At 34.0% G+C, this 120,346-nt stretch overlaps 4 protein-coding genes and 1 pseudogene across 4 annotated transcripts; 1 reads left to right on the top strand and 4 right to left on the bottom strand.

Annotated features, from left to right (window-relative positions):
- Positions 1–4,973: 4,973 nt before the first annotated feature.
- Positions 4,974–6,756, top strand: LOC128171339 (histidine-rich glycoprotein-like). The gene is made up of 2 exons (XM_052837108.1): positions 4,974–5,048; positions 6,029–6,756. Exons 1-2 carry the CDS (start codon positions 4,988–4,990, stop codon positions 6,202–6,204), a joined length of 237 nt encoding a protein of 78 aa, XP_052693068.1. The 5' UTR covers positions 4,974–4,987; the 3' UTR covers positions 6,205–6,756.
- A 4,179-nt stretch (positions 6,757–10,935) lies between these two features.
- On the bottom strand, positions 10,936–16,950 carry LOC128171332 (uncharacterized). Its single transcript, XM_052837103.1, has 5 exons — positions 16,798–16,950; positions 15,053–15,415; positions 13,497–13,667; positions 12,925–13,308; positions 10,936–12,596 (listed from the first exon to the last, which is right to left on the bottom strand). The coding sequence occupies exons 1-5, from the start codon at positions 16,832–16,834 to the stop codon at positions 12,493–12,495; spliced, it is 1,059 nt and encodes a 352-aa protein (XP_052693063.1). The 5' UTR covers positions 16,835–16,950; the 3' UTR covers positions 10,936–12,492.
- Positions 16,951–23,514: 6,564 nt separating this feature from the next.
- LOC128171334 (uncharacterized) lies at positions 23,515–28,892 on the bottom strand. Its single transcript, XM_052837104.1, has 6 exons — positions 28,692–28,892; positions 27,306–27,653; positions 25,519–25,677; positions 24,683–25,012; positions 23,828–23,954; positions 23,515–23,733 (listed from the first exon to the last, which is right to left on the bottom strand). Exons 1-6 carry the CDS (start codon positions 28,726–28,728, stop codon positions 23,715–23,717), a joined length of 1,020 nt encoding a protein of 339 aa, XP_052693064.1. The 5' UTR covers positions 28,729–28,892; the 3' UTR covers positions 23,515–23,714.
- A 1,214-nt stretch (positions 28,893–30,106) lies between these two features.
- Positions 30,107–57,714, bottom strand: LOC128171330 (mucin-5AC-like). Its single transcript, XM_052837101.1, has 11 exons — positions 57,331–57,714; positions 55,466–55,804; positions 54,104–54,265; positions 46,757–47,422; positions 46,229–46,585; positions 45,692–45,853; positions 44,396–44,929; positions 43,705–44,064; positions 34,255–34,416; positions 31,499–33,952; positions 30,107–31,145 (listed from the first exon to the last, which is right to left on the bottom strand). The coding sequence occupies exons 1-11, from the start codon at positions 57,371–57,373 to the stop codon at positions 31,066–31,068; spliced, it is 5,319 nt and encodes a 1,772-aa protein (XP_052693061.1). The 5' UTR covers positions 57,374–57,714; the 3' UTR covers positions 30,107–31,065.
- Positions 57,715–64,164: 6,450 nt separating this feature from the next.
- Positions 64,165–94,186, bottom strand: LOC128171341 (uncharacterized; annotated as a pseudogene).
- Positions 94,187–120,346: the final 26,160 nt, after the last annotated feature.

Below are 120,346 nucleotides of genomic sequence, written 5' to 3' on the forward strand. Positions count from 1 at the left end.
ATTTACATATAAAGATCAAACTAAAATTATCATAGTTATATATTTTTTCTATTAAACTTTATTATTCTTTTTTGTATATCGTATCTTATCTACTTATACGTGTCTGAAAAAATAATCATTAGGATGTTTAGTGTTTACCGTCTCGAACCCCTCCCATGATTAAATCAGAACATAATGATCAGATAGTTTGATACATATAGACGATTTTGTGTATTTGCAATAATGAGTACGTAAACAACATTTTATTTTGTATAAAATAACATATTATTGACACATCAATTATCATATATATTTCCTGAATACCAGAAACATTATTAAACTTTATGTATAAATGTATTTACGTATGAATGTCAATTTTCTTAAACGAAACGTATAATTTTTTTCTATCAAACTACATTATTCTTGTTGTATATCGCATTAAATCTAATTATACTTTATTATAAAATCCAATCAAATGATGACGTTATATTTTGCATATAATATAACGTTATACACAAATTATATTAAAAACAAGAAATATAATTTGGTAAACGAATCTATAAAATTATATTAAACGCGACTTTTCGTGCAGTGTTAGCCACGAATTTACGTTTCCTTGAAACTGTGATTTTCACTTTATCCACGAAAATTGATCCCCTTGAATATTAATGAAACCACAGTATATATTATATGATGTATAAGTCTTCCAAAATGTATAATATATTATAGATTATACTTACCATGCATTGTTTAAAATTTAAATTCAGTTTAAACAACTAAAGAGCCAACGAACGAGAAGGCAAATTCAGACTTGTTTTTATTTTCTTCGTACAAAATTCCTTTAGAGACGAACAGCAGTCACACCGCAAGTATACTGGAAGCCAATGAAACGTCTATTTAATTTGTTAAACATCTGTGTATAACCCGTCCCGATTTTAACTTCGGCTTGCGCATGAATCGAAATTTGGTAGTATTCAGGTAAAAAGATTATCAAAATAAAATTCACAATTTTTTAAAAATGGCACATTGCGTTTGGGAACTTTTATTTCGATTCCACCATCAACCTCTTCTATTGATTAATGAGCTCGTACACCAACTGAATCGTCACCGACGCTGTGCATTCAGTTACGTAACTCATTCCACATTTGAACCCGAGCAAGAATATTTTGATCAATAGAATTATTTGTTTATTTTCTAAATAAAACTTTGTTTATACACAGAGGACTTAAACAGATTTAATGCGTGTTTTTATGATACATATTTACTAAAATGCATGAACAATTTTTTGGCACTATTTTCTTACGCCTAGACTCAATTCATGTGTTCTACGCGTGCCTTCCGGTTTGAGAAATCGGCTGACAGTAAACCAATAGACGGGGTCACGTGACCCCGTCTAAAAACGAACATCTCTTTAACTAAGGAAAATTTTAGCTTTAGACAACCGTCGCTGTTTTGTTAAAAAAATCTTTGTAGGCAAAAACTAGTTAAACTTTGTTTAATTTTATTGTCAATTGTGTCAGCAATTTAAAATTACAAACACGTTTCACATTTAACTGTTGTTTCATTTTAATATGTTTTTTTTATTTATTTTGTGTTTTATTTTGCTTTTGTTTATTTGGTTTGTTTTTGCTTTCGTTGCTGTTTTTTGTTTTTGTTTGTTTTTTTTTTAATGGGGGGGGGGGGTGTTTTTGTTTTGGTTATTTGCGCGCGATTTGTATAAATCATTGTGTCACCAACGTTTCAAAACAATAAAGTATCTCGAATCGAATTAACCCAACACATTTATTATATTTTGCAATTAGAAGGTTGAATGAATATGATATTTTGAATTTACAGTATTGGTATTCGAATATCTTTGTTTACTAAAAATTAATTGTTTGCTATACACACGATGGTGCCTTTGTTGTGCATGTATTTAAATGAGTATCTATAAATGTACAGCAAACTTTTCCACTGTGTATACGCTGTCTACGTTCCCCTGTAGTGTTTTCCGTGATGATCCTTTCCTGTATAATATATTCCATCATCGCCGTTCTCTTTATCACCCCAAAAGTTCTCGACATCAACATTTTCTCCATTTGTCTTTGCCATGACCTCTATTACTTTCTTTCTTCACTATAAAATAGAAATAAATACTATAGATTTAAACAAATATCTTCCTTTGCAAATAAAAATAATTAATCAAGCTTTTTATACTTTAGAACAAGAATCATTTTGATGCTAATTGATTTTTTTTCACATGATTATTCATTATATTCATGGATGCTTCAGAAAGGCAACAGACATTTGAGTGTCATCTGTTGAGCTACAAACGAGTTACAGAGATTGAATTTCTTTGCTATGTAAACAAAGCGTTTGTTTACAATTTGCACGTGGACGGAAAAAAATCAGTTTAAACCTAAAACGAATGTGCTAAACATTTTTTACTGTTTATCTATGCTTAGAATAAATTAAAAGATAGACAAATCAGCTTGAAAAAGCTTTTAAGTGGTATATTGAACCTATGTAAACAAAAACAGGACACGAGCCTTGTTAACATTACAATGAATTGTTAGCCCTGTTTCTTGCTTATAACTCTACGAGTAACTCTCAAATTTAATCTGATCAATAGAAATTCATTTCTAAAGCATTGTAAATAATAAAAACATAATAATGAAATTTGACCAAAATCGTGATCATGCCCCTTTAACAAAAACAAACAATCCAGAAGAAAATAAAAAGCAAAATAATGAAGAAAAAATTGAGTCACGTTAATGAACATATCTAAACTAATGAAGACTTGACTGTGTCCAAATGTAAAGATGTTTGAAAGAAATTTGTATCTCAAATGTCGACTTACTCACCAGTACAGCTATAGTGTTTAAACTCCTCTTTCATTGTATCTATTGAAAAAACGTTGCGTTTTATAAGCGAGCAGCCGAAGACCCACTTAATAGAACCTTGATATTGCATAACAAACCACATGTCAAGAATGAGAAGAACGATAATACCAAAAATGGTAGAGTCTTGACAATAGACGAACCATGGAGAATCCACATGTGGATGTGGGTTATTACGAATGAGAATAAAAACGTCATATATCATCAAGGAGAATAGTGGTATGCAAATGTAAACATGCTGAAATCCTTTATTTTTCATTATTTACATTTTCCGATTTTATTCACATTCTGACTTTATCCATATCAGAAGGTCTACCCTGGGATAATCCTGTTTATATCTGTGCAACGTTTATAACATTTTTTTAACATAATGATTTCTTTTTCATTTTGATGTCATTTCATATCAAGCACTACTTTGCAGCATAAATTTTCATGAAAAAATAATTAAAAGATATGATAAATTGTATTAACTTCATTCCTAAATTGAAATAACTATTAAGGGTTCGACACTAGCGGTAGCCCACTTGCACGTGGAAACTTAAACTTTAGGTCCAGCTACTAAAAGGGGCTACTGAAATTCAATAATATGTAAATGTACAATATTATCACTCAAAGCAATGTGTAAATATCTTTGTAATGTATATAGAAATTCTAAATATTGGCTACCGAGATTTCGAATCGTCGGTGTGAGATAACGTGGTCTCTCTTCATTGTTATTGCTCTGCGCTGTGTTTGGTCCGAAAAAAAATATTGATTATCAAAGTGTTAAAACCCCGATGAAAAATCAGAATACAAACGGTGCACTGGGGTAGACAATTGAGTGCCGGTCAAGGATATCACTGACGGTTCTATCGCTTTTAACATAACCTAATGTCAATAGAGACTTCATTATCGGTTCTTCTCTATACAATAGAAATCAGATTCAGAAATAATAGATAGATTCGTATTATTGAAATTTTTGAAAATTCTACTTTCCCATATGAGCGGTAAGTGAACGGTGAACGTACGCTGAGCGACCGATAAACGCACTCTGAACAACGGTAAACGGTGAGCGATCGTACGGTTAACGATATGTGAACGTTATGTTAACCCAAGATAAACGACTTTTTTTGAAGCGCCTAAATATGTTTTTATTTAACTGAACGATAAGTTAACACTGAACGTACGGTGAGCGTTATGTTAACGGAAGAAAAGCGATTTATGCGGAGTGCCTAAATTTAATGTTATCTAACTTAACGATGAGTGAACGTTGAACAAACGGTGAGCGCAAGCTGCAGTTTTTGTGAACGCACGGTGAGTGCACAATGAGCGCTTTGTGAACGATGAGCGCAAATGAAGCGAAGCGGAAAGCACGAGTGAATGCACGATGAACGCACTTTGAGCGCAGCGTGAACGCAGGAAAAAAGTAACGAAAGTTTAATCAATAGTACATGTACTTTTTTATAGTACAAATTACCTTCCCATATAAAATCTATATCTTTCATAAAGGAAACAAATATTAATTTTACTTTTTAATAATCGGCTATTTTGCTAAAAAAAATATAGCCAGAATGCAGGAATTGGCGTCTATATTTTCAAAATGCTCCTTGTGGGGGGGGGGGGGTACATGTACCACCCCCTTCACCATGAAGCACTCGTAAAAACCACATCCAGATGTGTATTTTCTCGGGTTTGTTATTGTCCATTGTTCAGGAATGATTCCAGCGTTTTAATATCATCGTAATCTCATTCCAACTTGTGGTTTGTTATGCAATTTGAAGTCAATATTAAGTGGGTCTTCTAATGCTTGCTTATAAAACGCAACTTTTCTTAAAGGATACAGGGATAGAGAAAGAGGATTTCAAAAACTGTAGTTGTACTGGTAAGTCGATAAAAGATTAAAAAGCTAAAATAAAACCTTATATTTTTTTTTTTAAGTTTGATATCATCATGTTTGAGTTCGTTTGATTATGTTCCTTAACATGACTTGATTATCTATAAAAAAATGTTGTGTTGGGATTTTTAAAGCTTCGTTTACTTGTTTTTTTGCAAGGTATGCTTTGGTTCAAATACAATGAAGACTTGGTTGCTTTACTTCTTGTTTCTTCTTCTCTAGTACTTTTCAATTTGATCTACGACGAAACTTCACCATGAAGCTGATCATCGTATTTATTGTCGCCTGCCTTATCCTAGAGGCCACAGCTCGGAATGGTATGAAAACCAAACTCTTATTTTCAAATGTTACCATGTGTAAACGTGTTGAACTTTTATTTTTTTAATTGATGTTCATGATTTTATTAATAAATTTCATTACCACACTTGATTAATATAATATAATAATATAATTTTCATTTGAAAAAGAGATGAATAAAATTAAAACGATATATTTTCAAAATTATTAAAAAAAACATGACTACAATACCTGCGACGTATTTTTTCACAAAATAAACGATAGCATAGGATTCAAGCACGATGTGATAGGATTAACGCACGATAGAGCAATATACAAGCACGAAACGATATTATTTATACGCGATATGAAAGGATAATAGATGTTCATGATAAACCTATCATCGCTTTAACGATCTTCACATTGGATCTAACAATGACCAAATTTGATAGAGAAAACTTAAAAATCAAGATATACGCAAAATATTTTGTTATTAACAAATGTTGAACATTGCTGTATCATTTAAGAATATGTAAAAAATTGCCAGAGAGAGTTTTTTAAAATACATTTTGAGCCTAAATGATCAATAAATTATATTTATTTATAATAATGCTTTCATTACCTAACACCCAAACCGATCGCCGCAAACATTTTAGCCCGAGATCAGTCACAACAAAAAAGCTGGCTAAATTAAAATGCAGCTCTTGTCCAAAATGAATAGAAAATTGATAACGAATCCTTTAGTTTCTGTAAACGAAGTAAGTAAATTCCACGAAACGATTAACACAAAAATGATAAACAGAAAAACTGTTAGAATTTAACAAAAAATTTGATAGGATTAATGCACACTGGGACATGATAAAAGCACGATAGAACAGTATACAGGCATTATACGATAGGATTGCAAAACAATAGGATAGGACATTATTGTAAAAAAAAGATAGCATTGCACGCACTGTTAATATTCAAATTTGCATAGGAATAGATATTTTTGATACAAGTATCTTTTTTTAAACTGTAGGGAAAGAAAGCTATGGCGATAACAAACATGGCGATAACAAGCACGGCAGTAACAAACATGGAGACAACAAACATGGCGACAACAAACATGGAGGGTATTATGGCGATAACAAGCATGGCAGTAACAGACATGGCGATAACAAACATGGAGGGTATTATGGCGACAACAAACACTAGGATAGAAGTATCACCGTGTGGAAATGTTCCCCTCAGACTTCTCTACCCCTGTCGCTAGCATTTAGTTACTTTGATCCGGACACTACCACCATGTGCAATGTTCGCTTAAGACACGACACCATTTTCCCTGTCAGTAACTTTTAGTGACTTTAATCCGAACACTCTTAATTGACTCTCAGTTTAACTAAGTAAACCGTTCATGGAAGTTGATCTTTATATTTACAATTATATTCTTTATTGCTGAAACTTTGTTTTACTATCAATATGTAATTGTTGGTCATATTGAATTAATCGGCATTTTGAGACCGACGGTCAAAGCGCTCGTACCACTTATTCCCGACCTCGCAGAATATTGTGATAAGTTTGCAGAGTTTTAATAAATCTTGGGACGGCTACATATGGGTCACAATTCACATCATGTACAAATTGAACGATACGGAAACGGTGCAACATTTAGGGATAAATTAAATCAACAACAATTTTTATATTTGATGCAATTAAATGCATTTGAATTATCTCTTCCTGTAATTTCGAGACAAATATGGAAATAAAATTTTGAGGATTGTGTTTTTTTTATTCACGGACTAAAAAAAAAAAACTATAAAGTACAATAAAGTGCATGCAAGCTAAGAAACCTGGAAAGATGATAAAAGTACATAGAGCTGCCAGTCAGCGAACTGTCATATACATTTCAGTCATTTTTAAGTTAACTGAATATCTGTGGGTCGCATACCTTAGATAAATGCATAATGGTTCAAACGTCATTAACAAAATCGACCGAAATTAATTAATATGATGAGATTAACTGCACAGATGTACCTTTTTAAGCAGTAGTAATTATTTTACTTCATACATAATTCGGTTAGAGAAAAATATTTACTGAAAGAAGTATAAGAAGTAGTTTTTCGTGCGGATCCTGAGTGATCCGGAATGATCTTGAGATCCTGAGCCATTTTTAGCCATTAATATGTCTTAGCTAGTTTCAACACATTTTCAAAGTCAATATTAATTAATACATGGCTATTTCTTACTCATACAATTGCTCCCTATAATAGTTGGTAACTGACTTTCACGCATTACCGATCCCGACAAACAAACTCTCATGTTAGGACCTTGAACAAGTCGCAGTCTAGATCCTAATCAGCATGTTTCAAATTCAACTGTTCATTTAGGATCTCTTTTGCTTCAGGATCCTGACTCATTTCAGAGTAATATAATCATCTTCACACGCTATTCTTGAAATCAGCTGTATTATCAGAATTTTTAAATGACTGAGGGTCATTCAGGATTAGCACAAAATGATACTCTATATATTACTACTAATCAATTATGTTTGAGTAAAATATTTAATTTGGCATGTCATAGGACGCACATTTTTACCATACGACATATGAACTATTAAAATGTTTCCTACAATTTTGTTGTTCTTCATTCATACATTCATAGATATCCATAAGAATACATCAACAATATAGGCACCATCGGGTGTACTGGCACTGTACCAGTTATCGGCTAAAATTTAACGTTTTCTTTTCGTATTTCCTTATTTTTTGATATTTTTGGATAAAACTTGACATATTTTAAATAGTGTACTCCTTATTTATCAATCTGTTAGTTTATATCATTATTTAAAACCCAAAAACATCTTGTTTTGTGCTTTTTAGCACGCTCCGAATTTGCCGAGTTTTATGATTTACTGTACCAGTTATCGGCCTCGTGATAACAATAGTAAAATCACTACACATGTTGATTTTATACTCTGCTAGATGTTATTTAAATTATGCCCCTTGAGGGATCGGACTAAAGTCGTTGGGGTTATGATACATTATAAACAAAACTCATAAAATTGTTCGTTTATTATCATACGGAAATACACCAAACCGTAGACTTTTCAATACATAATTCTCTCGGAAATTAGTAAATTTCTTTTGTTTATACATGTTATATGTATTGATATTATATGTCAAGTCAAAGAAGGGATATAATAACGTAACACAAAGAGGTAATATTCTATTTTTAACTTATTACGTCACTTCCCCCACTGCTGAAAGTGCAAAGATGTACAATCAGCGGTAAACAATGATCGTTTAAGGTCATGTATGATACATATTCAAGAAAATTATCAGGCAAAATTACTTTTCTCAATTCGAAAAAGACGACTGAATTAAAAAATCTTGGATTGTGGCGTGCTAAAAACCCGAACTCTCAGTTTAGCCGATAACTGGTCTTAGCCGATAACTGGTACAGTACCAGTATGGCAAACAATTAATTTTAACTTTAACAAAGAAACTGAAAAAGAAATACTGTAAATTTAAGAAAGCATATTTAATCAACCCTATTATTGCAAAATATAACAAATGCGTTGCTTTGATAAAACGAAATACTGCATTGTATCAAAATCTGGCTGACACAATGAAGTATATTAAAAGAAAAATGTAAATATATTAATATAAACAGTTAAATTGTTTTAATGATTCATGCAGACTGTGAAGATAGCAATCATTGCAGAAAAAAAAACATAACGCAGGAAATGTATTTTTCTGCAATGTTGCCACCTTTAAATCCCACATGAACCACCAACGAAAGCATGGTATTGTTAAAATCAATCATCAATAAATTTTTGTCATTAAAATAAATAAATTTTAACTCTTGACCAAATTTTAATGCATTGAATTGAAATCACTGTTCATGTAGGATGGAAGAACATTTCAGGGACTGTGTATTTAAATCTAAGCTGTATTAATGATTCGATATATTCCTCCTGAACTTGCCGCTTTAACTGTTAATCTGTCCACATTACGCTAAACGATTTTCAAACTCGACACACTAGTTTCATATGTTTTGGGTTTTTTTACTATCATTTTTTGTTTTTTTACTAAAAGATATCTACACACAACACCGAAAAATATCCTAACGGCATTCAGACGTTCTTTCATTTTACACTATAAACCCAAATTCCGTTATGAGTGTGTTATATAAATAAATGCAGCTGTCAGTCGTGTGACTTTCACAGATGATAGACGTGCATAAACGCCAAGATTAAACATAGTTGATATTAAATTTTATGAACTTCATTTATTTTGAAGTACTTATTCACAAGAAATTCAGTATTAATTTCGTAAAGATGAAGACGGAAGTGCTCAAGGAATTATTTAAAACAATAAAGTCTAAATCATTCCAGAACTAGGGATTAGTGTAGCTTCATTAAGATCAAGAATCTGTAAAAAAAAAAAAAAAAGAGAAAAAAAAAAAAAAGGTAGCACGCTGCATCCACCTTTTCGCTTTTTAATTTTAAGAGGTTCGTGTGTATTTCGTATGTAGAATTACTGACCCGAGAATTACACAACACAATACACATACACATGTTGTATGTCGACGCAAAAAACCCTTGGTTTTATTAATGATAAAATCTAGTACGTTTTGGAAAAAATGACAACGGAATTGTCTGGATATCAACAAGCAAGTATATCTTAAAAGTGTATATACACGTTATGTCGCTATAACTGAACAGTATGATATTGCAACGAAAAGTTCATAAATATTTGTTTTAATGTCTGAATGTTTTAATACATTTTTTTTAAATTTCCAATGAAATCACAGCCAGTCATTAGTCTTATTTCAACTATCGTGCAGCTGTCTGAAAAAAAAACAAACAAAGTCAAAACATGAAATGTCATAACTTATATTGATAAAAAAGCCAACTTATAATTAACCCTACTGGATATGTCCCAAAAATATTTACATGCACAATTCTCTCTCTCTCTCTCTCTCTCTCTCTCTCTCTCTCTCTCTCTCTTCTCTCTCTCTCTCTAAAAATTACATCATAATGGTAGTACGCTATCTAGCGGCAATGGAATGTATGTGTAACCGCAATAAGTGTGACCTGGTTTCCTTTGTTACGAATTATATAACCACCGACAGTTATGATTGATGTTAATTAGACTAAACACTAATCCATGTTTAATAACGCCAATTTTTCAACAATGACATATATAAATAAATTTGCAAGAGGAATGGTTGTCGAAATTGTTGTTTTGTTAATACTCTTCCATAATTTATCCCCCTAAGTTGTCACAATTTTCACTTTCGTTAAGTTTAAAAGTTGCACAGATACAAACAATATCATTCTTAGATTGGCATTTTAATTCAGATAGAAACGGAAAAAATGTCAATGACAAAAAGGAAATTATTTCAGCATGTTTTCATTCTGAACAAAAAAAGATTTGCATAAGCATTCTCCCGTTGGTGATACATGACATTTTTTTTTTGTCGTAAAAAATCACATCCACACATGGTTTTCTCAGGTTTGTTATCGTCTTCACACTGATGACATTCCATCACTTAGTTTCACCGTTAATCTCATTTCTAGCTGTGTTATGCATTTATTTCTTCATAAATAGATATGCAAATGAAGCCAATCCCTAAATACCACCTTATCTTTTGTCTAATAGTTTTTACTTTGATCATCTGACGAACATCATCATTGAGCTGATCATCGTAATTCTTGTTGTCTGCCTCGTCCAATAGACTTTAGCCCTGAATGGCACAGCGTCAGGTTACAACGCCAAACACTGATTTTGAAATGTTGGGTTGTATTACTTGTCGTCGAACTTTTATCATTTTCATAATATTATATGCCGTTGATGTTCTTCATAAATCACATCAATTTGTTTTTTAAAGTGTAACAAATTTTCTTGGAAAAAAACCTCCCACAACAAAATAAACACCTGGTTGTCATCAAAATGTTTTATTGTTCAAATGTATAGACAGCATGACTAATTATTCTAATTTGCAAAGAAATGTATTTTTAATGATGAGTATTTCATTTTTATTTTAATAAAGAAGGAAATCAATAAAGTTGGTGGTATTTACAAAACAAGTTCGTGGACAAAATGTGATGGCGTCAACAGCGATCACATGAAGGGTGATTAAGATAACGGTGAAAAATGTGATAACGTAAACGGTCATAAAGGAAGAAAATACAACCCAGGAAAAAAGACGCAACATATACAACGTGAAAGAAATAAATAAAAAGTAATTCAAAATAACATTAGATATTATAATTTTTATACAAAACTGCGTATTAAAGCTTATCACTATTTAGTTTACTGATTTACTCTGAGTTTCTTACTATAAAACAATGAGTTATGAATTAAAATTCGACAAAAAGTCTACTGAAAGAACTACTCATATATATATATATATATATATATATATATATATATATATATATATATATATATATATATATATAGTTTGAGTTACATTTGTTCAGCGTCTGCTTTAGGTTCACTCGGGGTTACTTCTTGTTGTCCGTTTGACGCAATGCGTTTTTCTTCTTACCGCCTGTAAAGATTGCTCCTTGTATACCCAATATAAACACTTAATCATAGCAAATCGTTGTGTTACTTATCATTTTATGAACCGAGTTTCCTAAAAGATCTATCCGGTTATTGAAATTGTGAAAATGGCGACGGACAGGCGGACAATTAGCTAAGGGGACCTTATTGAACGTATAACCCCTCCTACATTTTTCAAGATAGGAAGTTGTTCTTTTACAGATCAATTGCACATAGATTAAATATAGGCATATTGCTATTAATTTAATTTCTAATGATTTATAAGAGTAACAATAGCGTTTAAGATTAGTCATTTTTGACGAAATATTGCATATAGAGTAGGCGTATATTGTACTCTATTGTGGAATAACTCCTTCTACAGTCTTAAAGAGAGGATTTGGCTCTTCTGCTTATATTCAAGGTGTGATCGTCTGATTATTTATTTTAGAAAATACTAGCTTTTGAACATTTATTTTTAGCAAAAGTATTGCATATAGAAAACCACATTTTTTTGTATAGGTAATGTTTATCAATTCAGGTTTACAAAAGAAATAATGGATACTGCTTACACAAAACAAAACCCCGGTTCGCTGTGACATTGACAACATTTCTCTTATTAAACTTGTTTTAACATAGCATGCTGTCATCATGAAAAAACGTATAATTTTTTTAACATCATTAAATTACATCTTTAAAAAAATGGGCATATAGAAGATGAATATTAATGTAAAGATCTATAAATTAGTCATTTTTAATGACATAATTTTCTATGAACATTAAAAGGTTATTCGGCAAGAGTATACACTTGGAGTTATATACGAGTTATTCTACAGCATTATATATTTTGTTTTACTGAAATAACAACCACACGGAATGAAAGAAAATACCAATGTCTCGTTAGGTGAAAAAACGAACCAAAAGTATTTGTAGGGTTTTCTTTACACTGACTTCAAGAGAAAATGTAGTAGTATATATATATTTGTAGAAGGCAAAGTGCAGCAATAATAGAGACCGTCCTTGACTTCCGTAATGGTGTCTGTTTGCCACTGGTTTCTAAAATAATAAAATATCAGTCATATAAATAAAAATTAAAGATCTTAAAGAAAAAAGTGAAAGCTGAGACTGATAAATATATTATTTGCAAAAAGGAAGCTCCATTTTCAAATTCAAATTCAAATTTGATGCATGTTTAATTGTATAGTATTCATAAAATCATTATTTCTTTTTTCTGACATTGTGATCATTTTTTTCTCTGCTTCTGTGTTTCTCTTAATTAAATGATTTGCATTCAGCACCCAAACAAACCTTGTCAAACATTGAATTTTTTGTAAAAAGAACTTAAAGTGATGTCTAAATGTCACCACCTGAAAACTCATATTACCGTTATTTGGATTTTTTGGTGTTGCATCGATTTCTGATGATGATGACAATGATGTTGCACTCTCTATGTTTTCCTGTGACGGTGACATTTCATCTGGAGATACTTTTGGACTTTTTGATGTTGAACTAGACTGAGTCGTCCTTGTGATATCGTGATAGCTTGGAGTTGGTAAGGTTTCTTTAGATGCCGTGATACTCATTGGTGATAAGGAGCCTTTTACTGGCGTCGTCGCCGTAGTTTGCGGTACACTTGAGCTCTCTGAAGACGTCTGTGTAATTTCTGGTATTGTTGGTTTACTAATGTTATAAAATGCTCCATCCAATATACACTGATACATATTTCGATTTGTATATGGTAGAGTGCATTTCACTCCATTTGATATTGCTGTCAAATTAATCATTAATATTAGGTTTAAAGATAAAGCATACAAAATTTGATCAAGAATTATAATTTCCTTGCATAGAATGGCTATTATGTTCACATCTCAATTTAAAAAAAACCGCGCAATTCCGTATTTTTGCGTTATAAAATTACAAGTAGCTTCGAATGTATAAATCATGTAACTGACATACTATTGCATCCCTTATCGGGGCATGAATTTGGAAAACAATGTCCATATTCTTCTTCTTTGCCGATTAATTTTATCCTCATTGGAGAGACAGAAGAGTTAAATGAAGTATGTTGACAATATATAATGACAGCAACGTCGTTGTATAGCGTTGAATTTGCAGAAAATCCTGAAACTAAAAAAAGAGTTACATTGAATTAAACAAAGTAAAACAAAAACAAACAAACACAAACGAAATAAAACCAAAAAGGGATGGAATATGCTATCATTTGAAATGGTTATTTGTCAAATATGTAACTTTGGTCTGGTATACAAAAAGGATTCCCATATGCTAGACTCTTAACTACATAAGTTATTTGGTCGAAACCCAGGGGAAAAAACCCCAAAATTAACAGATTGTACATCTGTAATGTAAATCAATTATGCATATTTATTTCGAATTCTTGAAATGTTGGTATAAGTTGAAATGATTTGGAGTAGAAATCGGGCAGTGTTTTAGTCGAAATGTTTTATGGTCTTAATTTAAATGAATTATATTAAATACAACCAGGATGGTTTTTGATAGATTTGATCACGACTCAAATAAACTTAGTGCCAACCATAATGTTCACCCTATAATATTCTAAAAATGATTCTTGAAAACTTGTACTTATATTTATACAACTGTTAGCAAGTGTTCGGTTTATTATTGTGTTATAGAAGTTAAACTATATTTTTCATTTGGTATACCCATAAAGCAAGACTTTGATGTAAGATTGGCGTTTGCCGAACAATCGGCCAACAATGTACCAATTTGAAGTTGACACAATTTACTTAAGTATCAAAGTTAGTTGTACAATTTCCATCAACGTTGATACAATGATATTGGACCAGCATTGATCTAACGTCTGTTAAGTACCTTTTAAGCAATTTTAAATTTTATTAAAGGAAACGTGGATCTATACACTTACCAACATATTTCTATCAATTCAAACCCCCTTTAAAAAGCTAAAAAGAAAATGAAGCGTTTTTGAAAAAGCGTTTAAGCCAAATAATCATTCAAGAGTGTAGAATTAAAGAAGACAACCCTGAGATAAGATCACATTGACACTGAACAAGTAATCAAGGGAGAGTTTTCACTGCAAGAATCTTGTCGGTTTTCATAGAATAAAGATATCTGACCTCTTGAAACTGTCAAATCTTAATAACTATTTTAAATGATGATTTATTTTGTCCTTTCTATCACAGCACTTTATCTTTATGACCACAACACAATGAAAAGTTTATAATGAACCATACACTGCATATCTATAACAAGATCTTATTATAACAGTTTTAGGCCGTTTTTATAATTTCACATTAGGTTTGGGGTAACGATTTATTGACATTGTCTTAATTAAGCTAATGAGTTGATAATCATTTATATTTCCCACAATGTACTTATAACAGGATTTGTGATACGATCCACTACTTAGCTATGGTCATTTTTAAAGGTTGTAAATGATTACAAACAAACACTCATTCTGCAATTTAAATGAAAAAAAATCATCCTACATCGTAAATTTAATTAAATGAACATACGGCATGCTTTTAGAAGAAAATGTTCAATCTTCGACTTTCCATTGCACGACGTTTTGCTCCTCAACAGATGTCCACCATATATGGAATTGTTAAACGTGAATTTAATCTTCAATGTATCGTTGAATGAATCATATGTTGCTGACATTAATTCACTAGGAACACATATCCATGCTTGATTACTTGGCCTTCTGCAACTTGACAGTTCGGTCTCGTTGCTTTTGTTTTCTCTTGCCACTACGGAAAATCTAACCGAGACATTTAGATAGGACCTACATGCAACATCCCAATCTAGTTCTACATCTTGAAGATGACAGAAACCTCCATCAAGGACACCCTCATGGAATAGACCGTGGGTGGATGCAACTGAAATTCAAGAATTATGCTTGCAAAGTTAATTGCATAGATACAATTTCCGTGATTTTTATTGAATAACAAGCACGTTAGACGATTCGTGTCATGAAATCAAAACTCAAAATCAAACAAAATTGTGAAATCGCTACATATGATGGATCAAAAGGATAAAACGATATATATTTAAACTAATATAGGAATTGTTCCTTTAATGAATCATGCTTTAATCCCACCCTACACAATTGAAACAACAAATTTGATGATAACAATCAACTGGGAATTAGTTTAAAAAAATAATATCGAATAGAACTTTTACTATGGCACGTTGCATACGAAAATGACATCGTTTTATGGTTCTATGTGTATTAGAAATAAGTTCAATGAAAAATCGAAAGATAATTTTACCATGACACATAACATATTGCATGATAAAAATCCTAGTAATGATTTCTAAACTAAACAAATGAGCGAATAATCGTAGATACTAACTTTATCTTTCTACAGAAAAGCTTTCAATTGGACAGCAACTCAGGTTTTCTTTTGTGTGAACAGTATCTATATTATATATTTTGTTAACCCTGAATTATTGAACACTACCTATAACGAGAAATGGGGTACTCTTTACGCAATACTTTTCCAAAAAATAACTAAGTTTAACAGCTTATATTTTTTCAGATAAATCACCAGAAATCAAAACCATCACAATTTGCACATTTGATGTATTTCCAATTGATCTGCAAAAGAACAACTTCCTATTTTAAATTGTTTGAGGATTTATCCGTACAGTACGGGTACCCTATACTCACTGATTCAAAAGTTTTTAAAGCTAGTATTTTTTCATAAATAAGTATAATTTAAAAACCTTGCTATATGCACAACTCTGATACATGTATATGTCCAATAGCTCTGCAAAAAACAACTTCCTATCTTGAAAACTGTAGGAGGTGTTAATTGTACAATTTTTCATAAATTATCAGAAATCAAAATCAAAATCTCGCACTATGCACACCTCTAATAAATGCGCAATTGATCTGCAAATTAACTGTTTCCTATCTTGAAATCTGTAGGAGGAGTTATCCGTACAATAAGGGTACCGTTTTGGCAGCCGCACGCCCGCCCGCCATTTCAATAACCGGATTTTTCCTTTGAATTTTGAATTTTAAATATGTATCTTGCACTTTCAAATTACATTTCAGTAGTATAGTTTTTATCAAAAATCACGAAACTTAACAGATGTACGATTAGTTGTAGATACTAACTTTAACTTCCTACAAATCTAAAAAAAATCAATTAGACTTGTGCGTGTTCAAATTCAAACCGAAAGTACAAGTATCGGTTTATTGTTAGTAGAAACAATTCTTTTAAAATCATATGAGAAAAATGTAAACAGTTACCTTGCGTTAATAAAACGATTTTAATTATCCAGAACATTAGACACAATGCGTGAGGTAATCACCATTTTTGATAAATACATACTACCTATCCATTCAAAATAGTCGCTACTGAATAAACGAACACCGACTGATAAGAACATGGGTATTTGTCCCTTCGTGTTACCCGTGTGCAAATTTAAATCAGAACTCCTACTTGATTTTTTTTTATTGATTGAAGCGGTGTCTGTATATATTAAAGTATGTCACTGATAAGGAATGTACTGATTAGTTTTTATAAACAACTTAAATGCAATGGTTTGAAATGTGAAATAAATCAGACCATCATAATAATAAATATGTTGACTGCATTATGTTCATCAATATACAAAATACGTCAAATAACTAAAAACTATAATATCAATAGCATCAGACGATTTAAATATTACTTATGAAGATAAAAACAAGGAATGATTTTATTATTAAATAAACTATTTTTAACGTTTTGGAACAATCGTAACTGCACTTTAAAAGTTTAAAATTAAAACATATCGAAAAGTTGTTGTTTCTTTAAAAAGCCGTATAGTGTAAAAACGTATTTTTTTTCTTGTTGAAGATGAAGATTGTATATTTTGTTCAATTTCATTGTCAATTCTTTTCAGATATAGCATTGTTAATGATTATCATGTATTTGTTTCACCATATCAGGTATTAACGGGAGTGTCTTCTTTGCTTAGCGGGTCCTTTAAGTTAAATACCTATGTATTGCGTTATCTTATTATCTAAGTTAAGTGCAATTTGCATATTAAAAATTTCTCTCGCATTCTCCTGTTAACTCCACATCTCAGAAATGTCTAAGATTTTTTTTACAAACCTGGTACCGAAACATTATTTTGTTAAGTAATGTTTTTTTAAATGTGTATGGAACTTCAATATTGACAAAGCCAAATAAAAAATTATCACATAAGATTATTCAAAAGAGGATTTCAATATTTGGGGAATATAATATGCTGAACATAATGAATTAGAAATTAGAATACCTTTGGATTAAGCGACTCTAAAACAGTAGAAGGAAACAATTTATTTATATTTTGATAGTTTATTACAGTTAGGTTATAACCGATTTACTTGATTTTTTGGAAAATATAGGCATATTGTTTTAAATCATCGTAACGTTTTATGGAAAGAAGTGTTTCAATCGTCATATTTGTTTTGATTTGTCAATGATAAACATTTTATAATCTATTACAGTGTCTTTTTTGATTTTTGTAAAACCGGAAAGTGTCCCCTGTATAAACAAAAAAAAATGTTTAAACAATACTTAAATGGCATACCAAATTACCTCTTTTTTTTCATTTTGATGCTGATTGCTTTTTACAGTCACACTTCGTTAACCACAGGCTTTGTGTATCTTCTTCATAGTGAATATGTATTTTTATAGTTCTGTTACAAATTAACTCTTTAAATATCAGCACAATCTAAATTCGATTCATCAGTGTCCAATATTGTCACTTTGTTATACGGATAAGATTTCTGATAAATCGAAGCATGACTTGACGTTTTTCCCCAACTATATGTATCTTTATTATTGAGAATATTAACTGTTTTATGTAAGTTATGCAAGTGGTGATGTTTTCTCTTAATATTCTATTAACTTAAATTTATATTATATTTACGTGTTAAGATTATCTCAATGCAACTATATGCAACTGGAGGGTTGCAGCTAAAAATATATGTTCTGGACTCGGTTTTACAAAACATGATGTCACAAAATGTGATAAGGATTAAGAATAACCCTAAATGATAAAATTGTAAAATGAAATTGTAAACATTTATTGACTATCCTTAATGGATAATTTTTAAGTAATATTGATACATTAAAAGTTTAAAATTTATCAATTTAAACTTAACTATAACGGTTTAATGTAACATTATTTCATACCGACGTCGATGTTATACAGGCGGGTTATTAACTTAAATATTTTGGTATTTATTCATTTTTTTTTATTTTCTTCGTCAGATTAGATACAAAAATGCCTGCGTGTACTCCCAAGAAAAGACAATCACTTTTAATGGTAAATGGTAAAAAAAGTTTCATTAATTTCATAAATCTGTTTAAAACGCCTAGTTTATTGACGTTTGTTATATTGTTGTACAAATATGTTTAGTTGATATATCGGGCGTGTGATTGTAAGATGGAATCAAATTTACATTTTTATACGAATATGTGAGAGGTGGTCAAACTAATCTAAATAATCAGTTATATTTTGTTGTGTGTGTCTGTATCGTGAAATGACTGGGTCTTTGTTTAGTCAACTATTTTCTATTTTTAGCCGGGCTCTGCGGAAAGCGGAGTCCTGGCTATAGGCAGGAAAATCACCAATGTTACTATACATAGCACAAATAAACAAGAACCCAAACAGCGTCAAGGTTAAGCTTCCGCTATACCAAATAGTTACACAAAGAGCCACGTTTTGTCAAAAGTGTTGGCATTTTGTTTCTTTTTTTAAAATTTCGAATGAATTGTCTCTCTTTTATAGTTTTCTTATTAATAACGTGTTTTTAAAACATTACTATGCATTTTGGACACATAAAATGCGCATGCATTTCCATGAACTACTTTGCTGCGCGATGAAGAAACGGGGATTGGTTGTTGCAAAATTCAAGGCAGCAACTGTTAAACTTTTTAACTTCTACTAGACAGACATATTTTTTGTTTATAGCCGCTTACAAAATTTGCTCGCTCTCTGATGCTTTGCAGACATTAAAATACTGATAGATGTTTTTGAAAGTCCAGCGGTGCCATATAAAACTATCAAAAGAGACAGCATGTAAGCAGCACAATTTGATTTAAATAAAACCTGAGACAATAAAAATAAATTTAACACTTAAATATTTTTTAAATATCTCAGCACCAATACTATCATATATTTTCTAATATCACTTGCAATCTTAAGTACGCTTAGTGTGTTAAAACAACTGTAGATCTTAAGGGTCATCCGTATCTAGTGAGGAATACATTTTTATGATAACTACACACTGCAAGGTACCGGCTCTGGGGATCTGTTTAGATTTACACATGTGATCATTTAATTTCAACTCGATTCAAACAAAATGATAATACCGACCTGCAGATTCCGAGTTTGAGAACAAGACTTTTTAGCTCACCTGAGCCAAAGGCTCAAGTGAGCTTTTCTGATCACAATTTGTCCGTTGTCTGTCGTTGTCGTCGTCGTTGTCGTCGTCGTTGTCGTTGTTGTGTGCACTTGGCAGATTTCAACCAAATTTGGCACAAAGCACCACTAGGTAAAGGGGATTTAAGTTTATTCAAATGATGGGCCACGCCCTCTTTAAAGGGGAGATAATTGAGAATCATTGACAATTTGTCGGTATTTTTCACAAATCTTCTTCTCAAAAACTATTCGGCCTGAAAAGCTTAATCTTGTGTGGAGGCATCCTCAGGTAGTGTAGATTCAAGTTTGTTTGTTCAAATCATGGTCCCCGGGGGTAGGGAGGGGCCACAAGAGGGGGTACAAGATTTACATAGGAATATAGAGAGAAAATCTTTAAAAAAATTCTTCTCAAAAGCTATCGAACATGAAACGCTCAAATTAAAATGGAAGCATCCTCAGATAGTGTAGATTTAAATTTGTTCAAATCATGGTCTTCGGGGGTAGGGTGGGGCCACAATTTGGGGATCAAGTTTTACATGGGAATATATAGACAAAATATTTAAAAATCTTCTTCTCAAAAACTATTAGGTCAGAAAAGCTCAAATTAAAGTGGAAGCATCCTCAGGTAGTGTAGATTCCAGTTTGTTCAAATAATTGTCCCTGTGAGTAGGGTAGGGCCACATTAGTGGGATCAAGTTTTACAAAGGAATATATAGAGAATTTCTTTAAAAATCTTCTCAAAAACTATTAGGCCAGAAAAGCTCAAATTAAAATGGAAGCATCCTCAGGTAGTGTAGATTCAAGTTTGATCAAATCATGGTCCTAATTATTACTAGTAAGCTATTAAACGAACCATGAATTTTTATCAAAACTACCACATATGAAATATAGTTCTTAAAATAATTTCAAAAAATTAAACAAATTCATATACTGATACGTTCCTTCAATATGTTTATGAAACCATCTAAAAAAAATTCTTTATTTTTATCTTGGTCTATCATTTACAATGTAAAATAAAACGTGTTGGAAGTAAATTGGTATCAGCTTTCGGAAAGCTTTGGAATGTAGCGATTAGACATGAATAATAGTAAAATCAACAGATTTATAACTGTTTTATATTGCATAATCGACGAAATATTATCATTGCGCATTTCAAATTTAAGTAAATAAGGTGAATTTTTGGTGGTTTTTTTTACAGTACAGGTATCAAATCCGTAATTGTCAAATGAATCGGAATGAATAACATGTATGTATGTATGTATGGGAATAATACTTAGTATAATTAGACAAAATGTTCATGAATTAGTATCAGTACGTAAGAGCGGAATGCGTTCAGTTATAATTACTTTTCCTTGTTTTTGACAAGTTGTACTCCTCCGCTTTTAATCAATCAAAATCAATTAAAAAACAAATATCCGGTAAAACATTTTGCTATCATTTATTGATAAATCTAGCATTTACTTTTTGAATTTAAAAAATTGCTTGTCCCTATAGAACTTAATGCAATTTTTTATTGATCAATTACTGCTTATTTAATACCATTTTTTTTTTTAAATTCCTCTTTGTAAATCTTTTTCTATAAAAATGCTTTGGATTAATATTTTGAGTATTCAATACATTTTAGATATCCCAGGTAATTTTTTCTTTTTTTTAATCTTTGTGGCTTTTTTTCTCCTATCAATTTGCATATACAACTTTCACAAAAGAAAGAGCAGATACAAGTGATATAATACATATAACACTTACTGGTATAATAAATTTTGATATCCCAGGTAAAAGAAAGGTTCTATTATGGATCGGATAGATTTAGAGTAAATGTAGTTTTATCAATGTATTTTCATATAACATGTACAGTTATTTAAAAAAAAAGAATAGATCGCCTTTCTTTGAACTTTTTTACGAAATTATACAACATGTCCACGCATGTTAATTTCAAGGTTCCTCAACACATCTTGGAAATGTTCTGCATACAAGGCTATTGTTCTAAATTACTTTCAAATATGAATTATTATCAAGTTTTTTGACTTGAAAATGACAAAAAACAATTTTAATTTATTGATATTTTTCTAAACAGTACTGCTGATCATGAAAATAAAAGTCACTGCTTCATTCGAACTCAGGACCTGCCGGTTGGTAGACCGAAGCGACACATATTGCGCCATAGGGATAGACGACAGAGTTTGGCGATGCAAACTGTTTCACAATAAAATTGTTATGTTGTCATAAAAATTAGAAGTTACAGGGTGTCGAGGATCCTTAAGGTCATCGTGTCTCTTGCTCAACCGAGATTGCTACATGTGTTGTTAATATGATACAGTATTTTACTCTGAATGTTTTATCACCATGCAAATTTCACTGTTTATTGATGATACTATTTGGACTTTCCTCAAAAAATTCAACATCTGATTTTTAATATTTTTTCACAGTGTATTTCGTACAAAGCTACTTATTTAATTAATGATTGACACTTCTCTGACTTTATGTGTGATTTACAGGAGATTTCTTATCCGTAAAAACAACATTGTGCAATTTCCTGTTTTTCATGGACATCCAAGACTTGTTGAGTTTATTTAATTATTTTATATCTTACTGAATTATTTTACATCTGTCAATCTTTCACTCAGCTTACCTATTTCATCACTTGTCATTTTTTACTTGTTGTTCAGATTCCTATATATACATGTTGTTGTGTACAATTGTCAATCGGCGTTCTTGAAAACCGCGGCCAGCCTCGGCCACGTCAGACTCATCCAGAGTATTGAGGCCGGTGGCCACGACTAATCATATCTGACTTGGTTGTAACATCTCCGTATGTTAAATTGTTTTAATGTTGCCATCGTTGAATCTCGGAATCGCATCAATTGCCTTTTATTTCTCTGGAACTGTATACTGGTGGACCCTCACGAACACGGCAGACCTACCCTTTGTTTTTACCTTACGGTCCACGGCGCGCCCCAACCTTACACCTTGTTCCTATTAAGCCAACTTTCCCTCACCCCGTTCGTACTGCACACGACGGATGCACTTCCAGAAATCACATAGTACCGGACGAATCTACAGTTTCTAGAAGCATATATTGTTAATACAAGTATTATTAAGTATTTTATTCTGAATGTTTCTACAAATATACATTGTTAATACATGTATTGTACAGAACATATGTTGTTGATATCATACAACATTTTATGCTGGATGGTTTACAAAATAATAGCGTTTGTAATTTATGAGTTATTTATCTAGTTACTTTGTTATTTATCTGGTAAACTTTGTCATAAAACGCTTTATCTTCATTGTTTAATTATCTTTAAGTCGTCTACACAAAGTCAGTCGGTAAGATATAACAACCTGGCGAGGCAGGTCTGCAGTTTACTAACCAGGTAGTATTCCGTACTTGGTCACTACATGACTATGTAACTAATAATACTTAACATAAAACATTCAATGTAGTATCTCCATGCTCATTCATATAATTCGGAATGTCAACCGATACATCTTGAGCTGTTTTCTAAAACAAAAAATAAGTTTGTTATACCTGTAATTTAATTTTAAAAATCAATAAAAAATTACAAAACTTTAGAGATTTATTCATAAATTGAAAACAAAACGATGAATAAACGCTTGTAGATCCTTCACTATTGAAACACTTATGCCCTGGGATCCGTCATCTTCCTCTTTTATCCTATAGAATCCAATGCCTGTTGAAAAGACATCCTCTGACAACTAGCTAAAGTGTTTACAGTTTCCCTATAGTCCTTAGCCTCAGTTCATTTAATTTCTGACACCCCTTCTATATGATTAAAAAATGAGAATAAGTATATATAAAGAACCGTATAATCATAATATATTGATACTTCATATTGAACAGTATAAATCTGACTTACCGAATGATGAACAAAGTTATGAAAATGATGTTGAAAAGGAGGCTAAGGCCGAATAGGGAAATGAAAACATACAAAACGGATTTATCACATTGGTCGCAGGATTTGCTAGAAAGCTCTAATGGTTTCACTAAAAATCAAAAGAAAAACATCCAAAATTAGAATTTCGAAAATCTAAGAGAGCAAATATTTTATTTCATTATTAAAAACTTTATGCCGTATTGAATTAGCAACGTATACTACTAAAACAAAATGTAAATCATTTTGAATAAAAAAATGTTTATTTTTGGATATAGTTGGAAATTTTAAAATGTAATTATCAATTTGTGCAGCATTGGACAATTTTTTTGATTGATTATAATGCCATAAACAATAAAAAAGAAAATTGAAAAAAACCACAAATATATTTGTTACATGTTTGTTTGAAAACAAATTGCAATCGCCGTTTTCAATCTCATATTCTCTGAAACCTACACAACACTTGCAATAAATTGAGGTTTATTTCAATTAATTTTTATGCCTTTAAAAATCATGGTGTATTTGACTTATTTAACTTTGAATATCTTGACATAAAAAAATGTACCCCACACATCATATCTGCCATGCTTTATAACCACCCCCACCCACCCACCCCAAAAAAATCGGACGCAAATAATCAAAATGTATAATGCCAAGAGTAATCAATTGTTAATGTTAAGTAAAGGTAAGAAAATATATAAAAAGGACGTTTGAAGACAAAGAAACAATGATCAGAGAAGCTAGTTGGATTGTAGTATGAGATGCACACATAGATAATATAGATTTAAAAACATTGATATTTATTTATTTCACTATATAATTTTTTAAGTAAAATCACACCATTTGGTAGGTTTGCTGTCATATCAGTTGATCCTTCTGAAGTTTGAATATCATGCTCACTTTCTGTAATTTCTGATGACGTAATAGGCGTAGTTTTGCTATTTAATGACGTGGATTGTTCTGGTGACGTTGAAGTAATATTTTGTGAAGTCGATGAACCTCCTTGGGACTCGGTTGTTTTATTATTTTGTAGCGTTGAAGAATTTTCTGGTGAAGTTGTTGAGGCATTAGGTGATGTTGATGTAATATTGAATACGGCACCATCTAACTGACATTGCAGTATCTCATCAGGGTCATAGTGCAACACACATTGTATGCCGTCTGATAACTCTGCCAAAAATAATTACAGTTAGGAAAAACAATACAGAAGAAGTAGTTGATATATGACAAAATAAAGATAGCTTCATATTTATGTAAAAATGATTTAATGACTGTAAAGGTGGTTATCTAGGCTACATGGCAATTTACACTAGTAACAAAATTAGCTTTAAACCGCGTAACATACACCCGCGCGAATGTTTACAGCAAAATAAACATTTAAGTTGTCAATCACTCAAGTACGTATGAATACATACGCTATTGAAACGCGTATTTTATCTCCAGTGTACATAAACAGTCTACAGGAATACTTCGGTTTGAATATAGCTTTACCTTTGAAACATGAAATTTCGCGTGTTGGTATAAATAATTCTTAATGTAATTGTCCTTCATTTTGACACAAATATGTTTAATGTATTGATTAAAACATCTTTATCGTTAAAAGCTTTATCAACATAGTACAGGTTTTTTTTTTACAATATACTTGATTATGATGTTGATTTAGATATCATTCTTACTTTTGCAGTTGTCACCAAAGCATTTGCGTTGTAAACAAATTCCGTAAATCCCTTTGTTTGATTTTATCATAATTGGAGAGTTAGAATAGACGAAAGTGGGATTCCGACAAGTAACTGTGATTGCAGGGCTGTTAGAGAGGTCCACATTTCCAGTAAATCCTGAAAATGATAAAATTGTCATCATTAACTGCAAAATGAGTCTATGTTTTTTATACATTTCCATTTATAACTGCTTTTATCAATTGTTCAATATATTGTCATTTTGAATTACCTTATTGACTAAACTTCAAATCATCTCTCAAGCACTCATACCTAATATGATAAAATATAACAACATTTTACATAGGTTTTTATTTTGTTATACTTTAAAGGGGCATGGTCATGATTTTTGTCAAATTCTATTTTCCATTTTTATTATTCACAATGCTTTAGAAATGCATTTCTAATGAACAAATGAAATTTGAGAGTCAGTCTTTAAGTTTAAAGCAAGATACAGAGCTCACAAATCTGTGTCATGTCAGCAAGGCTCGTGTTCTGTTTTTGTTTACATAGGTTCAATGTACCAATTATAAACCTTTTTCAAGCTGATTTTTCTACTTTCTTATTCATTCTAAAGATAGAAAAACAGTTCCCAACGTTTAACACATTCATTTTAGGTCTAAATTTGAAATTTTCACTTCAACATTCAAAATATAAACAAAAGCTGTCCTTTCATGTCAAAGAATTGTAAGCTCTGTAACTCGCCAATAACTCAACAAATGGCACTCAAATTTTGTTTGCCTACTGAGAATGCCTCACTAGAGCATTGTAATTTTTAAAATAGGAAAAAAAGTTTTTGACCGAAATCGTAACCATGCCCCTTTATCATGAGATAACGTGTTATTTAATTAGAGTCTGCGTTTGATTAAACATCTTTATATAAAACCAGGAAACAATGATCAAAATGTTTATTTTGCCGGTGTTGCTGTCACGGAGTGATTTATTTATTATCTTTAAGATTGACTGTCAAAAACATTCACAAAACGAGGATAATTTTAATGTGCGTCATGGTCAGCCCAATAACAAAATTAATAGAAACCTTTACAATCTGAAGAGATAAGAGGCATTTCAATATGTCATTATTTTTTTTTTCGAAAAAGGTACATTTTACGGGTTTTTTTCTTTTGCACATTGATGGCAAAAGACTTAGTTCGAAATTTAGTTCTAGAGCTTATATAGGCTGTGATATGGAAAAGGGTATTAATTATTATATCTTTTACATACTTAGGGATAAAATTTTTAGAAAGCATCAATTTGAACAAATTGATTTTAAATATTATTTGAAAGCTTTTAACTACATTTAAAATTGTTGACTGTAAGAAATGTTTAATTTTTCGTATGTTAACATGCAAAAATGCAGAAACGGAAAAAGTCAGAGGAGTTCCGCACAGGGTGTGACACGTATCCGTATCAGCCCTAGGGCTAATAACCTGTATCAGCCCCGGAGGCCGATATGAGTTTTGTGATGTCATCTGTATCACATATGCAAAAAACATGTATTTGTTATTAAGTATTTAATAGATTTAACTACCTTCATACACACTGATAAATCAGGATGCTCCTTTATGTCTAGAGAAATTGATACATTTATAACAAAAATTGGTCCAAATCTGTACGTCTGAAACTTATGAATGTAAATATACCTTTTTAAGTGTAGTCAAAATAACTCAATTTATTTTCAATATAATTAAATATTCGTTTTCTTAACAAATCTAGAAAAAAAAGAGAAATAAAAAAAAAACACTTACGACAAGGTTTCATGGCAATGGAGCTGGAATTACAATCTGTCCAGATCCTTAAATAATGATTAATGTGTTTTGTGTAGTTGAATATGAATTCGACTTGCAGAATATCGTCACAATCACTGTAAGCCCCTGTTACATCATCTTGTCGTGGACAATTAATTTGTTTTCCAGGAATCCCGAAGCATTGCAAAATATAATTTCCAGAAGTGTCACTTTCATTTTCCGCTAAAGCTATAGTTACTGTAGAGGTTAAATTCAGTTTACAGTCAAGGAGCATTTGGATTTTCACATTTTGCAGATGGCAGAATCCCTGGTCGATAGCTTCCTTGTTTTTAAATGTAATTGCAGCGACTAAAATAAAAAAAATCACCTGAATCATTATTTTCGAAGCACAATTTAACACATTAAATTACCTTCTGAAAATACTATTCAGCATATTTACAGTAGACATGTATACTTTCATGATTATTGTTTTGGACATTGTTCACTTAAATCAGCATAAAAGGGGGAAAGTGTCAACTTAAATGATATAATGCTAAAGAGATGATTGAATCTTAATGTTAAACAATCATCAGTATTCAAGGAATATTGTAATCCTAATGTACAAATAGTGGTCATTTCTTGGATATCTGGTAACTTGACGTGTTTACGTATACAAGTATGCAATACATAAAGATACCTTATGGACTAAGAAATTTGATAAGGTTCAATATATGACCCCCCCCTTTTTTTTTTAACAAATGAAAATAAACAATATCACATCATACTGATATGTTATGAGTAAATATGACTAAATATGTTATATACAAATATTTTTCTTTTTTCCGATTTACAGCATCGTTTATCAGCAATTAAATGCATACATTAATATAATGATTTACGAAAAAATTCTTTGTTTAGAAGCGGAACAAAAACAAATTAAGTGACTCATTTTTAGCAAGACTAGTACAGTAATTATAAAAAAAAAATCATAACAAGAGCCAGCTGTTGTTGACTCTATTCTAAATATAAACATTTTGTGAATGTCAAATTTCCTAAAAGACAATCGGCTAAAGCGAAAGTATATGTACCTTAACATAATGTTTAACAACCATTTACTGAAATAACACGGAAAAACTTTAATATTACTTTTTTCAAATAAAACCAATGTCAAAAACTGTATCATCTTGCTATTTAAGTTATATCTTATTTAGAAATATTTCTTATATTTCAAACACGTATGCCATAAACAAAGTTTTATGACTGTTTACAAATACATGTCTATACACACGTAAAGAAAAGAAAATATATATTTAAATCGACACGTCACTGGACATTCCTTTAAAAGGAGTCCTTAATTAAACCATTATTATTTTAAACTAATGAAATGAGTTAAAGCATATTTCTTACCCTGGGTGAATATCAAAAATCCAAATATCCCGGACATTTTGGTCAATGTAACATCTTTTTCACGAATTCATCCTTTTTAAGGCATTGTGACATATCTCGACAATATAGATGTAGATGTCAGAACAAACAGTAACAGTGTACAGGTAAGAATATCCGTATTTAAAATCTATATACACTTATATAAGATTTTGATGATAAAAGTTGGCAGGCCACTGTGTCCATGGATAAAATCGTTCCTGCGATAAATATACAAGACAGTCTATTGTTCTGTTTTGACACATCAATTTGATTTGCAGTGGTTATGCAACTTTTAAAGTATGTGAATAAAAAAAAAAGTTCTTATCTAAAAAGGGCCCCATAAAGGTATAGGTATTTTGGTTGGATACTCTACAAAGGTAGAAGAGATAAAATGCTCCTTGAAAAGAAAACGGCTTTTGTAAAATCAATACATGATTGGCGATAACAGGTTTATATTTTAAAGGATGACCCATTTAAAATTCATATATTTATCGTGCCTATGTGTATCCTCAGCTAGTAATAAAAAATACTAGTCGTTATAAAGCTTGTGCCCTTTATCTTGTTCAACTTTTTGCCTGCAGTCACAAATTTAAGTATTCAAACTTTAGCCTAACTTTGAAATCTATACTTGAGAGAAAGAGTTTTAAAATGTAAATGTATTATTAGCCAACGGGTGTAATTGAAACATAAAATCTTATATATTATTAAGTATTTAATCGAATAAAAATAGCTAAGCGAGCTCTACCGGAAAGGCGTGTGTGAATAGAAAATTCGGACTAGTTGTACACTCATTCAACGGATTTTTTTTTTGGCGTCAGTAAATCGGACCAGTAATGCATCGTTTTAATCGTCTCAGTAATTCCCTCTTATCATGGTAATTTTCAATACCCCACACTCTCACGAGAATCAGCAAGACAATATAAAAACAATAACCATGTATACGACATACAGTCAATGTTACCTCTAAAGTTCACCTCAGTACATCCTCAATCAAATATAATCGAGCGACGTCAAAAAGGTTTACACAATGATCCGATAGATTTTTTCGGCGTCAGTAAATTTTGACCTACAATTCAAAGTACTTCAGATATATGAAACAGTTGTAACTTGCTCTCATTTGAATGAATGCTCACATTTATTTTATTCACTATAATTACGGTATATTCCCGGAACGTATTTATATCAAAATCTTTTTCATTTAACAACATTGTATCTGAGATTTAACTATTGTTCTACTGATAAATTAATAAATTACAATAAATCTCATAAACTATAAATAATGAAAATTTATTAAAAACTAGATATCTTTTATTTTATTTTGCAATCAAATTTATTTACGTTGTTAATCTTATTTTTTATTGATTTATCATAACTCATTGTTCGAGCACATGCTGCGCTCGCCCTAATGTACACATACTAGTAAAAAAAAATTGATCAGGTAAATATTAGTAAAAAACAATCAAAAAATACAAATTTATATTTAATGGAATATGTATAATATCAATAGCATATCAAGACATTCCACTTCGGTAACATAACAGTATAGTATGAATTCTTACTGAATACGTCGGATCTCGCTCTCTCTCTCTCTCTGTCTGTCTCTCTCTCTCTCTCTCTCTCTCTCTCTCTCTCTCTTAAATTGATTACTCCATTTTCCTACTGAGTAAAACAAATATATATCTTCATACAGGATATAAATTCTCTTTGATAAAACAATAAACCAGAAAAAAAAAAAAAACAAGAGAAAACAAAAACAAACAGTGAAACATAGCAAAAAAGGAAAATACTTTTAAGATGGTGTCAAATGTATGCAAGAGACATTTAACAATCCTCACTCGGGAGTTGTTGTGTGGTTTGTAACTAGACTAACAATGAAAACAATTGTTAATACACATACTGTGTTTATAGTATAACAATTAATAAACATTTGTTTCTCTAGATTGATATTCTTTTTATAAACGTCTTTCCCAACAAAAATTGATTGCGTTTTCACATATCTATAAAATGTGCTAATGGAAACCTTCCATCATACAATGCAATTCGTTTGTTAGACAAAAATCATATGTACCCCTTCTTATGTATAGCTTGTTAATATTGAAAATTCACGATCAAGCATGTATATATGATATATACTATTATAAAGTTACACGATTAACCGACTTTGAGGGATTTATAGATGATATAAAAGTTCAACAGTAGATTTATTATAAAATGAAATAATACTAAAAACATATACATTAAACTTACACATGAAGAAATGAACAGTATATCCATATTTACTTTTTCGCAAAATGCAACGACGATAATTGAATTTAACCATTGAAGCCATTTTCAAACAAATATTTTAGATAATATTTTACATGTACTTGAGCCAATGCGCGGCGACGATCAGGAGCACAGCTGCGTTGATTAAAGTTCTTTGAACAACATTCATCCCTGAAGAAAGGAAAAATGTATATTTTGCTTGTGTAATGATGAACATGTATCAATATATGATGTTGATGACAAAAACTTTGGTCGTAATTATTCCTTAAATTAGATAACAAATAAACTCGTAATAAAAATTAACTATTTTTTTTAATATGATTGCGTCTTCATTCTAATGCTAATTGTACCATGTCGTATAATTGAGAGTTGGTGTTTTACGAATAAGATATAAAGGAGATATATATTCATTGAACGTTTGGTCAGCTTTTCACAAAAGTTTATATATGCCTTCCATATAGGACTGGTGTAAAATGCTAACACGCTCAACATTTAATCGATTAGTACAAACAAAGAAAGCATACCGTTGCTGCTGTAGGTTTCCTCCGCTGGAGTTGTGCTTTTAATGTTTCCGTGTGGTGTTTCAAAGCTTTCTCTGGTCGACGTGGTCGACGTGGCAATACTATGTGTTGTTGGATTACTTTTTGTTGTTGAAATTTTGACAAGGGTTGTTTGGATGATTGTTGTCGTGCCTCTCTGGGATGTTACATGCATATTTGTCGTTGTTATGATTTCTTGGGAGGTCGTTGGGTTACTTTTCTTTGTTGTTATGATATCTTGTGACGTTGTCGGGAACTGTGTTGTTGTTATGATATCTTCTGACGTTGTCGGGGACTGTGTTGTTGTTGTTGTGATATCTTGTGACGTTGTTGGGGATTGTGTTGTTGTTGTTGTGATATCTTGTGACGGTGTTGGGGATTGTGTTGTTTTTATGATATTTTGTGACGCTGTCAGGGACTGTGTTGTTGCTGTTGTTGTTGTTATGATATCTTGTAAGGTTGTCGGGGACTGTGTTGTTGCTGTGATATCATGTGACGTTGTCAGGGACTGTGTTGTTGTTGTTTTGATATCTTGTGACATTGTCGGGGACTGTGTTGTTGCTGTGATATCTTGTGACGTTGTCGGTGACTGTGTTGTTGTTGTTGTTGTTATGATATCTTGTGATGTTGTCGGTGACTGTATTGTTGTTGTGATATCTTGTGACGTTGTCGGTGACTGTAGTGTTGTTGTGATAACTTTTGACGTCGTCGGTGACTTTGTTTTTGTTGTTGTGATATCTTGTGATGTTGTCGGAGACTGTGTTATTGTTGTTGTGATATCTTGTGACGTTGATGGTGACTGGGTTGTTGTTGTTTTGATATCTTGTGACGTTGTCGGGGACTGTGTTGTTGCTGTGATATCTTGTGACGTTGTCGGTAACTGTGTAATTGTTGTGATATCTTGTGACGTTGTCGGTGACTGTGTTGGTGTTGTGATATCTTGTGACGTTGTCGGTGACTGTGTTTTTGTTGTTACGATATAATGTGACGTTGTCAGGGACTGTGTTGGTGTTGTTATGATATCTTGTGACGTTGTCGGGGACTGTGTTGTTGTTGTTGTGATATCTTGTGACGTTTTCGGGGACTGTGTTGTTGTTGTTGTTGTTGTTGGTGGTGGTGCTATGATATCTTGTGACGTTGTCGGGGACTGTGCTGTTGTTGTTATGATATCTTGTGACGTTGTCGGTAACTGTGTTGTTGTGATATCTTGTGACGTCAGGGATTGTGTTGTTGCTGTGATATCTTTTGACGTTGTCGGGGACTGTGTTGTTGTTATGATATCTTGTGACGTTGTCGGTGACTGTGTTGTTGTGATATCTTGTGCCGTTTTCAGGGACTGTGTAGTTGTTGCGATACTTTGTGACGTTGTCGAGGAATGTGTTGTTGTTATGATACTTTGTGACGTTGTCGGGGACTGTGTTGGTGTTGTTATGATATCTTGTGACGTTGTCGGGAACTGTGTTGTTGTTGTTGTGATATCTTGTGACGTTGTCGGGGACTGTGTTGTTGCTGTGATATCTTGTGACGTTGTCTGTGACTGTGTTGTTGCTGTGATATCATGTGACGTTGTCAGGGACTGTGTTGTTTTTGTGATATCTTGTAATGTTGTCGGGGACTGTGTTGTTGTTATGATGTCTTGTGATGTTGTCGGGGACTGTGTTATTGTTGTTGTGATATCTTGTGACGTTGTCGGGGACTGTGTTGTTGCTGTGATATCTTGTGACGTTGTCGGGGACTGTGTTGTTGTTGTGATGATACCATGAGACGTTGTCGGTGATTTTGTTGCTGTTGTTATGTTATCTTGTGACGTTGTCGAGGATTGTAATGTTGTTATTATTTCTAATAATGTGGTCGGGACATTTGTCGTTGTTGCTTTGCTTTCTTGGGATTTTGTCGGTAAATTTGTCACTGTTGTTGATCCGTCTTGTTCAGTTGTTGAATTACCTGTTGTTTTCGTTGTTGTGCTAGTTTGAGAGGCTGACGTCGGGATACTTTTCATTGATGTTAGGTTATCAACTGACGTTAAAGGGGTATTTTGTGAGGTTTCTGAGCTTTCGGGGGAGGTTATTAGTGTACTGTTAGTCGTTGTTAAGCTTTCTTTTGAGTTACTTGTGGGCGTTGTTGAAGATATCCGTGGTGTGGTGTTGATATGATGTGTTGATGTGATATTTTGTGAAGTTTCGGAGCTTTCGGGGGAGGTTATTGGTGTACTTTTAGTCGGTGTCAAACTTGCTGTTGAATTACTAGCGAACGTTGTTGACCTTATCGGTGGTGTGGTTTTGATATGTTGTGTTGTTGTTAAAATTTGCAGCAGTGTTGTTGTGATTCCAGGTGGCGTCATATTTTGTACAGGGATATCATAAATCGCGCCATCTAATATGCACTGCAGTTCTTCACCAGGAGTGTACGGTATACTGCACTCAATTCCATTTGGTAACCCTGTAACAGTCAATGTGGTATACTATCAATGATCAGCGTTGTTGTATTCGTTGTTGTCAACATTTGATTGTTACAAAGTTACATATGGTTAAGCAATTTCGACATCAGTAGATTTGATGTAATGGTTATTTTGTTTTCAAAATAAACTGTAATTTCTATTTTTTTAAAGAGAATTTTGCGAAATCAAATGTACCTTAATTTCTCAAATAAAAGCTGTTTTCGTCTGATATTTTTTGAAAACAAGAAAGAGATTTTTTGAATAGTCTACCGTCTAGTTTTTTTTTCTGATAATTATTTCATACTTGTGCAGCCGTTACAGCTGTATCTTGAGCATGCGCCGTAGTCGTTTCCCCCTTTTACTTTTATTCGTATTGTTGAACTGGAGTAATTGAATGATAAATGCTGACATCTAGCGCTGATGAGAGATTCATTATGAAAGGTCGTGTTTACTGTGAATCCTGAAACTAAATAATTCCATTTTATGACTGAACAATTCAGTCTGTAAATCTATAGTACAACCATGATAATAACTATAATACACCATACATTATCTAACTCATATTAAATTCAAATGAATTATGTATGATTGTGACTATTGTCTTCATTTACGTATCAATTACATGCCTGTTATAACTAATTATTTTTTTATTAAATCTCATGATTTAATGATCCCAACTTATCAATAAAATAATATGAGGAAATGTTCTTTAGCTGAGAAATAAAACAGCAATTTAAAAAATGCTGTTTATTACTAATATTTACGTTTGAAAAAGACAAATCGTCCAGAACTGTTAAAATTACCGAGATTTTATCGGTATTTGCTATCCTTGTTTTTTTTTATAGTGCCAAAATAAAATGGGTCACAGTCGTAAACGGATAAAGTGCCATTTTTAGAATAAGCAGTTCCTCTTTTGTAGATTGTGAAGTAGCAAATGTATATCAACTATTCTTAGCATATTGTGCACTTTGCTTTATTTATTTTATTTAAATTATAAATCTCCAACAAGTTGTATTTCGATGTGTCGAAAAAAAAGAGGCCCGTTGGGTCACATTGCTCACCTGAGCAACAATGACTTTATATGGGCGTTCAAAGGATACTGTATCATATGGTCCCTCGGTAGAATAACACAAAATTGACATTGTAAAGTATTCGAATTTTACACTTGTTTTTGCATACACGTAATTTTTGACATTCTCCCTCTATGGATACCATTTTTACCGAAAATAACAAAATCTCATGCAAGATATAAAACTTTCCAATTCCCTATATGCTCGTTCTGCCCCCCTCTTTTCTCACTGTATCAGATCTAGGCAATCTCCGTTTTTGGAGGATAGCTCAATTTAAAGATAGCTGCCAATTTTTACCATGTATGGAAAGTCGCTTTGCATTGGGGGTGAATTAATCTTCCATTTTTGGAGGATAAAATGTGTATATTTCAAAGGATTCTTGCATATCTTTAATGGAAAAATGAAAGCACCAGACCTTATAGAAATTTAATTAAAGGAAATAAACTAATGATTTTATACGGCGAATTGAAATTCTAAGTATAAAATTTTCACAATATGCTTTGAAAGTGTGTACTTCCTGTGCTCAATTTTACAAATGACAGAGACTATTTACAACTGATTCATTTAATAAAAATCACAAAATGGTGATGTTTATTTCTCATTTAATCATAACTGAATTCATTCACGTAAAGGGACACATAGTTGATATCTGAATCTTCTGCTATATGGTATGTTTACAAAGTAAATATTTGCATACCTTAGGAAATTTGTAATCATTATTCTATTAATACACCGGTTATCTAGTATCATGTAAAATTTATCCATTCACACAATGTCAAATTATATTAATTAAAATGATACCATTTATAACTATCAGTTATACTGAATATTTTAAAAAATGTGAGTCTCCACTGAAAATATTTTTCTTTAAAATCAAAATAAATTTAATTAATAACAGCTAAATAGATTGATTTGTTTATTGTCTAACAATCATATTTTATGTCATAGTTAGCTTCTTTATAAAAACAGAATTAATTGCCCTATATCTCAAAAGACCAACCGGGGGGGGGGGGGGGGGGGGGGCAAGCATCTATCTTCTAACTTTGTAGAATAATATTTGCAGCGAATACAGATATACCGGTTCGTGAAATATCCTAAAAATTTCAATGACATTTGTTAATTATTACCGACATAAATTGAAAAATCTCGATCTGCCCCGGCTTTTTTTTCTTCTTTATTTTTGTTTTTTGCTCCGGCTCGGGTTTACCTACCCAATTTGCCTTGTTTAGAAGTATAAAAGTATAAAAGTTTTTACTTGACTAAAACATGCATTTCTTGTATTAATATTTTCGTAATAACTCAGATTTGAAACGGAATTAGCCCATAAATTTTGCAATTTATATTTTCCCTTCCATAAGGAGTATTTATGCTCATTTACGTTGATTGACCCAGTAGTTCTTGAGAAAAAGATTTTTTTAAAAATGCACCTCTTTTTCAAGGTTTTCTCCGTTTGAATAAAAATCGGTTTTTCATTTCTTCAATTTATATTTGCCATCCCATAAAAATACTTTGTGCCAAATTTGGTTGAAAATAGCCGAGCAGTTTTAGAGAAGTTCAAAATGTAAAAATTTTACAGTCGAACGGACGACTGACAAAATGTGGTCAGATTAGCTCACTTGAGCTTTCAGCTCAGGTGAGCTAAAACATAGTTTAAAGCATCACTAACACTGGATGAAATATCTGGTTTCAGTGCTGCGGAAACCCTTTGGAAACTCTGCGGAAACTTAAGGTTACTTTAAGTTTCAGACAGGTTTCAGCACGGAAACTTCAAGTTTCATTAAGTTTCCGCAGTGCTGAAACTTAGGCTGTCCATGAATCCAAATGGTTTCCGCAACGGAAACTTACTGAAACTTGAAGTTTCTGCATAGTTCCAATCTCCATATACGTTTGAGATACATATTGTTTACAAATGGTTTCCGCGACGGAAACTTACTGAAACTTGAAGTTTCTGCATAGTTTCAACCTCCATATACAATTGGGATACATATTGTTTACAAAGGGTTTCCGCAACTGAAACTTACTGAAACTTTTTATATTTTTGCTTTCACAAAAGCTGAGCAAGGTTTCTACTGTATGTACAAACAAAACAATTTCAAACAGTTCCAAATTTATTTTGTTCAAAAATCTGAAATTGTTTCCAATAATAAATAAAATACAGCCAAGATACAATAATGGAGAAACATCCATATGGCAATTCCCTTATTAGGGACTTTTATCTAAAAAATGATAAAATTGCACAAGAAAAAAAACTCCCATAAAAATATTTACATTTGTATTTTTTTTCATCTCGATTAAATGCCTATCAAATCTCCCTTTAAAAATGAAACAAAGATCTTACTTTTTTAAAAATATGAATGCAATTTACAAAATAACTACACGTACATGAATAAACAAAGAAAACTTCACTGTTACATGAACATAATACACTTGTCTCAATTTGTTTTGAACTACAATGAATATGTACACCATAAAATATTTTTGAAAAGTCTATACTGGCAGTAGTATCCATCTTTTAAAAAAAAAAATACACTACAAGATAGTAGTTGACTATAGAGGTATGACCCAGATTTGATTTGAATATGTCAATAAATTCCAAAATGAGGTCAAAGTGACCCACTTACAAGTTGGGATAAACCTTTTCTTTGTTAGTACATGTAATATAATCTAATATTTTACAATAGAACAGGATTTGATATCATTTTTTTGATAATCCATTAAGTCCAAAGTGAACTTTTCATTTCCACCCATGATGTACCAACTGATCAGATTTTAATATCATAAGCCTGTCAGTATTTAATAGATGACCCAGAGGGAGATATGAAAAGCTTGTTGGCCAATAAAAAGCTAACAATGGAGCAGTCTGTCAAATCATGTGCAAAAATATGATGTACACATTTAATTAATTATGCTGATTGCAACACACTTCATTCCTGATGAACATTCTTCTTTGCACACGGTTTACCTTCCTACATTTCACTACTTTACCTACATTAATATTTTTAAATCCAAGACATAAAGTAAAATATACATTGTTTATATATGACAAGTATTACTACATGTTCATGTACTTGCTTTTTGTAGCATGAATGTATAAAATACAAAGTATCACACAGATCATTCACCTTACAATTCTCATCAATACCAGCATTTTACTTATGATATAAAAGCTAATTCCAATATTAGTTACATAACACAGATTAAAATAAAACCCACATGGAAACAACTTTCCATCCAAGTAATTTTGTTATATAAAAATTGTAATACATGGGGTATTTGTTGTCTTTATATATTTTCATTTGTGAAACAACTTTCCATCCAAGTAATTTTGTTATATAAAAATTGTAATACATGGGGTATTTGTTGTCTTTATATATTTTCATATACGACATAATTGAATATTGTTTGGTGTATTTTATCATTTCTATGACCCATGCATTCATCTCCTAATGCAGTGTTTTTACATTTAAGATTAGTTTCTTAATTTTTCATATATTGCTGCAAATAAAAACTAAGTTACATGTATCAATAAATGTTTAAACAAAGAAAATGGAAAAAAAAAGTAGTTAACACTTATCAACTTGGAGGTGTGAGGATATATGTTACATGGAGTCTAATATTTTATGCAATATTTGCAAATATAACAAATTATTTAAGAAAACCATGTGATTTTCTAAGATTCTAGCTTACAGACAGACATTGTAATATACTGGTATTTGATCATATAAAAAAAGTACTTTTATAGTTTATAGGTTTTTTGAAATGAGAATACTTTACAGTTAAAAAGTCTTGTTCTGCAGAGGTTTAGTCGGGTCGTAGGGATGTGTCCATTCGAATCAATAAGGAGTGTCCTTGGCTGTTGTTGATGTAACCCGAGTCGTAGTTTATGGAAATACTTTTATAGTTTATAGGTTTTTTGAAACGAGAATACTTTACAGTTAAAAAGTCTTGTTCTGCAGAGGTTAAGTCGGGTCGTAGGGATGTGTCCATTCGAATCAATAAGGAGTGTCCTTGGCTGTTGTTGATGTAACCCGAGTCGTAGTTTATGGAAATAGGTCTTTTTGGGGGATTTTCGAGCATTGTCCAGACCGGTGAAGCACTCATATGATCACATCATGGTTACAGCAGACTTAGTAGTTCTGGACAGTGGTAGCATTAAAATTCTTCTTCTTGCGATGAACTTGTTCCTTTCGCTGGGCTGTACTTTTTGTCTGTTCTATTTATCTTAAACAAGAATAATAAAGTTTCATTTAGATTTTTAAACAATAAACATTCAGCCTAACATGTAATAAAAGCATTCTGAATAAAATTCTGAATACAGAAGCTACTATGCAGTTGCCAGTTGCTGTTTAAACTATGTCATATAATGGCTACAGTAGTATCTGGTCTAAAATGTTTCATTTTATGTTTGAAGCTATGTTATTTTCATTTTGATTCAATTATTGTTTGTTGAACAATGGAAAAACTTATCAACAATAAGTGTGTTTTACCACCAACTCCCCCCCCCCCAATCAACCTCCTTTTCAAGAACTTAGACCTGGATTTCCCAAAAATTACTACAGTAAATTATAAACATCCAACACATGTATAAGTTAATGGTGAAAATAATCAATTTCAAAGCAATACCTTGCGTTCACATCGTCCAGCTGGTCAAAACATTCACCCGAATCACCGAACAGAGGAGCAACTAATCACCGGAAACATTGACTTTGTATGCTGTCAATGCTGAAAGAGAAAAACGTGAAAGATTTCATTTTCCGGATTTAATTAATAAATTTTTTTTCGTTACATTTAGAGTTTGTAAATTGTATAATGTGCGAAAGATTCATTGTTCGTCTTGTTTACCAACCAAGCATTCATATATATTAGGGACGTTTATATAATTATATATGTGTTTACCCTGGATAATCTTGATTATCATGCATATAAAGTTGGTTAATGGTTAACTTGGTCAAAACGTATATTTAAAAGAGATACGGTAATAAAAATTAAAACGCCGAACCAAGTTTGAAAAAATGACGCCATCTTGATTTGATGGCGCGAGATCTCGTTTACAAATGAGAGATAAATTAGAGCCTTGAAAATGTAATTGGGAGTATCTATATTGTGAATTAAGTTACCTTGACATATGAGTTCTTCGTTCCTGCATTATCTCCTTGTTGTAGAGGCTATTAATGCTTCTCAATGCTCCATTTTACAACAGCACCTTCTTGTCCATTTTAACCTTCGCTCGGAATCATAAACTGCGCCAATACTGACCAATCAGAACCCCGTAAATCTTGGAAAAGTGCATCTTGGGATAGTTTAAAATGAATAATGTTTAATCAAAATTATCATTTTTTAACGAATAGTATACTTTTTACACGTATATTTATTTTAAATAAGAACTGTCGGTGTCAGTATTTCCTGGTTAAATACGACAAAGTATTGGCGTGTGTTTGTTACAATTGTATTTGTAACACGTGATTAACCAAAAAAAAATGGCCGACCGTTTGTTTACAAATGTCTAATGAAATTAAACAAGTTTGAATGAGACATATGTATCAGATTTTGTCTTGAACTATATTTTATTTACATGTCCTGATGATTTTGTCAAACTAAATATGATAGAGCCATATCCCGGATATAGTTTACTGACTAGTTAGTCTTGACTTGTCCAATTTTCACCGCGATTCTAAGCACGGTCATATTCTTATTCAAAATATAGAGGTGTGAAAATATAATGTTCATCACAGAGCAGGTTCTGCATGAACACACAGAAATCACAAATATAATTAGATGCCGATCAATTAACGGGGTCCGGTTAACAGCGTTCACCCGTACGGTGAATTTACAACTACGATGAATTGATGGCAATTATTTTACAGTTACACATGTGCACTGATTGGCCATACGATGAACAGTACGTTAAGAATACTTATGAAATTAAAATACAAACGCGTTAAACAAGCCGGGAAGTAAGATGTACACGTCGGACTGATATATAAACAAAATATAATTTTAATTATTTGGTATACTTTCTACATCAAATGTATACGAATGTATAATCAAATTTTAAAAATGGGATTAAAATCACGTGCAGCATATGGCTAGTGCTGGATTTTAAACTGATTTTGTAATATAACGTATAACTTCAGTAAAATTATAAATAATGCTTATTATATCTTATAACAGAAACATGTGCATGTTTCATAAACATGTATCAATATCTGTGTTTACAGTACAGAAAGTAAATACAAAGTATACAAATGCACGAATCACATAGGCGTCGGACCGGGGGGGGGGGGGGGCTAGGGGGGGGGGGGGGGGCTTAGTGCAAAGTTAGACTTAACCAATAGGCACATAGCCCCCCCCCCCCCCCACACTTTTTCTCGCCGGAAATGTAATTGTTCCTAAATCTACCTTGAAAGATTGAGAAGTTGGAGTAATAGGCATACTAGCACCCCCCCCCCCCCCCCCGACACGGATTAGGAATTTCATGATTTTGGGGGAGAAAATTTGGGTAGGGAAATTTATTTTCGGAAGTATATAGTATAGGTATACTCCCCCCCCCCCCCCCCGGATAAGGATTTTCATGATTTTGGGAATTAGGTTTTTTTAGGGTTTTTCCTCAATATTTCTGAGGATTAGTCTAGCCCCCCCCCCCCCCACTTTCAATTTGCTTCCGACTTCAGTGAATCATGATACAGTCATACATGTAGTAAAGTCTGAAATGCATGTAAATAATTAAACAATTATTATATTAGACTCAAACTCCAAGTGGGTTTTACTTGTTATTATCAACTGTAGAATTCGTAAAAAAAAAAAATTCCTGTGTACATCTGTTGGCGTGGTATTAAAAAAGAAATGAATTAGCTCTAAACTTCAGGTTGTACGAATATTTGGTACGATTTGTAGAAATTTACAACGACTTTACCTTAATTTGTTTGCTTAATTAGTTACTGTACCTCAAGGTTCATTCAAATGATAACTAAATGATTTAAGAAGGAGTCTTACAAAATAGGTATATTAATTTATTGAGTGTATTAAGTAAAATACTTCTTCATACACTGTTTGCGATATACAACTAGCTAGATTTTTTTTTACTAAATAATTATAATGTACTTATCAGTTTTACTAACTCAGGTACACACAAATTGAAAAAAACATTCCCGCCGGGCTCCAGTTATAAACTCACGCTTCGCACTGTGTATATGTTATGTAACAGTCTTTTGTTCACTCCTGACAGAAAAAACCTTGCAATCCACACAGAATATACAGGAAAATCACAGAGGAGGTCACCTGGACAAAGAATGTATACACATGTATACACGTGCCCGAGTACCTAAGATTAATGATTTTATCATATGCATTAAACAAGATCAGACATCAGTTTTTCTTTTCAAATTCAATTAATTACTTAGTAAGGTTCTTAATCGCCTTATTTGCCACATTTGAAGATAGTTACATGTATACATATAGTTTCAGTCACGCTGAAACCTTACTATACGGATTCATTATCATTAGGCTAGAATTAAACTTAAACCTGTTGAAAATAAATGATATCACTATTAAACTCAAATCAATTTTAGTAATAGTTTCAGCAATGCGTAAACCATTTGGAATCATAACTTAAAGTTTCAGCATACTGAAACCTAGCGGAAATGTTCTGAAACTGATTGATATTTCCATAATAATTTACACAACTTTTCACACGATTCAAATTTAGTTTCCGCATTGCGGAAACCATCAGGAATCTTAGACTAAAGTTTCTGCTGACTGAAACCTAACGGATACTTGCTGAATCGATATAATGGTTTCCGCATTGCGGAAACTATACATGAAACTTCAACTTCAAGTTTCAGCAAGGTTTCCATATAGTTTCAGTTTTGCTGAAACTTGATTTTTCATCCAGTGTAACTGTGAAAAAAATTGCAGAAGATAGCTTTTGAATTAACATCGATATATAGTATTTATTAAAATATATTATTCATGACAACCATATGCCATTTCCAATCATTTATTGAAATTTTCAGAACGTCATGTGTTAAAAAATAGTACTTGTACAAATGTCATGCCTTTTATCTTTTTACCTTAAATATGTACGTTTTTCTTTCTTTCTAAAGATCTTTATAAATGAATGACCTCTTTTTATTGTTCAGCAAAATCATAACATTATTATTGATTTATTTGTAAAGAATAAAAACATTGTAATTTATGGTCTGAAACTGATTTAACATCGTCATGCAGTTTTGAAGACATTAGATATGCATCTATATGTAGAGTTACTGATTAGAAAGACGACTTGGTCACCTGCAATATCATGCATTCATCTGTGAGCTTATTCAATGAATATATTTTGTTAGATTCGATGATGGAATAAATACCCAATATGTTTTATTAAGCTGAAAACATTACAAAAAAATCTTTTCGGGGCCAATGAAAGCAGTGTTATTTATTATATATTTATATACACATGCAATACGTTTAGTAAATTTTATCATTTGTACCTGTTTTACCTTTTTTTTTATTTCTCAAAAGTTGATGTCTATTAAAAATTAATATGGATTTGTTTGAATCAGAGAAAGAAATCTTTTTTATACTTTTTTGTAAACAATATAGAAGGCATTGACTTTAAAATGGCAATTTTAATATACCAGATACACGTTAATACCTTTATGAATAAAACCTCATACAAAAATACTTACAACATGCCTTGAGAAGTTGATGTATTATTTCTAGCTCGTCATCACAAAATAATTTTATCCGCAAAAAACGTCCAGCGTATTTGGTGTAGTTGAAATTAAACCTAATATCCAAAACATCACTAGATACGTTGTATGTTCCTGTCACAATACCATCATCGTAGCAATTCCACATAACGTCACTGAACCTCGAGCAAGTCAAAAGGTCATTCGCGTAAGTGTCATCTACACTTGCTACTATAGACAATTGAACCAATGCACAAGCATCTGATTTGCATCCAAGACATAACTGTATCTTTACGTCGTTTAGATGACAATATCCTTCATCGATTTCATCTTTGTTAATTATCGTGATTGTTGCGCCTTAGATAACGATAAATAAAATAAAATCAACGAACATGATAAGCAATAGTGTTGTAATCAGATACCTATTTTCCTTTTAAGCTGTATTTTTTTAAAATCTTAAAGACAGTCTTGATTCACATATATTGCATTTTACATTTTTAAATGAAATTTAAGAAAAAAATAACTTAGAAAAAACAATAACCCCTCCCCCTAATTTTAGTTGTTTTCATTTAGGTGTATAAACTTCAGTGCTTGCTTCATAAACATTATTAGTATTTAAACGGCAAAAATAAACTAGTGTGTATTATCCTTTCTTTTTACAGTTTTATAACAAAAATATTTCTCTTACCATCTCTTGGAGCTGTTGTTATAATTTCCGTTGATTGTATTGACGTTGATTCAAAATGTGGCGCACTGGCTGTACTATCAACGTTTTCTCGTGACGTTGATGAGCTTTCTATGTCGTTCTGTGACGTAGAAATCTCTCCAGGCCTTGATGTTGTGTTCTCTGTTGTTAAATGGTCTTTGGAAAACGCAGCTTGGCTATTATCTGTTAACGTCGAATCAAACGTTTCTACGGTTGTGCCTTCCGATGATGTTTTTGTAAATGAGTTGGGTGTTGTCGATCCCTCACTTGACGTACTAATTCTTTGTAACGTTGTTGATGAGCTATCTGTTGAAGTCAATACGCTTTTTTCTGACACTGTTGTGTTTTCTGATGCCGTTGTTACAGTTTGTGAAGCAGACACGTTTTGTGGCGTTGTTGTTTGAATTCCTGGCTGCGTTGTTGGTAGACTTATGTTATAGATTGCACCGTCCAACACACACTGATATATACTCTCAGGGGCATACAAAACATAACATTGTATACCATCTCGTAATCCTGTAATACGAATAGAAACATAAAATAATAGTTACAGTCAGTGTATGCATATTTTTTACAACATACACCATAGCATAGCATTTTGATATCATAGCATAGCACTGAAACTCCATACAATAACATTTGAGTCTCATACCTTAGCTTGTAATCTCATAGCATCTCATTCGTTATAGCATATTATACAACATGATTTTAAAAAAAAATGTTCACATTGCAGATAGTAAACTTTGGCTTCATATCATTTTACTTCGAAATATGTGGAATTCTTTTGTGTATGGAGGCGTTTTGTTCGAATCTCATAGCATACCATAGCATATCATAGCATACCATATTATTAGGTCCTTCATTTCAATTTATCATTGCATGGCATACAAATATTATAGCATTGCATTGAAATGCCATAGCATATCAATAACATCGCATGCCATAGCATAGCATGAAATTGTAAAATATATGCATGAAATGACTATATGTGTATTTACAAAGGCCGAATTAAGACTTTTTTAAAATAGAAAACACGACTTATCTATTAGAGTTTTCAGTCTGTTATAACAAGAATAGCGTTGACTTTTTCATTCTGTTTTTGGCTTTTGCATTTTCAGAATAACATCTAATTTGTCACTTAACTGTGTTATAAAACCATTAGTCTGTAGCCGTTTACCTTTGTATATCATAATATTTGTTGGAGTTATGTAAGAATATAAACTTGGAAAATTTTGTGTTTACATCTATATTTCTATATTTATTGCATATATTTCGTACTTTTGCAACTATTACAGCTGGTTTTGAAACATGCCCCAATGTCGTTCCCTCCATTTAATTTGATTCTGATCGGAGAGCTTGAGTCGTTGAATGACGTATGCTGACAATTGATGACGAGTGAAGTGGCATTGTAGAAGGTAGCATTAACTGTAAATCCTGAAACTGAAAACAGTTTACAGCAAATTAAAGTTAATATACCTTGTGTTGGTACATAACTTGAACACGTTTTTCAAATGTGATTTTTCTTCTTGAAAAATCTAGTCTTGCTTTTTATTTCAGTGCATTTATTATATCAGCTTTAAAAAAAAGTAAAAATGAATCATTATTCAGTTCAATGTTACCTAGTATATAAACTAAAGGAAAAAATATTGAATGAATTAGCGTTTAATTTGGTTCATATCTCGTCGTAAGCAATATTTGAATGGAAAAACACTGAATACCGTATAATTTATATGTAAACATGCAAATTACAGTTATTTTACTCTACCTTAAAATTAAAAGTTATAAATCTGAAAAGAACATTTTCATTGAACTTACAACATGGTATAAGATGAATATGCTTCGATTCTTGGTTTCCATCACAAAAAGATGCCATCCTGACATAGTACCCTGCATGAATGGTGAGATTAAACTGAAAATTTATATCTAATATACCACTAGATGAATTGAATTTTCCCGTCATGATATCAAATTTGGGACAATACCACGTGCTGTCATTAGACCTCCTGCAAGTCAAGAGGGTGTTTGGGTTGGTTTCATATTTGCTTGTCACTATAGCCACAGTAATGGTGGCAGAGAAAGATATGCTGCAGTTAATGTACAACTGAATGTTGACGTCCTGTTGATGGCAGAATCCTCGATCGATTATGTTCTGATTGAATATCGTAATTGCTCCTTCAAAAAAATAATAATGAAATAAATTAATTAACAAAAACTTATTAAAATGTTACTTTTTCGGGTTTATATATTAAAAAAAATGAAATATTTCAATTCGAATTTATTTTCTATAAATACTTCAGAATTTAGACTGACTGTTTTATTTTGTCTATGAAAATAAATGTATACCATTTAATGAAGCGTTTGTTGGCTTTACAGACGTTCCTAAACTCTCAGTTGTCGTTTCTTCTTTAACTGTTTTTCTGCTTCCAATGGTTTCCACAGAGGTTTTTGAACCTTCCGTAGACGTGATGATTCTTTGCTCTGATGGCAAACTTTTGGGAGGATCTGTTGTCATGTTTAAGAATCCTGTCAAGTTATCTGTTGATGTAATACTATGAGAGGTTAATGGACCTTCTGTGAACGTAGCGATATCTTGTTCTGTTGACAAACTATTCGGATACTCTGTTGTTATATTTAAGGATCCTGGCAAGTTATATGTTGATGTAATACTATTAGAGGTTGATGAACCTTTTGTCAACGGTGTTGTTACATTCTGTTCACGTGACAAGGTAGAACTTTCAACTGTTGTCGTGATTATTTTACTAGATGTCGCTGAGCTTTCTGGTATGGTTGTAACACTTTGCAACGGTGTTGACTTTTCGGTTGACGTAAATCTACCTACATCTGAATTTTCATTTGATGTTGTTGGTAATTCGATTTCTGTTGTTTCTGGGGTTAGAGTTGTTGTTGCAATAACTGGAGCACTTATATTGTAGACTGCCCCATCTAATAGACACTGGATTGCTTTTCCTGGAATATACGGCACCATGCATTGTATGCCATCTGGGAGCCCTATTAAATAACACAGATAAATTCTTTTCAAATAAATTACACAGTTGGTAATTTTATTGCTTATACCCATACCATGGATGAAGTGAATGTTAAAATATATGGTAATATGTGTCATTATTTAGGTATTCTAGATTTATTTTTACACATACTCTATGCAATCTAACATACATACATAAAAAAAGATTGAAAAAAAATATAAAAAAGCAAAAAGGCGTTTAATGATTTAATTGGTATAAGAACTAGGATCAGAAAGTACTACAAATGGCCTACCAATTTCCTGGAAAATAAACTATCGTGTTTTTTTAAGTTTTGTGTGTTTTCTGAATTAACATTACTTGATCAATACATGTGTGGGCCATTTTGGCCGAACAGGATGTGGACTGGGCAATGCTAACTTCTGAAACCTATACTGGTTTTGAGTTTTGTCCGGAGTTTCCTCTGCTTTTGAACATTTGGGTCCAGATTTGAAGTGGGGCGCATTCCACTCGAAAAAAATATCAAACATAAAATAAAATATTGGTACCAAATGTACATTTTTTGAACAAGTTTTATTTTCCGACTCGAATGCGCCCCATGTAAAAAATTGATATTAATGAAAATATTGATTGTCGTCTGGTCGCCTGACGCACGTAAAATCTGGAGAAGACGGCGGTGTTTACATTTTTCGCGATAATTTGACCTGCAATAAAACAGCATCCCGATCGCAAGAATTCGTTTTAAGGTGAGAAAATTTATTGTTATTTATGTTTTAAGAAATATTTGATTTTTCAGTATGACACGTTGTTCGCCATTAAAAAAAGGACCGGAACAGCAAAACGGTGAAATTCGTACAGGTATGTATTGTACATATTCTAAATACACTTATCAGAATTATTTATATACAAAACCAAAACAAAAACATTCTTCTTTTATTGAAACTAAATCTCCCAAACAACTACACACCGTTATAAAAGATGTAAGGATGAAAATTGACGTTATGCCTATACATGCATCGTTGTTATAGGCCAGGCTATTTTTCTCATCGAGATTTTATTATAGGCCTTTGCTTGTACATTTCACCGCATTTTTCAATAAGTACCTGAGTACATTTTAAAAATATTTTGATAACAAAGATATATATATATATATATATATATATATATATATACATATCTATACAATTCAAAACATGCAAACTATTTATGGAACATAATTAAAGCTGATGTTGACGTGGAAGGGAGACTACTCAATATTAATTAATCTCTTCAAATTAATCAATAAGTCCTCAATATAAGTTATCAGTACTATATAAATTTTACCTCAGTTATCATACCTTTGCTTTCTTGCATTTATTTCAAACAGATATGCCTGAAGTATAGGAATATCATGGTAAATTTTCGTCTATATTGAATTATTCGGCGGTTGAACGAAGCATAGAAAGGTGTAAAGTAAAGCGTAGCCAAAAAATTCAACAACATCCCGATATTCAACATGTATGTCACAAATACTAAGATATAAACATGTGGGTTCCATGTGGAACAGACGACATTATATGAGAACTAATCTTTGATCGAATGTCTCAAACAAAACATAATACTAGGCACACATGTACGTATTAAGTACATGTGTGAATTTAGGTATCGGTTTATGAGAAACAGGGTGTATATAATTCTGTGTACAGATAGCGAAACTGAAGGTATAAACCATTTTGACGACTTTTGTACCGGTGGCACAAATGATTTCTCTATTTGCGGGCGACAGAGCTATATACAGGTTTTACCCTACCTACCGCGGTTTCAACATTATTTTTCTGCCAATGAAGTCTGTTTAAGTGAAACCATTGAGAAAATATGCATTTTAAAATTCATTTTGTACATTGTACAGAATTAAATTATTACATGTAATAAAAATGCATAAAAACAGAAAAGGATATTTGATTTTTAATAAATTGTGTTCTTTATAGCATTTTAAAATTGCTGATAAAATCACACTTCTTGCAGGAACATGTATTTAAAACCCCTTTCCAGTTGGAGCAAAAATGCTGTTTCTGTCAACCAGCTAAAGTGGCAGGTGAAAGATGTTCATTTACATGTAAGCCACTGCTTCTTATTTTAGAAAGTAGTCTGTGAGGCGGTAGACTTCCCCGAGTCGAATAAGGATAGGCTTCAGGAACTGACTTGTGGACGTTACCAGCTGTTCCTCTAGACCTCCTCCAGCTTTGCCAAAGAGCATATAAAAGGTGACTGTGACATCCATATACATAATGAAGATGGTCTTTTGAGAATCCTTATGCAAATCCAGCATTTCTTATCCAAGGCATACCAACTCTGAATTATTGCAAGGTTCAAGCTCGTGCGCAGGTTGTTGGTATGTGCCCTCATACATCATCAAAAGTATTGCATCAGTTCTGCACCACACATGCATAATGTAAATAAATTGGAGTACTTTACTGGAAATCCAATGCCACAGCAATAGAGGTTATCATGGATCTGAAAGTGACAGTTAAAGTGACAAAAGTACATTGGAACCCCCTTCTTACTCCAGTGTTGTGTTAATCTTCCAATGAAAATTATATTGTGATACCAATCAAATGAATGATATTCAAACCATTCTCCATCGTCTGAATTTTAATGAAAGTGTAAAGCTTTTCAGAAAATGAATTTTTAAAGATCAAATTTTACATATTTACTAAAATTTCTTTGTAAAGTACATACATAAAAAACCTTAAATTGCATTTTAAATGCATTTTGAGTGACTGTTGGGTTATTTTGGCAATGATAAGCTATTTCTCAGCTTAAGCGCAGATTTGTGTACTTCATGTTGTGAATGTGAAAAAAAAACATGAACTACAATTGTGTAATTTGAACATTACATCAGTGCCTAGGCTATAGACAATAAAGTATTGTTTTACATATATATAGCATCAGCTTAATAAATGATTTGAATTAGTTAAAGAATTTAAGAATTAATTTTAAATCCACATGTAACAAATTATATTGATTTCCAAGTGCTACTGTACATTGTGCAAAATAAATTAAAAACGGGTTAAGTAGCTCATTAGGTTTCTTGATCACCACATTCATAAACTACAAGGTGTTCCAGAGTATCTGATACCATTTGAAATTCACAAAAAGTAAAAAAGTTAAATTTTTTTCCACAAAAACGTTTAGGAGAAAAACATGGCTTTCATTGAATTATGATGTCACAAAATTGCATCATATTTCTTTGGTTGAATTTAATTTAATTCAAAATTATCAGACGTGCTTGAAGCATCTTTCATTTTAAAACTGATTTTTTAAACAGAGATTTCAGATATAGTTGTATGATTTATGAAATAAGAAATCCTGCCAGGGATAAAACAACCTAACAAGCAACAGATTCTTTTTACAGTGAGAAGATTTGAGAAAATGTGATCCGTACAGTGGTTGTTGTGAGGAATTTTATACCCATCCAATCAACGTTGTCATTGATGAGAAGGACCTATTTTTGACGCATTCTTTTTTTGTTGTGTTTTTTTAAAATAATGCTCAAATTGTCAAAAACTTATGTTTGTTAAACTTTTTGTCAATGAAAATTTTTATCATGTAAAATTTCATAGGTATGAAAATGCTTTTGATTTGTTCTTGAATAAATAAAATTAGAAGTTATTAAAACAGTAAATGGTATCAGATATTTTGGGACACTCTGTATGTACAGTGTACATACATGTATCGAACTTTTATCAATTTCACTTTAGCTCAGTGTTTTAAATCAAAGGCCTATGAATTTCTATCAATAAGCCGTTAAATGTATGGGAAAAGATCTCTCTCTCTCTCTCTCTCTCTCTCTCTCTCTCTCTCTCCATACATTTAACGTTTTATTGAGAAAAAATCAGAGGCCTGTGTTTAACTTGATATACTCAGTTTGATTATAAAACCTAAGTTGTCATTAGTATTTTTTTCCTTTTATTAAAATCAAGTTCATTCACATAATCATTAAAACATTATCATTATCATCATCACACATCACACATTTAGTGTCTACAAACAATCACCTATATCGTGGTAAATATTTCATTATTATTATTATTAACATGTGCCATTACCATTTCTTACTATCTAATGACCAAAACAAAAATGCTCGTTTAAGTAGACTATGCTTTTTCCGTGGCGTTTTATGCCTGATCTTTTATAAAAAAATGCATTGAACGCATGGGAAGCAATACATTACACATTTTAATAGGCATAGCTCTGAAAAGTTAAACTAAACAATCTACAAACTGTGTCGTATGAGGTATGTTTACACTTACCATGCTTACTTCTTTCATCGACGAATTCCAAGTGTTGAACGGTGTCGCATTTAATCGTATCGATAGTCACTCGAACCGGATGTTTTACTCGGTACATATTTACATGTAGATTCTTATCCATTCAATAACAACAAAATGTTTTATTTGACTGGAATCTTTTTGTGTAGACGAAAATATTTTCAAATAGGTCTATTAATATATAAAGCAAATACATGACGTTATATTTGGACCTGCAATGACGTTGTGTTTCATATGAAAGTGTTCTGTGAACATGCCTACTTTGAACGCCATTTACGGGAGATTATTATTGGCAGTGAAAAATAATTTTTTTGAGTATAGGCCAATTTTAGTACTTTCTGACCCTAGTTCTTTGGTGTATGCATTAGAATGAGCAACTGATGATCATATTCCCCATTTGATGGCAGCTAGTGCAGTCAAAATTTATTTCTTATTTGCGAGTTAACATAAGCAAAAAGATACTCAAAACTGTTTGCAGTTTTTAATTTATACCATATTCTCAAGACATAAAGAGCTTAAGTGTTAACTTTTTCTAGTTCCTTAGTCCTATCTATATTGTTTTTAACGTGATTTCGTAAAACGTTTAATGATTTTTGTTCGTAACTGACGAATTTTTTTTGTGTATTTGCAGGTCAGTACATTTTGCAATGCTCTTACAAATTAGTTCATATTTATACTCGGTTACTAGTCACTGGTACTGGAATATTTTTTATTTTTAAAGAATTATGAAAAATTTGACTTGGGATTAAACTAAAAATGTCAAAACCGTTTAAAACATTTATCTTTAGTAGAAAAAGACCACACAAATAATAAATTGCCAATAAAAAGAAAATACATGTCCGTTTTCATATTACATGTATGAAAAAAAAATCAAATACTATTTTCCAAACGTCATTTAGTAAGAATCGACATTTAAATACATTAAAATATGCATCAGATAAGAAGAGTGCAGACAATTTGTTGACAGGTAAGTTAAATATGATTTTAGAGAAACGCTGCCAGTCAAGCGCATACATTCTATTTTTTTCAAATTTTATGGAGCAGTTAGGGTGTAATGACAGAATTTGTCAGAAAGGTAATAAATCACTTCACCGAAAATGAGCCCCAGAATTCGAGACAAAAACAAATCATTAAATCACCTAAATGTGGAATGCCATTGATGTTTGTACCCCTAGATAATAACTGAACCGATAATAACGAATATAAACAAATATGACGCTTTAGTGATAAGGAAGTCGATGAAAAGAAAAATGCATTAGCAGTTAATCTCAAAATGTGTACAATTAAATGGATTCAATTTGGATGGATGCTCGAGGGCGTCTAATCTGTTTCCTACGAGATGATTAAAACCAGAACCATTGATGCAAACCAGAGAGATAATAAAAAGTATTTGTAATTTAGGGGTTGAAAATGATTTAGATGTTTGTAATTAATTAGGGAGGGTTCTGTTCTTTTCTAATGAAATAAATATTTTACTGAACATGCATTGTTTGTTTTTTATTGTTAGTGTAGTTATAGTTATACCTATTAAATCGGTACATGTGTGATTGATGAATATACGGTTTTTTACTGTTACATGCCATGAGACAAATAAAGTGTCGTGCTTAAAGGGACCTGGACACGATTTTAGATAAAAAAAATTATTTTCGATTACTATGTATAAAATAATTCACTTATGTATTTTGAATGATTCACCAAAGTGTGGATTTTAGAAGTCATGATACAGAGGAAAGAAGTAGATGTTAAGTAAACAAAGCTCGAGACTTATATTTGTTTACAAATACTGTAATGTAAAGAAATTGCAATTTTTTTTTTATCAAAATAACTTGTGGAAACAAGATAGACTGATTCAATGGATTCATAAATAATTTCATCACAACAAACAGCAACATTAGATTGAAACTTATACCAATACAACAAATATTTAAACATTAATAGGACTCAAGCTTTGTTTACAAAACAAAGAATTCTAACCTCTGTAATTCGCTTGTAACTTGATATTTGAGTTTCAAATTTTGTCAAAGCATTGAAAACATCTATATTAACAATTCTAGACATAAAAATAAAAAAATTGAAAATGTTGAGCTCAAATCGTGTACAAGTCCCTTTAAGGCCAACATATTAATATGGAGTTACACGTTTTTTTAATGATGATTCATAACATTGCTCATTAATTTAACCAAATTGATCTTTATTGTTGATTAAAGCGTCTCATATATATAATTTTTTTATGATTTAAATGGTATATATTGGAATGAAGAGGCAGTTTACATTATCAACATTATTAAAAAAAATGGGACATTAAGTAATTTGTGATTGTCTTTACACCTTTATACATGTATACACCAAAACACTTCCCTTAAATAATAGTGATTAAAATTAAACCGTGTTCTTACTTTTGCATCCGAAGCAGCCATATTTTGAGCAAGCGCCAAATTCTGTTTCGTCTTCTATCTTTATTCTTATTGAGGAATTGGAATAATTGAAAGACGAATGCTGACAATTAACAGTAATCAAAGACGCATTATGGAAGCTTGCGTTTGTTGTAAATCCTGAAACTAAAAAAAATCAACACCACAAAGCATGAAAGAACAACTGTACGATTGCGGTTGATTATGATTGTTTAGTGCGCAATTGGTTGAGGATTTTTTTTCTATATTTGTTCTTTACTTAAGTCTTTTAGTCATTTGGTCAAATATTGTATCCAAAGGTGCAAAAACAAGAACAGTTGCAATTAATTAATAATTTTTTTGATCATATGTTCTACTTTCTACTCGTTAGCAACTATAAAAAACATTGATATATACTATTTTACACAGCCAATTGTGTTGAACAAATGATGGTTGTGAAACACTTATGCCCCCTCCCTTGGAAACATCAGCAAACAAACCGCAAATATTTGGAATCCAAGGGGCATAACACTGTCGATAATTGCTCTATCATACCGAAAAATAAACTTGACTTAGATACTATTTAGATAAACCTGTATATTAAATCTTATTTCAATATGTATATTAAATTTCATATCACTATGTGCACCCTCTGCGACGAAAATAAGCGGGAACCGCAAATAAGTGAACATTTTAACGTCCAAGAGTCATAACTCTGTTAAAATCGCTCGATCGTACCCAATATCGAATCTGACTTAGATATTATCATGATAAACCTGTATACAAAACTTAATATCAAAATATGCACCCTCTGCGAATAAAATGCGCGAAAACTGCAAATAACTGGAATTTTTCTACGTCCAAGAACCATAACTCTGTCGAACATAGTTCGATCATACACAATATCAAACTTGACAAAGGGTTTATCATGATAAACCAGTATACTAAATTTCATATAAATATGTTCATTCTCTGCGAAGAAAATGAGCGGAAACTGCAAATAAGTGGAATTTATCTACGTCCAAGGGCCATATCTCTGTCGAAAATTGCTCGATTGTACCCAATTTCAATCTTGACCTAGTTATTATCATGATAAACCTGTATACATTTTTTTTTCAATATGTTCATTTACTGCGAAAAAAATTAACGAAAACTGTTGGTGGACCGACCGACCGACAGACAGCAGCAAAGCAATATGCCTATCCTTCTTTGAAGGGGCACAATTACAAATAAATTGATTAATTATCAACGTATAGTTCATTTAAAAAAAATCTATCAACATACAGCTTAAAAGAACTTAATTTGTTTTTTTTAAAAACATATTGAAATATTGTAAATGTCAACAGAATGCAGTGAAATACTACTTACAGCAAGGTTTAAGTAGGATTTGTTGATTTTCTTGACTGCCGTTTCTTACACGTGTCATCCTAAGGTACCGACCTGCATGGATTGTGTGGTTGAATATAAATCCTATCTCTAGTGTATCACTTGTTGCATTGTAGGTTTTTGTCATAGAGCCAGAACACATCCATTGAGGTGTCAAACAAAATAACTGCTGGTCCCCGTTTGGCTCGTTTTCACCTGCCACTATTGAAACGGTAATGGATAAAGGGAAACCGGATCCACAGTCAACACAGAATGTTGCTTTTATTTGTTGTTGATGACAAAATCCATGTTCATCGATAATTCCTCTTATTTTTGATATTACTGCAAAAAAAAGATCATATTTACTTTGACTCACATTTTTTAGAGCATCTTGCAAAGGTTAATTTATAAAAGAGATATTCTGAATGTTTTAATTTGTAAAAACTTTATTTGAATGAATGAGACAATTTGTATGTGTTTAATTTGGACTTTAAAACTAATCTAATAAAAAAATATATCTGCTAAAACACGTTTTATAGAAAGTAGAGAGGTAAATTAAAAAAATGTATTTTGTTTTTATACTTAATAAAGTAGGCGTTAACATTTTAATACCTGGTACATACATGTATTTTATAATTGTTGCAATCACATTACATTATTAAATGGTCCGCCAGTTTACCACTTTAAAAACTGTAGGAGGGGTTATCTGTCCGATAGGGATATACCCTATATGAACTACCATGCGAAAATAATTTTAAGAAATATACACATCTCTGATATATGTACACTTGATTTGATATGCTAAACAGTCCTATCTTGAAAAAAGGAGGAGGAGTTATTAAAGACAAAATCAGATTTCCTTCACTTCCGAATCTCTGTATACGCAAAGTAAAAATTTAACGGTACATAATTGGGTATATTCCCGATTATTAGCAAATTATATATATATATAATTTTTTACCATTATATATAAACGATTTTTTTTTATTTTCAAAAGGTATACACAAATTAACTTACATTTTTTTCTCAACTGTTTACGGCTTTGAATATATTTTTTTAATGTGATTTATTTTTTTTTTCTCATTGTAACATAAGGCCAAGATCTAGAAAGGTGCCTACACTGTATGAAACAAAGATATAAATTCTTTAAATGATGCGTCCGAACTATATATTTGTGTCATACGGTGTACCGGGGCTTAAATTTTTGGTAATCTAAATGAAAAATCATGTTTTAATCAACCAATTCCAATGAATATTAAGGATAAAAGTAACAAATCTCGAAATTTTGTCCATTGTTAAATAATGAAATATACCTTTGCCTTAAGATAATTATTAATTGAAAAGTCACTCCCGTTTTAACAAAAACAAAAGTAATAAAGTCGACATCAACCAAATGAATGCTTCGTAAGTTTTGCTTTACGTAATTTAACAATATTGTTAGTGTTTCTATGGCTCCAAAGTTTTCGTTGATGGTGAAAATACCTATATGTCAAAACACGAACTGTAAAACAATTATTTTTAAAACTGAACATATCATGGACAGGCCAAAAAAAACGATACAGCATATGGAAACCTTTTTTCATTAAACGAGAACTATATAAGGAATCATTCTTTGAGTATTATGAGGTGATAATATCGGCCAGGGCGTGATCAAATCCAATAAAGTCCAATGAATGCTTCCTTATGACTTATATTTATATAATTTCAAGCCATCGTACGATTATATATTTAAATATAAATAAGCAAACCCCACTGGCGCCTCGATTTGGCTTCATTTGTACTATGGGTTATATAGTACAAAATCGATACGTAGTTTTATCACAGGCAAAGACAGTGGAAAACTTGAATATCTAAGAATAAAACTATACCTTGTAAAAATAGTAATAGCCCCAAAAATACAGAAGCATGCATTTGCTATTACGGAAACATTCGGTTTAGTTTTCTATGGCATTAAGATTCCTCCTTACATCGGTTTCCATTGGTCTACCCGGAAGTAGAGTTCTCAATGAGTGCACACAGGTATGGAGCAAATAAACATATACGACGAGTCACACAAATGATTATTTCCAGAAAGTGCTGGCCCGATTCGTCCTAATATTCCCTGTCAAAACATTCTTCAATTTTGCATATACAAAATGCAAACACTCAAATAGAACAAACCTGTAATATTAATTGTTAACTGTTATCAAAAAACAACAAGTCCCGTAGCATGTCTCTACCCTCCTTTAGATTTGCTATCATGATTGCATAGTCTGTGCATGGATCGGTGAATATGAAAATAATGTCGTAGCCCTTTAAAGATATTTAAATATACGTCGTATGTATGCTATCCTTTGTATGCAGAGAACCTGATAAGATGTCAAATATTTTTGATGGAACATATAATCCGTCAGACCCCTTTCAATTTAAAACACGACCGGTGCACCTAGGGGCGTCCTATTTTAACAATAGCTTAACATTTAATTATGCTGTCGATACCATTTTCTAAGTTGAAGGTGAATTTTGGAATTTTCTTTTACATGTATTGTTCGTTCGCTAGGTAAAGTAATACAGATTAGATGACATTTTGTTGCTGTAAAGATCAATACGTAGACTTTCGATAACGTTTGATATAAAAAGACGTCGTCAACAGTTATAATCTGACATGTCGTTTAATTGAATTATTCTATCTTTATGATGGCCAGTAGTATTTTAATATACTGTATTTCATAATATTTCAACGACAGCTATTAATGGTGATACAAACATCAATTGTAGAACATTTCTTAAGACATGAATGCACTTTTCAAGTATTATTTTGTCCAAAGTTCACTCCCAAAGAACCCTCGTCGTTATGCATATTTTATTTGGAACATGTTATTTTTATCTTAAACAATAGCAGACAATGTTTAAAGCATCTAATACAATACAATCAGTAGGCAACTCATATATGTTTTCTCTCCATTTTATTAGAACACAAATGGTTAACTATTACTCAATCGTACTCATTTCGGACTATACATACCTTTAAATAATTGTCAACAAATTAAATTGTCAACCCGCTTTATTTGTTTGTGACTAAAACAAACGTTTGAAATAAGATGTAATAACTGTAATACAAAACACAAAATAGCTAGGAAACATTAGAATTCCCATGACAATTAGATTTTTACACTAATGAATATAACAATTTTATTAAAAACAATTATCATGACTAATAATCATAAAAGGTTAAACATCTTTATCAACACGATCAGCATACTAGATGTACAAAAAGTAAAAAAAAGCGGCATATCAAATTCCGAAACAATTGTTTAACTCCATACGGGTTTAGTGATTTTTTTTTTTGAAATTCGCATCAAAGATACTGTATAAGTCTGAGTCTTAGATCATTTTTGACAAATAGGAAAAAAATTACAAAGCAGAGTTAATTCGGCAAAAGGTGGGGGAAAGTAACAAACTGTTTTTTACTAGACAAGTGTTAATACCATAACTCTGTTTAAGGTATACGTAACTTAAAAGACATTAAATGTCAAATTGCATTTGTATTGCAATAGTATGTGGAATGATATTTCCCATCTACCAAACAACATCACATACAAAGTCTATACAAGAATGTTTAGCAAAAATTTAATTTGACAATTCTACTATATTTTAAAGATTAACAGAATGTAGTGAAATCAAAACCGACAGAAAACCAAACTATAGAAACACATCTTTTCACTTTGCGCGAATTTCAGAATGTATAAATACACATGGACATAGATCGGTTCACTCAAATGGAACATTAAGATTTTATAGCAGTTAAAAAGATTTTACACATCGTTTTTAAAATAAAAAAATGATTAATTAGAGCATGAGGTGCTACAACACCGACCACTGAAGTCCTGATCGAATTCCATGGGGACCTCCAACTATTTGCTTGTGTCGTCGTCATACTTTATACGACAATGTAATAATAAAAGCATGTCATTAAATCTGTTAGCACATCAAAAGTATATGCAGAAAAAATATCAGTGTTTTTTTTAACAGAAATATAGTATGCAGTACTAAAGTTTCCTTTAAAAAATTTACTAAAATGTTTGGTAGAAATAAATTACATGTGTTCGTTTTAAATCATATATTTTCAATACATTCAACAGTGAGTGGATTGCATTATTTATTCTCGAGCTCAATATACATACACGGAAAAAATGTATGTATACTTTTTTATACAATCAAGTGTTTCTAAATTTATATGGCAAACATGTTATTGTAAAAACGAAAACTACCTTTACATGTACTATAAAAAATATAATGATATATACCAAAAACAACATATTATATATTTATATGCATCCCGCATTACATGTACCAGTTTCCTACACGTGCATGCTAATACATGATGTACGACCAACTTATATGTATAAAGAAATCACTTACTTGATATCGCTCCATTTCTCTTTGTTTTTCCAGTCCTGGGGGTCACTTTTATAACGAGACATTAGCTCCTTCACCGATTCAACATTCTCTCCTGTCAGACCATTCACAAACTCAATCCTCAAGTCTGACTGAAGGTTTTCTAAATTGTACCCCTCCATTTTGTTAAGCCAACCAGTTGTCGTTTTTTTTAATTGGTTTTATTTCTACAATAGGGTACCTAGCCTTTTAATGGTCAAACCATTGACACAAGTTTATACAGTGATATTCAGGTGAAACTAGCAAATATTTGTGAGTATATTTTAAGAAAAAAAAGTTCACACCCAAGTTTCTGTCCTGGCCTGGGATTGATCCAAGAAATTGAGTTAGCTGGGATCTAATTATATATCGGAATCAAAAATATAAATGTAGATCTGTTTCCTCTATTCTTAAATTTTGCATAGGATATAAACATGCTGTCATATTTCAAACGCATATCTACTTCTAATGATGACGTAATATTTTTTTTAAAACATGGTCTTTTTTTCATAGAAAAAAGCTTCGATTGACATAATTATCTTGTTTTCTGATATTGAATAGGTTATGTGTGGTCCTACTTGTTTCACATTGTTTAAAGTGCAGCATTATTAGCACTAAGAAAAACCCAAGAATAAAAACTAACGGAATGCATCTCATATTTTTAGTTTTACTTTTTGTTGTCTAGTGCGATTAGTTGTTTCCATAATGATGATCATCAAGTGTGTATTGAATGTTTAAATTTTTAAAGCCACAATGAAACTTTGCCTGAGGCTCATAATTTGTTATTAAAAGATAAACGAAAAAAGGGTTATAAATCTATATGTATATGGTAACTATCCAGTTAGCCGGTCAGCTATCTCCTTAACATGTCATTTTCTATTGACATTTGTTAGCATACTTCTTAAAATTATCCAAAAAGTAGTCTTTCTTTGATATATTTATATATTTCTTTTTATACTTATTCATTAATAAACAAATGAACTTCCGTATTTGGTATCAGATGGCGGTTCTAAAAATCCGCTATTTTCTAAAATAATTAACTTTCGTTTTCGTATTTTTTTATTTTGTGTTAGGTCTGATGGGGGGGGGGGGGTTATTCTAACAGTTATTGGCATATTGTAATTCTGCTATAAAGTATTTTTGAGGTAGGAAAAAATCATAGATTAACCTTTTGGTAAATTATCGTATTATGAATTTAAGGCGTATGAAATTAAAAAAGTATTCCATTTAGCATTTTCTGCGCAGTCATATAACACAAAAGCAAGTACCGGTTTATAGAGTGATCACCGTAGACAAGTGTTTATTTCATAAGAAAATAAATCACTTAATTGTTCTCAAAAAATTGGATTTCTTTGTTGAAATTATGTCCCTGGGGTCAATTTTTTCCGTATGGTTTGTAGAAAAATGACCCCATAGAATACTAAATCTCTTTTTTTTACATACTCTAGATTTACTAGTTTTCGGTGATTTTTCCCTGGAAGGGGGAGTTACACGGTTGTGGTGCAGGATCCTATATTTGGACAAAGTTTCAATCTTTGCAACATCCCATGACTTCATTTCTTTCAGCATCAGAGGCCTCGTGAGAAAGATATTGGATGTTAAAGCTATCAGTATGTTGTCTCGTATTTTTTGTATGCGTTCCTACAACAAAGGCAACCATTGATAACAAAAATGTATTATTTATTTAACCTCAAATTTTATAAAAGTCAAAGAACAATAAAATATGTATTCGCTTATACATGTAGATATGAATATATTAAACGCCGAAACACTTGTCCGACTTCATCCAGGAAATTTAAAAAAGTAGAAACAGCATGCATTTCACACAATAGATCATACCTTTAAACAAAACACTTCCAATGTTGACAGTTCACGGATACAAATAAACTTCTCTTAGCAAATCAGAACGAATATACCCAATATCTGACAGCTTGGTTTGATGAGCAAACAAGACAGTTACAACCAACACAAAATCCAAGCTCTTGTTAAAATTACTTTAACTCCACAAAAATCCCCCAGAATGGCAAATGTTTAAACATTGTTTGAACTGCAACTCTACCAGTTTAAAGAGCATTAATATATTTATAATATTAAAAACATTTAGACTTTAAAATATATCTTAAAATGAAAGCTATTGGTATTTAAAACAAAATTTGTCCAACAAGTGTTTAAAAATACTTGACTGTTCTTAAGATATGTTGAAAAGAACGTTTTAGGAGTCAAACTTCTTCTTATAAATGTAGGAGTCGTTTAACAAAATTTAAAATTGGCATTTTTTTGAAAACGGTATTTTGAGCATATTTTCTTCAATATTGTTCTCTACTATTGTTCTTTTCTATTTAAAATGAACTATTTTATCTTTTGGCTCCTTTAAAATCTGTTAGAAATAGAAGACCTTAAAAATAAAATTTACCTAAACATTTTGTAAAAAATTCTAATTAAAAATATGGTGTTTAAAAAAAACAAACTATGCGGTTGATATGAGAAGCAAAATTATGAAACCAGCATAAATTCAATTGTACACTGCATATATTTTAAACTTATTGGAATGAATATTAGATCGATCTATGAACTAACATGTTCATATAGATTTCATTAAGTTGTTCATTGCTTCGTCTATGTATGAGGTGTATAAAATCGGTTTACTTTTTTAAAGTATATTGCAAGATACATTGTGACACGTTACATTTATTAATCCTCTAACAGTAAAATTTACTTTCAAATAGTTTCTCCTGTTGATACAGGTCAAAGCCATATGTTTTCAAACAGTCCGTAACATTTCCATCATCATCATCATCTCTGTGAATCAGAAGAAAGCCATCCAATGACCTTTTTGATATCTGAAAAGGTTAAGCTGGGTTGGACCGTATTCAAATACGATTTTATTAATCTGTAAATCAGACAAGTGTTGTCTTCCTTGACGAGGACTGAATTAAAAAGTAAAATAACTTTTTATACAGAACAGAAATAAATGCACATGAACTATTACATTCATGTAAATTTTAATCAGCACATGCTTGATCCCAAAAAATCACTTTTTAATGAAATTTGGGTTTTTTTTTCAACGCTTTAATGTGTGTTTTCTTGGATGAACTTCATGTATAATGTCATTAAATTAAATAATTATTAAAGATATATCCAAATTCCCACATTGTCGTATATTCATGTCTTCATTGTATATGATAGTATGAAATGCCAAGAAATTTCAAAATTTACTTTAATAGAGGAAATGTGTCTCTCTAATGGCACACATGTTTTTGATAATTAACACAGCAGTGTCAGATATCTAGCTAAAAAATTCTGCAGGTATTTTTAGGACCGGAATCAGAATATGTACATTTAAATAGCAATATGTTTGTTAGCCATATATCACCAACAGGAGCGTAAAAGACAAATGCAAAAAAATTCTTTTATTTTTATATTAATCTATAACAAGACAAAAAAAGACTTTTTTTGAACTTTGTAATTTGTCAAATGGTCATATTCAGGATGTTTTGAAGATTGATAAACGAGGTTATAATAAAATGTTGCGGTATCGATATCAAAAACATTGTGCTTTTGAGGACCACAGAGTGTTCCGTTCAAATATTCAGGATTTAAGTGTTCTTTTGACATTCTTCCTGCTATGCGCATACATATACTCTCACCTGTTACTTTTTCTTTGAAAGAACTAAGTACTGTAAACACCAAAAACGGCCCTATCCCCAAATTAAAGAATATTGTACCAAAAGGTAGACATAACTATGTAATTTCATAAAATAGAATTGTTTTGATAATGAAACCATTATTTTTATCCCTACCACTACTCCTTCGTAAGGTCCTTTTAATAACGTTTTAATGACGTCGTTTGAACTAATGCAACGTCATTTGTGTTTAAAAAAAATTATATACATGTAATACTTAATAATTGTAATCCATGGCTGCATTGAGCTTTAAAATTAACCTAAAGACCAAATGAGGTAAAATTGTGGCATTTATGTCATTTAATCATGTATGTATATATGTATACTAGTATATATTCAAAGTACATAAAAGTCCTAATATTTCGTATTTTTTCTGAAAAGATTAATAAGGAAATCCATTTTAATTCAACAAACAAACAAGTCTTTAATAAACTGAACATCAATAAATCAGCAAAATTAAATCATCTCAATCATGCATTTACATATTTAGTTGAATTATAAAATTAAGTTTAATTGATGGAAACGTATTTTCTTTCATAAATCTGTTCAGGTTCATACTGTACACATAACATATACCGCACAAACTACGTGTAAGTCTGCTAGCTACTTTTCCTGACCCTGATTATCCAGAGCGTCTTAATCTTCGGAGCTGTCTCAATGGCTCGAGTTGCTTCATCCGCATCCTCTGTCCAATCCCGAATACCAAGAGACTTATCGACTGCATCACTATGATGCAGGATATGTGCCCACACATTCCAACGACACGTGCTCCATTTTTACAAGTACAGTACCAGGACACGATAGTTTCACAGTATTTAATCCACAGTGAGTACTTTTTGGATGATGTGTGGCGGCTTTGAATTTTAGCACAAACGATATTGGGAACGTCATTGCTCACCAGATTTTCTAACATTACACCATCTGTGAGGTGCTCTGCTGCATAAGGTAGCAAGGGACAGTTTCGAATAAAGTACCTGTCAATATTTTTGTAAAATTGAGAGTTGCTGTACTTGAAGGCTTATGAGTGTTGCTAAAATTCATGAAATGATTTTTAATGATTATCATTAGTTAGAGGGGTGTCTCTTGTTGAAATTGATATGCAATATGTAGGCCCCTTATGTTAGGTACATGAGAATCAGAAGTAAAATGCGAAACCTGCGGCTTTGACTGTTGTGCTGACTTTACACAGTGAAATTGCAAGTTACAGACGGGAGGTAAAATAACACGAAAAGTAGGTGGATGGGACATTGTAAACTATACACCGGTAAGTTTCTGACATGTGATAGTGCAGCATGCACGCGGTACGGAAGGTCAACCCTCTGCAGGGAATTAGCTGGGGGAGGTCTAAAAAGCTGAAAAATCATGAAAAATTAGCAAAATATGAAAGGGTCAAAATCTCATAAAAACCAGTATGTAGAGAATTTTACAGGTTTTGATTAGCAATTTTCTTCAGAAATTGGTGATTGGCCTTATAAAGAGTGAATCAAAGGTATTTGTGCTGAATGGGAACTGAGGAAATTCTAGTTACAGAGTTCCGAAGACATGCATCCCTTGGCTACAATGAATTGGATAAAAAAAACTGTCCCCTGCCACCTAAGACTGATACAAGGCTGCATTTAACTGATACACGCCAATGGTAAGTTCTCTAATGTCCTCTTCAGCAAGTCTAGGGAAATCCTTTACGATGTTGCTGTCGGCATCGATGGAAGTCTATTTCATGGATCTTTTATCCAGCCCTACAGTATTCAAATGTTTCGATCTTTAAAACGCATATGAACATATTTGTATATAGTATATACATGTCTTATAAATAAGTATTTGCAAGTATAAGAAAATCAAAGTACTGAAGAACTGACGGGAGTTGATTTTATTTTAAAATCAATGATATGTTATTTTGCATGACAAGTACATGTAGTTTCTGATTTGAGTTACGCACATTTTTATAATATGAATTTTTGGACTTTTTCGACAAGAATATCGAGAAACTCCCATATGAATCATGTTAAATAATATTTAAAGATAAAATTAATTCAATCAAACTATGTACCAGTAATAGAAATAATTATCGAAAAATGTATGGATCCAAGCAATATTGAACTCTAGTCTCGATCAACCAAACGCTCGGCGGACACCGTAAATCTCCGACAAGGATTTACGGAGACAGCCGAGGGTCGAGTTGAACAAGACTATATTGAACTCTGCTGTAGGAATACATACGACTACAAAAAATATTTAAATTGTTCGTACCATTTAAAATCTGACTATTTTCAAGGTATTTATAAATACGTTTCCTTGAAAAAACAATGCTTTAGCATACATAACATCGAATTTTACAATTATTTTCAAGAATCCTGTCAGCAGCAATGATTTGTGCTGAGGTCCAAACACTGTTTCACTTTCGGTTTGTCTGAGTAACTGCATAGGAGAGTTGATAAAAATCAACTCCCAAAAACCGCATATATATATATATATATATATATATATATATATATATATATATATATATATATATATATATATATATTCTTTTCAACATACCATTTTCAAGAACAAACTGTTGGAGTTCGTTTGTTTTCTTGGCCAACATTGTCATTTTAGAAGCGACTGCAATATCAGCGTCAAATGTTCCTGAGGTGATCGGAGGCCGATATTTGTTGCTAAGACTGCAAACAAACCTGACGTAGTCTCCGATATATGGAATTTGACTGTTTGGAAGCGTCTTGCCAAGATATTTCCATGTTTTCACCCGACCATTAACAGATTCAACAACCCATCTGACCTATAATAAACAAACTCTAGTTAAGCATATCAATTTTTTCAATGTGAAACAAAAGCTTATGCTCATATCAATATCATTGTTCCACATACCCGGTATGTAAGTATTGTGTATAATATAGTGATAGTAAAAGATAAAATGATAATGAAAAAAATAAAACATTAAGACTAATCATTCATTTACTTTTTTAACGAGCCTGGAGTTGTAAAACTTCGAGCCCCCATTGTGGCCCCACCCTACCCTCGGGGGTCATGATTTTCACAACTCCCAATCTACACTACCTGAGGATGCTTCCATACAAGTGTCAGCTTTCCTGGCTGATTAGTTTCTTAGATTAGATTTTTAAAGATTTACTCTATATATTCCTATGTAAAGTTTTGATCCCCCATTGTGGCCCCACCCTACCCCCCGGAGGTCATTATTTTTAGAACTTTGAATCAACACTACCTGAAGATGCTTCCACAAAAGGTTCAGCTTTCCTGGCTCATTAGTTTCTGAGAAGAAGATTTTTAAAGATGTACTCTATATATTCCTATGTAAAACTTCGACCCCCCATTGTGGCTTCACCCTACATCCAGGGGTCATGATTTTCACAACTTTGAATCTACACTTCTTGAGGATGCTTCCACATAAGTTTCAGCCTTCCTGGCTGATTAGTTTCTGAGAATAAAATTTTTAAAGATTTACTCTATATATTCCTATTAATAACTTCGACCCCCATTGTGGCCTCACCCTACCCCCGGGGTCATGATTTTCACAACTTTGAATCTACACTACATGAGGATGCTACCAAACTACTGTCAGCTTTCCTAGCTGATTAGTTTCTGAGAATAAAATTTTTAAAGATTTACTCTATATATTACTAAGTAAAACTTCGACCCCGCCAACCATTGTGGCCCACTCTACCCCCGGGGGTCATGATTTTCATAACTTTGAATCTACATTACCTGAGGATGCGTCCCCCAAGTTTCAGCTTTCCTAGCTGATTAGTGTCTGAGAAGAAGATTTTTTAAGATTTACTCTATATTTTCCTATGTAAAACTTCGACCCTCCATTGTAGCCCTATCATACCCCCGGGGTCATAATTTTCACAACTTTGTATCTACAAAACCTGAGGATGCTTCCACACAAGTTTTAACTTTCCTGGCTCATTAGTTTCTGAGAAAAAGAATTTTAAAGATTTATTATATATATTCCTATGTGAAACTTCGACCCACATTGTGGCCCCATCCTACTCCCGGGGTCATGATTTTCACAACTTTGAATCTACACTACCTGAGGATACTTCCACACACGTTTTAGATTTCCTGGCTGATTACTTTCTGAGAAGAAGATTTTTAAAGATTAACTCTATATAGTCCTATTAAAATTTCGACCCCACCCCTTGTGGTCCCACCCTACCCCCGGGGGTCATGGATTTCACAACTTTGAATCTACACTACCTGAAGATGCTTCCACACAAGTTTCAGCTTTCCTGGCTGATTAGTTTCTGAGAAGAATTTTTATTAAAAATTTACTCTATATATTCCTATGTAAAACTTCGACCCCCCATTGTGGCCCCATCCTACCCTCGGGGGTCATAGATTTCACAACTCTTTATCTACACTACCTGAAGATGCTTCCACACTAGTGTCAGCTTTCCTGATGATTAGTTTCTGAGAAGAAGATTTTTAAATATTTACTCTATATATTCCTATGTACAACTTTGACCCCCCTTTGTGGCCCCACTCTACCCCCGGGGTCATGAATTTCACAACCTTGAATCTACACTACCTGAGGATACTTCCACACAAGTCCCATCTTTCCTGGCTGATTAGTTTTTTAGAAGAAGATTTTTAAAGATTTACTCTATATATTCCTAAGTAAAACTTCGATCCCCCCCATTGTGGCCCTACCCTACATCCAGGGGTCATGAATTTCACAACTGTGAATCTACAGTTCTTGAGGATGCTACCACACAAGTTTCAGCTTTCCTGGCTGATAAGTGTCTGAGGATAAGATTTTTAAAGATTTACTCTATATATTCCTTTGTAAAACTTCGAGCCCCCATTGTGGCCCCACCTTACATCCGGGGGTCATGATTTTCAAAACTTGAATCTACACTACCTGAGGATGGTTCCACACTACTGTCAGCTTTCCTGGCTCATTATTTTTTGAATGAAGATTTTTAAAGATTTACTCTACATATTCCTATTTATAACTTCGACCCCCCATTGTGGCCCCACCCTACCCCCAAGGGTCATGATTTTCACAACTTATAATCTAAACTACCTGAGAATACTTCCACACAAGTCCCATTTTTCCTGGCTGATTAGTTTCTGAGAATAAGATTTTTAAAGATTTACTCCATATATTACTAAGTAAAACTTCGACCCCCCCCCCCCCAATTGTGGCCCACTCTACCCCTGGGGGTCATGATTTTCACAACTTTGAATCTACATTACCTGAGGATGCTTCCACACAAGTTTCAGCTTTCCTGGCTGATTAGTTTCTGAGAAGAATTTTTTTTAAAAATTTACTCTATATATTCCTATGTAAAACTTCGACCCCCAATTGTGGCCCCATCCTACCCTCGGGGGTCATGAATTTCACAACTCTTTATCTACACAACCTGAAGATGCTTCCACACTAGTGTCAGCTTTCCTGATGATTAGTTTCTGAGAAGAAGATTTTTAAATATTTACTCTATATATTCCTATGTACAACTTTGACCCCCCTTTGTGGCCCCACTCTACCCCCGGGGTCATGAATTTCACAACCTTGAATCTACACTACCTGAGGATACTTCCACACAAGTCCCATCTTTCCTGGCTGATTAGTTTTTTAGAAGAAGATTTTTAAAGATTTACTCTATATATTCCTAAGTAAAACTTCGATCCCCCCCATTGTGGCCCTACCCTACATCCAGGGGTCATGAATTTCACAACTGTGAATCTACAGTTCTTGAGGATGCTACCACACAAGTTTCAGCTTTCCTGGCTGATAAGTGTCTGAGGATAAGATTTTTAAAGATTTACTCTATATATTCCTTTGTAAAACTTCGAGCCCCCATTGTGGCCCCACCTTACATCCGGGGGTCATGATTTTCAAAACTTGAATCTACACTACCTGAGGATGGTTCCACACTACTGTCAGCTTTCCTGGCTCATTATTTTTTGAATGAAGATTTTTAAAGATTTACTCTACATATTCCTATTTATAACTTCGACCCCCCATTGTGGCCCCACCCTACCCCCAAGGGTCATGATTTTCACAACTTATAATCTAAACTACCTGAGAATACTTCCACACAAGTCCAATTTTTCCTGGCTGATTAGTTTCTGAGAATAAGATTTTTAAAGATTTACTCCATATATTACTAAGTAAAACTTCGACCCCCCCCCCCAATTGTGGCCCACTCTACCCCTGGGGGTCATGATTTTCACAACTTTGAATCTACATTACCTGAGGATGCTTCCACACAAGTTTCAGCTTTCCTGGCTGATTAGTTTCTGAGAAGAATTTTTTTTAAAAATTTACTCTATATATTCCTATGTAAAACTTCGACCCCCAATTGTGGCCCCATCCTACCCTCGGGGGTCATGAATTTCACAACTCTTTATCTACACAACCTGAAGATTCTTCCACACTAGTGTCAGCTTTCCTGATGATTAGTTTCTGAGAAGAAGATTTTTAAATATTTACTCTATATATTCCTATGTCAAACTTTGACCCCCCATTGTGGCCCCACTCTACCCCCGGGGTCATGAATTTCACAACCTTGAATCTACACTACCTGAGGATGCTTCCACACAAGTCCCATCTTTCCTGGCTGATTAGTTTTTTAGACGAAGATTTTTAAAGATTTACTCTATATATTCCTAAGTAAAACTTCGATCCCCCCCCCCCCATTGTGGCCCTACCCTACATCCAGGGGTCATGAATTTCACAACTGTGAATCTACACTTCTTGAAGATGCTACCACACAAGTTTCAGCTTTCCTGGCTGATAAGTGTCTGAGGATAAGATTTTTAAAGATTTACTCTATATATTCCTTTGTAAAACTTCGAGCCCCCATTGTGGCCCCACCTTACATCCGGGGGTCATGATTTTCAAAAACTTGAATCTACACTACCTGAGGATGGTTCCACACTACTGTCAGCTTTCCTGGCTCATTAGTTTTTGAGAGGAAGATTTCTAAAGATTTACTCTATATATTCCTATTTATAACTTCGACCCCCCATTGTGGCCCCACCCTACCCCCAAGGGTCATGATTTTCACAACTTATAATCTAAACTACCTGAGAATACTTCCACACAAGTCCCATTTTTCCTGGCTGATTAGTTTCTGAGAATAAGATTTTTAAAGATTTACTCTATATATTACTAAGTAAAACTTCGACCCCCCCCCCCCCCCCCAATTAAGGCCCACTCTACCCCTGGGGATCATGATTTTCACAACTTTGAATCTACATTACCTGAGGATGCTTCCACACAAGTTTCAGCTTTCCTGGCTGATTAGTTTCTGAGAAGAAGATTTTTAAAGATTTACTCTATATATTCCTATTAATAACTTCGACCCCCATTGTGGCCTCACCCTACCCCCGGGGTCATGATTTTCTCAACTCTGAATCTACACTACATGAGGACGCAACCAAACTACTGTCAGCTTTCCTGGCTGATTAGTTTCTGAGAAAAAGATTTTTAAAGATTTACTCTATATATTACTAAGTAAAACTTCGACCCCGCCAACCATTGTGGCCTACTCTACCCCCGAAGGTCATGATTTTCACAACTTTGAATCTACATTACCTGAGGATGCTTCCACACAAGTTTCAGCTTTCCTAGCTGATTAGTTTCTGAGAAGAAGATTTTTCAAGATTTACTCAATATTTTCCTATGTAAAACTTCGACCCCCCATTGTGGCCCCACCCTACCCCCAAGGGTCATAATTTTCACAACTTTAAATTTACACTACATGAGGATGCTAGCTTTCCTGGCTGATTAGTTTCTGAGAAGAAGATTTTTAAAGATTTACTCTATATATTCCTATATAAAACATCGACCCCTCCACCTGTGGCCCCACCCTACCCCCGGGGGTCATGAATTTCATAACTTTGAATCTACACTACCTGAGGATGCTTCCACACATTTTCAGCTTTCCTGGCTTTCAGGTTCTTGAGAAGAAGATTTTTGAAAATATCTCGAAATTTTCATTAATTTCTAATTATCTCCACTTGAAAAAAATCATTGTATCCAAGCATTCTAAAGTTGTGTAAATATTTTTATAGGTTGGATGGAAAAAAGATGAAAAGTTGTAAATCTAATTAAAGGTATTTTACTGTGTGTTAAGGGCTCAAACCCCCACTCTTCATATTCAGAACCTTAGTGACCTCCTTGATACCACTAAGCCACAGACTTTAATGTAAACATTCATGTAATCTAAACACCACTAGGTTAATGCACATTCCCTATGGAACGAAAAAAAAATCTTGCTTTATCGAACATTGCTGAGGAAAGGAAATCTTTACGCATACCTAAGCTACACAAAAAACTCAAACTATCTATGAACTTTCAAAATATTTCTATCCAAATATTGCTACATGAACATATGTATCAATCTCTGATCATCGATCAGGATACACTTACTACAATGTTAATAGGTCCTGGAGAAATATATTTAAACCAACTGCAAAAAAGGTTTCTTTATTTTTTTTAAATCATTTATGTTATTTCAAAAGAAAAACTGTGTGATTTATCCTTTAAAAAATCAGGTTACCTCGTGTGTCCCCTCTTGTCGACCTCAATTATTAGAGTTTTATTAGTCGTTTTTCTTCTGCAAAGCCTATTACATTGAATAAACAAAGTCATGTTAGCACTTCTTTAAATTCCGTTACCATGAAACATTCCACGACCAGTTTTTAACCGAAAAATGGCTTCATTTAAGAGGATGGTAGTCTTTTAGGTTAAATAAGAGCTGAGAGCGCTAGCACGGACTTACCAGCTGATTTGCAGAGTGCCTGATTTCTTGGGTGTTAGTTTTAAAAAGTTTCACTGTAGTTATCACCTTAGTTAAACAATTGACCTTAATTGTAATACATGTAATACATGCAATACTAGTTACTTTCACCAATAGAAACTGGCAAGTGCTGTCCTTCAAAAGCTCAAAATGTATATACTCAAAGATTACCTTGTCTTGGACCTTCGGGTATTGTATGGAGTAGATTTGATGACCTCTCTGTGCTTAGCTTTCTGTTATTACACGAAACTGTAATACCATGCACAGTGTAAATCATCTCTATAAACGTTTACCTTAAGAAACACAATAGTAATGAATAACATTATATACACAAAATACTACACATTAACCCACTAGTTACTAATCTTCAAGCTAGAAAGTGTAATTAACTACTCTCTAAAACGACCGTTCCCTTTGTCCTTACAGCACATCTATGTGACATAGTCAACAGGTAATTACTGTGTATGTACACTGTGTAAAGTACTTTGACGAAAAAAAACCCGTCAGATTATGGAACTTGCAGTGTACAGAATATACAGTGTCTTATTGTAAATACATTATAAAAAAAGTGGTAATAAAATGCAAGTTTGAGGTCAGAATGTCTAGGTGTACTGGATTGCACCGTTGACAGGTTGGACGGTGGGCACCCGACATATATTTGAAATATTTGTTGCAAAAAATAGTGTATTACTTTCCACTTTTATAGGCAAAACAACTCTGGAATGTTTATAAGATCTGGAAATATGCTCTGTTTGTTTGAAAAAATTTATAGAGTAGTAATACGGCACCTAGTCTTTGGTGTCGGAAGTAGATGTGTACTTTTCCTGTATTTTGGAATGATTATACCTTTTCATTTATCAATAACAGAGTTATTGTGATGGAACTTTGGCAATTGTCTCACCAAAAGCTTCTTCGTTCTTTACTTTATTTTGGGACAAAATATGAACGTTGGCTACCTAAAGTTCCTCACGGTGCTTTAGTGACACATATCTTGCAATAATCTTTTCATAGAAAAGAAAGACATGCCGCTTTTATTACTGTAAAGTCTTTGTCGATTCATAACATGTATCGCCTTCTCTGTCCCCTGTAACATTGGAAACTATTGACTGACTGAGAAATGCTAGTCTTCCTCTTTTTCACTGTCATTGATATGTGTAATTTTAGTGACTTCATTAGAATCATTTACAAAACAATATACTGTGGTTTCATTAGTATTCAAGAGTATCCATTTCGTGGATAAAGTCAAAATCACGTTTTCAAGGATACATAAATTCGTGGCCAATGACCCCATCAATACAAATTATTAATAGAAATTGCATTTCAATGAACACTTAATTTCGTGGATCAACTTAAAGCGAAATCCACAAACATTGGTATTCAACGAACATCGATACATAACATTGAAATTAACCTTATATACATGTATCATGTAAATAACTGTATTAAGCATGAGCTTAAAAGGGTACAAGAGATAAGTTGATTTAAATACAATCTAAAACTCGTGTATATCTGTTTTTGTTTTGTGTTTGTTTTAAGTTCAGCGTTTTTTTTTTCTGAAAAAGAAGAAAATATGTAAGTGTTTGTGTTCTACATTATACAAAATTAAGTAAAATTTGTGTAAGAAAATACAGCAATAAATTATGATCAAGGAATATACCTGATTCAGTTGAGATGGGAAATAATCGTCATCTCTGCCACTATTATAATTATTGCTCTCAGCTATATAAGCAAGATCATCATCAGACAGGTGTTCTAACATTTCTGTAATTATTTATGGTACACAAAGAAATGGAAAACCATGTGTTTAACTTCAATGATTTATTGCCACAAACTAGAAACACAAACAACCGATATTTCGTACGTAACTGATCATATTATAACAACATTCACTAAAAATTTAACTTAAAAGGTTTAGAATTAATGGAACTTGGCAAAAATACAGATGTTCTATTTAATAAGATATCAGAACTTAGTTACTTACCTAGTGCTCTTAATACTGATTTTCTTATTGCTGTTCTCCTAAAAATAAAAACAAAGATAATCTTGATTTATTCAAGGTTTTACAGTTAGGCACACATTGTATGTATGAAAACATTTATCGGTTTCTTTCTTCTCATAAAGCGTGAGAAGTATCATAGCATGCATCAATTAATGATATTAACAATGGCTTTCTACTTTATAACAATGACTGACTACTTCATAACTAAGTATATAAACAGCTAAAGCTGTTCTGTACTTTAATTTATGTCTGAAACAATTGTAATTGATACAAGGTTAATGTTCTACCCAATTGTCTACCTCTTGGTTTCAAACTACCGATCACCTGCTCTCAATCTTTGTCTGCTGGTGTTTCCTTGCTCTTTACCTCTATCTTGCTCCCAACCTTTCATCCCTTGTCCTCAATATATAACTCTGTTTTTAATTTGTAATCCCCTGCTCTCGATCTCTGTCCTAATGTTTCTAGCTCCTTTTAATTTGTTCTCAGTCTCGGTTTTTCTGTTTTCTTTTAAAATAAATGAAATTAATATAATTTTGTTAAATATTTATTACACAAACATATTTTCAAATCTTATTTGAAGGGTTATCACTAAAAGCTTTTTTTTTTATCTTACATGTAATATTTAGTCAATACATCAATCAAAATAATTGTTTTATAAATAAACATTTGCAATGAAACCCACTGAATATGTTTTAAAATGTATATTGCAATGAAACTGAAAACATGTTATGGGCGAGAAATCTTTCTTTTATATAAAAAGTAACTCTTGGTAGCTAGAACTACTATCTTCTCAAGTTCATGATGTCTCAAGAAGAATCTTGTGTACCATTTTTTGTTCTTAATTACTACGTAAATCTAATCTTGATTTCTTAAACTCGATCCCACTATACATAACCTACCTCTTTACTTAACTTATTGATATTGAAGTTTACTCTCCATATCTGAAAGTAAGCATGCGTATAGATGTTTTATTGCAAGGTAATGATGATAACTGATAACCTGCTTTTTTTTTACCTGTGTGTGATCAATGTATATTGAAAAGGAAACCTACTACATTTTTTAGGTAAATTTATAAAGACAAGGAAATTCACTACGTGTGAAGTAAGTGTATAATGACAAGGTAACTCACTACATGATTGTAGTAAATGTGCATTGGCAAAGAAATTCATTCATATGTGTGAGATATGATTGTTGGATAGGACATTTACCACATGTGTTTGGGAAATGTGTATTTGTTATGTAGCATATTACATGTTAAGCTAAGTTATTAAATACACTTTATTATCAAAACAAAATGAACAGTAGCAACGTTAGGTAAAAGTAACGCTCATCGTTTTGATCAAAGTCAACATCAAACGGATTATCATCAGTTGAATCTTATAAAGAAAAATATTGTTACAAAGAAATTAGACAAAATAATTGGATATTTATCCCTTATAATTGGATATTTATCCCTTCGCGCAACTTGTTGCGAAAGAGATAGGATATAGCATCGCTGATGTGCATTGAAGCAAGTTTGAAAGAAAACCCTTGCACGGATTTTTATCAAACTTTATACATTTTTTTGGCATGGTAAAAGGAAAACCCCTGTAATCTTCAAGTCTTTGAGATGAGTACTTTTTATTATATCGTTAAAATAACAATTTTAAACAGAAATTTATGTATGACTAGACAATAACTACTTCTGTGGTGGGGCAAGTTTGGAACTAACGACCCGGTTCCGAACGAAAGACCCGGTCAAAATTTTGAAGTAAAGGGATAATCTGAGGTTTGGCTGGTTATTTGAGGGGTATGAATTGCTTGAATATTTATTGCATTCATTTTGTGGATAGAGGAGCTCATGTCAATTTCATTGATATATGACACTTTAATACTAGTAGCACTTTTCATCAGATATTGAATGAAAATGCGAAACTGTGACCAAGATTTTCACTCTTGTTTTTGTGCTTATATGTGTCCTTATATGTGCATATAGCATGGGGTTCCGATCCCGATTCAGATAAATCTGTGCTTGCCTGGTTCCCCGAGCTACCCATTACGCACAGGGACCAGGCTAGCTCATGCGCAGTCTTAATTTTCCCAATAACATCCGGTTTAACCTCGCTTATATATTTTCTGCGTGGTCCTCATACATCCATCGTCATCAGTGATAAGAGGGAAAGGCAGTAGGAATTGAAGCAGCCAAATCTTTCCTGATACACCACGACCAAGCAAATTGCTGGCTTTGGACAAGAATCAGTCTAAGATGACTTCAACCCCACAGGTACAAAATGTATCAACAGAGCCCCTCGCTCACGGTGGTGAGTTCCATTTCGTGTATCATCCTAATTAACAATTGTCACGATTCTCTACCCATTTATATAAGGACAAATGTACTTTCGAAATCTTATATTTTCATAAGTATTATGTTGAAAACAATTCCAACGAAAGCCAAGTAATTACCTAAATTTTTGTCGGGTAAAGGACTTGCTGCAACCAGGTACAGTCATTTCATGCATATCTTTTACAATTTAATGCTATGCCATGGTATGCGATTTTAATGATATGCTATGAGATTTGTATGGTATGCTATGAGATTTGTATGCTATGCTATGAGAAATTGAAATAAAGGGCTTAATGATATGGTATGGTATGCTATGGTATGGTATGCTATGAGATTTGAACAAAAACGCCTCCATACACAGAAGAGTTCCACACATTTCGAAGTGAAATAATAAGAAGCCAAAGTTTACAACAAATCTATTATGTAAACATTTATTTTTTCAAATAAAAACATTTAAAACCGAGTTAAAATAATGTTGTATGCTATGCTATGGTATGCTATGGTATGATATGACGAATGCAATTCTATGAGATTGTATGCTATGGTATGAGATTCCAATGCTATGCTATGAGATTCCAATACTATGCTATGAGATTTCAATGCTATGCTATGCTATGGTGTATGTTGTAAAAGAGATGCTTAAACTGACTGTAAAAGAATTGGTAAAATATCAAATACAAGTTTCATAGAACAATATTAATCAGCAGTTTAGATGCTGAATATATCTTGTAGGGAAGAACTGCTATATCGACAACAGATGATTTACAACCTCTTGTTTTGTCCCTAGCATTTAATGCAACCATACTACTGTCATTTTGATAGAGACCAACCTCACCTACCTCGTAGATGCAGGTACAGAAAGTCATGCAGCAAATGCGGAGATGATTGCTAGATTTACAAAATAACGGTTCATTGTATTTTTGGGACCAACATTTATTAATTTACAAATGTTATGTAAACACATGTTGGATACATGAACAGCTGTTTTCGTTGTCATGGTCTTTCTTATTGTTTTAAATTTTCTTTTTTTTTTTTATAATTTATTTCTTTTTCAAAGAAACAGACATGCAACACATACACACTGATGAATAAACACTGAAATTTATTTTTTTGTGGTTACTTGCCTACATGGGAAAAAAATTAAATATAGAAAAAAAAAGAAAAAAAAAATATTCATGGTACAGTATATAAAAATATATCAAATATCAGCAGCCATGATACCTTTCCAACTATCCCATAAGTTTTTAAAATATTTTAAGTGACAAAGGAAACCAATCAAACATGGAATCTTATTTGACATAAGACAACAAAAAATATATTGTTTCATATACAGAATTATAAAATTAATTACTTTGTTATGAAATGACAATGGAAGTTGGTCAAGTATAATATTAGATATATTAAATCCAATTCTTTCAGAGGTCTTTCTTTAAATGTATAAACTAAGTTCACTCCACAGGGTATGTATTTTTTCACAGAAAATAAAAACATGTATTATTGTTTCCACATTATTTTTACAAAACCAACATGTGACAGTAGTTTTAATATTGATTTTTTAAGGTAGTATCTAACTGAAAGAATTGTGTGTAAAATTCTAAATTGAAGCCATTAAATCTTTGGTAGTTTTAAAACAAATCTTTAAAATGTTATATACAGTAAGATCGTCAACATTATAATATGTTTTCCATCTAGTTACAGCAATTGGAACAACCACATTTTCATTCAAAACATTGTAAACAATTTTTGTACACTTTTCATGGACTATAATTGTTTGGAACAAAAATGGTATACATGGATTAAGTTTTCTTTTCACAGAAGTCCTGTCAATGTTAGACATTTTAAAAAACTTAAAAATTGCTGATTTAACATCGTTGAATTGCATTATACATATATTCTTGACATTGTATTTACATTTAAATTCTTCATAACTTAAAACATTACAATTTTCATCATAAAAATCTTGTATGACCTTTACACCATTCTTGTACCAGGTTTTTATGAAAACATATTTATTTGCTATGGGTATTTTTAAATTGTACCACACCGGAGAATTTAAAAGATTATCTTTTGCCTTTGGGTGATCAATATAGGTAATAATAAAACATAACCATGAATTTCACACATCTTTCCAAAAATCATTGTTTACCTATTACAAAACTATCACTGAAATCAAACAATTTCTGTAAAAACTCATTTCCAACAATGGTAAATAAAAAATCCATCCATGGTTTGTGTAATTTTGTAAGCCTTTTTATCCATGAACAATTGAGAGATATTATAAAAAAAATTTAATGTCAACCAATTTCAACCCTCCTGATGAATAGTCCTGTGTAATGACTGACCACTTAACTTTGTCAATCTAAGATTTCCACAGAAATTCAAAAAGAAAAAAAAATTATTAAGGTATAAAATTGTTTCTTTTTTTGGATTTGGTAGTGAAATGAATAAATGATTTAGTTTCGGTATGAGCAAACTTTTAATAACAGTAATTCTACCATTATTTTAAGCTTTAATGTATTGGTCATAGATTAACTCGGTCCAACACCCCCCCCCCCCTTCCCAGCTTACGTATTAATACAAATAGTAACAAAAGAAAATCGTAAAGAAGTAGTTCTGTGATGAGTGGCTGATTTTTGATTTCCCACCATTTCAAACCTACAAGTTTCTAGGGCTTGTATTCCAAAAATATGGGGAGATCCGACTTCTTTTCGATCTCTCTTACTCAGAACTGTTGTATTTTATTTACCTCAATGATCCTACAGCATGCCCAGTACAGCGGTAATGTGGACCAAGCTCAAACAAGTAGGGGTGCATTATCAGCAAAGAACATACATTAAGTCGGCTTTTTTTGTATTCCAAGGTGATTTTTATCTTCTTGGGTTTAGATTTTAACAAATGTTGCTCCTAAACTGTGTTTTGTCTGACAAGTTTGCTTTTACATTGGCTTACTCAGGCGTATTCTCAAAAAAAAACAATAAACCTACATCACACTCTGAACCTTCTTGTGAGCCCAAAGAATTGTCCTAGGGCCAAAGTCTTAACAATTATAAATAATGATTTTGCTGATTAGTTTCTGAGAAGACGATTTTTAAAGATTTACTCTATTTATTTATATTTTAAACTTCGACCCCCCTATTGTGGCCCCATCCTATCCCCAGGGGTCATGATTTTCACAACTTTGAATTTACACTACCTGAGGATGCTTCCACACAAGTGTCAGCTTTTCTGGCTGATTATTTTTTGAGAAGAAGATTTTTAAAGATTTACTCTATATATTCCGATGTTAAACTTCAACCCCTCATTGTGGCCCCACCTTACACAAGGGTGTCATGATTTTCACAACATTGAATCTACACTACCTGAGGATGGTTCTACACAAGATTCAGTTTTCCTGGCTGATTAGTTTCTGAGGAGAAGATTTTAAAAGATTTACTCTATATATTCCTATGTTAAAGTTCGACCCCCCCCCCCCATTGTGGCCCCATCTTACTCCCGGGGGTCATGATTTTCACAACTTTGTATCTATACTACCTGAGGATGGTTCCACACAAGTTTCAGCTTTTCTGGCTGATTAGTTTCAGAAGAAAAGATTTTTAAAGATTTACTCTATATATTCTTATGTTAAACTTCCACCCCATTGTGGCCCCATCCTACCCCCGGGGGTCATGATTTTCACAACTTTGAATGTACACTACCTGAGGATGCTTCCACACAAGTTCCAGCTTTTCTGGCTGATTAGTTTCTGAGGAGAAGATTTTTAAAGATTTACTCTATATATATATATATATATATATATATATATATATATATATATATATATATATATATATATATATTCCTATGTTAAACTTCGACCCCCCCCCATTGTGGCCCCATCCTACCCCCAGGGATCATGATTTTAATAACTTTGAATGTACACTACCTGAGGATGCTTCCACACAAGTGTCAGCTTTCCTGGCTGATTAGTTTTTGAGAAGAAGATTTTTAAAGATTTACTCTATATATTCTTATGTTAAACGTCAGCCCCCCATTGTGGCCCCATCCTACCCCTGGGGGTCATGATTTTCACAACATTACATATACACTACCTGAGGATGCTTCCACACAAGTTTCAGCTTTTCTGGCTGATTAGTTTCTGAGTAGAGGACTTTTAAAGATTTACTCTATATATTCCTATGTTAAACTTCGACCCCCCCCCCCATTGTGGCCCCATCATACCCCTGGGGGTCATAATTTTAACAACTTTGTATCTACACTACCTGAGGATGCTACCACACAAGTTTCAGCTTTTCTGGCTGATTAGTTTCTGAGTAGAGGACTTTTAAAGATTTACTCTATATATTCCTATGTTAAACTTCGACCCCCCCCCCATTGTGGCCCCATCATACCCCTGGGGGTCATAATTTTAACAACTTTGTATCTACACTACCTGAGGATGGTTCCACAGAAGTTTCAGCTTTTCTGGCTGATTAGTTTCCGAAAAAAAGATTTTTAAAGATTTACTCTATATATTCTTATGTTAAACTTCGATCCCCCATTGTGGCCCCATCCTACCCCCGGGCGTCATGATTTTCACAACTTTGAATGTACACTACCTGAGAATGCTTCCACACAAGTTTCAGCTCTGCTGGCCGATTAGTTATTGAGAAGAAGATTTTTAAAGATTCACTCTATATATTCCTATGTAAACCTTCGACCCCCCCCCCCCATTGTGGCCCCACCCTACCTCCGGGGGTCATGATTTTCACATCTTTTAATCTAAACTACCTTAGGATGCTTTCACACAAGTTTCAGCTTTCCTGGTTTTATGGTTCATGAGAAGAAGATTTTGGAAAATTTCTATTTGATATGATTATAAATAAGGTATATCATGTCAAATTCAGTTAAAACTAGTGTTTAAATTCAACAAATATTAAAATGATTAGCAGTATCTTCTTTCATTCCTATTTAAAGTGACTATCAAAAAGGTAAATAATGATGATCTTGATGTTTATACAGTTCTATAATGAACTAGAGAACATCAAGCAGTTAATTTATATTGTCCCTGAAATTATGGTGGATTTTGGTTTGAGAATTTTAATTGTCACAATTGTGCCCAAGTTTCTAAAAAGAAGGGAGTATACAATTTTACCATTGTGTGTCTGTCTATCTGTACGTAACAAAAATTCCTGTCGCAATTTTTTCAGCAACTATTTAATGCAGTTGCTCTAAATTTTAAACACTTTCTGTTAAGAATGCCATATCGTGGGATATATTTTTGTTTCAATCAGACACCAAATTCCTGCTAAATAAGGAATTTGATTATTTATAGCCTAAATTTTCTAACGACTTTTCGTCAAAGATTTCTCAGCAACTTTTTATTGCAGATTTTTGAAATTTTATCACACCTTTTGTATAGGACTGGCATATTCTTGGATAATTTTTTGTTCCAATCGGATGCAACTTCCTGCTTAATATGGACTTTGCTTATTATGCATATTAACATCAGAGCAGGGGTATCACTAGTGAGCACTGTCTCACAGATCTTGTTTGTGCTATGTGTACAAATTGTCTACTTTTTAAAACTTTCGCAGAACAGCAGTTCATGCACTATTGGAAGATACCATGTGAATGTATATTTTTCAACTTATGTACGATATTACGTACACAGATTGATGATTGCATTTACTCATAAGTAGAATATTAAATGAAAGAGTGTATTGGATACTAAAATCAAAGTACTGAGGTACTGTCGGGAGTTGATTTTATTGATTATTATTAATTTTAAAATTAACGATATGTTATTTTGCCTGGCAAGTATTTTCTAATCTGTATTTAAATTTCGCACATTTTTATAATATGAATTCTCGAACTTTTCCGACAAGAATTTCGAGAAAACCCGTATGAATCATGTTGTGTAATATTTAAAGATAAAATTAATTCCATCAAACTGTTTATCAGTAATCGAAATGTTTCTAAAATTGTACACGTCTGGACCCAAGCAATATTGAACTCAGGTCTCTTTCAACCAGACGCTCGGCTGTCTCCTTTAATATCCGACAACCAAGAGAGACTCTCTGCTTGTCGGAGATTTACGGAGACAGCCGAGCGTCTGGTTAACCGAGACTATATTTAACTCTGGTGTAGGAATAAATGCAACTACAAAACCCATTTAAATTGTTCATACTATAAAAAATCTGACTATTTTCAAGGTATTTATAGATACGTTTCTTTTGAAAAACAGTGGTTAAGCATACAGTACACCAAATGTATCTATTATTTTCAAGATATACGTCTTGTCAGCGGTGATTATTTGTGCTTAGGTCCAAACACTGTTTCACTTTCGGTTCGCCAGAGTAACTGCATAGGGGAGTTGAATAAAATCAACTCCCAAAAAACTAATAGCAATGAATCTCTTCTGACACAGTTCACGTAATTTTCTGAAATAAACTGATCTAACTATTTTAAAAAGTAGCCCCGTTTTTGACACAATGTTTGTCTCAAATATATGAGTGAATGTGTTTGCCTGTGTTTAAACAACATTGATTCATTCTAAGTCACAACGAGTAACAGTGTTATTTTGAAGAAAATTTCGTCACTGTAGTACTTATATTTAAGCACTTGTATTTAAAATAAACTAAACGGATACGTTCCATGAATATTCCCCAAAGCATATTAAAGAAACTTACTGTTTAGTGAAACTGTCGAAAATACTACAAATAGTGAATGCAAAGTTACAAATAGAGCGTTTGATATCATAAAAACTTGTTTCCTGTTACTTATTAAATATTCAAGCAGGCAAAAGGAAGGGGTTGAAAGTAAATGAAGACAACTTGTGATAGATTCACAAACAACTTGCAGGTTCAATCAATTCAAATGATTAAACGCTGAAAAGTTATCATGACATTTTAACACTTTCTAATTTATCTTATCCCAAGAATTCATTATTTCATTTTAAAAATAGATTTGTAACGATTTTATGTTATGTAATGTTGAATCATGCGTACAACACATGACGACAGTGTTTGTATTGTCGCCTAGCAACCAGCGGAAATTGTTACGTGACCCACAGATGGTATATTAACGAGCGCGTCGCAGCGTTCATTTCCCTAGATGTCTTCAAAAAGAAAGACCGAGCGAAAAATTGCGAGACTAAGGTCAGTTTTGGTAGGTTGGTTGCCTTGAGAGAGAGGCTTACCACATTAATATGAATAGGACCAATTGTGTTTGACCACTAGTTGGTTATTATAGAGGCTGTTCTCTTGGAGTTAAGCCTAGCTTAGTCGTCGCTGATACTCTAGTAGTATTAGGGAAGGGGTACGCTTTTAGTTAGAGGTTGTACACTGACCGTCCTTCATAGGGCGTTAACACAGTAACTGCCTCTGCTGAGGATTGACCTCTGGAGTTGGTTATATAGCTAGGGCGTACCGCGGGAAATCACAACCGCCTGAATAAGGCATAAATAGTGTTTATCCCGTGGTATTAATAAAGTTTCGATCCGGTTGACCATATTCATTCTGTGATTTTACCCTAAGTAAGGGAAGGCCATTTTGTATGTATTTGTAGGCGAATTGTAATCACCAATCATTTTAGAGAGGAAAATTATTATTGTTTGATATCATTTTAGAGAGGAAAATTATTATTGTTTGATCATTTAATATTCAACCCCCAGACCGTAACACTGACTAGGTAACGGACCCCTCGACACATTATAGATTTACCTACACAAGATAAAATTTAACGGAGTGTTCTGTCATCAAGTTTTATTTTCTTTAACGTCATTTCCGCGCAATGATTACGCACATTTGATTAAAGCAGTCGGAACTTCAAAGGAAAATTTAATATTATGCAGAAATATTAACCCTGCCAAGATCAATAATGTAAATTATGATATGTATATCTTACAAAAACCATCCTAATTTGCATACAAATCCAAAATACAAAAGGAATTGCAGCTCGGGATCCACCTCCCATTTATATTTTAATCATATGGGTAAATGACTTCACAACACCGGATTAAGGATACATATAACTGATTCAAATTACTGCAATAACTTCCGGGTACCACATTAATATTTCCGTCTATGTTGCCAAAACTATTGTCGCATGATGGGCCATTCTCGACAGAAAGAATGGTAAACACCAACATACAAAGTCAACAAAACCATTAAAAATTCCATTACTCTACGTTCTACTAAGGGGGGGGGGGACAGTTGGATGTGTTACGTTATCAAATGGCCCCATAACCCGGTTGTGTCCTTTATAAACATAGTTGGTTTTTTTTTAAATGGCCTTATATCAGCACTATTATTTTTTTTTTCAAGGATACATGGACTTCTCTAGAACATCCATTAGAACATCTGAGGTGAATCTCAGTTTGGTAAAGGAACGGAAGTCAACAATTAAAGCGATAGTAATACATCGGTGTGATGATAGTCTTTTACAAAGATTATATGAACTTTTCCAGTCTGAAGCTCTTATTGGTAATACGATATAAAAAAAAAAAAAAAGGTTATATATTTAAAGGAAATTGTCTCTTTGTAAAATTTAAAGCCCGCTTTATTCTTATATAAACCCATACCCTCTTTTCATAACTTTTTAAGAATTTTAGACATCATCAGTTATTCGATTGCATGCTTTTATTAGAGTATAAAATAAACCGATTGGGTGGTTTACATGAATTTAAAGCAGGTATATTGCTTAATTGCAGATTTCAACGGCACAGTTAATCCAAAAAAAGACATTATTCTGTGTTACCTGGGCGATGCAGATTTAGATGAAGAGACGGTACGACTTATTTCATTTTTAATTATCAAATAAATACCTTAGTTTTTTTCTCACTTTTTGTAATTTTCGTTAAAACTAAATTTCATTTCTATAAACTTTTAAAGTTTTTTTCAGTTGTAAAACAATCATATGTTTTAAATATTTTAATAGTTACAACTAAAATAACTGTTTTAAACTATTTCTACATCTTATAGGGATATCTCCAAAACCTGGAGAGTTTCCTAAGTAATTCTGCGATGACGAATATTTTTGTTATTCCCCGGGATGACAATAAAAGAGAAGAAGCAAAGCAAATCTGTGTTAAATATAAATTGTGTCCTCCTACCAACGTTATTACGATGGATTCTGGAAAAGACTTGCTCTACGATACTTTGTTGGCGTATGGTCAAACAACAAAATAAAGCATTTAACATTTTAAATGCACTTAAACACTTGTATCACAGTGCAAAATTGACTATTATATATTTATCTTTATTTCGGACTTTACTTTTCAACTACAACATTTATTTTGTCATACATTCTTCGAATTTAATGTTTACAAAGTGAATTAGCCATTGACACCTGGCAGACTCTGTATTAATTGTAAATACAAATCAAACAGATGTTTCTCCCAAGAACTTCTAATCTCTTGAAACAACATTGTGTAATTATATGCCTTTCATGTCCTGGCCATCAAAGACTCATTTAGTTAATCTTATTACCTAATACCTGTGAATCAATTCATTTGATGTCATCAAATTGTCACTTTTACTCATTGTTTAGATTCTTATATATTTTGAATTGTATTTATCAATCTTCAGTTCAGAGGCCTGACGGATTACCGACCACTTCCGTCTGTGTCCCTTATTTGTTTGTTATTGTTCATCCTTTAAACTCGTTTGATAATGAATACGGAATCATTCATCACTTGGTTCTTTTTCTCTGGAATTGCATATTGATGGACCTTTGGGATTACGGCATACATAACCTTCGTTTTTATTTTACGGACCACAACGCGCCTCAAGCTTCCTTTTACGGCATCATTCCCTCAACCCGTCCGTACTGCACACGAAGAATGCAGTTTCAGAAGAATACCCTAGCACCGTAAAATCAACACAGTCACAATTGGTCGATGAATCCTAAGGGTAACAACAACGCCCCGGGCTGCTGCATATACCTTGCAGTAGCTAGATCCCGTTCCTAACCAGCAAGCGAGTTCCCCAACGACTATGGACACTTATCGATTTCGGCCAGCTTGGATGTCTTGGACCTTTCCCCAAATTCCAAACAATATGAACCCTGGTTCAACAACTCTTGCTTCAGATGTCGCATGCATGAACACTTCGCCAGAACCTGCACCTTTCACAGAGCAAACAAATCAAAATCGAACCAGGTACGTGGTAAATACAGGATCCAAGAGTATTCCCAACAAAAACAACATCTGAAAGAACTTTGTTCTACAACATCAGAAATTCGGCCCTTCGTAATTTGATGGACTATTCGGCTGTTCTCAAACACGAACTTGCCCAAACAAAACAATCTCTTAAAAATTCACAGGACAACCTTTTAGGATTGATTGCCCAGTTCAATGAAATGCAAAAGAAATTAAATTCGACCAGACCCAAAATGCACGCGATTCAAGAGAATAACCGAGAAGAAATAAGACAGCTGCAGACAAAACTTGACGCATACAAAGAAATAAAAAAAACGGCATCCGAAGAAATTCAAGCACTAATCCAGAAAAATCATCACCAACTTCATTTTTCACAGGACCAAGAAGAAGACATCTCTGACTTGAACATTCGAAATTCCGATTTAGAATATTCTTTAACCGAGCAACAACATATCATAGATTACCTTCCTGTTGATTTAGAACAAGTCATATCTCAACATCGCAAAGAAATCTGTGACTTGCGAAACCAGTTATACCCCAATCATAGCAGTGGTTACAGCGGACACTACCGAAACGGACACTTCTACCGCTGACAGAATTCTTTCAAAACACGAGGACGTGTTTTACCGGAGCGGGGGTATATTATCACAGTGCAAAATTGACTGTTCTATAATTATCCATATTTCGGACTTTACTTTTCAACTACAACATTTTTTGTCATATATTCTTAGAATATAATGTGTACAAAGTGAATTAGCCTTTGACACCTGGCAGACTCTGTATTAATTGGAATCACAAATCAAACAGATGTTTCTCCCAGGGACTTCTATTCTCTTGAAACAACATTGTGTAATTACCAGGTACGTAGCATCGTTTTTGAAAGTGGGGGGCCAGACTCATCCAAAAATTCTTGACAAGCCAAAAAAAAAAGAGTTACTTTCCAAAATTGGGAAAATCTTAAACCCGGGGGGGGGGGGGGGGGGGGGGGAAGTAAAGTTACGTACTTTTAACTTCAGTGAACTTATTTTCAATTCTAATTTTTACATGGTCCCTTAAAAGTGGGGGGGGGGGCAACTCCATCTTAATTCAATTTTTTCTAAGTAAATTTAAGAAAAATCTTTGCTGCCCTTTGATGCTACGTGCCTGATTACATGTATATGCTTTTCATGTCCTGGCCATCAAAGACTCATTGAGTTAATCTTATTATCTAATTATTATCTAATACCTGTGAATCTTTCATTCAATTCATTTGATGTCATCAAATGGTAACTTTTACTCATTGTTTAGATTCTTATATCTACAAAATTGTATTTGTCAATCTTCAGTTCGGAAGCCTGACGCATTACCGGCCACTTCCGTCTGTGTCCCTTATTTGTTTGTAATTGTTATCCTTTAAAGACATTGTTTACTCAGGGTTTGAGTTCTCATATCCGGATTGTTAAGAAGTTTTATTTCACGAGTGAAATTTGTTTTAAATACAGAAAGCATTTATGAAATGAATTATTGAATTGACATAACAATCGATATGTTTACCTTATTATGGAATTAGGCTTTGACAAATTTTGACTTTTAGCAAAATAACCCTACAGCAATTAACCCGATTTGGCAAGAGGGGTAGGGCTTATCAGAAGCAGTTTAAATTTAGAACTTGTTATCAGCATTCGCTTGCATCCTACACGTGCCCCTTTGTAGCAGATGAAACTGAAAAGATTTCACTGCAGTGATTGTGTACACTCTACAATTATTTATATTATTGTAAAGAAAAAACACAGACTTTTGAAGTTTGTTTTTGAATACAGTGGATATAGATGTACAATCAAGTCTCTTCCAATGTAGAACAGCCGTTTGTCTCTTCCATATCCCCTCTCTATAAATATATGTATAAACCTTTTTTTTCAAAGGTGCCAAAAGGAAGTGTAAATAATTGGTGAACTTTTTAATTTTGATTGCTTAAAACATTCTCACATCAAAATATTACTAGTGTAAGGTGTGTTACAAAATCAAATTTAGTTCACAATTTTACTTCATTGGGGTCAACATTACTATCAATCACCCCTATGTCGGTTTTAGCTGCACTGGGGAGTCCCTCCCGCCAAATGTCAATAAATCAGACACCAAGTCTTGGAACTTGAGAAAGAGGTTCCATAGAGGTTTATGTTATTTACCTTGATCATGATTTTTTACTCAGAATTTTTATACTTGCATAGAGATGTTTTCTTTATCCAATTTATTCATTAGATTTTTCAATAAAACACGATACATGTATAACTGTTTTATTTCATGATTGTTGTACAAAAAATGTGTGTATAAGGAGTGTCCTTTTGAATTGCCTCTGCCCCAATAAAGTTCCCTCCAAAATGAAATTATGGCGGAAAAACATTCAAAGGAGTAATTAGGCTCACTGAGGATATTAGGTAATTACAAAGTTTTCAACATTTTGATTGGAATATAGAAGAAATTCTGTATAAACATACAAAAGTGATGATGTGCAAGAAAGGTTTGGAGAAATATTCATTCCAAGACAAGTCAGCTCTAGAATGTTGAGGTATGTCTCCATTGTTTACACAGACTCGACATTGCAAGTCTGAACGATGCTGTGCCACAGATGAGTTTTCCAATAGCAGTATAAATCTTTTAAAGAGTTTTACACCCAATTTCAAGACTGAGTGACTAGCATTTGCAGTGATGGGCTGGCCCACTATTTATATCAAGATTGTGACCTGCTAATCCAAATTAATGTTTTTGAAAATGATTCTATTTTAAATAATGTGTGTTATATGCAGTTAATAGTCTGTCTGTGTATATCAACAAAGGCAGGCGGCTTTTATAGTTGAGAAAGAAACTTTATACTATAGGAGTAAAACAGCAGGGAAAACTATCATTGCAGCATGTGTATGTTCCTCGTGTTCTCTTTATTTATGATCAGCAGAGTGATATAGTAATAAACCAATAAAACGGATTATTTTATGTAACATGTATTTAGATTTAAGGTAAGACATGCTCTCAGCCATTTATATGCGTCTATTGCAATGAGCATTTCCGGTCGAAATGTAAATAAAATGCCGGTTCTCTCATCTGTCAATCATTCTCAGGAAATATGAATTTCTTGATCACTTCATAATTTTAAATGGGAATTTTTGAAGGAATATAGCATCAATTATTTATTTTTTTTCTACCAAAAGATGCCTTTCAGTGGACTTTGGCTCTGTAGCAAAATTTATTTATTGCTTTTTGTTGATTAAAGTTTAAATTCAAAAAATGTCTTCTCTGAAGTGAAAGGTGGCAAGAAATTTGAAATTTCCTCCATTTTCGTGATTGGCTACTTTTTATACCCAAGGTCCGGTCTTTAAAGTAAAGATTTTGTCTGTTAGTCAACATAATTTTGCATATTTTGTGTTGGTTTTATCTTGCTTTTTCGTTTAGATAATCGTATGGCACACACTACAAAAATATTGAAAAATGCTTAAAAATGATAAAAGACACCATATTTCAAAATTTTGATCATTGACCTCATTTACATTTTATGCCAGTAGAAAAGGGTCAATATACACAATTTAATTCTATAAATGTTTTAGCATTATCATCATTCAGTTTTGTTTGTTATATTGAATAAAAAATGGGTAGTAATTTGAAAACTGATTGAGGAAATTCGGACTAGAACATCTATAACAAGAGGCCCAGGGGCCACATCGCTCACCTAAACAACAATTGCCTTAATTCTGATCAAATAAGCATTACAGTATCAAAATATCTTGACAACTGAGTACAGTAGATCTTGCTAAAAACATCTTATCTACCTCTTATTTTTTGGCAAATACCAAGCCCCTTTTGTTGTTGTACCTGTAAGAAGATTTTTCCCTATTCCTATCTAAACCCCCCCCCCCCACCCCACACTTTTCGTGGCCCCACTTTTCTCTAGGGAATCATGGTTTCATCAAACTTAAATCTGCATAACCTATGCTCTCACACTAAGTACTGAGTTTTTGACCGAAAACTTTACCAGAATAGTTTTAAAGATTTTCTCTATATATTCCTATGTAAAAATTCAAACCGTCATCACGGTCCCGCCCTACCACTAGGGACTGTGATTTTGCAAACTTGAATTTACACTACCCGAGGATGCCTCTACACAAGTTTAAGTTTTTATGGCCAAATAGTCTTTAAAAAGAAGATTTTTAAAGATTTTCTCTATATATTCCTAAGTAAAAATTCATCCCCAATTGTGGTCTCACCCTATCCCTGGACTATTATTTAAACAAACTTGAATCTGTATGATCTGGGGATGATTCCACTCAAATTTGGGCTTTCCTGGCCTAATAGTTTTGAGAGGAAGACTTTTAAATATTTTCTCTATATATACAAATTTATCCCCCATTGTGGCCCCGCCCTACCCCCGGGAACCATGATTTGAACAAACTTGAACCTACATTATCTGAGGATGGTTACACGCAATTTGAGCTTTCTTGGCCAAATAGTTTTTAAAAGAAATTTTTTGAAAGAGTTTCTCTATATATTCCTATGTAAAAAATTATCCCACAATTGTGGCCCCATCCTACCCCTGGGACCATGATTTGAACAAACTTGAATCTACACTTCTTGAGGATGCTTCCATTTTAATTTGAGCTTTTCTGGTCTAGTAGATTTTGAGAAGAAGATTTTTAAAGATGTTCTCTATATATTCCTATGTAAAACTTGATCCCCCCAATTGTGGCCCCACCCTACCCCCGGGGACTATGATTTAAAAACCTGAATCTACACTACCTAACGATGCTTCCATTTTAATTTGAGCTTCTCTGGCCTAATAGTTTTTGAGAAGAATATTTTTAAAGATTTTCTCTAAATATCCCAATGTAAAACATGATTCCCCAATTGCAGCCCCACCCTATCCCCGGGGACCATGATTTGAACAAACTTGAATCTACACTATCTGAGGATGCTTCCACTAAAAGTTTAGCTTTCCTGGCTTAACAGTATTTGAGAAGAAGAGTTTTAAAGATTTTCACTATATTCCTATATACAATTGATCCCCCTATTGTGGCCCTACCTTACCCCCGGGGACCATGATTTGAACAAACTTGAATCTACACTTCCTTAGGATGCTTCCATTTTAATTTGAGCTTTTCTGGCCTAATAGTATTTGAGAAGAAGATTTTTAAAGATTTTCTCTATATATTCAAATGTAAAACTTGACCCCCCCCAATTGTGTCCCCACCCTAACCCCGGGGACCATGATCTGAAGAAAATTAAATCTACAACTATTTGAGGATGTTCCTATTTTAATTTGACCTTTTCTAGCCTGACAGTTTTTGAGAAGAACATTTTTAAAGATGTTCTCTTTATATTCCTATGTAAAACTTGATCCCCCTCTTGCGGCCCCACCCTATCCCTGGGGACCATGATTTGAACAAACTGGAATCTACACTACCTGATGATGCCTCCACACAAGTTTAAGCTTTTCAGGCCGAATAGTTTTTGAGAAGAAGATTTTTGAAAAATACCAACAAATTTTCAATTATTCTCAATGATCTCCCCTTTAAAGAGGGCGTGGCACTTCATTTGAACAAACTTGAATCCCCTTCACCTAGTGGTGCTTTGTGCCAAATTTGGTTGAAATCTGCCCAGTGGTTCTTCAGAAGAAGATAAAAATGTGAAAAGTTTACAACGACGACGACGACAAATTGTGATCAGAAAAGCTCACTTGAGCCTTTGGCTCAGGTGAACTAAAAATTGTGAATGAAAATTTGATGCTTTGTATCAATTTAATGTAACTACCATTCATAAGCAGTATTTCATTTGTTAAAGAGTCAAGCAATTTGTATTATTTTCATAATTAAGAAAATCTCAATCATATAGTAAATTTAATGGATTTTTCTTAAATTTTCAAAAAATATTCAATGGCCATTAACTCAAAAAGTAGGTCATTGACCTTCTTTTTTGAAAGTGAAGAATAACCCTACCATGTAAGGTCTATAACACACAATAGATGGTTTGTCATTATCATCAGTGGGAATTCTATTCATTCTGAGTAAACATCATCCTTAAACTCGATTGATATTAAATACGGAATCCTTCATCACTTGGTCTATTTCTCTTGAAATTGGAATTGCATATTGGTGGACCCTTGAGATTACGGCATACATAACCTTCGGTTTTATTTTACAGCCCACAACGCGCCTCAACATTACTTTTACGCCATCATTCCCTCACCCCGTCCGTACTGCACACGGCGGATGCAGTTTCAGAAAAATACCCTAGCACCGTAAAAGCAACGCGGTCACACTTGTAACAGATTATATAATACAAAGGAAACTTGAAAAGTCTGATGAACTCATGCAATCAATATATGGATCTCCCTGATATAGTCAAAATGCAATGGCATTTCACAGTTTTTAAAATACATTTATATAAAAAAAAATGTGATGTTTTTTTTCTTATCGCTAAGGGGTACATGTATGCTTAGAGAGTACCAAAGGTAAAATTATGTACATCAACAGAGGCTGCGAGTAGTATATACCACATTAAGGAGTAGACCACCCTCTGAAGCTTGGGAAAAACCTTCAAGATTTTTTTGACGGCGGTGGTACATTAATGCTGCAGTCTGTGTATGAAAACCTTCTTTCAAGACTGGACATGATAAAATTTACAGTGTAATTCATTTTCCGCTTTCCGGAAGAAACATTGCGTTGTCTGCGATTTCAACCTGATTCCATCAGTAAACGTTGGAATGATCGTGATCTGGAGAAGGACCCGACATAATACCGGATGACGGTAAACTTTATCTCAATGGTGCATTGAATCTGATCCCTTTCAATTTAAGATCATCCTATACGACCGACCATTTACCAGAAGAGGCGTTTTGTCAACTTTAAGCTCATTCTATGACACTATTTAATTTATTGTATCATCCAGTGTAGTTTGGAAGAAGACCACTCGAGAGATGTACACTGCTCTCTTGTGATGAAAAAAAATCTAGGTCTTCTCCAATAAAACCTTTAACTAGTTCACGCGTAGAATTACAGCTGCTTTGGTATCATTGAAGGTACAATGTAAGTTTTGTTCTCCGGAAAAACTTGCAGTCACCAAGTTAAGAAAGAAAAAATACTCGATACCAAGGTCGAATGCGAAGAATCCACAAAGTATTTAGACCAGCAATAATATAACAAAGATTGTACAAAGGCTAAACGAGTTGTTGCACATTGTTTAAAATTCAAGATGAAACTCAAGCGTTTAAAACTTACCCCTAGACAAAACACGAGGCAGTTGTCGGTTGCAGACCTACAAGACGGAGAAGCAGCGAAAATGCGCAAAGTACATTGGATTTCCTTTCAAGAAGAAGTCACATACAAGGCGACCGATGCCATTCATATCAACAATTCAAGAAATACGTTATAATGTCACTTACTTCCTTTGCAAATTACGCTGTACTCTATTGTTAAAAGTTTTCCCTATAAAATAATTAGAAAAAAATATGTCCTTATGAATTTAAATACAAACTTTATTTTTCTCAACATAATGCCAAAATAAACAAATACATTTACTTGCCGTACCAGAATAATGAATCAAATGTCTTACAATATAAATATGTTTTCCCCAGTTTAACGAATCATAGGATAACCACATTCTAAAAACCATGGGTTTAGATAGGGGCTTTGTTTAGAAAAAGATGATATTTTTATTAGGCAAATAGAAATATAATAATAATTATGTTTATGCTCTCCAAAGAAAAGATTTTACATGTCTTGATTTATGTGATAGCTAGTTTCTGTAAAAGTATTTTCAACATTACGAGCTACTCCCTAACTATTAAGTACGCGTATCACAATGACTACTCTCTTGTTTGTTAGTTTCGTGGTTAATAAGTTAAGCTTTGCTTGATTACCTCTGTGTGTACTCTTATTCATTATTATGGGCTTGTATTTTGTATAAATATGGTGTCAATTGGTTATTAATATATTTTATATGCAGACAAATAAATATGGGTTGTGTTTTTGTGTCCCCGAAGACATTACTGTTATGATATTTAACAAGTGGCTAATCAGTTTTATTTTACAACACAACTTTCTTGACATGGGTGTTAAAATTATGTCAAGCATATTAGTTACAGGAGTTTATGATATTTAAAAATAGTGTATTAATATTTATTTGTGCTGTGGTGAAAAGGTTCCTTCCTACCTCATTGATCTATCATTTTAGTTCGTGACAGGATTTGAGACACGAGATTGAATTGACCAAACGAAAATCATACATTTGAATTTCGTATCCTTGCGACATCATACTGTTCTAAATCAATATCTGACATACAAATAAATGACATGTTATCTCTTATATAATGGCTAGATAACTTTGATGAATTATCAAATACGATATAAAAATTAAATCAGATTAATGATAATATTGTGTGTTTCGCGATTGTATGCGATTTTGCTCGCCCTATGTGAACTCTCCCTCGTTTTGTTTAAACCCGGAGTGTATTCGTTTCGATTGTGTAAAAATGAGTTTGCGAAAATAGCAAATTTTTAAAAATTTATATAGGTCTATGTAATGAACATTTTCAGCAAAATTCAAGAATAGATACAACCTATTAAAGTAAATGTTATAAATGAAATGAAGTTCATATTTATTGATAATGCATTGATTTAGCAACCTAAACGATAAAAATTCAAATAAGCGGAGTGTATCGTGGGGCGCCATGATCAAAATATCAGAGATAAAGAGAGAGAAAGAAAGAATGTGCTAATTTAATCGGCATAGTCTTCATCTCTTTCTATTTTTAATCTCAATTTGGGAAATGACGTCATTCTTAACGTGTTTTTCTAAGGAATTTTCCATTATGCACAGTTATAAGTTCCATTTTTTCCAAATAACTCATAGTACTATGTAGCTTTTTGCCTCGAGTAACGTAAATTTCCCTTCTGAATTAATGAATATTGAACAGACATTCTAATACTATCCAATGCCTCGGTTTCAGATTCGGTGTACCTTTGTAGGGTGATTGTATACTTAATTTTTTTTAATACTTTGCGCATATTAATTTCTCCACTGCTTAAAACTATATGCACAAGTTTACATCTGCATGTATTCTTTGGAAACACGCTAGATCTTCATTCTTCAAAAACTGTCAACTGATTTTACCCATGAACTTTTCTCTTGTTCATATGTGAACATGTACATATGGGATAGTGCTTTTATATTTGTTTTTTGTTTTTTTTGGTTTTTTGGGTGCATATATTTTACCAATGAATACAGTAAGAATGGACCTCCAGTGAAATATTTTGATGAAACATAGGCTAGTACTCTTTAAGAGTGGTTTGTGGATTAATCGATGTTACTTCATATTTTTAATTAAAAAAAAATCTTAATTCTCAGTTCGGTGCACTTTGTCAGTCCAGCAAATAGTAAACACCGGTGAACAGAACTCATACACACAACTATGTATTATTCACTAGTGTACAAGTTAAACAATACGGTGCGCCCGATATTTTAAATGCCTCAGACAAAAAAAAAAACGTCCACTCGACACAATGGAAACAGGTGAGAATTCCACAGAGTCAAAAGAAGGACAGGACAAGTTCCATGCTTTTCAATCAGGGACATAATAAATGGCATCGTTAACATTCATAATACTTAGGCCAGGTTTATGTTTCCACTAGATAGCTAGGGACTATATCTGTATCATATATCGAACAAATTAAGATCGAAAGATAAAATAAATGATATATTAGAATTCATACAAATACAGGCAAATGACACTTCATACACAATTACAAAGGTACAACAGAAACGAAACAGAAAGGGAAAATGTATCCATACAATACATGGCAAAGGCAAAGTTTTGGTTAATAGTTTGCACATCGATTAACTGAATAGAATAAGAAGCTTTGATTCCCGCATAAAAAATTCCTTGACCCATATTTCATTATCAAGTTTGCCGACAAATAAAGCAAAATACAGTAATGAAAAACATAAAAGTTTATTTGCGGTGTTTAGAGTAGTGACGCCGGGGTTTTAAACAGATGCAAACGTTATGCATTCTATATGCACGACATACGTGTCCGATGTGCGTACGAAGTAAGGCAGCACTGTCCGTGCAGGTAATGCGAGTATCTTAAAAATTCTTTAAAAATAAAATATATTTTGTGTTTTATTGATTGTAGTTTCCTTTAGTATTTATTACAAACATTATATTCAATTTGTAGTACAATATTACAGTTATTCGCGGTCTCCTCTCATTTTCCTCGCAGAGGAAATAAATATTAAAATGAAATTTAATATACATGTTTATCATGATAATATCTAAGTCAAGTTCGACATGGGGTACGATCGAGCTATATTCGACAGAGTTATGGCTCTTGGAAGTAGACAAATTCCAGTTATTTGCAATTTCCACTCATTTTCCTCGCAGAGGGTGCATATATTGATATGAAATTTAGTATACAGGTTTATCTTTATAATATCTAGGTTAAGTTTGATATTGGATACGATCAAGCAATTTTCGACAGAGTTATGGCTCTTGGACGTAGAAAAATTCTAGTTTTTTGCAGTTTCTACTCACTTTCTTCACAGAGGTTGCATATATTGATATGAAATTTAGTATACAGGTTTATCTATATAATATCTATTGGGTATGATAGAGCAGTTTTCCACACTTGGACTTAAAAAAATTCCAAACATTTGCTGTTTACATTCATTTTCTTTGTAGATGTTTCCAAGGGAGGGGGGCATAAGTGTTTCACAAACATCTATTGTTTCCTTTTCAAATGTCATTACTCTATTTTTACTTTTTCTTCCGCATTGCGGCAAATATCATAGTTATGTTTATTTGAGGAAAAGAATATAAACAGCTAAGTACACTCATTCAGCCCTTAGCAGTTTACTCTAAATACCTTTATCTGCTTGTTCTAAAAAAAATTTAAATATTCTTTGTAGCAATGTTTAGTACTCACAGAGTTGCCTGGGATAAAAAATTACCTGGTGAATTATAGAATCAATCTGCTAACTACCATATTTTTTTTTATCCCAGGCAACTCTGTTAGTACTAAACTTCCATCGTGTAACGTGTAAGGTAGCATGCATTCTTATGATCGATATTGATCGTCCATATATCAAATTATTCCCATCGATTGATGGTTTTTTTTTCATCTCCGGATATCTTAAAAAAAACCTCATATTTATCTTAATAGAGAATTGTTTTTATTATAGTGGTGTTTTAAAGTGTATGTGGGTGGTACGGATCAGGTAAATTTCAATAGGCTATATTCTCATAGTGGTAATTGATAGTCTGAAGATGATATAATTACACGATTTAAATTAACAGGAAATAGGTCAAATGCTACAACAACTGATCTACTGCTCCACATCGCTGACTTTTCAATGAGGTGATAATTGCTTCATACGAAAAAAAATGTCAATGTAGTTGGATAGAGAAGTCACGGAAAATCGAATAAAGTATCGAAAACATTATTCTAGGGGGAGTATATTGAACCCAATGCAGAGCATGACAGTATAAGTGCTGGATGAAACACGAAAAATAAGTCGGATTAAATGACCAATCGAGTCAAAAGCGACTTTATCAATGACATGATTTTTTTGGGTAAATCTCAATTTCTTAAAATTAAATTAAATAATAGTAGTCACAGTTCTTACCCTGCAGGGTAACAACAATCCAAGTATCCTGTATATTCGGATGACATAACATCATTATCACAAATTAACCTTTCATCAACTAAAAATACCCATTGCAGATATTTTATCTCGATAATATAGAGATTAGTACATCGCAGTTTCAGTTTACAGATAAAAATATTCTTATTTGAATATGGATCCTGTATCCTTTATTGACCAGAATAAATATATTTTCATAACTAAAATTGGCTTTTGATAAAGTTTTGACAATGAAACATCTGCAAGATTGTTCAGAACAAGGAATGTTATATTATTCTATTATGTTTTTTACTTTATTTGCAGTGTGCAAACATTAATGTAAAACAACTTTATTTGCAGTGTGCAAACATTAATGTAAAACAAAGTTGCTTTTATCAAAACATGACCCCCATATAGATATAACATGTTGGTAGTATACCCTATATAGGTATAAAAGATACGCATGCTCCTTGTAAGAAGAACGACTTTTGTTAAATCAATACCTAATGGGCGATAACTTGGAAGTTGTTGTATCCTTGATTGAAATCATGACTATAAGAGATATACAGTATATACCAAAATAAGTAGGTATATTGTTCTACTTCGACCAATTATATTATTCTGCAGTGTTTAAAGAGACAGTACAGCTGAAAACACATGTATTAATAACTTCATATTTACCCACTTATCGTTAGGAAATAAGAAATAATGTTGATTGTAATAGTTTAAATACATAAAAATCCCTTTCACATACCTAATTAATGTAATTATGAGCTTCCGGATATTTAAGGGTCGTTCAAACCGGAATAATCTTACATCGTTTATTTGTACCACGTGGACTTTGATTGACAGTAAATGACACGTGATCATCGTCCGACAACGGTCATCATGGTATACTAGTTAAAGGGACTATCTTAACGGAACACATCATCATGATTATTTATTGATGGTTTATCAATTTTGGTTCATTTTAAAATAAACAGACATTAATATGTCGAATGACCCCTCTAGGGGCCTCATTTAAAAAAAAGGAATTTAGGTTGTAGCAATTCATATGATAAACACGCAAAATACATGCTTACAAAATAATAATTGCGGTTACTACAATTATTACCTGGGAGAAGTAGAAATGACATATTTGTATCGACAAACATCATCACGGGCCCTGCATGTGTTTTGTTTACAGTAAATACGCATGCGTATAGTATAGTAGGCTATATATTAGTACAGAAGGCTGAACCCCGTACCACGTTGCGATGCGACTATGTACATTTCCTTAACATTTCCATCATAATCATATCTGTGAATCAGAAGAAAGGCATATAATGGCTTTCCACCGTTTCTTGCGCTTTTTGCCAAAGAATATTGGCCTTTTTGATAACATATCTGGAAAGGTTAAGCTGCGTTGGACCGTATTCAAATACGATTTTGTAAATCTGTAAATCTGACAAGTTTTGTCTTCTTTGACGAGGACTGTGAATTAAAAAGGAAACTAACTTTTTATACAGAACATAAATAAATGCACATTAACTATTACAATTCATGTAATTTTAAATCAGCACATGCTTGATCCCAATAAATCACTTTTTAATGAAATTTGTTTTTTTTTCAACGCTTTAATGTGTGTTTTCTTGGATAAACATTATGTAACATGTCATTAAATTAAATAATTATTAAAGTAATATCTAAATTCTCGTCAAATTCCATCACATTGTCTTATATTCATGTCTTCATTGTATATGATTGGTATAAAATGCCAAGAAATATGAAAATTTGCTTTAAAAGGGGAAATGCGTCTCTCTAACGGCACACATGTTTTTGATAATTAACACAGCAGTGTCAGATATCTAACTAAAATAATTCTTATTACCGGAATCAGAATATGTACATTTAAATAGCAATATGTTTGTTAGCCATATATCAACAACAAGAGGGTAAAAGAAAAGTGCAAACATTTTTATTTAGAATATCCATTCTTATGATAATCTACAAAAAGACAAAAAAGTCCTTGTTTGAACTTTGTAATTTGTCAAATGGTCATATTTAAGGATGTTTTGAAGATTGATAGACGAAATTATAATAAAATGTGGCGGTATCGATATAAAAAAAAAACATTGCGCTTTTAAACTCGGGCGATGATTTTTGCTCAGACTAAACATGCAAGCAGTTTTACTTAGTTTTGAATTAAGCCCAGACACATTTGTAGTTTAAAAAAGAGATATTTTTAGTAAATTCGCCAATTTTAGATTTGCCCACAGAAACTAGGGCGAAAGGGGTAAAAATAAGAAGGCAATAACTACATTTTAGTGAACTGAGATAATGATCTTACACCAAAAGTAGATTGTTTTAATGAAAAGTGTACATACATGAAGGTTTTAGGTAATATTGAAACAAAAAAATGAAAAATAAGATTAATATATAGATAATATATTGGCCAGCTATAAAACGTCTGCGAAATCTCGGACGACGGGTAGCCCACATCCTCCTAACACTCCTCTTTTTATACTGTTAATATGACATAAAGTCATAAACTAATGACAATATAATATTTTAAATGTTTTGGTAATAGGTTTTAGCTGTTTATATTTCGATATAATTGTTTATTAGAAAGATATAGTGATTTTAACTGGAAACACTTTACAATAAGGACCGCGGGATTTCGCGAGACTTCGATCAGCTGCCAATCTCTGTTATTTATGTCTCTGGTGAAATTAATAGCATTATTGTAGGCTTACAGCTTGGTTATAAAAATGTCTACAATACGGTGTGTCGATGTATCTGTTTCGTTAATGTCCGATATCATGTGCAATGTCAACCCGTGTTCGCACGGGTCAAAGTCTAGTTCGATATAAAAATCAAATCAGATTAATGATAATATTGTGTGTTTCGCGATTGTATGCGATTTTGCTCGCCCTATGTGAACTCTCCCTCGGTTTGTTTAAACCCGGAGTGTATTCGTTTAAATTGTGTAAAAATGAGTTTGCGAAAATAGCAAATTTTTAGAAATTTATATAGGTCTATGTAATGGAAATTATCAAGAATACATACAACCTATTACAGTAAATGTTATAAATGAAATGAAGTTCATATTTATTGATAATATATTGATTTAGCAACCTAAACGGTAAGAATCTAAAAAAGCGATGCGTATCGTGGTGCGCCATGATCGAGATATCTCAGAGAGAGAGAGAGAGAGAGAGAGAGAGAGGAGAGAGAGAGAGTGTGTGCTAATACATGTATAATCGGCATAATCTTCTCTTTCTTTTTTAATCTCAATTTGTGAAATGCGTAATTCTTAACGTGTTTTTCTAAGGAATTTTCCAATATGCACAGCTTTAAGTTCCATTTTTTCCCAAAATAACTCGCTTACCCATGATACTATGTAGCTTACTGCCTGGAGCAACATAAATTTCTCTTTTGAATTTATAAATCTTGAACAGACATTCTAATGGTATCAAATGCCTCGGTTTCAAATTCGTTTTACCTTTGTAGGGTAAGTGTATACTTCATTCTTTTTTAAATCTTTTGCGCATATTAATGTTAACACTGCTTGAAACTAAAAGCACAAGTTAACAGTTGTACGAATTCTTCGAACACACGTCAGACCTTCATTCTACAAAAAAACTGTCAACTGATTTTACCCATGGGCTTTTCTTTTGCTCATGTTTAAACATGTTCATGTGAGACAGTTTTTTTGTTTTGTTTTTGTTTGTTTGGGTTTTTTGTGGGGGGGGGGGGGGTGGGGGTTGGGGGGTTTCAGAGATTTTACCAATAAATACAGTAAGAATGGACCTCCAGTGAAATATTTTGATGGAACATATGTAAGTAGTCTTTAAGAGTGGTTTGTGGATTAATAGTTGGTATTTCATATTTTTAATTTTAAAAAAATCTCAATGCTCAGTTAAGTGCGCTTGGTCAGTCAAGCAAATAGTAAACACTGGTGAACAGAACTCATACACAAAATAATATTCACTAGTGTACAAGTTAAACAGTACGGTGCGCCCGATATTTTAAATGCCTCAGACAAAGAAACATTCATTTGATACAATGGAAACAGGTGATAATTTCACAGCGTCAAAAGGACAGGAAAAGTTCCATGGTTTTCGATCAGGGAAATCGTTAACATTCAAAATACTTAAGCCAATTTTATGTTTCCACTAGATAGCTAGGAACTATACCTATATCATAAAACGAACAAAAGAACAAATGACAGATTGGTATCGAAAACATTATTCTAGGGGGAGTATATTGAACCTAATGTTCTGCATACAACAGAAAAAGACTCACCGTATAAGTACTGGATGAAACACGAAAAATAAGTCGGATTTGATGATCGATCGAGTCAAAAGCGACTTTATCAATGACATGGTTTTTTTTTTGGTAAATCTCAATTTCTTAAAATTAAATTAAGTAATATTAGACTTAGTTCTTACCCTGCGTAAATAACCAGAATCTAAGTATCCTTTACATTTGGTTGATGTAACATCATTATCACAAATTAATCTTTTTTATCTCATACGTGTGGTGTAAATTACCCGTGTGATAAACCTTTGCTATATCCAACGGGCGATGCTTTATCAAATACTTCCGGTCCGAACTATTTTTGACACAGGCCCTCGCTTTAAAGCTTCAGTGACCTATTTTCGAAGATTTGCTAATACTTTCAAAATAATTATATCTACTACAAAAATTGATATTAAATGGATTTTGTCAAAAATTTAGATTCAAATATGACGGAAAACACATAACTGCGTAGCACAGGCGTCGGAACCGGGGAGGGGGGCTTAGCACTCCCCCCCCCCCCCCCCCCATTTCTTTGCAAAGTTATACATACCCGTCACAAAAAGACCCTTTTTTCTTGTTTGTCAAGATTTTATTTATAAGTTAAGCTTCTTTCCAACTTTCAATTTGCATTGTGTACAGTAGTTTATAAAACTGCAAATTACGTTAACTATCAAGGAGTTCATCCTGACGACGCGATGAAGGTTGTGTTCAAGAACTTACCGAAATAATGTTTATTAGACTTTTATTCCACCACCAGTAAGCATCCTTATTCACTATTTTCAATTTCGAATCATTAGGCTAGGCCTAGTGTTTGTTTTAATAAAACATCAACAATTGTTCCTCGTTCGAGTCAATTCAAACTAACGAGCATTCCCAACTTTGTGTATGTCAACAAACTTCATTCTTTAATTCTTCTGATCAGTATTTCTATTTAATCAAGTGAATAATCTCTAAGAAAAATTATTTAGAGCTTTTTTATTTCAAATTATTTCAAGTTTTATTTCAGTGAAACTTTACATAAAAACAGTTAGATTTATATCAGAAATGACGTACTAGATTGTATTGCGCAAAGTCACAATAACCGCATAACACAACGTTGCATCATAGTCTTTGATCTTTGAAAAATCAATTCGGGTCATATAGAGGATTGTCTCAAAAGCTTCTGTTCATAATATAAATCAAATTGTATGAGATAAATAGAACATCTATAATTGTGTGATTTTATATTTGCTTTATCCAACTCGCTGAAATGGTTATATTCGCTTGGCAAGCCTCGCGAATTTATACACCATTTCAACTCGTTGGATAAAGCAAATATAAAATCACAAAATATAGATATCCTCTATATAAATAATAAAAATACACATAACAGATATTTTATCTCGATAATATAGATGTCAGTTCGTCGCAGTTACAGTTTACAGATAAGAATATTCAAATATAAATATGAATCCTATATCCTACATTGACCTAAATATATATTTTTTCATAACTAAAATTTGGCTTTTGATGAAGTCTTAACTATGAAACATCTGCAAGATTGATCAGAACAAAGAGTGTTACATTATTCAATTATGTTGTTTACTTTATTTGCAGTGTGCAAACATTAATGTAAAAGAAAGTTGCTTTTATCAAAATATGGCTCCCATATAGATATAAAATGTTGTTAGTATACCCTATATAGATATAAAAGATACGCGTGCTCCTTGTAAGAAGAACGACTTTTGTTAAATCAATACCTAATGGGCGATAACTGGGAAGTTGCTGTATCCTTGAATGAAATCATGACTATAAGAGAAATACAACCCGTACACGGTAGAGAAAAAAATACATGAATTTAAAGGTTGGACTGATTTTCTCTCTTTCTCAAAATAAAAATATCTGCAACATACAGTAAAAGGAGCAGTGTCTACCAAAGTGGTATCACATGGACACATTCACAGAACAATATTGTAAATTCACCTTTTGTAAATTAATGCTAAATGCTAGTGTGCTTCTCTTCTGTAAAAGTCTACTTTACCTATCTAACTTTTTTTTTTTTTTTTTTTTTTTTTTTTTTTACAAAATTTCGTAATACATCAATAACGACTGTTGCAAAAATCAATACATTGCGATGTATTATTTTTTAAATGTCAAACGTGAATTATACCAGAGTTTATTCCAAATAAACAAACAAAAACAAAGGCATACTGTGCGTAAAATCAATTACACGGACAGTGTGTTCTATAATCAGTTTAAACTGAATATCACATAAGACCTTTTGAGAAGATCCTTGAAAAAAAAAATAATTTAAAATAACTCTTGAAATTTTGCATGTAACATTAGAATCAACTTTATTGTTGAATAATTGTAACACATTCAACATTGTTTTAGATTAGAATTCATCATATCAATTATTAAAAAGTTTCTCAAGGTTAATTTCCTGTAAAGAAAAATAACTAAAGAAAAACCAGTGACTATAATGTATTCAGTATATTAGATTTACTATTTTTTATTCCCTAAGTTAATTTTGATTACTTCAGTGAAAGCTCATATAAATCTACCGCAGATTGGTTGTATATTAATTTATACTATTATTTGCCTGACTTATGATTTTTTTTAAATTATATCAAAACAGACGATTTGTCCTCACAATAATGTACATAATTGCGTCATGATGCACATGCATTTTTTCCAAACACTTTTTAAAATAAAAAAATCTTTATAACAATTGATAAAATGTTATTTAAAGATTTAAATATTATTATCTTGGATTTGTTTATCTTGCTTTTTTTACCCTTGTAAAGTCAAGAAAATATTTGTATACAATCTTCTTGAAAAACTAATAACCACTATTGAAATACAAACACCATTTAAATAATTTATATTGTTTTTAATTATTATTATCATTAATTAAATATATTATTTTAATGGTATTTAATGATGTTTTTCATTATAAGAATCACCGTGCAGCCACTATTAAATTTCAACATCATTTTTTTCAATAGCAGTTGGGAATAAATTTCATTATACATGTTAATTTTATGATAAATTATTTCCATATGGGTCGTGGATGTATTTCATTATAAGTTTTAGTTTGCAAATAATTTTTTAACATTATTAATATGGAATACAACCACTATTGAAATAAACAATATATCTGTGAGCTAATGGTCACTAGTAATAACCCCGCTCTGATGTGAATATGCAAAATAAGCAAAGTCGACATTTGACAGAAAGTTGGCATTCGATTGTACAAAAATTAGTTGCGGTAAGTTGCAGAGAAATCTTTGACGTAAATTTGTTTAAAAAAAAATAGGCTAAGAATAAACTTAGTCGTCATTTAACAGGAAGTAGAAGTCGATTGGTACAAAAACATATCTCACAATACGGCATGCCTATTCAAACAGTGTGTTAAAATTTGTGCACCTCCAATAAATAGCTGCTGAGAAATCTTTGACGGAAATTTGTTTTTAAACTTAGGCTAAAAATAAACAAAGTCGTCATTTAACAAGAAGTTAACGTCCGATTGTTACAAAAATATATCCTACGGTATGGCATGCCTATTCAAATAGTGTGTTAAAAAGGCAAGCATCTGCGATAAGTTGCTGAGAAATCTTTGACAAAAATGTGTTTGAAAATGTAGGCTTAGAATAAACAAAGTCGTCATGTAACAAGAAGTTGAATTTTAATTTGTACAGAAATACAAATTATGGGATGCCAAATCAAATAGCATGTTAAATTGTCAACCATCTGCGATAAGAAATTGCTTTGAAATCTTTGAAGAAAACAGACAGAAGGGCATACTGACATACACACAAGGGTGAGGTGGCAGGGAACAGATTTTAGCTCACCTGAGCTGAAAGGTATCCTCAGGTAGTGTAGATTCAAAGTTGTGAAAATCATGATCCCAAGGGGTAGGGTGGGGCCACAATGGGGAGTCAAAGTTTAACAAAGGAATATATAGGGTATATCTTTAAAGCTATACACGCTATAATTTGCGTCAATTTTGAATGACAGTGAAAACGCATGTGTTTGTCTACTTATAAAAGTTATCCTTAATCTGTAAATTACAAGGGTAAATTCCATCTCGTTACAAAGATATAGATTTTTAATTGTTTTTTTTCCTGCCAGGAAAATATACCTTTTCATGAATATTGATGAAGGAAGAGCAAACCGACCTCATTGCGCATGTCCGCGGAGAACTAGGTGGTCGTTATTGTTTGCCTAATTAAATATCCAACTTGATTTTTAATATGCTTAACAGTTGTTAATTTGAAATATATACATGTATAATGAGTAAAATACGCTTGCCATTCACGATACCCTTACTTCTGCATTAACACTTATAGGATCTATAAATAGCACATAGGGGAAACACACAGGTCTACGTCATTTCTTTAAAGGAAGTATTCATATCTACTCACAGGCTTGTATTTTTTTCTTTTGTTTGTACTCGTATATCGGACAAATTTATGCTTTACTGAAAATATCCTTTCCTTTGTGAAACTATCACAATTATGAAGATGTTGACCCTTCACCAGTTTTGGTATGATAGGCTAAATTTAGCTGTCGATATCACGTGATAGATTGATATTCACGAGGAGGCATTACTTTCCTGGCAGGAAAATAAATATTTTTTATTGTTTAATATTTGATATATTTGTTACGTGATCGAATTGAGCATCATAATTAACAGAATAAAGGTAACTTTTATTACTAATCAAACACATACATTTTCCCCTTTATTCAAAATTGACGCAAATTATAGCGTGTATAGCTTTAAAAATCTTCTCAGAAACTAATCAGCCAGATAATTCTTTATAATTGTTTAGACTTTGGCTCCAGGACAATTCTTTGGCCTCACGAGAAGGTTCAGAGTTTGATGTACGTTTATATCCCATATATAAACTATTGTTAAGGATCTTTTTGAGAACTGCAATACTCAACATATGATATGACTATAAAATCATTCTTTTAGAAAAGGGACTAATGATTATAAACATAAGAATATCCAGGGGAAAATGAATTTTATTTATACAGGATCTACATGTATTATTGTACATTGTCCAGATAGTTTGTATTATGACTCCATTAAGCTGATTTTATCATACATATTGTTCCTCAGGTGAGCGATGTGGCCCATAGGCCTTTTTTTTTTCCTTCTTTTTTTTTTTTTCATAATTCATTGTAGCCAAGGAATGCATGTCTTCGGAACTCTGTAACTAGAATTTCCTCTGTTTTCATTCAGCACAAATATTTTTAATTCACTCTTTATAAGGCCAATCACCAATTTCTTAAGAAAATTACTAGTCAAAACCTCTAAAATTATCTACATACTGGTTTTGAATGAGATTTTGACCTTTTGATATTTTGCTAATTTTTCAGCTTTTTAGACCCCCCCCCCCCAAGCTAAATCCCTGTATAGGGTTGACCTTCCGTACCGCGTGCATGTTGCACTATCACATGTCAGAAACTTACCGGTGTATAGTTAACAATGTCCCATCCACCTAATTTTCGTGTTATTTTACCTCCCGTTTGTAACTTGCAATTTCACTGCGTAAAGTCAACACAACAGTCATAGCCGCATGTTTCGCATTTTACTTCTGATTCTCATGTACCTAACATAAGGGGCCTACATATTGCATATCAATTTCAACAAGAGATACCCCTCTAACTAATGATAATCAGTATAAATTATTTCATGAAATTTGGCAACACTCATAAGCCTTCAAGTACAGCAACTCTTAATTTTACAAAAATATTGACGGGTACTTTATGCCAAACTGTCCCTTGCTACCTAAAACAGCATACTCCCTTCTCCTTTCGAGCGGGGTATAATTATTTCAATAGTGGTTAAAGGAAAGCTGAACAACGCTCGTAAATAAGCACTGTCCGCCATATTTTTCTTTCATCACTGCTGTCCCTACAACCCTTATATATGGGGCGGACATCTAAACAATTAAAAGTACTTCGCTGTAGATGTGTCACGATGAAAATTTCAAATTTTACGCAATTTTCTTATGCAAGAACAATACTAACATCAAATAAATTGGTGAAAGCATTATTTACAAACAGAATACACGAAAGGAAAATTACATGTCGGCCACGAGTTTCAGGTGTGCAATAGGGTGTAATGAAATCGAAGGGTTTATATGCTAGGTGACGGTGCCTTTTTACGAGCGGTGTTCACCTTTAGAATACGTTTTATTACAACCACTATTGTAACAATAGGCCTTAACGGTCACCTGAGTAGCATAAAACCCATACACTAACTTTTCGATGAGTCTCATATATGCATTTAATTAGGTTTCATTCTGGAGAAGAAAAATTATAAATTTGTAAAGACGACCACATTTCAAAAAGAACTGTGAAACCTATAATTTGTAATGACGACCACCTCCTGCCTGAACTCTTTCAAAAAGACCTATTTAAACCTATAGGTTCGGCGAAAAACTGAAAGATCTGGTCTACAAAATCATGAATTCAGAAAGAAGATAATTTTTAAACATTATATGCATTAACACCTATGCATTCTTTTGGCCCTGCCCTAGATTCAAAACCCATACTCAATGGGATATGAAATTAAAAATTTTAGGAGAGGACTTCCTGATAAACATATTTTGGAGTCAGTTTTTCATACAGATGTGTAAGAATAGAGAAGAAGAGTTTTAAACATTATATGCAATAACACTATATTGCTATATCCCCCAATGTCCTGAACCTCTGACCCTGGGGGCATGAATTTTACAATTTAGGTAGAAGAGTTAGTGGACATCATAACCATGTGTTCAGATTTTTGTTCACATGTGAGAGTAAAGAAGAAGATTTTTAAAGATTAAAAACATTTTTTTACTATATGGCCATATTGGCCCCCACCGTAGAGCCTGAACCCCTGACATATGATATGGGTCATGCATTTCACAATTGTGGTAGAGGGCTTCATGGACATTATAACCAGGAATCTTGTTTTAAACAAATATATATGGGAGTAGAGAAGAAGATTTCTTAAGATTTAATACATTTTAACTATATAGCAACATTGGCCACACCCGAATGTCTGCACCCCTGACCTTGGGGCCACGAATTTCACAATTTTGGTAGGGGCCTTCATAATCATGAATTTAGTATTTAACAAATATATATGGGAGTAGAGAAGAAGATTTTCTAAGGTTTAATACATTTTTATATATGGCCATATTGGCCCCACTCTAGAGCCTGACCATCTGACCTAGGGGCAATGAATTTCACAATTTTTGAAGAGGGCTTCATGGACATCATAATCATGCATTTTGTTTTTAACAAATATATATGGGAGTAGAGAAAAAGATTGTCAAAAATTTAATACATTTTTACTATATGGCCATATAGGCCCCACCCTAGAGCTAGAACTATGACCCTGGGTCCATGAATTTCACGGTTTGGTAGAAGGGCTTCATAGACATCATTACCATGCAACCAGTTTTTTCTTAACATGTGTGGCAGTAGAGTAGAAGATTTTTTTTTAAATTTGGCTTTCTTTGCATATTTGCACCACCTGAGGCGCCCCGGGGATGGTAAAGCCATGAATTTAATAATTAAAATTTCTCTTACCAAAGAGATGCCTCACACCAAAAATCGTAACAATTAGCCTTGTTGTTTTTAAAAGTTAAAAATGTAAAATTGTTAACGGGCGACGTACGACGACGGACGAAAACAGATATCAATAGATCACCTGAGTTTACTGACCTAAAAAGATAGGCATGTTTCTTGTAAACAGAACGGCGGCTTGTTTATCAATACATGATTGGCGATAACAGGTAATAAAAATATAGAGGATAACTCTTTTACGATTCTGGACCGGAATTCAATAAACTTCTTAGTATGTATTTGAGTGTAAGAAAACACCACCTAAAGTTATAGATTTTTAAACTCAAACACACGTTCATTCTTAAGTATGATTCAAAAATTAACTTAGTCTTAAGTTGTTAAATGTTTCTGAACAAAAATCAAAATGGTGGCTCGGAGAAGGAATTTTAAAAAAGAAGATATAATTTAATGAATATTCGGATTTGGAATTAGTTATACGGCTCAGGTTTGATTCCGGTGGAATAAACTTTGTAGCATGATTGATAAGAAATAAAAAAAAAATCATGTTCAATGTGGACTCACACCTTACTATATCTTAAAAAGGATTTTTATTAAACTTAAAGACTTTTAGCAACAGGAGAAATACAAATGACACTATATCAGCCGAGAATATTCAGAAAAAAGCAGAGGCTGTGAGGGTGGTCGTAAGAGAGAAAATGTCGCAAATGATAGCTGAAAAAGTCAAACCATTATGTAATCAGGTTTAATAAACTACGAGATGAAAACAAGCAGCTTAAAATGCAGTATGATGAACTAAAACAATATGGGAGAAGACCTCTGATCCGAATCTCGGGCATTCCTGAATCTTCAACTGAAGACACAGAAGACAAAATTATCGATGTTACAACCAAGGCCGTGATCGGGTTAACTGTATTCGGCGCGTCCGCGCGCTTGTGCAACAGATTTTGTTTGTAAATTAGATTATCGTTTATACGATTTTATTTTCATCGGGCACGATGTTTCCCTCTGCCAGAATGAGTAGTGAAAAATTATAAAGTAATAAATAGTCCCTATATCAATGAGTTTGATTTAAATGAGACACTTTGTGTCTATTTTAATAGAAATCATACAATTTAACTCCCTGTTATTTTCATATAATGCTAAATACTACTAGAAATCAGCTTTATTTCTACTCGAGAGCATTTGGGAGAGGGAAGCACAATCAGCTGGATGATGTTAAAACTATTTCTTGCGATAATGAGATAATTCTCTGTATTATAATAAGTGTGGTGTTCGTGGAACCATTCCTAGTACGAGCTACCTAGTAGCCATGACGTCAGAGGGCGGGAATCCGCTCGTGCAGATCATTCCAGAAGCTGACAGCTACATGTGAAGATGTATAGGTGAGTTCGGGGCAACCCACGGTTATATTATATAGATAGTGTTAGGTAGATAAACACCATATTGGCGCCCAACTCGCGGCCCTGAACTCACGGTATATATTAGACAGGAAAATTTTTTTCCCACAAAGTGTCAAAGCTGTTTATTAGGCGTTTTCGTGTTTTTTTTTTTAGATATACGGGTGTAGCCGCCATCTTGGGGGCCCGCCACGTGCTTAGGACTGTAGGGTTAATTCGTGAATTTACTTTCACCTTTGCATATTTTGTGCATAGTTTTTTCGTTTAAAACTTTATTGCATTGTTGATAGGTATTGTTTATTGCATTTAGCACATATTTTTGCATTTTCTCGCATAGTCTGTGTTGATTTTGACTTCGAACATTTTTGTGTATTGCATCATTCGCTCGTCATGAAGAGGCTTTGCAAGCCTTGGGGTTAGACGACACTTTAACTCCCGATGAGGAGTTTGGGTGTATTAGTGGCAGACATCATGACCCAGATAATGTCGGTTTTAGAACTCCGGGTGATATGGGTTACTGTGCTCCGAGCACTGTTAGGGTAGGTCAGGCTGCCGGCCCATCCCGCTTTCCAGGGGGGCAGGCAGGCTATCCCCAGTGTGGGAGGGGGGTTTGGCAGGGTACAGTAAGGGAGCCAGAGGTCACTGTGGCACACTCTGTTGTGCCTGGGCCAGCCAGTAGTATTCAGCCAGGGGTGTCCCACGGGTCTTCGGTTAGATGCAGTTCACCAGTTGGTTATATGGAATTTGTCCCACCAAGCGATTATGTAGGGGTCCCCATGTCACGTCGTTCCCATGTGGCCCTTACCCGCCAGTGTGACCCAACTGTTAGGGATGTTCCTGTCGACCGAGGGCCTGAGGATACCATTGGAGTCACCCCGCTGCACCCGCCTCATGTTCAAGGGGACCTGAGACCCCACCTGCTAGACCTTGATTCCCCCATCACCTCGTCCCCCTCCAACCCCATGCCCGGCGGGCCTGTCAGGCCTGCATACCAGCCCACACCCCAGCCCTGTAGCTATTGCCCTACTATTTCCACCACCCATCCCCAGGACCCTGCTGATGTAAGCCAAGGGCAGCTTGTGGATTTGCCACATGCACCCCAGATTGTTGATTTTCAACCCCAAGCTTCACTTGCTCAGCCTACCCCTGCCCCTGGGAATAGTAACTCAATGTCAGGTAGTAGGCCCCCTCATGGGGTGCCTCGCCATTCTCCCCCTGGGGGGGGGGAGTACCTTGCCACTAGGGTCCAGGAGTCCTTGGTCCATACCTCACAGGGATCCTTTGGTGTGCGCATGTGCACTGCTGTAACCCAGCCGGTTGCACCCAGCTGTTATTACCCTACACCCCAGCCCCGGGATGATCAGTATTTAACTGCGCAGGGGGGGCCAATGTCAGGACGCCACCAGTATTTTACAGGTTATGCGGTCCCAACACCTGTGGCCTCCTCCCAGCCCAACAATCCTGGGAAGAGGGAGGTAGAATAGCGCAAGTCCAGCCAAAGTATCATGAGCCCTTGTCTGGGGAACCCCATCCCCTGGGTGACCATACATATGTCCCAGTACCCCATGAATATGAGCCCCCGGCTAGAGATGTACCTCCCCATGCAAGTCACGCGCGGACTGCCGCTGCGTCTTGCAGTCCCCCTGAGTACGCGCGGATATCCGCAGCGTCTCACCATCCCCATGAACATGTGCGGTTATCCGCAGCGCGCCCTCATCCCCATACAAGTTACGCGCGGACTCCCGCTGCGTCTTGCAGTCCCCATGGATATGCGCGGTTATCCGCGCGCGGTTATCCGCAACGTCTCACCAACCCCCGGAGTACGCGCGGTCATCCGCAGTGTCTCGTGGGGTCCCGGAGTTTTTGCAGACACCCGTCGCGACCTATGGCTCACCTGGAGATGTGCAGCAGCCTGCGATGCAGTACAATCCTCAAGACTATACCGCACTACCAGCCAGTTCAAGCCACCCGACCGTCCGGAATAGACCTAGATATAAGGATCTCCGCTATGATGGCAAGTCCAACTGGAAAGCCTTCCTTCATAAGTTTGTTCGCCTTTCGCGCAGCCAACAGTGGAATGAGACCGAGCAACACGATCAATTCTGTTTCTTCCTGGAGGGCCCAGCCAGTGAGTATTACACCTTGATGCTGGAGACTACCCCCCGCCTGAGGTTCAGTGAAATATTCCGGAAGTTCGACAAGCGCTTTGGCTCATCGGCACCAGACCTCACTCATCAACTTAATTTCCAATCAGCGACCCAGAATAGTGGTGAGTCCCTGCGACAGTGGTCTGACAGAGTGCTCACTTTGGCTACTCGTGCATTCCCCCAGCTACCGGATGTTCATACCCAGGCTATACCGCGTCTGCGTTATGGAGCTGAGGACCGGGAGGCGGGTTTGTACGCTTTGGATGGCCAACCCAAGACTGTGGAGGAAGCTGTCGACCGCATGCAGTACTTCCAGCATTCGCGTCAGAGCAGACCCCCCAAGCCTAAGCGGGAGGCGGTTAGGGCCATGGCGGATGAGGACAAGGTAGCTGAAGATAGCCAGAAGGATTGTGAAGGGGAGAATGAGATTAAGGAACTCAAGAGCCGCCTGCAGCAGTTGGAGAATGTCTTAAGGGAGAGTAGTATAGCCCAAGCAGACCCGATGTCTCCGTCACCGCCACCTCCTCCACAAGGAGGGCCGGTGGCACCCCGAGCTAGCCAATGTTTTAAATGTGGTGAGGTCGGGCACTTCCGGAGGGAGTGCCCCACCAATGTAGGGAGGAGGACTGAAGCTGGTGCGGGTGGGGACCGCTCCCCTCAATACCGTGGTGGACACCGAGAGGATATGGGTCGTGGAGGATCCAGATATAGCGGCAGGGGAGGGAGAGACAACCAGCCACCAAGGACTGTGCGTACGCTGACGCCTGACCGCGATGTTGGGTTGGAGAGACAGAGAACAGACGACAGCCAAGAGGACCTGCAGAGTGTGAAGCCAGAGTTTGGTCAGTCAGGGGAAACCCGTCGCTCCTGCCTTAAGCATTCCAAGCGGCGTGGTGGATTCGGAGTGCGTTTCAGGAATCAACCCATACCTGAACCCTTTCCTGAGGAGGAGCTGCTGACCAAAGAGGAGGAACCTCCGGTTCCTATCGATGAGATCCTGACTCCAGTAGACCACAGTCTGGAGCTGCAGGAGCCACAGAGGGAGGATACGACCTCAGAGTCCGGACCCCCTGGAAACAGCGAGGATGGAAGTCGGACGCCTTCGAACCCACAGGCAGTCCCTATGGAGGGGGAGTTGTGTGTTACAGTAAGCCAGCTTTGCCCACGGACGGCATTTACCATAAAGCTGAAGATCCAGGGAGCCCCCATTGAAGCTGTGGTGGATACCGGGGCAGAAGTGAGTGTACTTGGGAGGACGTTCTATGACAATTTGGAGTCAAGGCCCCCCATTAAGAAACAGGTCACTTTGCTGCAAGCCGGAAGTGGAGCCCATCTCCAGGGATTTGTTGCTGGCCCATTTGACCTTTGTGTGGGCCAGCACACTCAGCAGGTGGATCTCTATGTGGCCCCTCTTAAGGACAGGATGTTGTTGGGAATGGACATCCTATGGGAACACAAAGCCAAGATGGACCTGGAGCTCGGGGTGATAAACTTATGTGGGGAAGAGATGCAGATGACCTATGGTAGAGGTGAGACGGAGAGCGTTGCTCGCATGACGCTAGTGCGCGAGGTCTGCGTTCGTGCCGGCTCAGCTGTATTGTGCCCCTTCAAGCTGGACAGGAGTCTGTCTGAATTCATGACCATTCCGGGTATAGAGAAGTTGTCAGAGGCGTTGCTTATGCCCCATACTTACCATGCTGCTGGAGATGTCTCTATGGCTTGCCTGGTGAACGCCTCGGAATAGGATATTACTCTGAAGGAGGGGAGCTTCTTGGGAGAGGCAGTTGAGGCTGATTTGCATGTGCCTGCGCCTTACCCTAGGAGAGCGGCCCGGAGTTTAGCTGAGGGTGAGCCTGGGAGATCCCACCGTAAGGTGCCCGCCCATTTGCAGGATCTGCTAGAACGATCCTCTGCGGAGCTGAGCGAGGAGGAGCAGTCCCAGCTCGCTGAATTGTTGTCAGAATATCAGGATGTATTTGCCCAGAGCGAGTTTGACTTTGGGAACTTTACTGCTCTAGAGCACGAGATCGATACTGGCAATGCGGCGCCTATCAAGGAGAGGATGCGGCATACACCAGCATTCTTTGTAGATGAAGAAGAGGCGCATTTCAAGAAAATGCTGGACGCTGGAGTGATTCAGCCCTCTATGTCTGAGTGGGCGTCGGCGCCGGTGCTCATCCGTAAGAAGGATGGACAAGTCCGATGGTGCCTGGACTACCGCAGGCTGAACAACGTTACCAGGAAGGATGTATTCCCCTCCCATTGATCGACGAGTGTTTAGACACTTTGTCAGGGAACATTTGGTTCTCTAAGCTGGATGCAAACTCCGCTTTCCATCAAATTATGATAAGCCCTAAGGACCGGAAGAAGACTGCCTTCGTCACCCGATATGGCCTGTTCGAGTTCCGACGGATGGGTTTCGGTTTGTGTAATGCTCCGGCAACCTTTTCCCGAGCCATGAACTTAGTTCTGCGGGGGCTTACATGGAGTATAGTCCTGGCATTCCTGGACGATGCCTTGGTGCTTGGGCGTGACTTTGAGGATCACCTAGCCAATCTGAGGACAGTGTTTCAGCGCTTCCGTGAATACGACTTAAAGTTTAAGCCCAATAAATGCGAGCTGTTCCGTAGACGTGTGGAGTTCTTGGGGAGACAGGTGAGCGGGACCGGAGTAGAGATGGGGGATGAGTACATAGAGGCTGTTAAGGACTGGACGATGCCTGCCACGGTGAAGGATGTTGAGCGGTTCCTCGGCTTTGCCAACTACCACAGGGGATTCATTGCCGGCTTTGCCCAGATTGCCCAACCGTTGTACAGTGTCACCGGGAAGAAACCGTTTGTATGGGGACCAGAGCAGCGGACTGCATTTGAGGCCCTCCGGAAAGCTCTCGCTTCACCTCCAGTCCTTGCCCTCCCTACTGCGGAGGGCAAGTTTGTACTGGACACTGACGCGTCAGCGGAGGCGATAGGTGCTGAGCTCTCACAGATCCAGGAAGGGCAGGAAAAGCCGATAGCCTACGGTAGTCTCAGCCTGTCAGCAGAACAGAGGAGGTATTGCACTACCCGGAAGGAGCTCCTAGCAGTTGTCAGATTTACGCGCATGTACAGACATTACTTGCTTGGTCGTAAATTCATCGTTCGCACGGATCACCATAGCCTTATTTGGTTGCTCAACTTCAAGTACCCTCAAGATCAGCTTGCTCGCTGGCTCGAGGAGCTTAGTCAGTTCGATATGGTGATCCAGCATAGACCGGGTATGCGCCATGTGAACGCCGACGCACTGTCCAGACCGCCACCCCCATCCAGGTGTAGGGGGGGTGGATTTTACCGTTAACCTCAGTGATTTGCCTTGTGGTGGCTGCCCAAAGTGTACTAGAGCCCACCAGTCCTGGATGGCTTTTGCGGAAGAAGTTGATGATGTGGCCCCTCTAGCTAGGCCTGGTACTTGGACATATTCCCCCTTGTTGGGGGAAAATCTAGCCCTACAGAGGATCAGAGCCCCGTCATAGGTGACCGAGAAGAAGCCCAGCCCTCTATCAGCGAGGCAGCACTGGACTATGTCTCCAAGAAGCTTCTGGGCCGGATCAGTGAAGACGACTGTGAGGGTCAAAGTAGTCCAGATTGCCCATGCCAGTCTCAGATCCAGATAAGTCATTACCCCCAGCTCGCCTGTGTCATGGGAATTTCCTCAGAGGGCTTGGTTGACCCGCCCTCCTTGGTGGGCCTCACCCCCGAGGAGATGAGCCGTAGCCAGTTAAGCGACCCAGAGCTTAGTCTAATCTTGGATTGGCTGCAGGATGATGAGGAACCGGGTGCAAGAGGTCCCTCCCAACCCGGAGACGGAAGAAACCTGATGGCTGGCCCCCCTGTGGAGCCGCCATCACCGCCTGACGATGAGGAACTTGGTGCCAGAGGTCCCGCCCAACCAGGAGACGGCCCACTCCACCACAGGAGGCGGTCACCACCCTCTTCCTGTCTCTTCCCCAACTGTTCAGAGAGGACACACAAGCTGAGGGACCATGTGACCCTCTACCACCTCCACCCTGTGTTCCGTAGGTCTGTGCCTTTGGGGGATGAGGCCACATCCATAAGATTGAGAGTTTGCGAGTGGCTGGCCGACCAACTCCTCGGAAGCTGGGCCACATTAACTGACCTCATACACAGTGTGCCCACGTTCCAGGTTTTCCGGGAACCCAGTGCCGGTGTACCAGACGACTTGAGGATGGCTATGGACAGCTTGTGTCATTTTGTGCAGGAGAGCCCTCCACGCACCTACCGCCTGTGGGGCATCCTTCACCCTGCCATGCTGCTGCACCTTGTCTCCCGGTTGAGCCCGGCGTTACGCAGGGCTTACCGGGCCCTGTTTTCGGACGAGACAATTGCGGGGCACCCCTTGTACCGCTATGGGCTGCGGTACCTGATTGTCCCTCCCGTTCCTGCCCCGACGGTTAGGGGAGTGGTCGTCGACCCTCCAGCCGCCAGCAATGGGGATGCCACTCCACCCCGACGCCTCCTGGGACAACCTGACCCCCGTCCGGATGTTGATGAGGCCAGTCAAAGGAGGGATGCCCCCAGGTGGGGGAGGTTCCCATTCCGGAGCAGAGTGAGAGATCCCTGGTCCTTTGGGAGCCCGGGAGCAGGAGCAAGTTTCGCCCCCAACCCGGAGTACCCTCGTCCCCCTCCTGGAGCCCTGACCGGGGGTACGTTTTGGTGGAGATGCCGCGGGGTTACCCTGGAGCTCGCAGGGTGCACATCCTGATCCTCCTGGAGTGGTAGGGTGAGCTACCATCACCCCTACGGGCGGAGGCCAGTTTTGATATGGCCTTGGCCGCCCGGCTGATTTTCATCCCGGCTGTTGCTGGGATGGGCGTTGTAGCGCCACCCGAATTGTGGGTCCCACCTGTAGGTGGGAACAGGTTCCCTTTCCTGTTATCCCGGCTGTTGCTGGGATGGGCGTGATCGCCCCCCTGAAGATCGGTGGTCCCACCTGTAGGTGGGACTGGCTCCCCAGAAAGAAGACGGAGGGGAGTGTGGTGTTCGTGGAACCATTCCTAGTACGAGCTACCTAGTAGCCATGACGTCAGAGGGCGGGAATCCGCTCGTGCAGATCATTCCAGAAGCTGACAGCTACATGTGAAGATGTATAGGTGAGTTCGGGGCAACCCACGGTTATATTATATAGATAGTGTTAGGTAGATAAACACCATATAATTATCACTGTAGTACAGATAATTATCATATTTCTAAAATAAATATTTCAATGCCAGATATATGTGCCCTGGACCACTATCCACGCGGTGAAATCTGAAAATTATTTAATGGAAGTGCAGAAGCATACATGTATCAATTAGGCTATCTTATCAGAAATGAATTTTATTGTTCGCTGCTGTCCAAATTTAAGACGAAATGTCAGTCTTCGATCAAGAACATGTACAGTACATACATAAATCACTTGAAATTCAATTATTTTATAAATTCATTTTTTAAGAATGTACACATATCTTAAAAGTGCATGTCAGCTTGAAAGCTGAAGATTAAATACTTAGTTATTTTTATTCAAAAAATGTATTAATTATATTAAGATGCAAAATCAACTGAAAGACGTTTTTTTATTTAAATTTCAAGCATATGAAATATGAAAGAGTATACAAACACGTATTGTTTTTAATGTGTGTTGGGTAGCTTCATCAAAATCATCTTAAACAATTAAAAAAGGATGAATTTACGAATTCATAAAAAACCTAACTGAAACTTCAATTCAATTTGAATTCCTTGTTTGGAGTTTCATATATTACATGCTCCTACAAAAGTGGGGGGGGGGGGGGCAAATCCATGATATTGCCATTTAATTATTATACAAAGTTAATTAAAGTGCCTGCTGCAAAAAGAAATGTATATTTTAATTTGTGTTTACTTGTAGGTGCAGACTTTGGTTATGGACATTGATTCAAGTACCATAGCTAGGTAAAGGCAACCGTTGACCCAGCAATAACAAAGAAGTCGGATAACAACCATACACACAGGGGGTTCACAGGCAGCGTTGTAGAACTTGACAACACCTACAAAGTCTTGAAAAATAACAGAGTACGTTCACACATTGAACGCTGTTTCATGTACTGTGTGAAACAGAATTCAGGCAACTCTACAAAGCTTGCTGATGACTTAAATAAAATAGTCCCCCATTTATACGATAAGTGTACCATAAGCAGTGCATGATTTATATAAAAAACAAATCAAAGGATATTTTAATATATGTAAATTGTGTATGTGTAAGGTGCGCACAGTGAATGTGGAACATGATGTAAGAGTGACTAGACCAACTATAAGCCGAAGAATCTACCATTTGGGAAGCCGCTCTCTGATCAGTCACTGCGAGTAGCTTTGGAAAGTCTGATGAACAAGTACACCCAGAAATCTGATGAACTTGTAGATTTAGGATCAACCCAGAACAATGAAAATTGCCTCTAAATCACCAAAACGTTTGTAAGTACTTAAGTTATTATTGTATTGAGAAA

Source organism: Crassostrea angulata, chromosome 2 (genome assembly GCF_025612915.1).
Source record: "Crassostrea angulata isolate pt1a10 chromosome 2, ASM2561291v2, whole genome shotgun sequence".
In the NCBI taxonomy this organism is placed as follows: domain Eukaryota; kingdom Metazoa; phylum Mollusca; class Bivalvia; order Ostreida; family Ostreidae; genus Magallana; species Magallana angulata.

What these genes read in the sequence shown, in the direction of transcription:
- LOC128171339 (XM_052837108.1), top strand. Translation starts at nt 4,988, where the DNA reads ATGAAGCTGATCATCGTATTTATTGTCGCCTGCCTTATCCTAGAGGCC. An exon ending in AGAGGCCACAGCTCGGAATG is followed by an intron (nt 5,049 to 6,028) that starts GTATGAAAACCA and finishes TTTAAACTGTAG; the next exon opens with GGAAAGAAAGCTATGGCGAT.
- LOC128171330 (XM_052837101.1), bottom strand. Translation starts at nt 57,373, where the DNA reads ATGCATGCTTCTGTATTTTTGGGGCTATTACTATTTTTACAAG. An exon ending in GCTATTACTATTTTTACAAG is followed by an intron (nt 55,805 to 57,330) that starts GTATAGTTTTAT and finishes TTTTTTTTGCAG; the next exon opens with TAATATCAAAAATAAGAGGA. An exon ending in AACAAACGCTTCATTAAATG is followed by an intron (nt 46,586 to 46,756) that starts GTATACATTTAT and finishes ATTTTTTTGAAG; the next exon opens with GAGCAATTACGATATTCAAT.
- LOC128171334 (XM_052837104.1), bottom strand. Translation starts at nt 28,728, where the DNA reads ATGTCCGGGATATTTGGATTTTTGATATTCACCCAGG. An exon ending in CTTTGGTGACAACTGCAAAA is followed by an intron (nt 25,013 to 25,518) that starts GTAAGAATGATA and finishes TATTTTTGGCAG; the next exon opens with AGTTATCAGACGGCATACAA. An exon ending in GACAGCAAACCTACCAAATG is followed by an intron (nt 23,955 to 24,682) that starts GTGTGATTTTAC and finishes TTTGATTTTTAG; the next exon opens with TGAAACCATTAGAGCTTTCT.
- LOC128171332 (XM_052837103.1), bottom strand. Translation starts at nt 16,834, where the DNA reads ATGTTCTGGATAATTAAAATCGTTTTATTAACGCAAG. An exon ending in AATCGTTTTATTAACGCAAG is followed by an intron (nt 15,416 to 16,797) that starts GTAACTGTTTAC and finishes CTTGAATTTCAG; the next exon opens with TTGCATCCACCCACGGTCTA. An exon ending in CCCCGATAAGGGATGCAATA is followed by an intron (nt 13,309 to 13,496) that starts GTATGTCAGTTA and finishes TTAATTTGACAG; the next exon opens with CAATATCAAATGGAGTGAAA.